The sequence below is a fragment of the Malus sylvestris genome, chromosome 3 (assembly GCF_916048215.2).
Source record: "Malus sylvestris chromosome 3, drMalSylv7.2, whole genome shotgun sequence".
NCBI classification, from domain to species: domain Eukaryota; kingdom Viridiplantae; phylum Streptophyta; class Magnoliopsida; order Rosales; family Rosaceae; genus Malus; species Malus sylvestris.
The window spans coordinates 10,561,708-10,704,431 of NC_062262.1; the positions used below are offsets into that span (position 1 = coordinate 10,561,708).

The 142,724-nt window shown below is 38.0% G+C and overlaps 12 protein-coding genes and 1 long non-coding RNA gene across 28 annotated transcripts; 6 read left to right on the forward strand and 7 right to left on the reverse strand.

The window, feature by feature from the left end:
* Positions 1–6,344: 6,344 nt before the first annotated feature.
* Positions 6,345–9,683, reverse strand: LOC126615256 (topless-related protein 4-like). Of its 3 annotated transcripts, none has more exons than XM_050283066.1 (10): positions 9,356–9,683; positions 9,106–9,168; positions 8,830–8,959; positions 8,356–8,444; positions 8,198–8,272; positions 8,061–8,110; positions 7,886–7,962; positions 7,429–7,577; positions 6,810–6,978; positions 6,345–6,679 (listed from the first exon to the last, which is right to left on the reverse strand). In XM_050283066.1, the coding sequence occupies exons 6-10, from the start codon at positions 8,066–8,068 to the stop codon at positions 6,615–6,617; spliced, it is 468 nt and encodes a 155-aa protein (XP_050139023.1). In that variant the 5' UTR covers positions 8,069–8,110; positions 8,198–8,272; positions 8,356–8,444; positions 8,830–8,959; positions 9,106–9,168; positions 9,356–9,683; the 3' UTR covers positions 6,345–6,614. The 3 variants fall into 3 exon arrangements, with proteins under 3 accessions (XP_050139023.1, XP_050139025.1, XP_050139024.1); XM_050283068.1 differs by having other exon boundaries at positions 7,922–7,962; positions 8,061–8,102; positions 8,199–8,272; positions 9,356–9,665; XM_050283067.1 differs by having other exon boundaries at positions 7,922–7,962; positions 9,356–9,665.
* Positions 9,684–12,962: 3,279 nt separating this feature from the next.
* On the forward strand, positions 12,963–17,664 carry LOC126615245 (uncharacterized). The gene is made up of 8 exons (XM_050283046.1): positions 12,963–13,406; positions 14,727–15,221; positions 15,386–15,548; positions 15,701–15,992; positions 16,158–16,230; positions 16,310–16,400; positions 16,671–16,750; positions 17,142–17,664. Exons 1-8 carry the CDS (start codon positions 13,326–13,328, stop codon positions 17,283–17,285), a joined length of 1,419 nt encoding a protein of 472 aa, XP_050139003.1. The 5' UTR covers positions 12,963–13,325; the 3' UTR covers positions 17,286–17,664.
* An 18,215-nt stretch (positions 17,665–35,879) lies between these two features.
* LOC126615252 (probable cysteine protease RD21B) lies at positions 35,880–36,629 on the forward strand. Its single transcript, XM_050283061.1, has one exon. It carries the CDS (start codon positions 35,895–35,897, stop codon positions 36,627–36,629), a length of 735 nt encoding a protein of 244 aa, XP_050139018.1. The 5' UTR covers positions 35,880–35,894.
* A 34,212-nt stretch (positions 36,630–70,841) lies between these two features.
* On the forward strand, positions 70,842–73,112 carry LOC126615249 (uncharacterized). 8 transcript variants are annotated; one of them, XM_050283052.1, is made up of 6 exons: positions 70,842–70,996; positions 71,027–71,057; positions 71,156–71,390; positions 71,574–71,749; positions 71,925–72,216; positions 72,734–73,112. In XM_050283052.1, exons 1-6 carry the CDS (start codon positions 70,880–70,882, stop codon positions 72,798–72,800), a joined length of 918 nt encoding a protein of 305 aa, XP_050139009.1. In that variant the 5' UTR covers positions 70,842–70,879; the 3' UTR covers positions 72,801–73,112. The 8 variants fall into 8 exon arrangements, with proteins under 8 accessions (XP_050139009.1, XP_050139008.1, XP_050139013.1 ...); XM_050283056.1 differs by having other exon boundaries at positions 70,866–70,996; positions 71,027–71,049; XM_050283055.1 differs by having other exon boundaries at positions 70,876–70,996; positions 71,027–71,061.
* A 14,671-nt stretch (positions 73,113–87,783) lies between these two features.
* On the forward strand, positions 87,784–90,790 carry LOC126615260 (uncharacterized). Its single transcript, XR_007620719.1, has 2 exons — positions 87,784–88,135; positions 88,354–90,790. It is a non-coding gene; the product is annotated as an uncharacterized LOC126615260 (long non-coding RNA).
* Positions 90,791–93,755: 2,965 nt separating this feature from the next.
* On the forward strand, positions 93,756–99,930 carry LOC126615240 (4-hydroxy-3-methylbut-2-en-1-yl diphosphate synthase (ferredoxin), chloroplastic-like). 4 transcript variants are annotated; one of them, XM_050283040.1, is made up of 20 exons: positions 93,756–94,226; positions 94,616–94,846; positions 95,356–95,513; positions 95,632–95,738; positions 95,826–95,926; positions 96,009–96,085; positions 96,372–96,491; positions 96,588–96,818; positions 97,125–97,241; positions 97,345–97,419; positions 97,504–97,581; positions 97,666–97,725; positions 97,811–97,873; positions 98,073–98,217; positions 98,292–98,430; positions 98,657–98,734; positions 98,812–98,971; positions 99,068–99,166; positions 99,248–99,352; positions 99,515–99,930. In XM_050283040.1, the coding sequence occupies exons 2-20, from the start codon at positions 94,639–94,641 to the stop codon at positions 99,614–99,616; spliced, it is 2,223 nt and encodes a 740-aa protein (XP_050138997.1). In that variant the 5' UTR covers positions 93,756–94,226; positions 94,616–94,638; the 3' UTR covers positions 99,617–99,930. The 4 variants fall into 4 exon arrangements, with proteins under 4 accessions (XP_050138997.1, XP_050138998.1, XP_050138996.1 ...); XM_050283041.1 differs by having other exon boundaries at positions 94,621–94,846; XM_050283039.1 differs by having other exon boundaries at positions 93,756–94,120; positions 94,621–94,846.
* Positions 99,931–102,003: 2,073 nt separating this feature from the next.
* LOC126615255 (early nodulin-20-like) lies at positions 102,004–103,148 on the reverse strand. The gene has a single exon (XM_050283065.1). It carries the CDS (start codon positions 102,840–102,842, stop codon positions 102,357–102,359), a length of 486 nt encoding a protein of 161 aa, XP_050139022.1. The 5' UTR covers positions 102,843–103,148; the 3' UTR covers positions 102,004–102,356.
* Positions 103,149–106,695: 3,547 nt separating this feature from the next.
* LOC126615242 (protein disulfide isomerase-like 1-4) lies at positions 106,696–111,076 on the reverse strand. The gene is made up of 12 exons (XM_050283042.1): positions 110,373–111,076; positions 110,134–110,263; positions 109,398–109,563; positions 109,187–109,305; positions 108,992–109,072; positions 108,180–108,266; positions 107,975–108,049; positions 107,817–107,885; positions 107,652–107,732; positions 107,431–107,565; positions 107,197–107,253; positions 106,696–107,078 (listed from the first exon to the last, which is right to left on the reverse strand). Exons 1-12 carry the CDS (start codon positions 110,918–110,920, stop codon positions 106,908–106,910), a joined length of 1,719 nt encoding a protein of 572 aa, XP_050138999.1. The 5' UTR covers positions 110,921–111,076; the 3' UTR covers positions 106,696–106,907.
* A 4,009-nt stretch (positions 111,077–115,085) lies between these two features.
* LOC126615254 (uncharacterized) lies at positions 115,086–116,745 on the reverse strand. Its single transcript, XM_050283064.1, has 3 exons — positions 116,482–116,745; positions 115,753–115,979; positions 115,086–115,679 (listed from the first exon to the last, which is right to left on the reverse strand). Exons 2-3 carry the CDS (start codon positions 115,810–115,812, stop codon positions 115,212–115,214), a joined length of 528 nt encoding a protein of 175 aa, XP_050139021.1. The 5' UTR covers positions 115,813–115,979; positions 116,482–116,745; the 3' UTR covers positions 115,086–115,211.
* Positions 116,746–121,231: 4,486 nt separating this feature from the next.
* On the reverse strand, positions 121,232–124,146 carry LOC126615253 (uncharacterized). 2 transcript variants are annotated; one of them, XM_050283063.1, is made up of 2 exons: positions 123,776–124,146; positions 121,232–122,863 (listed from the first exon to the last, which is right to left on the reverse strand). In XM_050283063.1, the coding sequence occupies exon 2, from the start codon at positions 122,126–122,128 to the stop codon at positions 121,454–121,456; it is 675 nt and encodes a 224-aa protein (XP_050139020.1). In that variant the 5' UTR covers positions 122,129–122,863; positions 123,776–124,146; the 3' UTR covers positions 121,232–121,453. The 2 variants fall into 2 exon arrangements, with proteins under 2 accessions (XP_050139020.1, XP_050139019.1); XM_050283062.1 differs by having other exon boundaries at positions 123,559–124,146.
* Positions 124,147–126,452: 2,306 nt separating this feature from the next.
* LOC126615243 (probable serine/threonine-protein kinase PBL28) lies at positions 126,453–132,672 on the reverse strand. Of its 3 annotated transcripts, none has more exons than XM_050283044.1 (10): positions 132,548–132,672; positions 131,601–131,661; positions 130,938–131,073; positions 129,930–130,219; positions 128,928–129,163; positions 128,680–128,806; positions 128,525–128,596; positions 128,262–128,436; positions 127,567–127,699; positions 126,453–126,832 (listed from the first exon to the last, which is right to left on the reverse strand). In XM_050283044.1, the coding sequence occupies exons 1-10, from the start codon at positions 132,644–132,646 to the stop codon at positions 126,587–126,589; spliced, it is 1,575 nt and encodes a 524-aa protein (XP_050139001.1). In that variant the 5' UTR covers positions 132,647–132,672; the 3' UTR covers positions 126,453–126,586. The 3 variants fall into 3 exon arrangements, with proteins under 3 accessions (XP_050139001.1, XP_050139000.1, XP_050139002.1); XM_050283043.1 differs by having other exon boundaries at positions 129,930–130,285; positions 132,548–132,670; XM_050283045.1 differs by having other exon boundaries at positions 129,930–130,285; positions 131,601–131,737; positions 132,548–132,639.
* A 2,780-nt stretch (positions 132,673–135,452) lies between these two features.
* On the forward strand, positions 135,453–137,674 carry LOC126615259 (uncharacterized). The gene is made up of 3 exons (XM_050283070.1): positions 135,453–135,619; positions 135,704–135,817; positions 137,361–137,674. Exons 1-3 carry the CDS (start codon positions 135,599–135,601, stop codon positions 137,475–137,477), a joined length of 252 nt encoding a protein of 83 aa, XP_050139027.1. The 5' UTR covers positions 135,453–135,598; the 3' UTR covers positions 137,478–137,674.
* Positions 137,675–138,662: 988 nt separating this feature from the next.
* LOC126615258 (uncharacterized) lies at positions 138,663–139,369 on the reverse strand. The gene has a single exon (XM_050283069.1). The coding sequence runs from the start codon at positions 139,265–139,267 to the stop codon at positions 138,857–138,859; it is 411 nt and encodes a 136-aa protein (XP_050139026.1). The 5' UTR covers positions 139,268–139,369; the 3' UTR covers positions 138,663–138,856.
* Between the last annotated feature and the right edge of the window lie 3,355 nt (positions 139,370–142,724).

The window sequence follows — 142,724 nt, forward strand, 5'->3', positions numbered from 1 at the left end:
CAACATCCAGTAAAACCAGAACCAAACAGTCAAAGCACCAGATGGGTAAACTACCAGGATGCTCAGGATCCGTTTGCATGACCAACATAATGTGAAATCAGCCGAAAGTAGAAACAGCTCTCATTCACAGTTACCAGTCCGTGAAGTCTCGGGACTCAACCTATTTAATAAAGACTTGGGATGAGTAAATTCAAATGCATATTTTCTAGTTTTAAAACATTTCTCTGAGAAACCTTCATACCCAGAGAAATTTGTAAACACATTAGTTATTAAGCAATCCAGCAAGATGTCTGCGAACATCAACAGTTACTTATTGCAATAAATTTGTACCACAGTGGCACAGTCATCATTTATAAGTAATTTCAAAATTATACAGTAATTTCGAAATAGTATTTTCAATATTTCATTTGCATCATTATTTGATATATACACACACACACACTACATGAACTCTAACCCTTGTTTTCGAGTGATGATATATATAATATAGTTACTATCTCACCATGAGTTTTATTTTCTAATAAATAATCAATGATGAGTACTGCTTCAGGTACGTCTCAAATAAGTAATCAATGAGAATGCAAAATTTTGAATTTATTAGTCTCAAAATGAGTCAAAGCGTATACAAGAATTTCTTCTCCCTTGATTCGAAATCCCCCTTTTAAAATTCCAAGAGTATACACTATATAAAGTGCAAACACTCTCCCTTTTACCTAATAAAAATTCTAGGCACGTAATTTGGTTGCATAATCAAATCCTAACAATTTTCTGCTATCTAGATTTCAGACCAAACAGCTAGATCGTTAATAGTTTGAATCTTTCGTTGGTTCTAACCATGATTCATACGACGAAAAAGTTCTCTCAGAGTGTGAGAGCTGTTCTCTCTTCTTGAGAGTTTTTGCCACCTGTAGTGTGTGTAGCTTCCAACCTGTCGATCTCGTTGCCGTCGGCTCTCGCCAAGGCATGGGTCGGTGGATGCTCTAGCCGCTTTCTTTCTCATTCATCCTTTCATTCCTTTTGCTTCCTCTCTCCCCATCTATCCTTCCCGTTTTATCCAGTCCGTTATACGTTATGGGCGTCCATCTTCTTTGATTTTTTCCGATCCGGTCTACTATCAGCTTTCAACGCGTTTTGATGCGCTCTTCCGAGAAGGTGTGTAGAGTTTTGGTTACGCCGGCTCATGTGTTTATAACACCACCTCCTTCTCTCTGTCTGCTTTTGTTGGTAGTGTTGTCCATGGTATTCCCATGGGCTTCTTTCATTTTCTGGTTGAGACGGTGCGGCGATCGTGGCTGGGAGATAGCGTATCTCTTCGATTCATCTCTATGATGTTTCTTGGAGGGAGCTGTGGCATCGATTTGGGTAATTGGTTTTGGTTGATCAAGAAGCACTGTTGCAGCAATGGAAGTGAGCTGGAATGTTCCGGAGCTCTGTATTTGAATTTGGGCTTTAGATTAGACTTTTGTAAGATAGTTCGGGTGACCCCTTTTTGTATTGTTAATATTGGTCTGTGGGCCTTTGTATTGTAATTAACTTTTATAATAAAACTTCTCCCTTTCTATGGAAAGGATTTGACCCAAAAAAAAAAAAAACACCATGATTCATTTTACCAAACATCAAATGTAATATTATGTTTAGATGGAATGTCTTAATCAGAGAGAAGAAATTGAATATAAACAGTACATGACGAAAACTAATCGCATGATACATGATAAACAGATGTAATTGAAGGATCCTAGAATCCTTTATCGCCTTAATCATGTTAGGGAAGCACATAGAATGTCGACTCAAGTCTGTGCTTTTTTTCACCAGCATGAAACTTCAAAAAGCAGGGTCTCCCACCCAAGAAACTGGACCTTGAGAGGTCCTTTATAAACCAACATGATCGTCTCCATATCCTTTTGGTGAGAATCCTAGGGTTCGTTCATCGTATATTGTGCAGTCAATTTTTATCAAGTACTATTTATGTTTAATTTTAAATAAAAATATTTAAAATGAATTCTGACCGTACAATATACGATTAATGAACACGATTCCCGGATCCCGAAAATCCTCATAAAAATGATCCGACGAGTATCCGGATTCCTTTATAAAAGCACTGCATGGAAAAGCAAAAAGCTGGGGTTTCTAATTAAGCCTTTAGAGACATTAATTACGAATGAATTAATTACCTAATAAAGTTATAATTAAACAATTAATCGTGCAGCTAAAGATTAGTTTTCAGATAACATTCAAGAAATTGAGTAAGGAATATCCTTAATTATCGGTCCCCCAACTTGACCGCCTTAAAAACAAAGGAAGGTATACATAGAATTGAACGTATACCAAAATTTACAAAAGCAATCATTCAAGTGCTTATCTTTGTTCTATCACAAAGTAGATTATAATAGTGCAAGTACATGTTAATACGCAAAGAGGAGCGCTAGGATCGATCAGTGTTGCAGTCTCGACCCCACTTGCCCTGGATGTCCCAAAAGCAAGAATGATATGATTAACCGATACAAATGTGAATGATTTATCCTAACATTTTAAATTATGCAAACTTTATTTTGTATCAACAGCGGAGTCAGAAATCGATGAGTGAGTTAAGCAAAAATTATTACTACGAAATCAAATATTCATCTTTTTTATGTTGCCTACATAAAGTTAAACAATAATAAACTTGAAAGTAAATTTAAGGTAAGAAGTTCATCTCCAACCGAATGATCCAGAGGGCTAGAGGGCTAAAAATAGCCTGAAAATCGTCTCCAACCTAGGGCTAGGCCAGAGGGTTGTGGAATCTGAGAGGGCCCCACGGAATCGGAGAGAGCTGGCCAGAAAAATCATCTTTCATGTCGGTTATAACCGACAAGAATACATTTATATTATTTAATATAAATGTATTCATGTCGGTTATCTTAAGAAAAAAATTCAAATGCAACGGCTAGCTAACGTCAGCTTGTCGTTGCATTTGAAATTTTTTTTTACATTATTATTATTATTATTTATTTACAAAAGTTTTCCTATAACTTCTATTTTTCATTTTTTTTAAATTCTATTTTTTTCCTGTAACTTTTATTTTACAAAATTTGTTTCATATTTTTTTTTAAATTCTATTTTTTCCTATAACTTCTATTTCACAAAATTTGTTTCATATTCTTTTTAAATTATATTTTTTTCCTAGAACTTCTATTTTACAAAATTTGTTTCATATTTTTTTTTAAATTCTATTTTTTCCTATAACTTCTATTTCACAAAATTTGTTTCATATTCTTTTTAAATTATATTTTTTTTCCTAGAACTTCTATTTTACAAAATTTGTTTCATATTTTTTTTTTAAATTATATTTTTTTCCTATAACTTCTTAAGCCATTATACAACATTAAATTAAATTAAGTAACATGAAACAACATTAAACAATATGAAACAACATTACATAACATTAACAAACATACAAATTATACAACATAAAAAAAAACATTTAACAACATGAAACCTAAACAACATTTTTAAAAACATTTAACATAAAACTTAAACACCTACTCCATGCTTCTTTTGGCCCAAAGATGTGCAACAAGATCCTGTTGTAGGTACTTGTTTGTGGCATGAGAACGTATCATTCTATAGCGTCTCATGTACTCATTTATAGAGATACTGCCAATTCTTGGATTGAAAGGCAAATTAGGCCCATCATATATTTTTGCACGAGCCCTTCTTGACCTATTGGGATCTTCTTGGTCGTCATCAGACTCTCCATTAATATACCCATCTCGCTTATCCTCCACTATCGTATTGTGTAATATGATGCAAGACATGATGATGGAGTCCAATTTTTCTCGACTCCACCCTTTTGCCGATTCGCTGACGATCTTCCACCATGCTTGTAGAATACCGAAAGCTCTCTCAACATCTTTCCGGTATGCCTTTTGGTGTAAGGTAAACAACTTTTCTGTGCCATTCCTAGGGTTTGGAATTGCTTGGACAAGTGTCGCCCACTTTGGGTAGATGTCATCTACCAAGTAATACCCCATATTGTATTGACGACCGTTGATGTAGTAGTCAAGTTGAGGTGCCTTACCTTCCATTAAGTTATTGAAGAGGGCTGAACGCCCAAGAATTGTAATGTCATTTTGGGATCCAGGGACTCCAAAGAAAGCATGCCAGATCTATGTGTCATATGAGGCAACCACCTTTAACACCAGTTGGCTTTCTTGACCTTCTGCTAAAGCCTCATTTCCATCCAGTGGGACAGTTCTTCCAATCCCAATGCATGCAGTCTAATGACCCTATCATGCCCAGAAAGCCACAGTCTTCAGCTTTGCGAATGAGCCTATTTAGATCTTCTTGATTTGGTTCGCGAAGGTACTCGTCTTTGTAAACCTGAACAATTATGTCACAAAATTGTTCAAGAGTATCAAGGCATGTAGACTCAGACATACCATGGGTTTCATCCATCGAATCAGCTGGGGAGTCATAGTCCAGCATTCAGAGTGCAATAGTAACCTTTTAATGAGGTGAGAAACCAAGGTGGCCTGCTCTGTCCTGCTTCTGTCGAAAGTATGGATTGACCTGCTGGACATCACGAAGTAAACGCTCGAAGACATAACGCCTTATCGGGAAGCGACGTTTGAAATCCTCTTTTGTGTACACCGAGTTAGGGTTGAAGTAGCTGTTCATCAGATTGGCATGCGTCATCGCTCTATTTCGTGGTTTGTAAAAGCGACATGCAACAGAGCCACCCCATTGAGGTTGTTCCTCGGTTAGCTGACACACCCTAGCCGCAGCCATGGCTGCTGCTATGTTTTGTTTGTTGTGCCTTACTTGAACTTCTTCATTAGACTCCTCATCTTCTCGTCTCATTTGCGCTCATTTTGCTTCTTTTTTAGAATTGGATGAAGACCCCCAGTTGGAATCCGAAGAGAATCCAAAGTTGGAATTCATTGCAAACTTGAATTGAAATAGATTGAATTCAAAGTTATGTGAATTATAGCCCAATATCCACCCTATTTATAGCAAAAAAAAAAAAAATCTAATCTAACGGCTAGCTGACGTCACCATGATGTCAGCTACCAACGGCTAGCTGACGTCACTTAGTCGTTGGATTTGAATTTAAGTTGTTGTAGTTTTTAAATTCAAGTTAATGTTGTTTTTAAATTTTATTTGTAGTTTTTAAATTTTATTCGTCGTTTTTAAATTAAGTTGTAGTTTTTAAATATAAGTTGTAATTTTTGAATTTAAGTCGTTGTAGTTTTTAAATTTAAATAAAAAATTATGTTTAGCCATTTGGCCCTCGGTTGGAGACGGTTTTTTGTGACAAAGCTAAAACCAGCCCTATAACCCTTTGGCCCTCGGTTGGAGACGAAGGTAAATATGGTAATGTACTGTTCATTAAAATATTAATATCTTGGAGGACCAGAGGGCTAAAACGAGCCATCTGGCCAGCCATCAGTTGAAGATGGCCTTATAGTCTATTTTTAAGGCTTCTAGCCTTCAAAACTTTAAAATGAATAAAATAAGACACCGTTGTGGTATAAAAGTTTTAATTTATTACTACTAAATTTTCGTATTGGTTAAAATGATGAATTTATTTAACATTTCTTATTTTCCCTAAAAATAGGGATTCAGGCTCTTCATTTGCTATGTGGGCTATGACAACTAAAAAAATAAGATGGCCTAAATGTTTAGTGTTTCAAGCTTAAAGAGCTAAAACTCTTCCAATGTTATAACCCACAGAAACCTTGTACTTGGCTCTGCCAATGCTTTGTATTTTAATTATCAATTTGACAACAATTAATCAGGTAGGAATGTTATTCCAATATATTTTCTCTGTTGTTGGGCTGATCCTCCAGATAACGAGACTATGTTAAAAAGATTGGAGATCAAAAGAAACTGGTGATTTAGTAATTTAGTAGGGTAAGTGTCTGATGGGGATGATATGATCTTTTATGATTCTGTAAGTCATCATATCTGCCGCCACGTGCACTATCACTTTGTGCACCCATTTCTCTTTCTATATGATTTCTTTTCACTAAGCAATTTAGTATTCACTAGAAAGTACTACCCGCGCGTTGCTGCGGGATTAGAAAATGCATGAAAGATTATGTTTAAAATATAACAAAGGTTGTGTTGTAGTAAATTGTTTCAATTTAGGTACAATGAATTGAAACTTTGAATAATCACACCCAATGTTGTGAATAAAGGTTTTGTCTGGAATAACACTGATTTTATATCTGCATTGCAGTTCCTGCTAGAATACGAATAAATTTACAAAATGACTTGCTTATTTTGGTAAGAGATTTAACAAATCAGGTATAATTTATGACAGTAAATGCAAGAACGGATAAAACACTCTAAATAAGTATAAGTTTTACAGAAAAGCTTTTCAATCCAATATCATCCAAAACTATGTGTTCTGAAACGAAAAACAGAAGCCAATCATATATAGCCAAAATTACAATGAAAGATTTCATATTTTTCTAGATAAGTCGTATTCCCTTTCATTATGTATGATAACATTGAAGGTTATAGCATGCCAATTCCACATTGAAAGTTTGTATAGCTTTATTTTACAGAATATCAAGAGCCAAACCTGCAGAGCCGCTGAACATGCTCCAAGGTCCCAAACTTTGAAGTTCTTAATAGCAATCTTTTTCATGGCTTGGTAGCTCATATAGCATGACATCGCCCATGTTTGTTCCAACTGAAATCATAAAATCGCTTATTACTAAAAGAGAAGTATTATCCAACATTTGAAACAATGACATAAAAAAGACATACAAATACAATAATTCACAATGAGTGGAATTGGAGGTCAGCTCTCTAGAGCTTACCAAGAAGTAAAATTTGTTGCATTGGGTGGAAATCCATACTCTTGACAGTTGAACCTGGACGTAAAGTCATAACAACAGACTTGGGCAAGTCATTAGAAGAGTAGGAACTCTGACCATGGCTCTGATTAGGATACGCAACAGGCAACATATTTACTGGCAGATTATTGGCCTGTTAGAAATTGTGTTAATATAGAATCAATTACATAAACTAAGAAGTTGAAACTTGAAATTTTTCTGTAAAATAAAGCTATACAAATTTTTGGCATAAAAGTTGCACACAGCTCATAAAAAAAAGGGAACTGCAAGACCATTTGCATCATGTTTATAAGAAAAAAAAAATTCTTTTAATTCTGTTAAGCATCCTTCATGATCAGCCATGTTCTAGTATTTTGGATAATCTAAACTTAACTTTTTGTTACTGGCCTTTTAGGGAACAATTTCGCTACCTACCTTTTATGGAACAATACATTAAGGATATGAAATACATTTATTTCTGTAATTTAATATTACACGGTCAAAAAAATATGTCATAAGAAAGAAAAACTTCAAATTTAGCAATGTAACTCAGACTTCCATCAGATAAATCAGAATGTGCAAAAATTAACGGATAGATTTATACCTCATCTGTTATCTCGAAAGGTCTTGATCTCTTCAGAACGTGCTCAGAATCAGCTGTTTGATAGTCCATAGTTGGGTTACTGGTTGGAGTCGTCCTAGGGCACTTGATTGCAGCTATGTCATAAGCTTCTGCGGCTTCCGCTTGGGTGCCTAAAATTCAATTCAAGTTTAGACTTTTGTACGAAACTGCATTAATTAGCTTTGCAAGAAAGATCAAAACTTTGCAGTAAATTATGGCCTTTATAAGTGATTTTAGCTGGAAAGTCTTTTCTAAAACAGCCTTTAAAAAGTTCATTGTTACAATTAAAAGCAGACATTTCATCAGCATTATAAAAAGTGTGAGAACAGAGTTGCTGTAAAAATAAGTCCTTTTGAAGAAGTGCTTAAGCAAAGAGCCTTATGGAATTTAGAAAATGTGACCGAAAACAAAACGAATTCAAACAATGTATGAATTTTACCAAAAGTTCCAAGATAAAGATGCTTGTTCCCAGTACCTCGGCCAATCCTAGCTTGCCATCTCCCATGCTGGTGATGTCTGCAGAAAACCAAGATCAGAAAACAAAACCAAAATTAGAACAATATTAACCCTTTTAACCTTCAAATTTGGTGCGTTTAATGCAAAACCGAAAAAACCTTGTCATGCCTCGGTACAGCGAAGGCCCTCTTAAAAATCCACTGCTTTTCGTGAAAATCAAAGGAACTGATGAATACTCATAAAAAATTTTAAAACATTAGAAAACAATCTTCTGATTAACAAATCAAAATCGCTACCTTCACAGATGCGCAATATATTCCCGCCAGCTTATGTTATTCATCTCTTCAAGTTGTGCAGTGTAAATATCCAACTGCCAAAAGACCAAGAGAATGAAACTTCAGCTACTAAAAAGCTTTCACAAATTGATAAAAACTCCAAGAGTCAGAACCCTACCGGAAAGTTTATATGAGTTGAAGAACCCCAGTACTTAAGAGCAGCAAGACCATATGCTCTAGCAACTTTCTCCTCCATATCATAACCTCCTGCAGTTCAAACGAACAAATGATTAATGCAAATCGACAAATTAGGTGACAATTAAAACTAAAATCCAAATCAAAAATGCCAAAATCTGAAAGGTACCGTTTCCCGAAACTGTAAAACAAAACGTTTCAAACATGCACAAAAAACGATCCAAGGAAAAACAAAAAATTGAAACCATATACGTTGAGAAGCATGCAATCTGACAAAAAAAATCCCAAAATCTGAAAGGTACCACTCCTAATCCTAACCTTAATTCTCAGAACAACCAGATTCCCAACACCAATTGACAATCCAACCATGAATTTCCAAAACTTTCCCAAATCCCAATCTTCAGCATGCATTAAATCCTATCTAAAACTTAACATGTACTGGATAATGAAGACTCACCCCAAATTGCTATGAAGGTCTGCTGCACACGTGAGGACACGTTCACAAAGCCTTTCAATGGCTGAGATTCAACTTTCAAATATGAAGACTTTAAGCCACAATTGTTCTTTCTTAACTTTAGCTACTTCAGCTACATAATCAGAAAAGGAAAAAAAAAATTCATTATAGTTAACTAATTTGGGTTAAGATTAATAAAAAAGCTTGGAAATTTCAAATCTAAAATCACACCTCATGCTGCAAGAAGAATAAAAATCATGGAATTTCAAAACCACTCACCTTAAACACAGAGGTCTTCGCAGACTTCAAAGAAAGAAAAGTCACAAACTCAAAAAACCCGATCTCATGAAATTGAAAAACAAAACCAAAGTAACCTTCATCACCTAGAATCCGAAGATACAAACAAAATTCCGAAAATCACAACCAAAAAATTTTAACAAAAAACCCATTTAAAATCCAAACTTACACTCCCAAGCACATAACATTCAAAGCAATGCGGCAAAGACTTGTGCACAAAAAAACCCAGAACTAACCACAAAACGGCAAGACTTCAGACGTGAAGAAGTCGGCGTGCGAAGCGCAGGAGCAAAGCTGAGAAGACAAAGACAACAAAGTGAAAACGAAAGGCAGAGAGCGAAAGAGAGAAGCGGAAAAACAAAAGGAAAAAGTGAGGAGAGAGCGATGAAAACGAAAGAAAAAGCAATAAGGCCTCCGAACAGAAAACGTCCCGATCATCAACACGTGGAATACAGAGGCCAAAAAAATCTGAGCAAAACCAAAAAAGTAGGTGGAAACGGATGAGGATGGGGAAAGAAAAACCCAAAGCTTACAAAAACAAAAAAAGAAGCAAAAGCTAAACGGACGATAGACGCGTGCGGTAGGAAGGCACGATGGTCTTTTTGCTGTGCTAAAAGGTCAAAAAACAACAAATCACAAAGGAATTAAATGGCAAAACAGTAAGTTTACTGTTCATAAACAGTGTTTTTGTGTTGGATTTTAGTATAGGTATAATATATAAATAAATGTAACTGAGAAGAGAAAAAGAAGGTTTGAGAGAGAAAGAAGGGTCAGGCGGAAAAGAATGAAAATGAGGAGAGAGAGAGACGTGAGGGATGAGAGATGAGAGAGCCCTGACATTTTTTAATCTTATATTTTTGCCCACCAGGTACCAAAAGCTGATGAGAGGATAAAAAGAAGGTTTGAGAAAGAAAGAAATGCAGGCGGAAAAGAATGAAAATGAGGAGAGAGAGAGAGAGACGTGAGGGATCAGAGAGAGGGGGACAGATGGGAACCACTGACATTTTTTAATCTTATTTTTTTGTCCAACAACTACCAAAGCTAATAAGAGGCCGTGAAGGACAAAATAGACTTTCCACTGTATCAAATTGTGAACAGTAAGCAGAACAAAGAAGAAACCGAGGGCATTTCCGTCCAAACACTGTTCACGAACAATGAAAAACAGTGCCACCCGAGTTTGGGTTTTAGTATAGGTATAATAGGTAAAAATAACTCTGCTTTTCGTTATGTAAGCTAGGTCAATTTCGTAGGTTAAAAGGATTCACTTTTTTCAAGTAAGAAGTCAAGTAATATCATTTTAAAAGATTTTTAATGTAATTGTCATTCAGACTATTATTAACATTACTAGTTTATATGTTATAATATAGACAGTCATCGTGATTAATATACTTGAACATAATAGGTCAGATTCATTGTTATTTTGTAACATAAGGGCCTCTCTAGAGTGCCTTTTGGCCTTGTGGACAGGTTGCTCCAGCAACCCAATTGCCTGCCAAAGTGGTTCCAGCCCATTCAGGCTATTGGGCTGAAGGGGAGCCCAAGGGAGAGCTCAGGCGCATGTCCAAGGCTCGAGCGCCTAAGGGAGAGTGATGCAAGGCTAACGTTAGCCATGTTCTAAAAAAATTTGCATCAGGCACGTGGCCAACAAGCGTGCATAGGGGCGGCTCTCTGACACATTTTCAGACGCTGGGACCCGCATGCCAGCCCCACTCAAATACCATTGAATATGGACCGTTGATTTCCAGATCAATGGTTCAGGTTTTTAGGTTTAAAAAAAAGGAAATAAACCAAAAATGTTACGATGGGCTACGTGTCACATTCTGGAATGTTAGATTTCAAATTTTTTGTAATCCAACGATCCAAATTAATTAAGTTAATAAATTTTAAAATTTTTTTTTCTTCTATAAGTACCTTACCATTTTCTCCCACCTTACACCACATTTGATGATTTTCAACGATTCTAAACAGGTAAGGACATGTCGCGCGACGGAATTGGTTAAAAATCTTATCGTAATCTATCCACAAAAATTGTATTTCAGATAATGACATCTGACGTGACCAGATCAGTTAAAAATCCTATTCAAAATTAAAATCAAATTATTTTTTATTTTTTTATAAAATAAAAAATACTAATATTTTATTGCCTATTGTCATAGCTATTCAATTTAGGGGTGAAGATGCAAAATGCAGTTACTATTCACTTGAGGAGATTCAATTGCCCATTGTCTTGGAGAGCCTTTACACATTGAAACTGCTCTAATGCAATGATCAGAAAAAGATTTAAACATCTAAAAGTTTGGATATTGAACATTTATTTTAGTATAAACTCCAACCTCACAATAGATATAATATGTATTTAAAAGAATACAAATAGATCAAAAGACGGAATTGGATTCCATTCAGATTAACTTTGTGGGGATTCTAGAGATCCCCACATCTTAGTCATTCATCGTGTATCGGGCGGTTAGAAATCATTTTTGACTTTTTTTATTTAAAATTAAACACAAATTGTATCTGACGAAAACTGGTTACACGATGTACGCTGAACGATTAGGATGTGAGGATTCCTAGGATCCCCACAAGTGGATCCGGAGAGGATCCTCTTCCTCAAAAGACAATAACAAAAGCCTGTCAAGATCTATGTATAAGAGTTCATCCCAAATTCAAGGATCCTAGGATCCTCACAAAAATGATCCGGAGAGGATCCTCATTGCAAACCCAATATTCCAATTGGATACCACTTTAACACTCTCAAATTGCTTTGTTGAATATCAAATTTGAGATTTATGTCATGAGCGCATATGCGTGTGTGTGTGCGTGCGTATATATAAGTTATTGGCACTCTAAAAATCTCATTTTGCACTTAAAATCTTCTAAAATTAGAAAGAAAAATACGCTTGTGATGAGTGTAGAATGAAATTTTTGAAGTGCTAATAACAATTATATATATATATATATATATATATATATATTCATTAGCTTATTTGAAATCATGTGCTAGAATAATAGCACCGACTATGTGAGATCAAATCAATGATAGAGATCATAAAGAAGTCACGCGCAAAATGAATGTAAAAGATTTGAAGTCGTAGCCGTATTATTGAGATTTTGAAAGGTCGAACCATATGCAACGTTCCCAGTAACTTGTGTCAAACTAAAATGAGAAGAACCTCCTTTTATTAAAAAGAATAAGGTCATGATGTATTGGTATTTCTCTTTAAAAAGATAAAACTAGTTACAATATTAATTCATTTTAAGATAAGGTTATTTTCGGACGTGGCACTCGATGACCCACTTTTATCTCAGACCGACATTAAATTGTTATCATGTAGTTAATGGCTTACTTATTGTTGTTGATATAACATCTGTTTATTCACGTGACGCTGATTTAACGTGTATGTAACAAAAACATAACCGACCAGGTGCTTTATAAGATGAGGAGAGCTAGTGTCATGGTTGAAATCAGGCACCCTTGTGACCCTCCTCACTAAGATCCGAGGCTCCTCCACGCCCTTTTCTCCTTTGAAGTAGTCATTTATAAATTCTTCTCTCATGCCTTTTATAACACTCATATGACGCATTTTTAGTCGCACCTGTCTAACATTTTGTGATCTATTTCTTAGTTACTTTATTGGAATTTGGAAGTTCCTCACTAAAAAACATTCCTAAGTGATCAGGGGTGACTCTCAATGGATCGAATGATAAGACGAAAAAATGTTGGAGTGGGCAAAGTATGTACGATGAAGTGGGTGAGAGTTAGCGTGTCCATAAAAATGACGGGAGTCCGAGCGCACTATGAATGTGACACTCACTGCTGAGGACGAAGGAAAGAGTGATAGAGTGGCAGAGTAGGCAGAAGTAGGCCACCCCTCTCCACTCCACCCCACCACCACCTTTTGCCATAAATATGCATTCATAAGCATCTTCAATCTCCCTTTCCTCTCCTTTACTGCTACTCCTACTTGATTTTCCCTTCCCTTCCCTCCCTTCCTCCCCACTCCCTCACACACCCCAAGAAACCTACATCTCCATAACCCAAAATTCCAATTTCTTTCTTTGTTTCCTTTTCTTTCTTTTGTTTTAATCACTTTATTTTTCCCCTTTTGTGGGTTTATTTTTTTGATTGGGATGTCTAGGCTTGTTGTTTGAAGGGTGTTCTGATTGGGTTTTGTTTGGTTTGTGGGATTGTAGAGAGTGAGAGAATGGGAACTGACGAAGAAAAGCATGATCATGATCAAAAATCATGCCAAGGGCAAGGAGAAGTTGTTGTGCCACTTCACAAGGTACAAACTTTCTGCTTCTATGTACAGTTTACAATTTAACTCACTTTGTAATCCAGCAATCACCATTTCCCCCGTGTTTTGAGCTAATAATGAGCTAGATTATAAGTATTATACCCCTTCATTTACCTCGGATGATTAATTAATTGCGTTTTTCTTGTGTTTCTTTGGATCATCTGTTTCTGATGATCTTGTTCTCTGTTATCTCATAAGCCAAAGAAAAAATAAACATGAAGTTAGGGACTCTGTCCAAAAAGTTTTATCTTCTTTTCTTTGATTGATGAGTATTGTGAATCCTAGAACACCATTGCGCTTGGAGTTCCCCAAACATGAACATGTGCAATTATTTTAAAATCATCATCCTGTAAGTAAACTGGAATAACATTTCGTACTCTGAAGGACAAATTGTGGGTGTCTTGCCAAAATGAGTAGCTGGGATTTTAGTATCTCTCAATAATCTTAGCCGCATCCAGTTTAAGTAGTTTTTAGTACAAATGTGAGTGCGCGTGAATCTAAATCGAATGATAAATTGTTTTATGTGTTTATGATAATACAGACTATGGTAACATACCTAGTAGTTGTGCATTTAAACATACCCATGTTGTATTACCACTACTCTCCAAGTTCAAACAATTTAAAGCTACAATGTGTTGGATTTAAATTGTGAAATTGGCTGATATAAGAAATTCATAGCTGCGGAAGTTTTCTAGTGTATATTCAGTTATTAAACGATTCACATCACTGAACTACACTGCAGAGTAGGCCCCTGATCCCCATTTGTCGGAAACAATGGGGATCCCTCTCATGCAGCTGCCTGCAGACACACACACATGCACAGATATATGTATGACTTATCACCGAAACAGGAATCTCCGTATATAAATGATACAAGGAAATATACCTAAATCTAGCTCAGAAGAGATTGATCAAGTACATCAGATATTACTGATTGTGATTCTGTCCATTATGTTTCATGGATGAATCTGTTTTCTTTTTCCCTGATTAATTTCTGCCTACAAAAAGAAATCGTACGTAAAAATCTTGGAAAACATTTTCGAATAATGGATACAAAAATGTAGGTTCTAAGCTAGCTGTATGAGTTATTACTTAATACAACACTTCTGTCTGATACAGCTGGTTACTTCTCTCTTTCAGAACGGCTATCTTTTCTAATCATATTAATTATTGAAAAACCTGGAAGAAGAAAAGATTGCTAAGCTGGAAAATAAACATATATATGTATATGTATATATATGTATATATATTGCCTTCTGCTTCTATTTTACATCCTCTTCAATTCATTTTATGTCCTCGTTTGTTCAGGTTGAAGATTCAGTAGGAGTAGCTGAAGAAGCACCCCAAGTTCATCCATGGAAGCGACAAAATCTCCACCTGGAGATACCCACGAGAACATCCGAAGATTGTGTCAAGGATTTTGTTGCAATAAAGATGCCTCCAACACCAAGTCCTACTCCTAGGAAAGTGAATTTTCTTTTGACACCTGGTTCTGTAGACGGAAGAATGAGTGATTCGCCAGTGCCCTCTTCAGCAAAAGGAAAATCATCTATAAAATCTATTTTTCCAAAACTAAGCTTCAAGTATCGAAGTTCTGCTGATGCCGAGAAGGCGTCCAACCTAGCTGCAGAAGGTTCGTCTACAGGAGCTCGGGAGAAAGCTTCCATCTCAAGGTCACTGTCTCTCACAAAACTATTCACGCCGAGGATGAAGACAACATCATCGCTACCTGTAACTCCAATTGCACTTGCACACCGAGAATATGCACATGGCGGAAGTGTTGGTGGCTCTCTGTATTCAATTGTAAGTTCTGGACATTATTGTTCAAGAATGTCTAATCGAACCTAGTTGATCAACCCACCCACCACGTGGTTGTTAGCATACATGTTAACTAGGCCATCAAACATCTCAGTCATGTCCATCTATAAACATGTGTATTATACAGTCGTGTTTCTTTTATCTTACAGAGGAAAGAATCCCGAAGACAGATAGCTCGCTCACTTTCAGTCCCAGTCAACCATAAAGAAATGAACTTAAAGATGATGGATTCATTTTTCCGTGTAATTCCTTCAACTCCTCGAGTCAAGGAAGGGGATGGTGTATCGATTAGTTCCCCAACAGTAGATGCTGGTATTTTTATTGTCTACGATTATGTCATGAACACTGAATCCTGATCAAGTTTTATATGCTAACGTTTCTGACTTATAACTTTGTTGTATAACAAATTTGCTTAGGCTATTTTTTTAATTCTTTATCTTATTACTCTCATGGTTCGGGGAAAGATGATGATAATGGTGAAGACATACCGGAGAAAGAGGCCGTCTGTAGAATTTGTCTAGTGGAACTGTGTGAAGGGGGTGAGACCCTCAAAATGGAATGCAGTTGCAAAGGCGAACTTGCTCTGGCCCACCAAGAATGTGCTATTAAATGGTTTAGCATCAAAGGTAACAAGACGTGTGATGTTTGTAAGCAAGAGGTTCAAAACCTGCCTGTCACTCTATTACGAATTCAAAGTGTTCGAGCTCGAAATGCTGGAGCAAGTCTATATGAGCAGGAAGATGCTAATGGGTTCAGGCAAGTGTCTTTGCATATATACAGTTTTTATTGTTCAATGCCTCACAAACAAACCTGCTTGTTTAATTATCTTGCATCCCATAAGCTCAATAAAAGGATTATGCTGAAAAAATGTTCCATGGAAAAACATTCATGCGCTGATATTGTTAGTTCATATCTTTTCAGGGTTTGGCAGGAAGTGCCTGTGCTTGTCATTGTCAGCATGCTTGCCTACTTCTGTTTTCTTGAACAGCTCCTGGTAAGATTGGAAATCAAAACTGCGGAGCTTGGCATTTTATAATTTTCTGACTCCTTCATAATATGTATGTTCACTGCAGGTGGAGAAGATGGGTACTGGAGCAATTGCCATCTCTCTTCCATTTTCTTGTGTACTGGGTCTTCTCTCATCCGTGACTTCATCAACCATGGGTAGGCTGGCAATCATCATTTCTCTTTAATTTGTGCAATCTTCTGGTGCTAATTTGTGGTGTGAAAAACATAAGTTCTAAGTTTATAGGTTACAAGTAATTCTAACATGCATCGCCCCGAAGGCAACTAGTGACGAGAGCAATCATTTAATGTTAGAATATAAGCCATGATATATTTTCATGCAACCGTGGCAGTGAATTGTTACCATATTCTTTTACGGCTTATAGATTGTTGATTCACCACACTAACTTTTGAATCTTCTGTGTTCAGTGAAAAGAAGATTTGTTTGGGTTTACGCATCGGTTCAGTTTGCTCTGGTCGTTCTATTTGCACATATATTTTACTCTTTGGTAAGAAACTTTTTCCACAGCAAGTTCTCTTCTTTGTTTTTCATAGGTTCATCCCGCACTTTTCTTTTAATCGAAGTGGAACCTAAACGACCCCTTATTTATAGTTATTCTGCTCTCAGTGTGGCTTACAGACCTTTATGCACATAAATCAGATCATAAATATCGATGAAATTTTTGCACTAGTATGAACACTAAATGGCCTTGTGCTAGTTTTTGGACCTTTAATCCCTTTGGGACAACAAGCATCCGATACCCCAAGATCTACGTTTATTTGGAGACAATATGCTGCAGTTCTTTTCCGAATTTCTTGTTGAAATAACTCTAGCATTCCAAGTCCCATCATCTTATGTGAATGTGTATTAAATACTTTTGCATTATATTGTGGCTTCAGGTCCGCGTGCAAGCAGTTCTTTGTATTCTCCTCGCAACATTTGCTGGGTTGGGAGTCGCAATAAGTGGGAGTTCCATTATTGTCGAGTTCTTGAGATGGAGAAGAAGATGGCAAACTGCGTCTGGGCAACGCCAGATGTCCTAGTTGTTGGCATGACCAGACCAGTTTCCAGGAACCATAAATTCACACAGGAGTGACCAATCGTTACTATAAGGTCATCAATGGTTGATATCACGTGAGTAAGCTTATAGCGGAGATAAGAGTTTTGATAATTTTTGTAATACATCCTGGAATTTTGTACGCTTCCCACTTTTAACACAAGATTTTATAGCCTCAAAATTATAGCAGTGGTAATACCAAGTGTAATTAGACGTGTTTTAGTTAGAGCGATTGGAGCATTAGTTTCTGAACTCGTGCTCGAGCTTCAACTTTAGAAAGCACAAAATACTTATGCTGTATTGATTAACAATCATTGCCTGTTCGACCAAAAGTGTTACAAAAAATCGCTACTGTTCCATTTCCATTTAATTTCTGAAGTTTACAACATACAATAAAGTGCAACCCACTTTGACGACGCCGTTCATCCTACTTGTTCATTCTTTTAGTTAATTTCTGCAGGCAAATTCATCAATACAATTATAATATAAAGTTATTGCGATCGTCTCGATGTGCTGAGATCTCTATAATTTCAACTGGCAATGATTTTTTGTTACGTTTTCTTTTAATTTGCACATCAAGAAAACCTTCATGTTAGTCGCTCCAGAAAGTTTAAGCATTTTGATTTCCGGACTAAATAATTAATATAATATTATGAAAATCCAAGACAATGATCTTGGTTGGTTTGAAAAGTAAAGGCACATTGGCAATTATTCAAGACCTTGTTTTATGGAATAAGTATTCAAGTCATAATTTGTTGGATGGTATTTAGCTTGATCTAAAAACAATATTGCTCAAAGTCTTACTTGACATGAATCAAGTGCTTAATCTTTGAGTTGACACCATGAACTAATTAAAATGAGTTGAGCTAACTCGGTGAATATGAATATTATATTATTAGTAACATCGTAGATTGAATATTTCTTCTTTATTCAGTAGTGGAATAAATGTTACGGTTATATAGAGTTTTAACTTTTTTAATGTCGAAGCTACACGTATAATGCATGCATGGTTTTTAAAACAGACCTTCTTCGACACTTACCTTGATAATTAAAAAAATAAATGTTATGGGTTACATAGCGTTTAATTTTTCTGATGTCGAAGCTACACATAATAATACATGCATTGTTCTTAAAACGGACTTTTTTCGATACTTACCTTGATAATTAAAAAAGTAAATGTTACGGTTATACAGTGTTTAACTTTTATGATGTCGAAGCTACACGTATAATGCATGTATAGTTCTTAAAACAAACTTTCTTCGACACTTACCTTGATAATCAAAAAAGTAAATGTTACGGTTATACAACGTTTAACTTTTCTAATCTCGAAGCCACACATATAATGCATGCATGGTTCTTAAAACAGACTTTCTTCGACACTTAACTTGATAATCAAAAAAGTAAATGTTACGGTTATACAACGTTTAACTTTTCTAATCTCGAAGCCACACATATAATGCATGCATGGTTCTTAAAATAGACTTTCTTTGACACTTACCTTGACAATTAATGAAATAAATGTTACGGTTACACAACATTTAACTTTTTATTTCGAAGCTATACATATAATGCTTGCATGGTTTTTGAAACGGACTTTCTTTGACACTTACCTTGATATAACCAATGAAATAAATATTACGGTTGCTCAGAGTTCAACTTTTCTGATGCCGAAGCTACACGTATAATGCATGCATGGTTTTTGAAACGGACTTTCTTCGACACTCACCTTGATAATTCATGTGACCTTATCTCTATTGTGCTTATCCATTCCAAGGCCTCGCTCTATAAAAATCATCTTTCCCAACAGGATGTGAAATCACATTTTGTACTGCGCTGTAAGCAACACACATGAGCTGGTGCTTAAAGACCTTGTTAGAACTTGTGGTACTTACCCAAGTTCATAACAATTCTTGGAAATGGGTGGCATGGGAGGAAGAAAGGAAAGGCACGGATCGATCCTAGTGTCTTCCGGGTAGGTTTGCTGTCGGTGGTGCTCGAGGGTCGGTTTCCAATCCTCTTCTGCACCTTCCAGACTGCGACCTCGACAGCTAACAGAAGACGAAGCGCGGTCCTTAAGGTCATGACTCCAACCTTCTCTTGGAGAAAGAGCCACAAGGTAATATGCAATTTGCATAATGCGGAGGGAGTTATGCAGAAATAAACGAGATTTAAATTCTAACCTCTTCTAACAAAATGAAGACTCAAGTGTAACTGCATGAAATGATCATGGAACAGCTTAATATGTTTGTTGAAATAGTGATAGTTTTACTAGAAAATGTAACGTAACGAGGTGCTACCATCCACTAGTTTTCTTTTTTCTTTATCATGGGGCAACTCTGATTTGTCAAGAAACCTAATGAAACGCCATGTAATTTGCTTCTTTGAAGGAAAACCAACCAGCATATTAGATGTACTGCTTGAGGAATAGAATAAAATATTGTGTTGTAAATTTGAGCTGGCGCCATGAGCTAATTCAATGAATGGAATGTTTTTCTATCGTAACAGTGTGGATTGAATATTTCTTTTTTATTCACGAGTGAAATAAATATTACGTTTACAAAGTTAAACTGTTCTAATTAATGTCGAAATTACACGCATAATGCTTACTCTATTATATAAGTTATCTTTTGCAACAAGATGTGAAATCACATTTCTTATTGCATTGTAACCAAAAATGGCGAAAATAAAGATATTGTTTGGTAACTATCATGTACATGTATGATCTTGTACTAAGGTACACTAAACACTAACATAAATATCTGTTCAAACTAAAAGTAAATGCAAACTAGAAAACGAAAGGATCCGGCAACTGCAAGCAAGTATACTTTTCGGGTAGCAAAGCTAGCTCTTCATAACATTGGCAAGACCCGAAAATGTTGTCTAAGTGTCTTTATCGCCTTCCACCATACAAATAGAGGCGCCTATTATAAAGATACTTATCAGGTCTCAACTCTGCACATTCCTAGAATTTTTTTCGAAATTTGAGTTGAACAACTCCTTCAACCAAATGAAGAATGAGGGTTAGTGAATGAAATAATCACGTGTATCATAGTAACTCTCTCCTTGTAATTTATCTAGGCATTTACAAGGTCATAATTTTTCTTTAAATGAATTCTAGACTTCTAGTTAAGACAATGGATCGAACATAAACAATCTCTCTTGACAGATAACACATAGCAAAGGTAAAACATATCCAACTAACCTCACATACATATAGTCTTTCACAAATACAAAGAGAGCCTTCAAAATAGATGAACTCGACAACAACAACAATAAAGTCTTATCCCACTAAGTAGGGCTGACTATATGAATCCTAGAACGTCACTGTGCTCGGTTTTATGTCATGTCTTTCGTTACATGAACTCGACGTAAGCATAAAATCCGCCTCATTCTCAAAGTACATGAACTCAAAGTAGCAGTGGTAAAAACTAATATAAAAGCCGCCTCAGCTATAAAAGAAAAACTTGTCTAGCCTTAATTGTGTTGAGAGAGAAAATCTAGTTCCCACAGCTTAGGAATTCCTCAATCAAACAAGCCTTTGTCTGATTACTCTCCCTCAAAGCCTTCTCGGCTTTCTGTCTTTAACACCCACTCGAACACCACATACTTAACATTTATATTCCCTTTCATTGTCTCCAAGAAAATGTCGTGAATCAGTTTAAAAGAACATTTCAACTCTAGAAACAGCTCCAAGGAAGTGCTTTTTACAATTAGAATTTGGGGACTAAAAGTTCAGAATTTCTCAGTACACACGCAGCGTGAGATACTTAGTTTTAATATATACAAGTCAGTTCCCATTTGGATGAATAGTTTTCTCCTCTTCTTTGAAATCCCGGGATGTTGACAAATAAGGACAGCTCTGTTGAATACTAGTTTTATTAGCTTCCCTTGTCAAATCTTGTATTTTGTACCACACGTGTTCATAGTTTAGAATTAGGGTGCAATACTAATCTGGAATTACTACTGGGGATTGAACTTGTCAAGACACCAGCCATCTTCACTACATAAGGTTTGAATCATACATTTGCATTGCATGTTAAGCTTATTTTTTCCAAAATCCTTTTGTCTAGTCTAGTTAGAATTTTTGTCTGCTTACTAGCTGTCTAGGCACGCAAAACAAGACAGCCCACATGGGCCATCTAACACCTTTTCCAGTGCGTCGATCTCTCACCCTTGATATGGGAAGGTTACTTTGGCTCATGAGACGTGTCTCCTTGTTCCCCTTGTCCAAAACATTCATCTCCTCCATTACAAGGTTTTCAAGGTTTCATTTGTTCCTTGGTTAGGATTTTCACATTTTCAAGAAAAGAGTGCATTTAGCCTAGAGCTACCTCTTAAAGTTTTCAAACCGAAACCTTAGCCTCAAAACCATCTCATACAAAAATACCCAATCAATGCATATTAGGGTTGCATTGTATTCATGGTTTGCATTAAATTCTTAGTCTAATCTTCAAAGTTTCATATCTTTCTTAGACTAAGCATTTGGATTCATGTTAGGTTCTTCTTCAACTATTTAACTGGACAACCTGACTAGTCGTTGAATCCTCATTTCATGAGCACATCATAACATCATATCATTTCATTGATCGTGTTGATATTCGGTGCCACAAGGTGATGAGCCCAGGAGGAGTTGCCACTTTGTGAAGACCAAATGAGTTCATCTCGTGTAAGGCAAGATTGCACAAAGGTAAAGCTGCTCCATAGATAGAGATCTAGGAATTGAGTTGGTGTGGTCTTTGTATGAACCTTGTTTACACTAGTGGATTTGACTCAGTGGAGAGTCCCCGGTTTTTTAACCCAGAGGTGGGTTTTTCGAGCCAAAAACTTCCTTGTGTTCAATACTTTGCAAATTTACCTTTATGTCCAAATAATCATTGTTAGAGATAAACTTTGTAGGGTGTGCTAGTATTGACACTTTGTTAACTAAGTAAACTTAACTCAAGAATAAAGGCTAAAACATTAACTGGAGTTCATTTGTCTTGCTTTAGCATTATCTGTCTACTTGGTTTATATGCTTGTGGCTATCTAACAACCTGTACTAAGTTGACTAGTTCATCTGACTAGTCAATACAGTTGATTCTATGTTTTTATTGTAAGGTATTCCACCTGGTACCAATTTCAATTAGTATCAGAGCCTTGCTCTAGACATACATAGAGTAATCTATGGGATTTTACTGGTATTGGGTGGTCTCACATCATGGATCGTGACCGTGTAACTCTCATCCATTCTTTAATGGTGTAAATTTTGCGATATGGAGTGAGAAGTTTCAAATATTCCTTGAGGCACAGGATTTCCTTGTTGTTGATTATCTTACTCTTGAGTAGAAGGCTCCCTCTAGAGTTGTTGATGAGGAGTTGGTGATCAAACTTAAAAGTGAATGAACTACTGGTGAAGTGACGTATGCTATGGCAAACAGGAAGGCACGAAATGCCATTATTTCAACCATATCATCAGCTCATTTTGCTCATAATCCCTATTGTATAACTGCCAAGCAAGTTTGGGATAAACTTCAAATCCTTCATGAAGATGACAAGCAAGTGAGGGATTTGAAGCTTCAAATGACCCTATCAAAGTATGAAGATCTACGAATGCTTGAGTCTGAAACCTTCTTTGCCTTTTATGCAAAGGTTGAAATGTTGATGAATGAAGCCTTGTGATTAGGGAAACGACAAGTGTTCAAAAGATCTTGAGATCTTTGCCCAAAATATTCCAAGCAAAGAAGGCTACCATCCAAGAGTTTCAAGATTTAAATGAGATTAAACTCAGGAAGTTAGTTGGGAAACTCATTACTTATGAGATGGAGCTTGATATGGATGATGGTGTCATCAAAAAAGGAAAAGATGTCTCTCTTTAAAGTGTTGATCACAACAACGTTACAATCAACTCTTATGATTTGCTCTCAGAATATGATCTTGCCCTATTTGTCAAGCAATTTAGAAGAGGTCTCAAAAACAAAGGAAGGGATGTCAAATGGTCTGATAGGTCATCAAATAATCATGGGAAACCTTTTCCTAGTGAAAAATCTAGTGATTCCTCAGGAAAGAAAAACAAAAAACCATCAAAATTTTCTGGTCCTTGCTATACATGTGATGGAAGTAGGCATCGTGCCGCTGAGTGTGCCAACATTAGACTTCTTTATTAGAATCATGAAAAGGCTATGATAGCCACTTAGAGTGACAGTGATGATCAAGATTTTATGTCATCAGACAAGTCATCAGATAATGAAGAAGAGATTGTTGCATTAGTTGCATTTGTTGATGGAGCATTTATCCAGTGAAAATGATGTGTTGTTGGATAATACTAATGTGTCATCGTCTCAGGAGTTGTCAAGCTTGTATGAATCGCTGTTTGATGAGATGTGTGTTTCAGCATTGGATAATGCTGAGCTTACCAAAAAGGTATCTATGTTGCAAGAAGAGGTTATGTCTCTTCGGCTAGTTAGGTCAGAACTGTGTGACAAAATTATAAGGTTAGAGGCTGAACTCTAAAAGTTAAATGAAAAAGGCTCATTCTATGGTGATGATGATGAAAATGATGACTTAATCACATCTCTTGAAGATCATGTTTAGAGTTTAATGATATTGCATGAAAGTTTGCTTCAACAAATTCATTTATTACGGGAAAATAATGAATTGTATCGGGAATCTAATTTGAAGCTAACTTCGGAATTGAATAAGGCTACATGCAAGTTAAATTGTCTGTCTATGGGTGCTGACTTATCAGAAAGAGTATCGTTATTGGAAGCAATTTGAAGGTGATAATGTGGTTGCTTGTGATGAAACCAGTTAAAGTTCTATGGGTGTGAACATGCATGCCTCTAAGGAACTTCCGGTTATAGCTCATTTGGCTGACTCTACTTCAATGTCTAGATTCATCCCCAAATGTCATCATTGTGGTGATCTTGGCCATACTAGACCTAGGTGTAGAAAACTGCATCTGGAAATGAAAAATGATCTAAATGAACAAGTTGAGCGTTTAACCATAGAAGTCAGCATAATGTCTAATATTGTTAATTCTTCAAGCTCAAGAGATGTCAAGCCAAGTTCAAGTGGCTTTCAATGTGGATTTGGATAGTGTTTGATTGCTCAAAGTCCAACATCATCCTTTAGGCCAGACACTTGGTACCTTGACAGTGGTTGTTCTCATCATATGACCGATGACAAAGATGCTTTTCTATCTCTTGCACCATTCAAAATTGGTATGATTGAGTTTGGTGGAGGAGACAAGGCTAAGATTGTTGGACAATGAGTGGTGAAGATTCTTGGACTTCTTATGCTTGAAGATGTTTGTTATGTGGTTGGATTGTCAACTAATCTCCTTAGTATTGGTCAACTTTGTGACGAAGTTGCTAATAAAGTTTGCTTTTCCAAGATGATTTGCAGAATTGTTGGTAAACATGGGAAGAACATGTTGGTGGTTCCAATATCGAAGGAAATTTTCTATACAATTGTTGCCTCTAAGTATGATGATTGCTCAAGTTGGAACACATATCTTTTTTAGCAAATGGTCCAATGTGGAAAATTACAAGTCTTCATTTCTGAATGCTACTTGTGGGAACCTTACATTTTGGGAAGGCATCTTATTATATCTCACACAAAAGGGTATTGCTCTGAACTTGCCAAAGACTGTTGTCTAGATAATGAAATTTTGATCACTCAATCTTCATTGTTGATTCATGGTGAGATGCCACTCATATTGACTGCTGGAGGTATAACAACACCAAGGTAGTTTTCATTCTCTTTTCTGAATGCAAACTCTTTATATACCTTGTTTGATTGCATCTCTGCATTGTGGTTTGTTCTTCTATTTGTTGATATTAATTTGATTTTTGATGTGGATCATGATCAAGATTATGCATTAATTGTTTGGATTTTCATTTTCAAATAACCTTCAAGTGGCTTGGGAACAAACATCTGTGTCTTAGGAGATTCTTGCAAGGAAATGTTGTTGATATAAACTTGGTGCCATTTGAGGAACAATTAGTTATGTATTTCATAAGTCTTTTGGAAAATCGAAGATGCAAAAATCTTCGATGGTCTATTGACTTCTGTGCCTTTGACTGAACAGGTTGAGTTGCCTTGCTTCCATTTCGTTATTTTTCTGCGTCTCATTTCTTGTTCTTTTGTCTGTCTTGTTAATCAACTCATCAGTTAAGTATGTTTGTCACTTTGTGCATCTCTTAACTGTCTCACTTATTGGCATTTTGTATATTCACCTTTTTTAATTCCTTTTCTGTGATGTCAAAGGTTCTCCTTGTTATGACTTGATAGTTTGTGAAAAATCTTTGTCTCATTTGACAAAAACACTTGTTGATTTGAGGGTTAGACTTACTTTGGTCTTGATTGAGGTGTAGTAACAATCATTCTCTATAAATTGGGCTAAGTGTTTATTCCAATACAAAACACCACTTATTTTGTTCTTCATTGTGCTCAAATCCCCTCAAAAGTAAAATCATTTATCTGAGCTTCAATCACTTCGCTCATGAGCAAAGTTCTCAAAAATTCAAAAAAAAAAAAAGGGGGGGGGAAGAAAAGAAAATTCCAAATTTCTCAAAAGTATTGTCTCATGCAATGTCATGATTATTCAATTCCTCTCCCTGTCTCAAGAAAGTCTCAAAATGTGTCTTAGTTTGTCAAAGTGCAAGTCTTACCAATCTTATCAATGGTCATGTGCACTGTATCTCTTTTGCCAACTTATAAGTTCTTTTGGGCTTGGTTCTTCATTGTGAGTAGTTTTTTGTTTAGATATTAGCTCAATTTATGTTGTGAGGGTTGTGTCTTAATCTCAATAGGTTATTAAAAGTTTGATCAGCTTTTGAATTAAATCTTTGCTTAGTTGCGTGTAACTTAGTTTTCAATGGCTATCACCAATCATTTTCCCATACCTTGACACATCATGGATCTGGTATGAACGAGTGTTAATCTATGTTGTGCTATACTTGTGTGACTTTAAAGATTTATTCTTGAAGTATTGCATTGCATGTTTCTTTTCAAATATGCTTACTTTGTCAGAAAATAAAATTTAAATTTGTCGTGGAAACTTGGTTATTGAATCTGTTCGTACTTGGATTTTCTCTGTGAGGTTCCTAGTTGGTTATAACTCAAATGGTGCTACGTTTGTATATGTAGCTTGTTTTCTTATGTTTGCATGCTGTCTTCTTTTGTGATTACATCTTGTTGCACTTTATTAGTTGTGTTGTAGTAAATTCCAACCTTCTGACTAGTCACGCTGTCTAATAAGAAGGGTGAGGTTCATTAAGGGTATTCTTATCTTTACACCGTCTGTTTTTAATTATGTGCATCTCATTCATTGGTTTTTCATCGCACAACTTATATTTCTTCACAATGTCCTAGGTTTTAACCTTCTCTAACCCAGCTAAGTTTTTACCTTCCTCATTTTGTGCCGTTTGCTTTGAGTTCCTTTTCCCTCATTTCTCAAACTCTCTCGTCGGAAAAATTTTCTTACCAATGGTCGACATCTCTACTTCTGCTCGTGCTTAGCCCTCTAGTCACTCTACTTGATCACAAACCATAAAGAATTCCTCTGAAGCTACAAGTGATGATCAAATTCCTGTCTTTTCATCCACTCAAGCCAATAACTTTTTCTCTATGGTGGCTGCTCGAAAGGTAGTGCCTGAATGAAGGATCATCTGGGATGATCTCTCCTTGGCTGATGATATCCGTTCTGATGACTTAGTTGATCCATACAGACTTTATAGGGTAAATTCTCCTCCTAATTTCAATTTATCTATGGTTCAAGAGTTCTACTTTAACATTCCATTAAACTTTCCTGAGTCGGATAGGTCTATTTATGTTCATGGTATTATAATTGTTTTTTATCCATCATTTACGATGTCCTTAGACTTGATCCGCCTTCTATTTTCGTGCCATCAAAACATAATGTTGCAATTAGTCAATATGACATGTGTGTTTACCATCTTGAGGCCTATGTTGATCCGTTTATTTCTCTTGTTAAAGCGCAGGTGTCAAAACCTCGTCTCAGACATTTCTGTATGATTTGGTCGGATTTTATCCGTAGAAATGTCTTAGGAACGTCGAATAATGGTAACCCTACCCTTGAGTCAACCAGAGCATTATTTGCCATGTTAGCTCACTATGATGTACCTTTTGGTTCTCTGATTTTCAAGTTAATTATGTCTAAGTCCAAACGTGTTGGAACTCACCAGAGAGGGTCCACCATTCATCCTTGTTTGATCACTCAGTTGTGTGAGCATGTTGATGTTCAAAAATGTTCTGATGATCTTTGCCTTAAAACCATTAAGGACCTTGATAGAAATGTGATGAACCTAAGCAATGTAATGTATGTTGTAGCTCAGGGTGATCCCAGACCAGTTCCTCCATCCAATGCCTCTCAAGACAAAAAAAATTGCTTATCTTAAGTCTGAAATTAACTCCCTTAGAAAGCAATTTGTTGAGTTTAAGTCTTTGGTTGGTCATTCTCTGTCTTCACCACTTGTCAGTAACTCATTCTCTACACCTTCTCTAAGTCAAACTTCCCTGAATCCTTAATCATTCGTCCCTAAGCCTTCTCTACATCCTCCAAAGCTTGTCCCTCAACATCCCGTGGATCCATCCTCTGTATCTTTTCACACTGCTGCTTCCTCCTGCCATTCTAGTGTCGTTACTGCCAAGATGGCTGCTATCTACGCTGCTAAAGGAAATGGAGTGTCCATCAATGTCACCTAGCATTTCTCTTCCACTCCTACCTCGAAGGGAAAACACATCAGGTTCACATATTCCTTTGATGAAGATGAAGAAGGTCTTGGTCATGGTCCATGCCCTGGAGATATTCCTGTCGAAAATGCTATTGTTGTTGGATCTCATGTCAGCTCACATGTCTCATCACAATCAGATGAGTTATAGGTTTATGGGAGAGCACCTATAAGGGTTTAATATGCAAGTGTTGTGGGGGAGTTTCTTATTAGTTGGTTTTGAATAATGTTTTTGAAGTTGATTTTTATTTTTTATTTTTTATTTTTTTGCTTGGGCTTTTGATGTAATTAACCTTGCTACATTTGTTTTTGTTGTTGTTCCTTCATGCTACTTAGAACTTCTGAGCTTAATTTGCTAAATATCTGACTTTTTTGGTACTGAGAATTGTACTTGGTTTTAAGTTCTTTTGGTGTTCCAAATTTGCATTGTCTCATCATTGTTATTCCTTACCAGTTTTTGCGCTTATCTGTTTATCACTTTCTTCCTTTGTCTTAACATGACAAAATAGGGGAGAAAAATATCAACCAATATAAAAATTGTAAACATGCATCTTTTAAATTGTGTTTTGGAATATACACCTGTTGGTATCACTTGAGCTTACTATGTTGTTTTAATCTCATAACCCATGATGAACCCCACTTGTCTCTTGTCGAGAAATATATGCTGTTGCAAGAGTTGTTACTTGCTTATCTCTTATCTTAGCTTGGTTTCTTGAGTACGGGTGATGTGTGAACTAGTTATAGGTTTGGGATTATTTTGTCAAGGAAAGCCAAAGGGGGAGATTGTTAAATACTAGTTTTATTGTTTGGCTTCCCTTGTCAAATCTTGTATTTGGTACCACACATGCTCATAGTTTAGAATCAGGGTGCAATGCTAATCTGGAATTACTATTAGGGATTGAACTTGTCAAGGCACCAGCCATCATCACTACAAAAGGTATGAATCATACATTTGCATATATGTCAAGCTTATTTTTCCAGAATCCTTTTGTCTAGTGTAGTTGTCTAGTTAGAATTTTCGTCTGGTTTCCAGCTATCTAGGCACTCAAAAAACGACAGCCCACATAGGCCATCTAACACCTTTTTTCGTGCATGGATCTCTGACCATTAATCTGAGAATGTCTCTTTGGCTCGTGACACGTGTCTCCTTGATCCCCTTGTCTAAATCATTCATCTCATCCATTATAAGGGTTTTCAAGGTTTCATTTGTTCCTTGGTTAGGATTTTCACATTTTCAAGAAAAGAGTGCATTTAGCCTAGAGCTCCCTCTTAAAGCTTCCAAATTGAAACCCTAGCCACAAAACCATCTCATGCACAAATACCCAATCACTGCATATTGGGGTTGCATTGTATTCATGGTTTTGCATTAAATTCTTAGTCTAATCTTCAAAGTTTCATATCTTTGTTAGACTAAGTTCTTAGTCTAACCTTCAAAGTTTCATATCTTTGTAGGGTGTGCTCGTATTGACACTTGGTTAATTAAGTAAACTTAACTCAAGGACAAAAGGCTAAAACATTAACTGGAGTTCATTTGTCTTGCTTTAACATTATCAGTCTACTTGGTTTATATGCTTGTGGCTATCTAACAACCTATTGACTAGTTCATCTGACTAGTCAGTACAATTGCTTCTATGTTTTTATTGTGGGGTATTCCACCTGGTACCAATTTCAAGCTCTCTATTTCTTGGTCTGACGTAGACACATCTGCACAATTATGTAACCATGAGGACGAAAAACGTAAAAAACTTATGGGGTAAATTACACAAAACTACCCCAACTATGGGTCGAAAGACACTATCATACCTCATTTTTTTTAAATGACAATGTCATACCTCATCTTACTAATTTATTCTAATGTCATACCTCCGTTAGTTTTTTTGTTAATTTCTCTGTTAAATGCTGACGTAGCTTGAGGTGAGGCTCACTCACTAATCCAACTAAATTAAAAAATAAGTAAATATTAAAAAATTAAAAATTAAAAAACTAAACAAAACTGTAAAATTCTGTTTTAGAGTTTTAGCATGGGAACTAATATCAATCTCACAGATACAAAAAACTAATATCAATCTCACAGATACGAAAAACCAAACATCATCAGTAAGTATTATTTCTCCACAGGTAATTGAAAAGACTAAGATTTCTGTCAGAGAAGTAGCTCTCACCTCTGTATCTATCTAACCAATTCGTGCGACTAGTTCCAATTCCCAAACATACTGAAACAATGAACCATCTCAAAGACTCAAAATCACTCTTACAAAAAAAATGAAACAGTGTCATGTGCATCACGACCAACCTCATTCAAATCATGAGCCAAAATTTTCAGTGGAATCAAACAGATTTGTGTTATACGTTTGAAGTTTGTCAAATTTGGAAAGGATGCGAGGAATGAACCTATACAATGTCTTTAGCGATAACAATTGTTACGTAGTCAAAAGTGTGTAATAAAGAGGAAATGCAAGATCCCATGTAAGATATCCACCGAGGTTATATTTGTCTTGTTTTAGCCTCATCTCAAGGTAACACCACATGCTTCCTCTCCGTCCTCCCTGTCCTATTTTGGCAAAAGTCCTGCACTTCCTAGACTAGTTTCTTCTACATTTTGCTAGAGCAGCCCTATTTTTATATAACTACCTTCTACATTGGTGAAGTAACCATCAAATTTGGAGAGAAAGTGATCTATCAGATAAGAATATGACATTACTTTGGAGATCCCTACCGACAATTGTATGTATTGAACTTATAATATGCTTGCAACATTCTCTCCCAAATGCCAATTTGCTCAGCTTAGGAATTTCTTCTATCAATTGATCCTTGGTCCAACGAATCTCCACATTCGTTGCAATTGCAAGAAAGTAGGCCCATGGAGTTAGAGAAACTGATGCTACCGGTAACAAACCCGCTAAGAATTTCATCAATTTATACGACAATTGTTTCAGAAACAAAGTAATGTAATAAAGAAGAAATGCAAGATAATCTCAGCTGGGGACTGTTCGGAAACCAAGAAAAAAAATTCCACTTTGGAATGGTTGAATACAAAACAACTGAACTCTAATAGAAACATAAAACTCACCTCATTCCGAAAACTTATGTGAAACAACTCAATAAGCAAAGCAAACAAAATCAGGCTTAAAATAATTAATTTCTTTGATGATGACAGATGCACAGTAAGAGTCTAATTTGGAGAGAAAGCCCTCTATCATATAAGAATATGACATCAAATTAGAGGTTTTATTATTATCACAAACTTAATATGTACACGCGATACCCGCTACGAATTTCTCAATTCTCATATTATGTGTGTGACAAGCCAAATCATGCCTAATCGACCATCAATTCTTATGATAGTTGTTTCAATAAAATAAAGATGAAATGCAAGATCTCTGGAAAGAAATGAAATTCTCATAATATGTGATAAAATTACCAAATCATATATAATCACACATCTTTCTGCATATTTCACACTTCACCTTTATTTTCCCTTTTTCTTACATTTTCTCTGTTACCAAACATCATTGAGAAAGGGGAAATTACAAACCTGAAGAGTGGCATGGATTTCGTTGTCCTCGACGTCGACAAGAGCGAAGGAAGGAAAGAATGCAGCGTTAAAGAGAGTAAATGTCTACCCTGCTGGATTCTATTGTACCCAAGCCACTGAGCCAGAAGAAAGCATGTCAATACAACTGCAGTGGGCAATAGAGAACTACTCAAAGAAAAATAATAATGCAACACTTCTATTAGCACAACAATTAAACCAAACACTCCTTTATTTGGTCGTAATGCAACCAAGCTGAAACAAAATCCGCCATTCGTCCTCAGAGTAGCACTGCTGAGTTCAATCACCAACTTCGATGTTTTGCAAAGTACACTCTTACACCAGATGATCAGCTAGACTAAAATGAAATACCAAAAAAGAATGGGGTATATTGCCAGATATGATATATCAAATTCAACATGGTTGAAACAACATTCGCCATTTCTGAGTGCAAACATCAACTCCTACGTTACGTCTGTGCAGAACACTCCTAAAATACGAACTATCCTATTAAACTAAATATGGTAAATACAAAAAATATATATGATAATATTTGGGAATTTCTTATATATTCATTAATCTCCAAAGTGGAGTATATATAGGAGTTACAATTGGTATTACATATGTACTTCACCAATGTGGGACAATAAACTACTATTTGCACTTTAACTAATATATAACTCGCAACACTCCCCCTCAAGTTGGTGCAAAGATGTCACGCATGCCCAACTTGTCAAGCGAGTTGGAAAACACACTATTAGACACAGCCTTAGTAAGAGTATTAGCAAGTTGATCTTCATATCTCACAAACGGAAACATAATAATTCCATCATCCAATTTTTCCTTAATGAAATGTCGATCAATCTCCACATGTTTTATTCGATCATGTTGCATTGGATTATAAGCAATCTCAATAGCAGCCTCGTTATCACAATGAAGTTTCGTAGCACCTTTGGGTTTAAACCCAAGATCTCTCAACAATTTTTTTTTCAACCACAACAACTCACATACACCATGAGACATACCATGAAACTCAGCTTCTGCACTTGACCTAGCCACCACTTTTTGTTTCTTGCTTCTCCAAGTAAGTAAATTACCACTCACAAACGTAAAGTATCCAGATGTAGATCGCCGATCAGTGATAGAACCTGCCCAATCTGCATCTGTATACCCTTCAACATTCAAATGACAATTCTTGGAGAAAACCAGGCTTCTGCTAGGAGCCATCTTAAGTACCTCAAAATACGGGTTACTGCATCCATATGAGCTACACTGGGTGAGTGCATAAACTGACTTACCACACTAACTGCATAAGCAATGTCAGGGCGAGTGTGAGACAAATAAATTAATCTCCCCACAAGCCTCTGATATCGTTCCTTATGAGTAGGAACTTGATATGGAAATAAGCCCAGACAATGGTTCTGCTTAATCGGAGTATCAACAGGTTTGCAATCTAACATACCTGTTTCAGCTAACAAATCAAGAACATATTTCCGTTGAGATAGAAAAATATCATGCTTGGATCGTGCAACCTCGATTCCAAGAAAATACTTCAATTCACCCAATTCTTTCATCTCAAACTCATTAGCTAGGTACTTTTGAAGGCGTTGTATCTCCTTTTGATCATCATCAGTCACTATCATGTCATCAACATAAATAATCAATGCGGTTAGCTTACCTTTTTGTCGCTTTAGAAACAAAGTATGATCTGAATGACTCTGGATATACCCAAACTTCTTCATTGAACTTGTAAACCTCCCAAACCACGCTCTAGGAGATTGTTTCAAATCATGCAAGGCATTTCATAACCTGCATACAACACCTTTTCCAGGAGATGTTCCAATACCAGGTGGGAGATCCATATACACTTCCTCTTTAAGATCACCACGAAGGAAAGCATTCTTAACATCAAACTGCATCAGAGGCCAATCCTGGTTTACTGCTAAGGACAAAAAAACATACACAGTATTAAGTTTGGCAACAAGAGCAAAAGTCTCCTGATAATCCACCCCATAGGTTTGAATATAACCCTTAGCAACTAATCTGGCTTTATACCGATCAATAGAACCATCTGCTTTGTGTTTAATAGTAAACACCCATCTACATCCAACGGCTTTCTTCCCGTTTGGTAAAGGAACCAAATCCCAAGTAGAATTCTTTTCCAAAGCTTCCATCTCAACTTTCATTGCATTAACCCACTTAGGGTCAGACAAAGCATCTTGCAATTTTGTTGGAATTGATACACTAGATAGCTGACATATGTAAGATGCATATGGTTTGGACAAACGATGAGTATACACATAATTGTTGATAGGATATTTGGCTTTGGCATGCATATCAGGCTGACATTGTACTTTAGGTTTTCCACAATTAACTCGTGGAGGCAACTGATAAGTAGAAGAATCATCAGAATTTACCTCATGTATGCCACCATATTGTACCAAACTGTTAGAAGAATCATCACTGGACGAACCATTATCAGGCAACTTGTTAGACATATTGCAGTAGGCAACCGATCATCAGAAGGTAATTCGTTAGATATACTAACAGGCAACTCGCTGGGCACATCTGATCTGTCGTCAGTAGAAATAGTTCCGGGATTAACATGTGACCGATCACTATCTGTAGCCGACTGATCAGTATCACGCAACATAATAGGTTCTATTCCCAACTCTGCCTGTAACACATCATCCATACCATCTCTTTGAATCTGCACTTCACTCCCCCTCTCCCCCTGAAGTGGAGAGTCAGAAGAGGGCTTCACAAAATACAAAACTTCCTCATGGAATGTGACATCCATGGTAATATAAGGTTTTTAAGTCGGAGGATGATAACACTTATAGCCTTTTTTATTGTTAGCATACCTAATAAAGACACGTCGGAGAGCATATGCATCAAGTTTACGCTGCGGATGAGAGTAGACATGCACATACGCAATACACCCAAACACTTTCGGAGGAAGCTTTGATACAAAAACAAGATAAACATGTTTTTGTAGCACATCGAACGGTGTCTGAAAATCAAGAACCCTACTTGGAACACGATTGATCAAATACACAGCAGCCAAAACAGCATGACCCCACAAATGATTAGGAACACATTTATCCAACATCAAGGAGAGAGCAACCTCTATTATTTGACAATTCTTCCGTTCGGACACACCATTTTGTTAGGGTGTAAACGGAGTAGTCGTCTGGTGAATAATACCATGATCACGAAAAAAATATGCCAAAGTTTGATTCACATATTCTCCTTCGTTATCAAACCTGAAGACCTTAACTTTGGTCTAAAACTGAGTAGACACCTTTGTGCAAAATTCTTGAAGAAGTAACGGAACATCACTTTTATTCTTCATCAAGAACACCCAAGTTAACCGAGTACAATCATCAATAAAAGTAACAAACCAACGGAATCCATTAAAAGTAACTTTTGTTGGACCCCACACATCAGAATGTATCAAATCAAATGGCAAAGTAGCTTTAGAATCACTTACGGGAAAGGAAGCACAATGACTCTTAGCCATAACACATGTTTCACACTTGAACTCTGAATCACTACAAGTGCGAAACAAAGAAGGAAATAGATGTTTCATATAATTGAATGGTGGATGTCCCAATCGTCGATGCCACTACCAAATTTGATGTCTATCATCCACTTTAGCACTTAAAACTTGATGATTATTTGAACCTGTTTGTACCATACTTAGGGCCTCCGTATTTAGACCTCGTATAAATACTCGGGGGACTTAAATGTAATTATGTAATAAAGGAATGGGCAAATATGTAATAAGTGAGAAACCCTTATTCTATAAAAGGGACTCCTCACCCTCACAATTAAGGCAAGCCTCCTCACCCCGAGAGACCTCACTCTCACCTCACAAACTCCCTCACATTCAGAGAGCCTCATTCTCACACTACAGAGGCTCTCTCCCTCACAATCGTCTCAGAGAAATACAATAATCAGTGTGGACGTAGCCCAAACATTGGGGTGAACCAAGATACATCTTGTGTTATTTACATTTCTTGCAGATTCACGGTCGGATTTACGTTGTTCCAAGACCCCTCCGGTTTTGTGCATCAACATTTGGCGCCGTCTGTGGGAATCGACACGAAAAGTTATGTCGGTTCTCTCTCAATTTTTCACCTCCGCCGTGAATCTGCAAAAACCCCAAAAAAAACCCCAAATCTCTCTCTCCTCCGCAACCCAGTTTCTCTCTCCTCAATTTTAGCACATTTCAGATAGTGGTGACAGACGCCTTCATTTCCTACTTCTTACCATTCATATCCTCCCCTCCCTATTTTCTCAGTAACCAAACACACCAAAAAAAAACATGGGGCCATACCGATCATGGCCTGTCGTGGCGGTCCTCCTCCTTATGATCTTCACCGTCTCATCGGCCCTCAACATGTCGATCATCTCCTACGACAGCAACAACCACCTCGGAGACAGTAAGTCGTCGGGCAGCTGGAGGATCGACGATGAGGTGATGTCGATATACGAGGGGTGGCTAGCGGAGCACGGAAAGGCATACAACGCTTTTGGAGAGAAGGAAAGAAGTTTCCAGATCTTCAAGGACAACCTTAGGTACATCGACGAACAAAACTCCAAGAACCTCAGCTACAAGCTCGGTCTGAACAGGTTCGCCGATCTGTCGAACGAGGAGTACCGGAACACTTACCTCGGCGCCAAGACCCGCGCGCAGATGAAGCGGGTGTCCAACGGAAACACCAAGAGCGACCGGTACGCGCCACGTGTTTGTGATTCGTTGCCCGACTCCGTTGATTGGAAGAAGGAGGGCGCGGTGAGTCAAGTCAAAGACCAAGGCAGCTGCGGGAGTTGTTGGGCATTCTCAACTATCTCCACTGTGGAAGGTATCAATAAGCTAGTCACCGGCGATCTCATCTCCCTATCTGAGCAGGAGCTGGTAGACTGCGATAGAACGTACAATGAAGGCTGCAATGGAGGTCTTATGGACTATGGCTTCGAGTTCATCATCAACAATGGCGGCATTAATAGCGAAGATGACTATACTTACAAAGGATATGATGCCACATGTGACACCTAAAGATTCTAAAATTGATATTTTCCACGGGTTTCTTGAGCTCCAGTCCGTGCTTGAAGGGTACACCCCGGGAAAGGTCTCGGTTCCGCCGGTGGAGTTGGCACTAAGTTCTACGCCGTTGAAGCTGGATTATGAGGAGATATTGAATGCTTGGTCCGATAAGGGACCATTATACATTGATGGAGAAGATTCCCCACAAACTATACCTGACTTGATGCATCAACATGATCATCAGCTTGTTCAGCTCAATGAGGAAAAGAGAGAAAGCAAAAGCAAGTGAGAGACACACATGTCGACCGAGAAAAAAAAGAAAAACAAAAGTAAAAAAGGAAAAGCATTTATGGGTTGTCTTCCATTTGGAGGATCCAACTGAAAGAAGCTTTCCTATCAATTGTTCTCACTTTCTTCGGATTCCCTTCTACTTATTCTTCTCGACGCAGAGGCAGACTGTAAAGATTAATTAGGTGCACATGCATGACAGCAGCACACAGATAGAAATCAGAAAGCAAAAGCAAGGAATAAACACCCACATTGCAAAAGCAAGAAGTAAACACCCACCAGAATGATGTGATTTACTTTTCTTGTTTTTGAATGATGTAGTTTATTTTTTCTTATCTTTCGGAGACATCTATATAACCCCATCAGAGGTTAATAATAAAAATAAAAATAAAAAAATAAAAAACGACAAGCCCAAAATAATGGGCTGCAATGTTATGTGGAGGGCGAAGGCCCATATGCCCAAAAGAGCCAGGCCCTATGACTTCACAATTATTTGGCACCCTTCCACTATTATCACCAACCAAGTGATCAAAAGTACGCCTAGTACTTCCAAAATTATTCGGCACCCTGCTGCTATTATCACCAACCAGGTGATCAAAAGTACGTCCATTACTTCCAAAATTATTCGACACCCTACTGCTATTATCACCAACCATGTGATCAAAAGTACGCCTAGTACTTCCAAAATTATTCAGCACCCTGCCGCTATTATCACCAACTAGGTGATCAAAAGTATGCCCACTACTTTCAAAATTATTCGGCACCTTGCCGCTATTATCACCAACCAGGTGATCAAAAGTACGTCCAGTACTCCAAAATTATACATGAGCATCACTCATGTCAATCATACATAAGCATTCATAAGCATCACTCATGTCAATCATACATAAACATTCATGACCATCATTCATGTCAACATTTATGAGCATCACTCATGTTAACAGTCATGAGCATCACTCATGTCAACATCCATGAGCATCACTCAGGTCAATCAACATAAACATTCATGAGCATCGCTCATGTCAATCTAGCTTCGAAAACTTCATTTACAGAGCTCTAGCTTCAAAAAGTTTCATTTACAGAGCTCTAGCTTCAAAAGCTTCATTTACAAAAGCTCTAACTTCAAAAGCTTCATTTACAGAGCTCCAGCTTCAAAAGCTTCATTTACAGAGCTCTAGCTTCAAAGCTTCACTTGCAAAGCTTCACCTACAAAGCTTCATTGTAGGGTATAAAAATACTACCTCCGAACAACCGCCACTTTGGCCCATACATGGATTCGATTTGAAGTCTCCAGCCAACAGACTCTATTAACCGAAGACTTGGGGGACTACATTATGTACCATATATTGGGCCTCAACTGGGCCTCATGAAAAATACTTAGGAGACTTAGCCCATTATTTATGTATTGAGGAGCGAACCCTTATTTTATAAAAGGGACTCCCTTACTTTCATTAGAGAGCACCCATTACTTATGTGTTGAGGAGTGAGCCCTTATTTTATAAAAGGAACTACCTCACTTTCATTAGAGAGCACCCATTATTCATGTACTGAGGAGCGAGCCCTTATTTTATAAAAGGGACTCCCTCACCTTCATTAGAGAGAATCGCCGCCTGCTGAGCAACCACCTCGCCGCGAGCATCACTCATAACCCATCACTTATGTATTGAGGAGCGAGCTCTTAGTTTATAAAAGGGACTCCCTCAACATCATTAGAGAGTATCGCCACCTGCTGAGCAACCGACTCGCCGTGAGCATCAACTCTAGCCCATCATTTATGTATTGAGGAGCGAACCCTTATTTTATAAAAGTGACTCCCTCACCTTCAATGCCACAAGCCGAGCCAACCAAGGCAACATAAGCTACAAGCCGAGCAGCCTCACAACATGTGTTACTTCTAGTTGAGCATCATTTCACTTCGAGCACTGCCTCATATCAAGTATCAGTTCAAGACGACATCTAGTTACTTCGGCCCACACATGGACGGAATTTCAAGTCTCCAGTCAAAAGACTCTCTTAACTGAAGACTTGGGGGACTACTGGTTGTACCATACTTAGGGCCTCCGTATTTAGACCTTGTATAAATACTCATGGGACTTAAATGTAATTATGTAATAAAGGAAGGGGCAAATATGTAATAAGTGAGGAGCCCTTATTCTATAAAAGAGACTCCCCACCCTCACAATTAGGGCAAGCCTCCTCACCCCGAGAGACCTCACTCTCACCTCACAAACTCCCTCACATTCAGAGAGCCTCATTCTCACACTACAGAGGCTCTCTTCCTCACAATCTTCTCAGAGAAATACAATACTCAGTGTGGATGTAGCCCAAACATTGGGGTGAACCACGATACATCTTGTGTTGTGTTATTTACATTTCTTGCAGATTCACAGTCGGATTTATGTTGTTCCTAGACCCCTCCGGTTTTGTGCATCAACATAACCAGAAACAACAGTATCATCCATAGTCAAGATGTACAAACCCCCTATTCTTTTACCATGACCAATTATCTTCTGAGTTTGCATATCTTGAAAATAACAATACGTAGGGTAGAAATGAGCAGAACAATATAAGATATCAAGAAGTTTTCTTACCGACAAAAGATTGCACTTAACATCAGGAACAAGTAAAGCACGGATCAGTTATAAGGTCGGACCAGTGATAAGCATGGACAAGTAAAGCCTTCACCCTTCACAGGGGAATGTGCTCTATTTGCACTAGTAATACGGATCACGAACATAGTCACATAACTCATCAAACACTCTAGGGTCACTAGTCACATGATCAGTGGCCCCAGTATCAATTATCCATTTATTTGTTCCACCAAGATGCATAACAACACTATGATTATATTGAGCCATTGAACAAAATCACAAACAATAAAGGCACAAAAGATATGTAGCGGAATGAAAAGATTTACCAGAACACTATAGCAGACTGTTCATGGCACTGTAGCAGAGACTATTCATGACTATAGCAATCACTGTTTACGACACTGTAGAGGACCACTATTCACAAAGCAGACCACTGTTCACACACTGTACTGTAACGCGACACTATTCACTTTTTTTTTGTTTTTTTTATGAAGGAAATCACAAAAAAAATGTGAGCACAAAATTAAAGCACACAGGTCACCAAGAGCAAACTGCTCTGATACCATATTAAATTAAACATGGTAAATACCAAAAATATATATGACAATATTTGAGAATTTCTTATATATTCATTAATCTCCAAAGTGGAGTATAAATAGGAGTTACAATTGGTATTACATATGTACTTCACTAATGTGGGACAATAAACTACTATTTACACTTTAACTAATATATAACTCGCAACATATCCTACACCAGAAGACCGGCCATGTATAAAGGGGACTGAAAATAGCAAAACAGATGTGAATTATAACGATCACGAGTTGAGACCCAGTCTAAAAACTAACAAATGAACTAATATTTTGTTATCCCTGCATTTCCAAAGAAGCAAGAAATTATGAGTTGAAAAAAAGTCCTACGTGTTTGCACCTAAATTGTACCCAATTTTACTCATTTGGGCTATTTGGGCTAAATATGGCATTTGGATGATGATTGTGCAAAGAAGCTAACTTGAAAAGATATTTAGCTGCAAATAGGGTAGTTTTGACATTATAATATTGTTTTTCCCTTTTGTTTGGGTGGTGGAGGGTTGCCAAGAGCTTTCTTTAATCAAAACAATTGCATGCTTTCAAGTGGATTGGAAGGCACACAGACATTCCTGCAAAGGACATGTGAAAGAAGCCAACTTGTTTCTTTTAATTATTATTTTATTGCAAGTGGTGGAGACATGTGCTAGAAACATGTGGTGGAAATGCAAGTTGCCATTTTTAAATATTATTCCACATGCAAGCTGGCAAATGGAATGCATTCAGGCTAGATTGGTGTTCTCAGCAGGGGGCTCTCTCATATCTCTATATAAAGAAGCAGAGGCACAAGGATTATGGAAAATCAACCAATCAAACAAACAAGCATACAAACTCTACTCTCAAGCCAGTTCGTACCTTCCAAAACCTTTTTAGCAATAGTTCCCTTAGAAAGTCATCTTTTGTTCGGTGTAAAAGCTCTACTACCTTCTATAGATGTTGTAGTATCGATTCCCTCATATAAACTTATTTACCACTTATCCTTCTCAACACACAAACCTCTGTAAGAGAAGAAATTGCAAGACGTTCACCCTTGCCCGACAAGGTGAAATCTTGCCTAACTCTTTTTGTTTTATCTTTCAATTAGTAGATCTGCTATTATGATGTACTCTCCAGTATATATTCAAGTCATTTACAATCATTTGATGATCAAAGGTTCCATTGGCACTCAGATCTAGTTCATTTAGTAGTTTTATTGCTATAAAAGATTGAACAGGAACTAGACCGATGACTTAGTCAAATATGGACTTCTAGCCTTTAAAGCATAAAAGATAATAATAAAAGTCCTTGATCTCAAGGCATAGAAAAGAACTTAATGTAGACTTAACCCATTTACGAAAATCCTTAGATAATAAGAAGTCAGAATAACTTGGGGCTCAAGTAATCAACTTAAACACACTTGTTCTATATCTGCCATACTGAGATGGCAATGGCACGCATAAGCACTTAATTAGTTTTGATTGCGAGCCTCAAGGCTTATACATAAGGCCTACACCTAAGGCCTACAAACGCACCTTTCAGAACTAACTATGTCCTTCTTTTGCAGCCTTTCAACAAGAAGGAACCCGATAACCAACCAAAGTGCCAACTCCTCAAGGAGCTGTGTGCTCGAGTCAAGGGCTTTCTCCAGGGAAATTCCTGCCCGAACATAGTTCTGGCATGTCCAGTGGAACCCTTATGTGGAGCAAGATCATGAACAATCCTTATGTTCATGGTTTTTCTCAACATACTTTTCTGGAGTATGAAGAGGATGATAGTGTTGAAGAAAATCTGATGGCTATAACGAAAATCACATGGAGCCAACCTATGAGTTGCCAACTTATGGGTACATGGCTGGAAAGTACTCAAGTCTCATGGTATATGATTGTCGGCCAACTAATGGCTATCAACTAAAGAATAATAATCTTGAAGATTGACCAACTTATGGCTATGATGAAAGTTATTAATCTTTTGATGACAATCACATTCATGAATACTATGATAGGCCAACAAATGGCTTTAAGTATCAAAATGCTTCCAATGAGTACATAGAGCCAATATATGAGATGCCAACTAATGATCATTTGGATGAAAAGCTCTACAATGAGAATGTGGGCAAATTAAAGAAGGTATCCAAACTCCATGTGGCAAGCATCGACTATGGTGAAGAGGAGACCAAGTGTTTTAAAAGGATGAAGGAAAGATATATAACTTTTAGAGAAACCATGAGAAATTTGATAGATCAAATGTGTCAAATCCCCTCTACAAAACAAGCTCACCCTACTTCAACCAAGGAATAACAAATCATACACATTGATGAAGGCCAAACAATGGCCCCACCCAATGAAAAATCCAAGAAAATGGATATGGTTGTAGGAGACCAAGTCGACATATCGAAACTGATAACGGCTAAGATGAAGCTTATGGCTATTATAGGCCAAACACCTACGCTCGGGGGGCTTGAACCCACACCTCATGTGGAGCTCAAAGAAGAAAAAAAATAGTTCCACACTCTTCTCTGCCAACACAAGCATGCCATCCATGCCGAGATCTCAAGGGGGCAAAGCTTGGAGTGAAACATGAATGGCCTCCTCCTATAGTTCCCAAGCTACATGGTATGACCAGTTTTAATGATGGATATGATTTCTCTGCACTCAATTTTAAAAAGAGAAAAAGATTGGAGTGTTAAGAGAAAAGTAAACATCTGGACAATCAAGAGAAAAGTAAAAGATTGTTTTCCCTTTTGCCCAAAGTGAGTTTCCTGCATCTTTCTTTTCCTTGTTTTTTCTCCTTTCTCTTTTTTCTTTTCTCTCTTCTTTCTTTATTCTTTATTCTTTTTTCTTTTTCTCTCTCTTCTAGCCTTTTTGCCCGAATGGGCATTTCCTTGCTTTTTGAAGTCAAAAAAGCAACTCAAAAAAAAATAAAAATTAAAAAATTAAAAGAGAAAAATCTGGGTTGCTTTTTCTAGTTGCCCGAAAGGCTGTTTGTGTTAAGTGCCCAACTGGGCTTTTCAGTTTGCTTCTTTTCTTTTTTATGTTTTTGTTCTTTTTCTTCCTCTCTCTCTCTCCCCTTTCTCTCTCCATCTTTCTTCCTTTTCCCCTCTGTTTTGCTTTATTTGTTACTTGGGCTTTGGGCATATGTTGTGTTGCCTGAATGGGCTGTGTAAAAATAAAATAAAATAATAGAAAATACAAAAATCTGAGCAGTCGCCCAAAGGTCTTTTTCCTTTCTTCCAAAAATCTGAGCAGTCGCCCAAAAAGGGCTTTTTTTTCTTTCCCTTTTTCCTGGGGCTTTTTTAATCTCTTGATAAGTTCTTTTTGGGCTTAAACTATCGCATTCATACTAACATTCATAGTACATAGTGAAGGTATTTGTATGGATGGATGTATTTGTATTATGAATGAATATGTACATTTGAATAGTTTTTTTTTTTTTTTTGTGCTTGGTGCTAAGGGCATTTACATTTTGAATTAGTATTTGAAAGGGATTTGTTTTATGGAGTTTTTCAATCTAGGTCCAAAAACATAGGTAGTTTTTGAACTAAGTCCAATTATGCAATTACATATTTTTATACCATTTTTGCCCTTTTAGATAAAAATATTTAAATTCTTTAATTTTTGTATCATTTATTCAGTTTTTTATTTTCAATATTTAAATACTCAAACTAAAATATTATCTAGTAACCACCTAATGATGTTTACCTACAAAACCGATATAATTAAGTAACTACCTATTGTATAGGAAGAAAAATACTTTATACCAATAAAATAGATGTAATCTACTTGAAAAACAAAAATAAACTACCTATTGTATAGGAAGAAAAATGCTTTATACCTACAAAATAGATATAATCTACCAACAAAATAAAAATAAACTACCTATTGTATAGGAAGAAAAATGTTGAAGCTCCATGGCAGAACATTAGAATAGAAATATGATATAATATACCTCCATTAAAGGAACAAATACTAAACAAAAAAAAGGAACAAATACTAAGTTTCAGTTTACCTTACGCACAAAAATATAATAGAGCAAATATAAATGCATGATATTGTATTATTGCTTGCAATTGATGATGTATTGCCAAACGAATATGTAAAAAAATTGTGAAAGCTATGTTAAAACTGAAATTGTCATGAAGGATTTTGGAGGGAGGAACACAAAATATCACCCATGAAAGATGAGAGAAGAAAGAGGATAATTGATTCCATAATCTAACAAAAGGAATTGTTTAGAAGAAGGAAAAAAAAAAGGATGAAATGGACTGGGGTTGAGATTTTATTGCTATAACTAATCCTATAATTAAGCGATTAGTTAAACCTCAAATAATCATATAATTAAGAAATTTTGAATATTTACTACAATTTATAAGTCTAAGGGATAAATATGGTACAAATTATAAATAAGCTTACGTGGTGTTTGCACCATACTTGACCAATCCCGAAACTACTGAGCATCAGTCAATGTTATACCGTCAAGGACCCAGAAGAGTTTCCCTCCAACCAAGAGGCCAATCACAGTGCGACACGTGTCGACATCAGAAGCCAATCACAGCGCGACACGTGTCAACATCAGAAGCCAATCACAACACGACACGTGTTAATGTCAGAATGAAACTAGAAACTCTCTTCTATAAATAGAGATCATTCTCTCATAATATTTCCTAATGTCATTTGTACTAAATCATTCACTAGTACTCACTAAAGGAGAGCTTGAACCTATGTACTTGTGTAAACCCTTCACAATTAATGAGAACTCCTATACTCTCTGGACGTAGCCAATTTGGGTGAACCACTTACATCTTATGTTTGCTTCCCTGTCTCTATCCATTTACATACTTATTCACACTAGTGACCGGAGCAATCTAGCGAAGGTCACAAACTTAACATTTTCTGTTGTACCAAAGTCCTCACTGATTTTATGCATCAACATTTGGCGACGTCTGTGGGAATGACATTTATTCTCACTATCTTCAGCTTTGTCAAGCTGGTTTCCACCATTCATACACTCTCTTTTGACCAGGCATCCCTCTCCAACATGGGGAGGGAAGGAAGCCACAACACACAGAATGACACCCCTCTTGCACCTAGTGCGAAGCAACGAAAGAAAGAAGGAAAGAGGTTTGCTCTTCAAGTTAAAGTCAATGAGCTAGAAGCTCAGAACAACAAGATAGCAATGAAGAATGAGATCCTTCAGAAGCAGTATAAGAAGCTCTTTGAGACGCTCCACAAAACTAGGCGTACTCAAACACGCGAGCTCGTTGCCCCTATGGACATCAACCATCATCTGGGTGCCCTCCAACATGGAGGGTCACCTTCCTTCGACATAGGTATCCCTGATGAAGAGCGATCTAATCATCAAAACATTGATCAATATGAGACTTCTCTCAACCCAGCTGCTTCGACCCGAAGCAAGAAAAGTGGAAGAAGACACCTCCTTACAGAAGGGTTGGAATGATCGAAAGCCGTTTATCGTGACTGCCGAGACTTCCTAAAGCAACGTCGAGAGAATCCCCTCCACATATGCTCGAAGATCAATGATCCAAGGGTTTCTGAAAGACTCGGTCCTTTCCCACGACCCAAGCCAGTTGCCAATCTAGGGAAGGAAAGACAGGTCCCATAGGAACATGAAGGTACAGGGGACTCTAAGGTATTCCGACAGATTCGCCCTAGAAGTCAGTACGGCGAGTCCAAGGAAAAATCACACACCCTTGCTCAAACTTTCCTACTTCCAAGAGGCGATAGAGACTTACGAAAGAAAATCCTAGTGGTACATGACTCCACTCATGACCCTCTTGTCCCACGGCTCCTTGAGGAAGTAAACAAGTTGAAGGCCGAATGTCAGGCTGAGATACCTGACTGGAACCAACCCAGGCCTGGCCCTCTCATAAGAAGGATCCTCAACACCCCGTTCAAGCAAAGACAAAATAAAAGCTTGGTTTACAACTCTATACTGGAAATGAGAACCCAATTGAACACCTTAACCTCTTTGAGTCCACCATGGCATATCGGATGCACACCGATGAAGAGCTATCTTCTCTTCCCCTCCACTCTCACTGGCGGAGCTCTAAACTGGTATTACCGTCTTCCACCTGAGACAGTAGACTCATTTGAGGAACTGAGGAAACTGTTTGTCTCTCAACACATCTTCCAGACCGATCGTTTGCATTCTGCAGATGACTTGTAAACTATTTTCCAAAAGCTGGACGAGTCACTACGAAAGTATGCCGGTCGTTTCAGCCATGAGTATTCTCGCTGTGCTGAGGCAGATGAAAAGACCGCCCTCAAAGCCTTCACGGCCTACGTGATTGTTTCTTCAAGTACATGATCAATGCCAACACTTGGAAGACTTACTCTGAAATGATGGCACAAGCTTACAACCATGCCTTTGCCGAGGCAAGGACATATCAAGGGAAACCCCCCGCAGCCACCCCTTATCAGTAAGTAAGGAGTGGAAGCTAGATCCAACCAAATGAGAAGACCTCGACCTTCCAAACGGCAGCGGTGCCTCCCTCTGCCTTACTTAATACTTTGCCAAGTCAACAAACATATCAATCTCAGGGCAAAAGGAAAGATTTTCATTCTCACCAGTCTCATTTTAGTAAAAGGAGTAAGGGACACTACCGCGATAACCAAGGGTATCGCCATGATAATCATCGACCTTAGGCAGTCAACACAGTGGGTCAAGCATGTGTCAGGACAGTCCCTACCCCAAGGTATGAGGGATACACACCTTTAAACGCCACATGCGTGGCCATTTACCCCAGCATAGCACACCTGATACCAAAGCCAAAGTCGAGGCACCCTGATTACAAGCCCACAAAGAATACGGGCACATTTTGCTGCTACCATGAGCATAACGGCCATGACGGCGAGAAGTGTATCACCCTTCGTGATCATATTGAAGCTTTGGCACGTGAAGGAAAAATTGATCAATTCCTCCTTCACCCTCCAAAGGGTAACCGTAACCAACGCTAAGTGAATGTGATATATTCCATAAGTGATGGCACACCCATATCTAAATCTTCCAACAAGGCTATGAAAAATAGTGAACGAGCTTTAAGGTCTGGCCACCATGTGTTTCACGTGGAAGACATCAGGGGAGGTAAGTATCAAAAGCCTAACCGGGATCCAATATGTTTCTACCCTGAGAAAAAAAAAAAGATATCATCTACCCTCACAACGACCCACTGATTGTGGAAGCTCACATAGCCAACTTTGAAGTACGACAAATCCAGGTAGACACGGGGGCTTCGGTCAATATCATGTTTGCTAAAGCTATCAGGGCACTTAATGTAGCTAAACACTTGCTCGATCGCTCGATTTCCCCTCTGATAAGCTTCTCCGGTGATATCGTGCAACCTTTGGGGAGTATACACTTACCTTTCACCAATGTCATCTTCGGACGCACAGGCATCAATGATCTCAAGGCCATGGTATCCACACATATGTTATTGATGAAATTTCCAACCCCTTATGGCAATAGTTACATCAGAGGAGATCAACTTAGTGCACAATCATGCTACAACACTTCGGTCAAACAAAAACAACTACATATTCCCAAGGAAACCTTTTCTATACATGACCAAGTCATAAAGACTAGCCCAGACGAAGCCAACTTGGATCTTCACGGTGGCAACAGTCAACCCGACGATCCTCGAGATGACTCTTTCACCCAGCAAGCACAACCCGCTGAAGGTTTGAGAAGGTCTCTATCTCAAAAGATTATCCAGATCGCATGGTGAAGATTGGCACCACCTTGTCACCAACCATTCGGTTGGCATTGATCTCCTTTTTGCAAGAGAACACTGAGGTCTTCGCCTGGTCATACGAAGACATGCCAGGCATCTCTCCCGACATCATCTGTCATCGCTTAAGTATTAACCCCAAGACCAAGCCAGTGAGACAGAAGCAAAGATCTTATGACGCTGAACGATACGAGGCAATGAAGGCAGAAGTTGAAAAACTCAAAGGCATAGGATTCATCCACGAAGTCAATTATCCAATGTGGGTAGCAAATGTTGTCTTTGTCCTTGTTAAGAAGAATCCGACCAAGGAAAGTCTTCTGCTCCAAAAGGTCTTATGGAGAATGTGTGTCAATTACACCGACCTAAACAAAGGATGCCTGAAGGATAGTTTTCCTCCTCCTCTCATAGACAGACTTAAAGACTTTACGGCAGGGTGTGAACTTCTGAGCTTCATGGATGCTTACTCAGGATACAACCAAATCCTCATGAACCCTTCGGACCAAGAACACACAGCCTTCACTACTGACAGGGGACTATATTGCTATAAAGTTATGCCCTTCGGCCTAAAGAATGCAGGAGCAACTTATCAAAGACGGGTCAATTCAATGTTCGCCAAATAGATTGGGAAGAGCATGGAAGTTTACGTTGATGACATGCTAGTCAAGAGCAAACATGCTGACCAACACATCACCAACCTGTTTGAAACTTTCACCATTCTGAAGAGGTATCAAATGAGGTTGAACCCTAACAAATGTGCCTTCGGCGTAGGCTCTGGCAAATTCTTAGGCTTCATGATAAGCCAACGAGGCATTGAGGCTAATCCCGAGAAGATCAAAGCAATCATCGACATGAAGGAACCAATAACTTCAAAAGACATCCAGAGCCTTACTAGCAAAGTGGCAGCCTTAACTAGGTTCATCTCTAAGGCCACAGACATATGTGTTCCTTTCTTCAAAGCACTTAAAGAAAGTAAGAAGTACATTACACGGACTGATGAATGTGCTGAAGCATTCAAGAAACTCAAAGATTAAATGAGTAAAGCCCCTCTACTCTCCAAACCTGAGGTTGGTGACACTCTCATTATCTATCTGTCGTTATCGGCTTCAGCAATAAGTTCCGTTCTCATTCGAAATGATGGTAATGTCGAACGGCATGTCTACTACGCTAGCAAGGCCTTACAAGATGCAAAGACATGATACTCCAACATTGAGAAATTGGCTTTAGCATTGGTCATGTCTGCTCAAAAACTTCGCCCTTACTTCTAAGCACACTCCATTATCGTATTTACCAATCATCCTCTTCGACAGATATTCCAAAGCCCTGACACTTCCGGGTGAATGATCAAATGGGCGATAACATTGGGTGAGTTTGACATCTCCTACCAACCAAAGCCAGCTAAGAAGGGCCAAGCAGTGGCAGACTTCATTGCCGACTTCACATATCCTGTTGACATTGTTTCTACACCTAAAGAAGTGGTTTCATTACCCTCGGAAGCTCAGAAAATAAAACCAACAGCCCCAGTATGGAGTCTATATGTTGATTACTCGTCCAACCAACTGGGTTGTGGAGCAGGACTAGTCCTTACGTCCCCTGACAAAGTGGCGATAGAGTATGCTCTTCATTTCAAATTCAAGGCGTCGAACAATGAGGCCGAATATGAAGCCCTCCTAGCAGGCTTACGTTTGGCCAAACACCTTGGGGTTAAACGAATTGATATCTTTAGTGACTCCCAATTGGTGGTTAACTAGGTCACCAACAACTTTGATGCTAAAGATAGCTCCATGGCAGCATATCTAGCACAAACACAATTGTTGCTTCAGCACTTCCACTACCAGAGCACCCAAATTCATCGAGCAGCAAACAGTCATGCAGATGATTTGGCTCGCCTCACCTCAGCGGTGGAAGACAAGATTGGGAGATAAATTCAGATCGAATTGGTAGCAACACCAAGCACCATGGCTGTGGAAGTGTACAACTTACAACAGGGGGATAGTTGGATTACCCCGATTTATAGATTCCTTGCTCATGGCACCTTTCAAAATGACAAAGTCCAAGCTAAGCAGATTCGATACAAGGCTACCCGTTACTTGATCATTAATAACCAACTCTACAAATGGGGTTTTAACCTACCATACCAAAGATGCATTACGCCCGCAGAGGTGGAAACTATCCTTCGGGAAATACATGAAGGAGTCTATGGAGATCATGCTAGATCTCGATCCCTAGCACACAAGGCTTTTCGTCAAGGATATTACTGGCCAACACTCCACCAAGATGTCATTAGAATATCGCGCTCATGTGATAAGTGTCAACGCTACGCAACTATTCCTCACTCCCTTCCCGAGCCGCTGACTTTTATGATCAGCCCTTGGCCCTTCGCCCAATGGGGACTTGGTTTGATCGGCCCAATGCCTGCAGGGAAGGGCAAGGTCCGCTATGCAATCGTTGCAGTTGACTACTTCACAAAGCGGGCCGAAGTAGAACCCTTGGCAACCATTACTGAGGTAAAAATAAAAGACTTCGTATGGAAGAACATCCTTTGCAGATTCAGCATTCCTAATGCGATAGTCACTGACAACGGGCGACAGTTTGACAATTATAAGTTCAGGATGTTCTGCTCTAAGTTTAACATCAACTTATATTTTGCCTCCCCAGCTCATCCCCAGTCTAATAAACAAGTTGAAGCCATCAACAAAATAATCAAGCGAACTTTAAAAACCAGCTTGGACAAGGCTAAAGGTTGTTGGCCAGAATTTGTACCCCAAGTTCTTTGGTCATATCGCACTTCATATCGGACATCAACTGGAGAAACCCCATTCTCACTTTCCTTTAGTACAGAGGCAGTTGTCCCAATTGAGCTTGAGCAAGCAACGTTTCGAGTCCATAACTACGTGCAAAGGGAAAATGACAAACAACTTACCCTCAACTTAGATCTAGTCAAGGAACACAGAAACCAGGCTCACTTGAGGAATGTCGCCTACAAGCAGCGCATTTCCAACTACTATGACTCAAGGGTCAAACCTCGTTCTTTCAAAGTGAGAGACTAGGTATTGAAAAAAAGATTACTCTGCGACAGAGCCCCGAGTGAAGGAACACTTAGTCCAAACTGGGATGGACCATTTGAAGTTGTTGGCATCAGTCGCCCTGGCTCCTACAAGCTTAAAAGCTCCATGGCAAGACCCTTGACCATCCATGGAACGCTAATCACTTGAAGTACTATTACAAGTAAACTCACATTGTACAAGTATTAAGCTTCAACCGTTCGGCATCCTATGTAATGAAAGACTATTTGGCATGAATTCAATAAAGATGTGATTTAGACAACTAGGTCCTAATCCTCTTACATTCCTAGCAATGAAACACTCGGGTTTAAAACTTCAACATGAAACAAAGTCTAAGTATATGTCAACAAGACTATATAAATAAACGAACAGCTTCACAGTATATTCGTTCAATCATACATTCCAACACATTCATATATAAGCCAACTGTGCTTTGAAAGGGTTCAACATACTTTGTGTCATTCGACACTTGCTAGAATGTGCTTAGACACATTGCCCTTATTCTCACCTACCAGGTGATGAAATGTGAACAAGGAACTCATCTTCATGCCACCAACCAGGTGATGAAATGTACAACCCGTACTCTCCTTCATGCCACCAACCAGGTGATGAAATGTACAACCCGTACTCTAATATCATTTGGCAACTTGTCACTCATGCCACCAACCAGGTGAAAAATGAACTCATCTTCATGCCACCAACCAGGTGATGAAATGTACAACTCGTACTCTAATATCATTTGGCAACTTGCCATTCATGCCACCAACTAGGTGATGAAATGTGATGAAAGGTGATGAAGGAACTCACCTTCGTACCACTAACCAAGTGATGAAAGCAACTCACCATTCATTCCACCTACTAGAAGACGAGTGGTACAACTTGTACATGTGAACTCCTAGCATTCACAAATAATTAAAAACCCTCAAGCTTGACAACTCAACTAGGGAAGCACTAATGCCCAACAAGAGTTATAGTCACCAACAAAGTCTTATGGCAAGCCAACAGCAACTTCAGTACATGGCATACGAAGATCAAGCTATTCAACCCTCTTGCATCTACTTCAGACATTTCCCCTCTGTAACAATGCAAACACTAAAACTCATAAAAAGCTTCACACACTCTTGATCAAGACAGTGTGAAGCAAAACCAATTTATGGTGCCAACAAAAGCTTCATCAAAGGAGTTCAACCACAATTCTCAAAAGCTTCACACACTCTTGATCAAGACAGTGTGAAGAAAAATCAATTTATTGTGCCAACAAGAGCTTCATCAATGGAGGGCAACCACAATTCTCAAAAGCTTCACACACTCTTGATCAAGACAGTGTGAAGCAAAACCAATTTATGGTGCCAACAAAAGCTTCATCAAATGAGTTCAACCATAATTCTCAAAAGCTTCACACACTCTTGATCAAGACAGTGTGAAGCAAAACCAATTTATGGTGCTAACAAAAGCTTCATCAATGGAGGGTAACTACAATTCTCAAACCTTCGAAACAAATTCAAGATTGTTCAAAGTAAATTCAATTTATATGGTTCATTCAAACCTTCGACTACTACAAAATGTGGCTTACATCACAATCTCTTGCTCAACAGTGTGGAAGTAAAATTTGTATATGTTGTCTCTCCCACATTTTCAAATTTCTAGTTTCCCAAAAATAAAAAAATTTGGGAAATTCAACAAAGCTTCATCAATGGAGGACAACTACAAATTCTCAAAAGCTTCACACTACCTTGATCAAGATAGTGTGAAGCAAAATCAATTCGTGGTACCCAACAAAGCTTCACCACAAAAGCTTTACCAACAAAAGTTTCATCCATGGAGGACAACTACAAATTCTTAAAAGCTTCACACTATCTTAATCAAGATAGTGTGAAGCAAAATCAATTCATGGTACCCAACAAAAGCTTAAACTTCAAGCTTCACCTACAAAACTTCAACTCCAAAGCTTCACTTACAAAAGCTTCACCCACAATAGCTTCACCTACAAAAGCTTTAACTCCAAAGCTTCACCTACAAAGCTTCAACTCCAAAGCTTCACCTACAAAAGCTTCACCCACAATAGCTTCACCTACAAAAGCTTCACCCATAAAAGCTTCACCAACAAAAGCTTCACCAATAAAAGCTTCACCCACCACAAAAGCTTCACCCATAAAAGCTTCACCAACAAAAGCTTCACCCACAAAAGCTTCACCCACAAAAGCTTTCCCCACCACAAAAGTTTCCCCCACCACAAAAGCTTCACCTACCACAAAAGCTTCACCAACAAAAGCTTTACCCACAAAAGCTTCCCCCACCACAAAAGCTTCACTTACAACAGCTTCACCCATAAAAGCTTCACCGAAAAAAACTTCACCCACAAAAGCTTCACCCACCATAAAAGCTTCACCCATAAAAGCTTCACCAACAAAAGCTTCACTCATAAAAGCTTCACCAACAAAAGATTCACCCACCACAAAAGCTTCACCTACAAAACTTCAACACAAAAGCTTCACCTACAAAAGCTTCACACTATCTTGATCAAGATAGTGTGAAGCAAAATCAATTCATGGTACCCAACAAAGCTTCAACCTCCTCAAAGCTTCACCTATAAAGCTTAATATATATATATATATTCGGAAATTCGAAAATTCAAAAATTCAAAAATTCAAAAATTCAAAAAAAAAATCCAAAATTAAAAAAAAAATTGCCTAGGCCTCCTCTTCTTTGGGCCTAAATTTTCATAACAAATATATATGAATGAGGAGTTTTGGGCTACCACTTAGAAAGGAAATGACTCATTCGTCAACTCCTTCAACCGGAGACTTGGGGGACTCCTACTATATGCTACTGCATCTTCATACTCAGTGACTTGGATTTTTTTAAGTCTCCAACTGAGAAGTTTTCCTCACTCGGGAAATTAAGGGAGCACTACCTCAACCTACATGCTTCACTCACAAAGCTTTAACATACAAGCTTCAACAAAAAGAAAAATTCAAAGAACTTAGCGAAGAAGGCCTTGGTGTATTTAACACAATACGTTGAAATGAAGCAAAGTTTGTTTATTGATATATCTGATAAGTTACAAATATGTACATATATATCAATCAAAATAAACAAACAAGAAGGAATCTTCACAAAGGTTGCTCAGGAGAAGTCTCAGCAGTTGGCAGAGCCCCAGAAAGAGGAGGCACCAGAGGGTGATTATTCGGAGCCTCAGTACTAGGTAGAACCCTAAAATGAGGAGGCACCGAAGGTTGATCATTTGGAGTTTCATTACGCGGTACAGCCCCAGAAGACAAAGGCAATAAATGCCTTTGGAACAAACCTACAAATCTCTGATGATCAAGTAAAATCTGACCATCAGATTCCTGCAGCTGGTCGAGCTTCCTCTTCATGTTTGTAGCATAGTCATGTGCTAGCGTGTGCAACTATTTATTCTCATGCTTGATCCTTCTGATCTCCTGTTTGAGACTTATCACTTCAGCCGCCAATAATTCAACTTGGTAGGTTCGAGCAAATAGGCGTTGGGCCATATTAGACACAGAACCTGCACACTGAACACTAAGAGTCAGAGAATCCTTAACAGCCAACTCATCAGACCGTTTGGAAAGTAGTATGTTATCTTTGGGAATAAGAATGTTCCTGGCCACCACCGCAGCGGTCATATCATTCTTCATCACAAAGTCCCCAATGGTAAGAGGACTAGTAGGGGATAAGAAGGATGGGCACCATATGTTGTCTTAAGAAGGCATGGATGCCTCTTCACCAAAGTTCAAGTCAAAACGACAGTCGGATGGGCCAGACATTCTAAGAAACGATGAAGGAGAAATGAGGTGCAATAAATCTCTGAAGTAAGGGGAAATTTCCTACAAACAATAACTCTCTGAATATACTTCTTGCACACAATTGGTGCCCTTATAAAAGAAAGGGCAACAGGGCTGTTGGTTCAAAAATCAAAGAGGCACCACTCTCCGGATTTTGAAGAGGCACCATTTTCCACAAACAACATCAGCTCCTCAAGTAGGCCTGGTAAATGAGTCGTGTCTGTCGTGTTTGTGTCGTTTTCGTGTAACACATGTTATCTTAACGGGTCGTGTCGTGTCACACCTGTTATCTTAACGGGTCCTTAACAGGTCAGGTCACTTTACCCAACGGGTAAATTGACCCGACACGTTATGACCAGTTAAGAAAAATATATTTTTTTCTTAAATTTGCACATATCACACATTACAACATAAATATTACTTCAAAACATTAAAACATATTTGTCATTTAAGTACTCCATCTACACTCGAAAATAAAAGCCTAATAAAAACCAAGTTTGACGGTTGGATCGTTAAAATTAGTTTCATAGAATTCGTATCCCATCAAAACTAGGGGTGGGTTCGGTTCCGTTCAATTCGGTTTTTTGGCCGAAACCGGAAACCAAACCAAAATTACTGTTCGGTTCGGTTCGGTTCGGTTTTTCTCCAGTTTTTTTCGGTTCGGTTTTTTTCGGTTTTGATTTTTTTCGGTTCGGTTTCGGGCCGGTTCGGTTTTTTTCATGAGTTTTATTTTTTCCTTTTAAATCTGGAGCTTGAAGCCTTGAGCATCATCAGTGAGAAATCATCCTGCAAGTTGAACAACAGATAAATCCACATTTTAAAAGAGAAAATATATACATTCCCTGCTTAACTGAGTAGGTTGCTAGATAGGAGAATCCTTGATCCCATTGCAACAAGCTTGTCAAAATTGTAAACACTAACTAACTAACTAACAACAAAAATAATGTAAATACCTACTTGAATCTTTTATAAACAAAACAGCATGCCCATCAACCAATTGGGTTGGAAGTCATAAAGATGGATTTGATGCCTTGGGGTATGAAATCGAAGGTGGAGTCGATCCAGGCTTCGACCTCGTCCATGGAGACAACTTTGACATCGGGAAACAAGTAGAGCCCAGCCAAGCTCGGGCCATGGTCTTCCATTCCTGGGAGGACTGCTCGCTCAAAATCTTACAAGCTGCCGCAGGTTCTGAGGTGGGATTTCTGGGTTTTGGTTGTGTTTTTGGTTGGAGGGAGGGAGGTAGAGAGAGAGAGAGTTGGTTGGAGGGAGGTAGAGAGAAAGGGAAACAGAGAAGAGAATGATGAAAGATGGGAATTGGGTATGAAGCGGCTAGGGTTAAAGGTGTTGGTGGCTGCGGCAGGGAACCAGAGAGAGAAGAGGGGAATCTAAAATAGAAAAGGTGTGGCTGCGTAGGGTTTTGTTGATGATTAATAGCACAAAAGACTATAGATTTCAATTTTATAAATAACTTAGTCATACATCAATAGCAAAACAAAACGCACTGCCCACTTGGTTTCAGGGAAACTTTCTCAAGTTGCAGCGCATGGGTTCGAACTCCCATGGCTCCAAAATTTCAAAGTTTTTTTTAATGATTTTTTATAATTAAAATATTATAAAAAAATAATTAAATATATATTTCGGTTCGGTTCGGTTCGGTTTTCAAACCTCAAAAATCGAAACCGAACCAGCCATATTCGGTTCGGTTCGGTTTTTTTCGGCCTCGGTCCGGTTTTCGGTTCAGTTTTTTTCGATTTTCGGTTTTTTGAACCCACCCCTAATCAAAACGATAGATTCACTAACACTTACAGTTTATTTATACTTTCATTAAGTATAACATAAGATTTTGTGATTTCCACTTGTGTAAATATTTTAAATTGACGATCAAATTCATTCATTATATTCGTATAGGGTCAAGGAGTGTAGTTGTAAAAAATCATCAAAATCGGAGTTAAAATAACCGTTAAATCATGATTTTTTGTTTTATAACCGTCGAAACGTTTTGTCTCATTACTTGATCTCTGAATGTTTGTTTTTTTTTTATTTTTGGCGTATGCGATCTCAAAGCATATACAAACAAGTTTGACGGTTGGATTGTTAAAATTAGTTTCATAGAATTTGTATCCCATCAAAACGATAGATTCACTAACACTTAGAGTTTATTTAGACTTTCATTAAGTATAACATAACATTTTGTGGTATCCACCTGTGTAAATATTTTAAATTGACCATCGAATTCATTCATTGTATTCCTATAGGGTCAAGGAGTATAGTTGTAAATAATCATCAAAATCGGAGTTAAAATAACCGTTAAATCATGATTTTTTGTTTTATAACCGTCGAAAAGTTTTGTCTCATTACTTGATCTTTGAATGTTTGTTTTTTGTGATTTTTGGCACATGCGATCTCGAAGCATATACAAACAAGTTTGACGGTTGGATCGTTAAAATTAGTTTCATAGAATTCGTATCTCATCAAAACGATAGATTCACTAACACTTAGAGTTTATTTATACTTTCATTAAGTATAACATAAGATTTTGTGGTATCCACTTGTGTAAATATTTTAAATTGACGATCAAATTCATTCACTGCATTCGTATAGGTTCAAAGAGTGTAGTTGTAAAAAATCATCAAAATCGGAGTTAAAATAACCGTTAAATCATGATTTTTTGTTTTATAACCGTTGAAAAGTTTTGTCTCATTACCTGATCTCTGAATGTTTGTTTTTGGTAATTTTTGGCGTATATGATCTCGAAGCATATACAAACAAGTTTGACGGTTGGATCGTTAAAATTAGTTTCATAGAATTTGTATCCCATCAAAACGATAGATTCACTAACACTTAGAGTTTATTTATACTTTCATTAAGTATAACATAACATTTTATGGTATCCACCTGTGTAAATATTTTAAATTGACGATCGAATTCATTCATTGTATTCCTATAGGGTCAAGGAGTATAGTTGTAAATAATCATCAAAATCGGAGTTAAAATAACCGTTAAATCATGATTTTTTGTTTTATAACCGTCGAAAAGTTTTGTCTCATTACTTGATCTTTGAATGTTTGTCTTTTGTGATTTTTGGCACATGCGATCTCGAAGCATATACAAACAAGTTTGACGGTTGGATCGTTAAAATTAGTTTCAAAGAATTCGTATCCCATCAAAACGATAGATTCACTAACACTTAGAGTTTATTTATACTTTCATTAAGTATAAAATAAGATTTTTTGTTATCCATTTGTGTAAATATTTTAAATTAACGATCAAATTCATTCCTTGTATTCGTATAGGGTCAAGGAGTGTAGTTGTAAAAAATCATCAAAATCGGCGTTAAAATAACCGTTAAATTGTGATTTTTTGTTTTATAACCGTCAAAAAGTTTTATCTCATTACTGGATCTCTAAATGTTTGTGTTTTGTAATTTTTGGCGTATGCGATCTTGAAGCATATACAAACAAGTTTGATAGTTGGATCGTTAAAATTAGTTTCATAGAATTCGTATTCCATCAAAACGATAGATTCACTAACACTTAGAGTTTATTTATACTTTCATTAAGTAAAACATAAGATCTTGTGGTATCCACTTGTGTAAATATTTTAAATTGAAGATTAAATTCATTAATTTTATTCGTATAGGGTCAAGGAGTGTAGTTGTAAAAAATCATCAAAATCGGAGTTAAAATAACTGTTAAATCGTGATTTTTTTTATAACCATTGAAATTTTTTATCTCATTACTGGATCTCTGAATGTTTGTTTTTTGTAATTTTTAGCGTATGCAATCTCGAAGCATATACAAACAAGTTTGATTGTTGGATCGTTTCATAAAATTTGTATCCCATCAAAACGATAGATTCACTAATACTTAGAGTTTAGTTAGACTTTCATTAAGTATAACATAAGATTTTGTGGTATTCACTTGTGTAAATATTTTAAATTGATGATCAAATTCATTCATTGTATTCGTATAGGGTCAAGGAGTGTAGTTGTAAAAAATCATCAAAATCGGAGTTAAAATAACCATTAAATCGTGATTGTTTGTTTTATAACCGTCGAAAAGTTTTGTCTCATTACTTGATCTCTGAATGTTTTTTTTTTTTTTTGATTTTGGCATATGCGATCTCGAAGCATATACAAACAAGTTTGACGGTTGGATCATTAAAATTAGTTTCATAGAATTCGTATCCCATCAAAACGATAGATTCACTAACACTTAAAGTTTATTTATACTTTGATCAAGTATAACATAAGATTTTGTGGTATCCACTTGTGTAAATATTTTAAATTGATGATCAAATTCATTCATTGTATTTGTATAGGGTCAAGGAGTGTAGTTGTGAAAAATCATCCAAATCGGAGTTAAAATAACCGTTAAATCGTGATTTTTTGTTTTATAACCGTCGAAAAGTTTTGATCATTTCTTGATCTCTGAATGTTTGTTTTTTGTGAATTTTGGCGTATGCGATCTCGAAGCATATACAAACAAGTTTGACGGTTGGATCGTTGAAATTAGTTTCATAGAATTTGTAGCTCATCAAAACGATAGATTCACTAACACTTAGAGTTTATTTATGCTTTCATTAAGTATAACATAAGATTTTGTTGTATCCACTAGTATAAATATTTTAAATTGAAAATCGAATTCATTCATTGTAGTCATATAGGGTCAACGAGTGTAGCAGTAAAAAATCATCAAAATCAGAGTTAAAATAACCGTTAAAACGTGATTTTTTGTTTTATAACCGTCGAAAATTTTTGTCCCATTACTTGATCTCTAAATGTTATATATATATATATATATATTATGTAGATTTAAATCTATTTATTTTGTACGTATAATTATTATAGTTTTTAGGGGTATAAATTTAATTTAAAACTTAATATATATATATATATATATAATTATTATAGGTAATATTTTGGGGGTATAATTATTATAGTATATATAATTATTATAATTATTTTAGTTAATATTTTCGGGGTATAATTATTATAGTTAATTTAATATAAATATATATATATATAATTATTATAGTATTTTTAGGGTTATAAAATTATTAAATTAATATTCTGCGTATCGTGTTACCTACATGTATACCCAAACCAACCCGTTATCTTAACAGGTGCTTATCGGGTTACCCGATAACACCCGATTCGTTATCGTGTCGAATCGAACACCTGTTAATTTCGTGTCGTGTCGTGTCGGGTTATCAGGTCATGTTAGGAATGGCCAGGCCTATCTTCAGGTACCACAGATAACTTTGTCAAAGATCTCTGACAAAGTTTAGACATATAAATTTTGAAGGTCCAACTACCCTACTATTACCCACAAGGGTAAATGAACAGTACCACTACTTGATAACTAGAAAGTTCATATGTGTGTCAACCTCCGTGCTCCGTGGCAAGGCAGACTGGCAAAAATGCCCAACCTTTACTCACATTTGAGAAAACACTCCCAACAAGATTGCTTGCTCAAAAATTGAAGAGGCACCGCTTTCCGAATCTCGAGAGCCAGACTCCCAACAAGATTACGTGCTCAAAAATCGAAAAGACACCGCCCTCCGAATCTCGAGAGCCAGACTCCCAACAGGATTACTTTCTCAAAAATCAAAGAGGCACTGCTCTCCGAATCGCAAGAGTCAGACTCCCAATATGATTGCTTTCTCAAAAATCGAAGAGGAACCGTTCTCTGAATCTCAAGAGCCAAATCCACGACAAATTGCTTGTTTGAAAATCGAAGAGGCACTGCTCTCCGAACTTCAAGAGCTAGATTTCCTTGGATAAAGCTTGTTAGCAATCTTCACACGCAACATCAGCTTTCCAGATACCACAGACCACTTTTTCAAAGTGCTCTGACAAAGTTAAAACACGTGAAGCTTGCAGCTCCCACTACATTACTATGACCAAGAAGGGTAAAGGAATAACACTACTACTTGTTGTTAGGGAGACTCTTATATATGTCGACCTTCATCCTCCATAGCCAGACAAACCTGCAAATAAAAAAAATGCTCAACTTTTCTTCACATCCGAAAGGGCACTCTCAATAGAGTTCTCGAAATACTCAGCTTATTTTCCCCCCGATAATACTTCTGCAAACAAGCCACACCAGAGTAAGAGTATCTCATATCATCAGGATTAAAAGCAAGAGTATCCCATATCATGTTTTTTCCCTGTCTTTTCCTTTGGCCTTGTTCTTACCTGCAAGACAAAGAGAAAGAAAGCAATCAGTCAGCACTTGGAATCAAGCTTCCAATCAGGAACTGACTGCCTAAAACCTCTTGCCTGATTACTTACTTGACATTGCTCTCGAGTACTCATCTTCAACATCTTATGCTTCCAGAGAAAATACCACATCTGCTTGAGGAACAGATAGGGCAAGTGAGAAGGATACAAGGAAGCATGTAGAAACAAGCGTTACAGAATACATGCCGATACATCCACTACTTTGTCAACAGCAAAAGTATCCCATATCATCAGGGTCGCACGTACTCTAGATTTGATGGACTTGTTTTGACCCTCAAATTCTTGAGTTGGCCTTATACTCTAGAGGAAACCAAAAAACCCTCCAGCCCAGTTCAAGAATAAGCCTGTGGAAAGTTACTTCTTCAAAAGCAAAAGTATATCATATCATCTCTTCTCCATTTGCTTTTCCTTATCCTTGTTGCTGTTTACAACACAAGGAGAAAGAGAACAATCAACCGGAAGCCGAAGTTGAAGCTCTGATCCAAGTTGCTTGCTTGGAAGTCTGATTGCTTACCTTGTCTGTTACCTCATTCGACAGATCTCCTAGCTCGGTGACTTGGGGGACTCCTACTACATGGTTTATATCGCGCTTGACCAAGCCTGAAATTACAAATAAGCTTCAAGTGAAATTGATACATTACCTTGTGCATCTCTACCGGTTAAAGATACCACCCCTGGATGGAGGAATAGTACTTCTAGAGAAGCACACCACATCTACCTATGAGACATATAAGGCAAGTGAAGAAGATACCACACTTCGGTACTTAGAAGTTTCATGATTACTCAGCGGCTTGGATCTTACAAGTATCCAACCGAAGAGCTTCCCTCACTCGGGAACTTAGGGGAGCACTGTTTGTACCATACTTGACCAATCTCGAAACTACTGAGCACCGGTCAACGTTATACCGTTAAGGACCTAGAAGAGTTTCCCTCCAACGAAGAGGCCAATCATAGTGCGACACGTGTCGACATCAGAAGCCAATCACAACATGACACGTGTCAACATCAGAAGCCAATCACAACACGACACGTGTCAATGTCAGAATGAAACTAGAAACTCTCTTCTATAAATATAGATCATTCTCTCATAATATTTCCTAATGTCATTTTTACTAAATCATTCACTAGTACTCACTAAATGAGAGCTTGAACTTATGTACTTGTGTAAACTCTTCACAATTAATGAGACCTCCTCTACTCCGTGGACGTAGCCAATCTGGGTGAACCACGTACATCTTGTGTTTGCTTCCCTGTCCCTATCCATTTACATACTTATCCACACTAGTGACTGGAGTAATCTAACGAAAGTCACAAACTTAACACTTTCTGTTGTACCAAAGTCCTCACTGATTTTGTGCATCAACACGTGGAATATCAATTATTGGACATATTTCAATGTAGTGGACTAATTCTAGTAATGGCTCACAAAATTGGATCTATATCAAATTATCCCGCGTTTTATTTGTAACTTGGTATAACCATTTTAGAAGTCGTATTTGAATGCAAGCATGCAAAAAACAAGAAAAAAAGTAAACTTTGAATACCATTTTGATTTGGTATTCAAATGGTTTAGCATTCAGAACTATAAAACGGCATGAACCAAACCGTACGTATGGCTTTAGTAATAAATTTAAGCGGAACCGCACCAAACCGAATTGTTAATATATACTGGTTCCAGTTCTGTTTTGTAGGTGAAACCATACCATGCCCACCCCTAACCTTAGGGAAATGTAAAGGCTTAACTTGATCCTTGAGAATGTAGGGGAGTCTTAGAAAATGTAAGGACATTAATCGGACTGAAATAAACAAAAAGTTTGACTTTTATTTCAAACTTTAAAATACATTTTTAGAAGTCTAAACGATCTTAGATGGCTAAAATCAATCATAAATCACAGCAAAGCAGTGTGTTGAATAGGGAAATCATGCTTTTTTTGGGAATGTATGTATGCGCCCAAAACAGAGCTTAGACATCAAATCTGTAAATAATGGTTGCGTCTTTTTGTCTTTCTCCGATCCATTTTGTCTTCAACTCAGTATTTCCGAACTTTTATTTTTCTTTTCCATACTTAAAAATAAAGAAAAACATTTTTAAAGTTAAATTAGTAATTACAACATTGAATCTTTACTTCAAAGTTATTTGACTATGACAAATTACAAGGACATGAGCAATATATTAACAAAAAACAACGAGAAGATTTACTATATCAAGCACGTGCCCATTCGTCTTGCTGATCATCGCCATCACCAAAACAACACATACCCTCTGCTCAGTCTTTGACGGTGGCTGGAGTCATGATGCTTGAGGATCACGCATATAGCTGCTCCTCATCAACTGCCAAGATCAAGCCATCTTCTGGTGAAGACATCAAGGCAAATGAGGAATAGCAGCTTCTTTGCTAGAGAAAACAAATCCTCCGACAGCATCGACGTCGCAACTGTTTGGATTCTATTGTATCCAAGTCAGAAAGGAAACATATCATTCAAATTTCTATATGTTTAGCCCTCAGCCTCAAAATCATCAAAACTCGCTTAGTTCTACCTAATTTTACGTGGAGTTCCCTTCGACAAATACAACGCCAGTGGGCAGTAGAGAAATACTCAAACAAAGAAAGATAATGATGTAACTCTTCTATTAGCACAACAATTAAACCAAACACTCCTTTATTTGGTCGCAATGCAACCAAGCTGAAACGAAATCCGCCATTCTGTCCTCAGAGAAGCACTGCTGAGTGCAATCACCAACTTCTATGTTTTGCAAAATACACTCTTGCACCAGATGATCAGCTACAATACAAAGAAATTCCAAAAACGAATGGGGTATATTGACGGACATGATATTTCAAATTCAACATAGTTGAAACAACACTTGCCATTGCTGAGTGCAAACATCAACTCCTACGCTATGTCTGTACAGGACTTTTCCAAAATATGGACTACCCTACACCAGAAGACCGGCCACATATAAAGGAGACTTAAAATAGCAAAACAGAGGTGAATTATAACGATCGCGAGTTGAGACCCAGTCTACAAACTAACAAATGTATTAATATTATGTTCTCCTTGCATTTTCAAAGAAGCAAGAAATCAAGAATTGAAAACAAGTCCTCTGAATTTAATATGCTTGAGAAAGACGACGTGTTAACTGTTGATGAACAAAATCAGTGAGACTTTGGAACAACGTAAAGTATCAAGTTTTTGACCTTCGTTCGGTTGCTTCGGTCACCTAGTGATGGTAATATGTAAAGAGATAGTGATGGGGAAGCAAATACAAGATGTATGTGGTTCATCCTAAATCTGGCTACGTCCACGAAGTAGAGGAGTTTTCATTAATGGTGAAGGGTTTACACAAATACATAAGTTTAAGCATAATCATTATTAGTGGATTCTAATGACTAGTTTAAGTACAATAATTACATTAGGAATGGATCGGAATGATTTTTATAATTTCATTACAAATTTACAACGCTTGGAAGAAAACAATAAATAGAAAACTTCATTTTAATTCTTGGCAAATATTACTTTTAGATTAAAACCATGAGTAAGATCAAAATCTAATTTTAGTCCCTTAATACATTAATAATGTGACATCCCACATCGTCCAGGGGAGTGATCCTTAAATGTATATTCCCATCCCTACCTAACACGAGGCCTTTTGGGAGCTCACTGGCTTCAGGTTCCGTAGGAACTCCGAAGTTAAACGAGAAGGGGGCTTGAGCACTCCCAGGATGGGTGACCCACTAGGAAGTTGCTCGTGAGTTCCCAGAAACAAAACCGTGAGGGCATGGTCGGGGCCCAAAGCGGACAATATCGTGCTACGGTGGTGGAGCGGGCCCGGGAAGTGATCCGCCCCGGGCCGGGACCTGACAATTTGGTATCAGAGCCTGACCCTGGCCGCGAGTGTGCCGACGAGGACGTCGGGCCCCTAAGGGGGGTGGATTGTGACATCCCACATCGTCCAGGGAAGTGATCCTTAAATGTATATTCTCATCCCTACCTAGCACGAGGCCTTTTGGGAGCTCACTGGCTTCGGGTTCCGTAGGAACTCCGAAGTTAAGCGAGAAGGGGGCTTGAGCACTCCCAGGATGGGTGACCCACTGGAAGTTGCTCGTGAGTTCCCAGAAACAAAACCGTGAGGGCGTGGTCGGGGCCCAAAGCGGACAATATCGTGCTATGGTGGTGGAGCGGGCCCGGGAAGTGATCCGCTCCGGGCCGGGATGTGACAAATAACCTCATTTATTAATTATATTTTTATTTTTTAATTATTTCTCTTTTTCTTCCTAATTTTTAATGTATTAATTTTATTTCATTATAATTTTCATTTTCATTTCATTTATCATAATATATTTTGTTGTAAACATTTAAATAAACTAATTTTTGTTATACAATATATTTCGATGTACTTTGTCTTCTTCATTTATAACACACCCCGACCTAAAATAAATGTGTGATGGCCGTCACGTGAGAGTGACATAACCATGTGCACAGTGCGGAAGCAATAAGGATATGAAATATACGAATAAATAAGAAGCGAAAGCTAATTAATGTGCACTAATAAGCAGAAAGTGCTAGGAATGAGATATAAGTGTAAATACACCTAATCAGAGCATAGAAGTCTAGGTGCAAACCAGTAGAACAAATACTAGTTATACAGTACCAGAAGAAGTCCTACGAATATTATACTTTGTCAAAACTGCCAAGATCCACAAATGCCACCAATAACAAGTCTACCTAAAACTTGGAGGGCCGCAAAACAGAAAGTGTGAGTGGGCAAAAAAAAAAGCTTTTCAAAATCATTTCATTTATCAAATGCTCTAACCCGTCGCCGTAAAACATGTATAATTTTCCCATAAATGGAATATAAATATATATATATATATATATATATATATATATATATATATCAAATCATGCTTCACATATCCATAATCATAAGTATGCCATGCCAAAAATATAAAACAGAATAAGTAACTCAGGTGAAAATAAATTCATGGAAAATAACATATTAGTCGGAACCCCTGTAGAAGTCTGTACGATTGAATTCATAGCTCATTAATCAATTTAGCCGGAGTCATTACAAGTGACCTATACGGCACTACACTGCACACGAGTCGGAACCACTGTAAGGATATGTACAACAAGACTGGGTGTAATATAGTTATGCTCAATGCTACACACTCATGATAGCTATGCGATAAATCGCTAGTCACCTACAAGTCGAAACCACCTAGGATGATTTGTATGACAAGATTGTGCACCTAAATTGGATCCAATGTGAGCATAGGATGCGGAAGGTGACATTATAAACAGGCATATACCATATCTCTGGCTAAATCACAATCACCCAGGTTTATGAGCTTTCAATCACATCTCATATTATAAATATCTCATATAATAAAATATGACTCACCTGGTACTTATCTGAGCGTCCACAACACCAATTCATATTATACATCATATACTAATTCAAATGTTGAATATAAATTTATATGCATGGCATTTCAAAGCATACTTTTGTTTAAACGCATTTTCTGGGAAATATAAAGTATATAAATATATACTAAAAATTAAAAGCCCACTCACTGGTATGTCGAAGGGTCGTAGCCCCCGAGTCACCCTTGACTGCGTTTGTCCTCGGGATAGGTTTCACCTATATGCGAAATAACTGAATAAATGTTATTTAAAGCACACAACCAATACTAGCTAATAACTTCTCATACATTGGTCAATTGGGATGTTTGAATATACCAACGTGATCTACACAACCTCACGAACATCCCCATATTTTTAGAAAAATTTTCCGACCAGCCACACGCTGGCCAAGGCAAGGCCAGACGCGCCGCCCACGTGCGGGCACATGCCAAGCACACTAATAGTAACCCTAACAACGTTAAGGAATATTCCGTTAATTAATAGCATAAACCATTAAAACTAACCTGACGCCGTTAGAATATTCCGTCAACTTTGACGAAATATTCGCTCATCTTCTTCTTTTGACTCTGATGACCGTCGCCGTCGCCGGAAAACTGGGAATTTGAAAAAAACTTGATATCTCAGTCATTACTCGACCAAATTACCTCAAATTTGTCCTAAAATCAAGCTTGTAACTAAACGAACAAAATCTTACCAATTTTGAGGCTTGAAATCCACAAAATCTTGACAGAGAAGACTCGATAATCTGGCCAAAACTTACAACTCGTCAAACTCGACTTTCCGACGTCCAAATTATTTGGTTTTTCTTCTCCGAACTTCGTAAGGACGTTCTAAAGCTTCCTAAAAGCTTGAAATCCTTTAAAAATCATGCATTTACGACTGCATGAACAATGCTCAAATCGAAGGGTGATGGTTTCTTGGGTTTTACAAGCTTTCAAATCCTAAAAATGGTACGAATGGACTAGGAGCTTGTAGGGAACAAGAACATTACCTTTTTAACGTCGATCCGCGACTGGTTGAAGGGTTTTGAGGTTGACCGTACAGTTTGTATGGAAATGGAAGGAAATCCGAAAGGGAAGAGAGAGAGAGAGAGTCAACGGGAGAGAGGGAAAAAGTATGGGTGTTTGTGTGTGTGGTCCTAGTTGATCACAACCAACAAAACTAAGTCCTAAGTATTAAAAAACTTAGGAAAATTTTAGAATAAACCTCAATCAACATATCACACACCATAGGTTCAAGGGTAAAACCATCATTTCACACCATCGAAACTAAATATTTCGGGACGGGCTGTGACAATTTAGGTACATTAAATTCATTATAATACATTTATGTGCATAGATTTAGGTACATTAATTCAATATAATATATTTATGTGCATATATTTAGGTACATTAATTTAATATAATACATTTCGGTGCATATATTTTGGTACATACATTTCGGTACAAACATTTAAATACATTAGTTCAATATACATTTTGGTACACACATGTCGGTACTAACATTTAGGTACATTAATTGAATCTTTCAAGTTTGAAGGATGTTTAATAAAATTAATAAATTAAAAAACTCTTTTTTGGTCAAAAATAAATTAAATTTTGTATATTAATAAATTTAAATATTTAATGGGAGACATTAACTAAAATGCACATTAATTATTTTGAATTAAGAACACATTTAAGGATTATAATCAATATGTAATCTAATACCAGGTTTATTTTTAATTTCTATCTTCTTGAAGAATTAAAGTTAAAAAATCCCAAGAATAAAACATCAAATCTTTACTTTTAATTTTCTTACTATGATAAATTACATGGACATGAGCAATATATTAACAAAAACAACGAGAAGATTTGTTGTATCAAGCACGTGCACATTCATCTTGTTGCATTCAAGTTTTTATAGTCTTCAAAGAGGTCATGAGGTTAAATCTTGTACATGAGAGTTAGCGAAGATCTAAAAAAACATCTTCCATAGATGCTGTTCATCGCCATCACCACAACTACATACCCTCTGCCCGGTCTTTGACGGTGGCTTGAGTCGTGACCCTTGAGGATCGAGCAGATAGCTGCTCCTCATCAGTTGCCAAGATCAAGCTATCTTCTGGTGAAGACATCAAGGCAAATGAGGAATAACAGCTTCTTTGCTAGAGAAAATAAATCCTCCGGCAGCGTCGACGTTGCAACCGTATGAAGAATCTAGGATACAGAGGTTGTGAGTCGGCATCTACTTTCCCTTCTTCCTCCCATGCGACCCATTTCTAGAAATTGTTACGAACTTGGGTAAACAACACAACTTCGAGAGCAATAAGAAATGCGATTTCTCATCTTTGTTGGGAAGTTTCAAAGAGAGAGATGGTCACACTAATTATCAAGGTAAGTTTCAAAGAAAGACCGTTTCAAGAATTGTGAATGCATTATACGTGTCTTCGACATCAGAAAAGTTAAACTCTGTGTAACTGCAACATTTATTTCACAATAAATATCGGATTAAAGATTTGATCCTTGATGTTATTCAAAAATAGTATTTGATTGCCAAAGAGGGTTGGCTCAGTTGGTAAGGTCCCTGTTTTTTACGTCGCCTCATCAAGGTTCGAGTTCTGCTACCAGCAATCCTCATTGGTGTGTAATATGTAAATTCTTACGCAAATCTATACCAGTGGCAACTTGCAGTTAGGTGAATGCTTAAGTCCTTCCAACTCGAGGTTGTGGGGATGCCATGGCGTTGGTGGTGAGAGTAACCAATTTCCCCCTAAATCTTTGGTTACCAACAAAAAAAAAAGAAAGAAATAGTATTCGATTAATTGAGTTAACTCAAATCATTTTAAAGAGCTTTTCGCTGTAACTAGAACATGGTTACATACGTTACTATTTTTCTCAAACTATAATACGTAATTATTGTTTTAATTAATTATTTATAAGAAGTAGGACATAGCAACTGTATTGTCCATCCTCAGTATAACACGTTAATGGTACAACTTATGTTCACAGTACCTAAATTTTTTTCTCTATTTTAAGCTTATAGCGTCAACTCAAACAGATTAATTATATATTTAGATCCATACGTCAAGCTAGAATTGAGCAATATCACTTCTAAAGCAACTCAATACTTTTTTTATAGCGTGACAACTATTTAACAAGAGTTCAAGATTTCGAGTTAGTTAAATTGGTCATAACAATATGTTTTCTCTCTACACTTGAGCTCAAATCCTCTTCCGTTTAGATCAATTTGATACAAACTATCGCTTGCATCAAAAAAATAAAAATACAAGGGTTTATTTTAAATAAAAAGACAAGGGTTAATATTTTGCAATGTCCCTAAGAGCAAGTCCACCCTTAAAAAAATGTGTCAGCACCTAGCTCATTTAATTCACTCAGTGAACATTGATAGACTCCAATGAACAGTAATATGCCAAATGTATCTCCACTCCTAAAAAATGCGCTGGCACAAAGTCTAAAAAATGCGCTGGCACCCAACCCATTTAAAATATTATTAAGTTTTTTATAAAATAATAAATAAATAAAATAGTTTTAAATTCGGATATAATTTTTAACCAATCTTGTCACACCATGTATCATTGTCAGAAAGTACTATTTTGTGGATAGATTTCCAATAAGATTTTCAACAAATCCCGACGCACCACATAGCCATTTTTTCCACAAAAAAAATATATGAAAGCTTTGGTAGAAAGTGTTGAAAATATTGAAATGTGGTGTAAGGTGGAAGATGATGGTTAGGTATTTATAGAAAAATAATAATAATTTTTTTAAAAAAACAATTTCCGTATTTTTTAACAATTTTTAATAATTTTTTATTAATTTTAATTAAGTTAATTAATCTAGACCGTTGGATTTGAAAAATATTCAAATCCAATAGCCCAGATGTTGACATGTGACCAACAGCCATAATTCTAATTGTTATGTCTTTTTTCTTTTTCTTTTTTGGGTCTAAAATCATGGACCGTTGATCTCTGGATCAGACGGCCCACAACTCGCCACATCACTAGTTGTTGGATATGATTTTCAAATTTTTTTACAGTTGGAAATCCAACGGTCCAGAAAACTAACCGTTGGGAATCCAATGGCCCAGAACGAGCCACGTGGCTTCTACCTCGCGCCCTCTGTCACGATTGTAACAGCGGGCCCCACCGCCTTTTCCCTGTCTGAAATGCGGGCTTGACGCAAAAAAAAAATTCAATGTGCTATGACGTCATGCTAATGCTAGGGTGACGTCACAGAACCCAGCTGATTGCTCAACACATTTTGAGCCTGCCTATGGCCTGGCTTGGGCTGGGTGGAGGATTTTTAGGGGGTGCCGGTCCATTCTTTGTGCTTTGAGCCGACCTACCCCTTGGGGTGGACATGCTCTAAAGGGTTCATTTTTGCAATGTCCCTAAACTCGGTTTCAATCTCACTTTTATCTTGAAACTCAAATTTTGCTATTTTTAAACACTCTAAAACTCAATTTTTGTTTACCACTTTGAGAAAAAGAAAAAAAGAAATCAAACTTTTAAATTACCGTTATGTAAATGGGCATCCGGTCCTCGTCGTTGACTGACCTACGAGGGAGCAGAATAACTCAGAGGGATGTACATTCCAACAAGAATCGCAGCCAGACTTCCCCTACTCGCCTCTCCTTCGCTTCCCTCCTCCTCCTCTCTCCGCCTCCGCAGCTTCTCCTCTTTATTCTCTCACCACCGTCAGTCAGTCTGTCTGTCTCTCTCTGTCTTGCGCACACACACATTGAGTAAGAAAACAAGCATATCAAACTTAGCTATTTCTTCTTGTTTTTTTCTTTTCTCCAGGCGTGCGCAAATTGGCTAATTTAACGCCAACAGTGCACATCATTAGATTGAAACGCTGCGCTGCGAAGAAGATGGCTTGGAGTTTCGAGAAGGGCGACGCGGGGGTTGAAACCCACTTGGGGGTGGTCCGTCCGGCCACTGAAGCTCACGCTGAAGAGGCCGTCGGAGCTCTCAGAGCCGGAGCAGTCATTGCCGTCCCCACCGATACGCTGTACGGCTTCGCTTGTGATGCTTGGTATGGAAATCAACCCTATGCACTCCACCTGTTTGTTTAATGCTTCAGTGTCTAAAACCCTGTTTTTGGATATCGGTATAGTGCTCTTTTTTTTTTTTTGTTATGATGATTTATAAGAAAGCGCATACTTTTAATTTGTGTAATTTTGTAACCCATCCCTGAAATGGTGGAGAATAATTGCAGCTCTTTGGAAGCAGTGAACCGAATATATGAGATTAAAGGACGTAAGCATACAAGTCCTCTTGCAATTTGTGTTGGGGATGTTCCGGACATTGAGCGGTTTGCTGTCACAGACCATTTGCCCCATGGCTTGCTTGAGGCTCTCCTTCCAGGACCCGTTACTCTTGTACTAAGCCGAGGTATAGCAACAGAACAGAAATTTCTGTATTCAAGAAAAAAAAAAGTATAAGATTTTTTTTCTGATAGACACCACCATTTGATTGATGCTTGATATCAATAGGGTTGATTTCGTTTCGTCTTTGTCACTTTCACATTCAGTGTTGAATAAGAAAAGCTAGTTTGGGTATTTTGCAGGGGAGTCAAGTATTCTTGAGAAGTCTTTAAACCCAGGATTGGAGAGTATAGGAGTCCGAGTACCTGACTGTAACTTCATCAGGGACATTGCACGCAAATTGGGGAGTGCATTGGCCCTTACAAGTGCAAACCTAAGTGGGCAGCCAAGTAGTGTTTCCATCAAAGATTTTGAGAACCTCTGGGAACACTGTGCGTACGTTTACAATGGTGGTGTGCTTCCTTCAGGCCGTGCAGGCTCAACAGTTGTGGACCTCACCAGACTCGACAGGTACAAGATTCTTCGACCCGGAAGGTAAGAATCCCCTTGACTACACTACCTTTTCTGTGATGTAAATGGCTGGGAAAATGAAAATATATGACATTATTGTTGTGGTTTGTTATTTAAATCTAGAAGTCCTTAAGGAAATAATAGTTAGCATCTCATTAGAGATGAAGTACGGCTGAAGTATAACATATGGTGTATTTTGTCTCATCAATGCATTCTATTTATGGGAAATTTATAAAGTTTGTTTAGTACTCACTAGTCACTACACACTCAAAGATGGCAGTAATAAACTAATAATTGGTCTAATGATGCCTTTTCTGCCGTTGAATTTAACAAAATTGTCGGGATAGCTATCGGTAATAATCATTTTTCTCCAGTTTTAAAATGCAAATATGCTTAGGATTGTTTTGATGGATCAAATCCCGAATGTTGATCTTTAGATATGTCTTCTTTCTATCCTTTTGTTTCTTTTTGCTTTGGGCATGCTGAACTTTAGTACAACCAGGTTCTAGTGGTGTAAATATTCCTTGCTTTGCCATTGCAGTGCGAGAGACGAAACTGTTGCAATTCTCGGAAGGTTTTCTCTTGAGGAAGAAGGAACAGCTACTTAAACCCACATGCATTGCAACTCCCATGCTTTACATGCCTTAATGGCTGTGACCTGGGCAGCTGGAAGGTATGAATCGACGATATATACACACTCATAATCCGGAATTGAAGCAAATTTGTGATTTTAGAATCCTATTTGTTTTTGTAATTTTATATGACCTGAAGCGATAGATGAAGTTTGGATACAAGTTAGATTGGTTAAGTTCATTCACCACTAAGCTATTATCTCAAGTTCTGTTATATTTTAATACTTTTATATTTTGATACGAATTATTTTGTATCAGATGTATTTCAAATTTGTACTTCTGCAAGTATATATAGGTGTTAAGGGACAGCAACTATATGGAACAGATTCATCGTCATGTAGCTTCCCAATCCAATAATATATTGCCATGTGGAGAAAAAATTGCACTTAACATGTATTATTGGATACGAGACGCCACATGGCAGTGAATCCATTGCATGTAAGTCCCCATGTCTGGGATAACGTTGTTTCACTTCTAGGCCTCTTGGGCAAGCCATGTTGGTACAACGTTATTTCCTTTTGATATCATGTCAAATTTGTAAGTGGAGGCTGTCATATTCACAAGCACAATAATAAGGTCATAAGGACGTAACACGACACGATAACACGATTCAAGCTCAATATCATTCCTTAATCAGATTTATTAGTCTCACGAACCCGGGTTAGCACTTGCACAGAAAAACGACACTTCTTCTAACTTCTTCACAAACCAACAAGATATGTCAAATACGCTAACTCAGCCATTTGAACTTATATAACCTCATTCTGCGTTCAACTTAAATTTAAATGTTAATAGTCATTTTTAAGAGTAAAAATATGGTTTTTCGTTAAAGTGAACAGTACCGAGAGCTTTTTGTTAAAGTTCCCTAAAAATAATGAAGGTGGATTTCAAAGTGGTAACCTGAAACACTTGTAAATAGTTTGGCATATATTGGGCCTCAATTGGGCTTCATGAAAAATATTTGGGGACTTAACCCATTATTTATGTATTAAGGAGCGAGACCTTATTTTATAAAAGGGACTCCCTCACCACCATTAGAGAGCATCAACTCTAGCCCATCATTCATGTATTGAGGAACGAGTCCTTATTCTATAAAAGGGACTCCCTCACCTCCAACGCCACAAGCCGAGCCAACCAAAGCTACATAAGCCACGAGCCGAGCAGCCGAGCAGCATGTGCTACTTCTAGTTGAGCGTCATTTCAGATTGAGCATCGCCTCATATCGAACATCAGTTCAAGACAACATCTAGTTACTTCGGCCCACACATGGACTGAATTTCAAGTCTCCAGCCAAAAGACTCTCTTGACTGAAGATTTAGGGGACTACTATTTATACCATATTTAGGGCCTCGTATTTAGATTTTGTACAAATACTCGGGGGACTTAAATGTAATTATAAGATAAAGGAAGGGGCAAATATGTAATAAGTGATGAGTCCTTATTCTATAAAAGGACCCATCACCCTCACAATTAAGATAGGCCAATTCCTAAGGCTCCTCACCCCCTTTCAAAGCCTCACTCTCAGAGGCTCTCACATTCTCTCCCTCACCTCTCAGATAAATACATAATCAGTGTGGACGTAGCCCAAACCTTGGGGTGAACCATGATACATCTTGTGTTATTCACATTACTTGCAGATTCACGGTCGGATTTACGTTGTTCCAAGACCTTCGATTTTGTGCATCAACATTTGGCGCCGTCTGTGGGTATCGACACGAAAAGCTATGTCGATTCTCTTTCAATTTTTCATCTCACCACCGTGAAACCTTCACAACCTCACCACTATCCACTGTAGATCAGAAAAAAACCACATATAACACAATCTCTCTCTCTGACAAAATCTCATAAACTCGTTCAGATATGAGACCACAAACCAACCACCCTCTTCTCATTTTCACCTTTGACCGTACTTCCTGCTCCGCACGACGTGCAATATGCAGTAGCAGGGATCGGTTTCCAGCTGTCAGTTCTGCCTCGCACGACGTGTCGCCTCGCAGGATCTGAAAGCAAGTATGTTGTCCAACTGTCAGTACCGGAAAAACTCTGTCAATTCCGCGACTGATTTCCTCTCTCGAGTGGCAGTTCTATGGACTACCTTAACCTTGCAAAATCTGGAAGCAAGTATGTTGTCCAGGCTTGCAAGGATTACGTGCTCAAGCATACGAGAAGAAAACATATACCGTGACTTTTGTTGCTAGTTCTTTGCCATCCCGTACAAGCAGCTTTGCTCGGTTGGTATGGTCCAATGGGAAATGCCCAGTAGGCAGTCCAATTGCATTCACCTCGATATAATTTTGAACAGCAGCAGGCAGTGGGAACAAATTGAAAAAGAGAAAAAGAAAATAGCAAAGCTGGTCTTCTATCTCTCTCTATCTCTCTCTCTTTCTCACGGAACTCCACCAGTCTAAAAGCTCAACCCTCCTTTCTCTAATCCAGCTTCATCGCAAACCAGATGGATATTAGTGTTATACAGGTAGTCGTGGCTTGAAAGTCTGTACCAGTGCAGTACAACAACATATGGAATTAGATCTTCCTAACGTGACAAATCTGCTTGCCACGATGTAGATCTTCCTTATAGTAATTTATTTCCAAGGGTTCCATGTGGTTCTGCCAGTGAGATCAAAGAATGCTTGTGGACAGCAGGATTTTTATCCTATCAAGCTGTTTTACACTTCCAACATGCCCATCATTTTGCAGTTTGCACTTATGTCCAACCTTTACTTTATCTCCCAATTGCTTTACAGGAGGTACATCGGAAATTTCCTTGTGAATCTTTTGGGCAAATGGAAGGAGTCTGAATAATCAGGAGGTCAATTCGTTCCTGTCAGTGGTCATGTGCAAGAGGACCGAAGGTGGGGAGCTGCATGGGAGGAAGAATCATGGGGGAGCACATGGGAGACAACACAAGAGATCAAGAAAAGTAAAAGGAGAAAGCCATCATTTTCTGATTTCTGAGAAAGCAAAAGAAGAAAGCCATCATTTTCTGATTTCTGAGAAAGCAAAAAGAGAAAGCCATCATTTTCTGATTAAAGAGAAAGCAAAATAGAGGCATGTAGGGACACTGCAAAAGTAAGGAATAAACACCCTACCAGAATGGTGTGATTTACTTTCCTTGTTTTTGTATGATGTAATTTATTTTTTGTATCTTTTGGAGATATCTGTACAAACCCCATCAGAGGGTAATAAAAAAATACTTGGGGGACTCAACAGGGCATCATGAAAAATACTTGGGGGACTTAGCTCATTATTTATGTATTAAGGAGCGAGCCCTTATTCTATAAAATGGACTCCCTCACCACCATTAGAGAGCATCAACTCTAGCTCATCATTCATGTATTGAGGAATGAGTCCTTATTCTATAAAAGGGACTCCCTCACCTTCAGCGCCACAAGCCGAGCCAACCAAGGCAACATTAGCCACGAGCCTCGCAGCATGTGCTACTTCTAGTTGAGCGTCATTTCAGATTGAGCACCGCCTCATATCGAACATCAGTTCAAGACAACATCTAGTTACTTCGGCCCACACATGGACTGAATTTCAAGTCTCCAGCAAAAGGACTCTCTTGACTAAAGACTTAGGGGACTACTGTTTATACCATATTTAGGGCCTCGTATTTTGATCTCGTACAAATACTCGGGGGACTTAAATGTAATTATATGATAAAGGAATGGGCAAATATGTAATAAGTGATGAGTCTTTATTCTATAAAATGACCCATCACCTTCACAATTAGGAGAGGCCAATTCCTAAGGCTCCATACCCCCTCTCAAAGCCTCACTCTCAGAGGCTCTCACATTCTCTCCCTCACCTCTCAGATAAATACATAATCAGAGTGGATGTAGCCCAAACCTTGGGGTGAACCACGATACATCTTGTGTTATTTACATTACTTGCAGATTCACGGTCGAATTTACGTTGTTCCAAGACCTCCGGTTTTGTGCATCAACATTTGGCGCCGTCTGTGGGAATCGACACGAAAAGCAATGTCGGTTCTATTTCAATTTTTCATCTCACCACCATGAAACATTCACAACCTCATCACTATCCACTATAGATCTGAAAAAACCACACAAAACACAATTTCTCTTTCTGACAAAATCTCATAAACTCGTTCAGAGATGAGACCACAAACCAACCACCCTCTTCTCATTTTCACCTTTGACCGTACTTCCTGCTCCGCACGACGTGCAATATGCAGTAGCAGGGATCGGTTTCCAGCTGTGAGTTCCGCCTCGCACGACGTGTCGCCTCGCAGGATCTGAAAGCAAGTATGTTGTCCAACTGTCAGTACCAGAAAATCTTTGTCAGTTCCGCGACTGATTTCCGCTCTCGAGTGGCAGTTCTATGGACTACCTTAACCTTACCAAATCTGGAAGCAAGTATGTTGTCCAGGCTTGCGAGGATTACATGCTCAAGCATACGAGAAGAAAACATATACCGTGACTTTTGTTGCTGGTTCTTCGCCATCCGGTACAAGCAGCTTTGCTCGGTTGGTATGGTCCGATGGGAAATGCACAGTAGGCAATGCAATTGCATTCACCTGGATATAATTTTGAACAGCAGCAGGCAGTAGGAACAAATTGAAAAAGAGAAAAAGAAAATAGCAAAGCTGGTCTTCTCTCTCTATCTCTCTTTCTCTCTCACGGAACTCCACCAGTCCGAAGGCTCAACCTTCCTTTCTCTAATCCAGCTTCATCGCAAACCAGATGGATATTAGTGTTATACAGGTAGTCATGGCTTGAAAGTCTGTACCAGTGCAGTACAGCAGCATATGGAATTAGATCTTTTTAACGTGACAAATCTGCTTGCCACGATGTAGATCTTCCTTATAGTAATTTATTTCCAAGGGTTCCATGTGGTTCTACTAGTGAGATCAAAGAATGCTTGTGGACAGCAGGGTTCTTATCCTATCAAGCTGTTCTACACTTCCAACATGCCCATCATTTTGCAGTTTGCACTTATGTCCAACCTTTACTTTATCTCCCAGTTGCTTTACAGGAGGTACAACGGAAATTTCCTTGTGAATCTTTTGGGCAAATGGAAGGAGTCTGAATATTCAGGAGGTCAATTCGTTCCTATCAGTGGTCATGTGCAAAAGGATCGAATGTGGGGAGCTGCACGGGAGGAAGAATCATGGGGGAGCACATGGGAGACAACGCAAGAGATCAAGAAAAGTAAAAGGAGAAAGCCATCATTTTCTGATTTCTGAGAAAGCAAAAGAAGAAAGCCATCATTTTCTGATTAAAGAGAAAGCAAAATAGAGGCACGTGGGGACACTGCAAAAGCAAAGAATAAACACCCCACCAGAATGGTGTGATTTACTTTTCTTGTTTTTGTATGATGTAATTTATTTTTCGTATCTTTCAGAGATATATGTACAAACCCCATCAAAGGGTAATAAAAAAAATACTTAGGGGACTCAATTGGGCCTCATGAAAAATACTTGGGGGACTTAGCCCATTATTTATGTATTAAGGAGCGATCCCTTATTCTATGAAAGGGACTCCCTCACCACCATTAGAGAGCATCAACTCTAGCCCATCATTCATGTATTGAAGAGCGAGTCCTTATTCTATAAAAGGGACTCCCTCACCTTCAACGCCACAAGCCGAGCAAACCAAGGCAACATAAGCCACGAGCTGAGCAGCCTCGCAGCCTCGCAGCATGTGCTACCTCTAGTTGAGCGTCATTTCAGATTGAGCACCGCCTCATATCGAACATCAGTTCAAGACAACATCTAGTTACTTCGGCCCACACATGGACTGAATTTCAAGTCTCCAGCCAAAAGACTCTCTTAACTGAAGACTTGAGGGACTACTATTTATACCATATTTAGGGCCTCGTATTTAGATCTCGTACAAATACTCGGGGGACTTAAATGTAATTATATGATCAAGGAAGGGGCAAATATGTGATAAGTGATGAGTCCTTATTCTATAAATGACCCCTCACCCTCACAATTAAGAGAGGCCAATTCCTAAGGCTCCTCACCCCCTCTCAAACCTCACTCTCAGAGGCTCTCACATTCTCTCCCTCACCTCTCAGATAAATACATAATCAGTGTGTTATTTACATTACTTACAGATTCACGGTCGGATTTACATTGTTTCCAGACCTCCGGTTTTTTGCATCAACATAACTAACAAAACATAGAAGATAAAAACAACTGAAGTGAAGCCACTTAGTATTACAGTCTAGTGGTATTTCTCTTCACTTATAAGTGAGAGGTCTTAGGTTCGATTCTCACCAAAGGCGAATTTGAACCATATTATTGCTAGCTCATTGTGAGGTTAAATCTACTCGCTCTCCCTTAATGTAGATAATATCGTTTGCTCATAAAAAAAACACGAAACTGAAGAAGCGTAATTTTTGAGGTTTTTGAAAGTAATCATCCATCAACCAATGCGAAATGATTCATCTCCAGAAAAGTGAAGTCCAAAGACAAAGTCCTTGAGTTGTGCTTTCATGGGCACTTTCTTCTAAGTTGTATTTCTCTATATTTGTTTTTTGAAGTTTGGGAGCCACCAATTCTGGTTCAAAGGCTTAGATGAGCAGACTAGAGCGTGTATGGAAGCGTTTGGGCAGCAATTTTAGTTGGAAGGCCAGCAATTTAGTTTGTTAAGTTGTTGTCCGGCGACAGAATATGCCAAAACGGTGTATACAAGATTCCTAGTTGTGCTTACTCTTTGGCATCAAAACGTAGAGAACTCATGCTCATCATTCCTTCTCTCCAAATTACGCATTTAGTGACGGGTTAAATTTTTTTTGGGGAAATCACATTTTACCACCTCACTTTGGATCACATAACAAATGCATTTCTCTTTTTTTTTTAAACATTGCAATGTTATGTATCAATATCAGACCTCCGTTAAATTTTCTGTCAATCTGGTCATTAAATGATGACGTGGGAGCCGCATGGTACACTTTCTCGGCCAAATTTTGAAAAATAAAAAAGGGCAAATTACATTTTACCATCTTAACTTTGAGTCACATAACAAACGCATACCACATTTTTTGAACATTGCAATGTCATACATCAACTTACGAATTCGTTGAAATATTAGACCTCGTTTTCTTATCCGTTAATTTGTCAGTTAACTACTGACGTGGTAGGCGTGGGCATACTCCCTTGCCTACTGGGACTCCACGTTGTTGACATGTCGAAGCTAGCGAACAAGTTCAATGCAGAATCGAGAGAGAATGAGCACCAAATACCGCCGTCCCAACCGGGCGTGTTGTCTTCGTCGTCGATTGAGTCGTCCGAGTTGGAGTGAGCACTTCTAGATAGACTTGGCATTCGTGTCGTGTTTTCCGTGTTCGTGTCGTTTTCGTGTCATACCCGATATCTTAACGGGTCATGTCGTGTAACACCCGTTAAAATAAACGGGTAAAATGACCCGACCCGAAATCGACCCGATAATATTAACAGGTAATATGACCCGACCCGTTACCCGTTAAGGAAAATATATTTTAAACCAATAAATAATCAAATGAAAAACATAATACTAAATAAGTATATACATTTCATATTATCACATCCAAAACATAAAAACGCAATTTTGTTTTAAGTATATTTTCGCTTACCTAAAGTCTTTAATAGTTTTTTAATTAATGTAGAAGTGTAAAAAAATATAGAAAAAAATATATAAACACTCGTAATGACAAGCTTTATAACTTTCATGAAGAGCTTAACTTCGAAATTCGCCACTATAATCATATAAATCATAAATCAAAATTTAACCGTTGATTGTTGTTTACATTTATGCTTCATTGTTCTCATCAAATTTCGTTTTTTTAGATTTTATTTTTTGAAAACATGATCTATTAGAGGGTGCAGGTAGATGAACGGTTTGGATCGTTGGATCGTTGATATTATATTTAGAGTTCTACGGTTAGTGAAAATATTGCTTGATGTTTATAAAGTTTCTACAAATTATATGACATTGACTCATATTTCAGTTAATCGTAAATATCGAAACGTGATATCATCTTCTTACATCCACCAGATGATCATGTTTTCAAAAAATAAAATTTTAAAAATGAAATTCAGTCAGAAGAATAAAGTGTAAATAACAATTAACGGTTAAATAAATTTAAGGTTTCACTACTACAAAATTATCTATTGCTGGCGGTCCAAAAACTTTTTTCAACGATCCAACCGTCAAACTTATTTGTACACATTCCAAGATTGCATACGTAAAAAATCGTAAAAAACAAACATTCAGAGATTACGTAATGGAACAAAAGTTTTCGACGGTTATAAACGAAAAATCACAATTTAACGGTTATTTTATCTCTGATTTTGATGATTTTTTACAGATACACTCCTCGACCCTATAAGAATGTAATGAATAAATTTGATCTTTAATTTAAAGTATTTACACTAGTGGATACCACAAAAACTTATTTTATACTTAATAGAAGTATAATATTAACTCTAAGTGTTTGTTTAATGTACTGTTTTGACGCAATATGCATTCTACAAAACTTTTTTCAACAATCCAACCGTCAAACTTATTTGTACACATTCCAAGATCGCATACGTAAAAAATCGTAAAAAACAAACATTCAGAGATTACGTAACGGAACAAAAGTTTTCGACGGTTATAAACGAAAAATCACAATTTAACGGTTATTTTAGCTCCGATTTTGATGATTTTTTACAGATACACTCCTCGACCCTATAAGAATGTAATGAATAAATTTGATCTTTAATTTAAAGTATTTACACTAGTGGATACCACAAAAACTTATTTTATACTTAATAGAAATATAATATTAACTCTAAGTGTTTGCTTAATCTACCCTTTTGACGCAATATGCATTCTATGAAACTTTTTTCAACGATCCAACTGTCAAACTTATTTTTACACATTCCGAGATCGCATACGTAAAAAATCGTAAAAAAAAAACATTCAGAGATTACGTAATGGAACAAAAGTTTTCGGCGGTTATAAACGAAAAACCACAATTTAACGGTTATTTTATCTCTGATTTTGATGATTTTTTACAGATACACTCCTCGACCCTATAAGAATGTAATGAATAAAATTGATCTTTAATTTAAAGTATTTACACTAGTGGATACCACAAAAACTTATTTTATACTTAATAGAAGTATAATATTAACTCTAAGTGTTTGTTTAATCTACCATTTTGATGCAATATGCATTCTACGAAGCTTTTTTCAACGATCCAACCGTCAAAATTATTTGTACACGTTCCAAGATCGCATACGTAAAAAATCGTAAAAAACAAACATTCAGAGATTACGTAATGGAACGAAAGTTTTCGACGGTTATAAACGAAAAATCACAATTTAACGGTTATTTTATCTCTGATTTTGATGATTTTTTACAGATACACTCCTCGACCCTATAAGAATGTAATGAATAAATTTGATCTTTAATTTAAAGTATTTACACTAGTGGATACCACAAAAACTTATTTTATACTTAATAGAAGTATAATATTAACTCTAAGTGTTTGTTTAATGTACTGTTTTGACGCAATATGCATTCTACAAAACTTTTTTCAATGATCCAACCGTCAAACGTATTTGTACACGTTCCAAGATCGCATACGTAAAAAATCGTAAAAAACAAACATTCAGAGATTACGTAATGGAACGAAAGTTTTCGACGGTTATAAATGAAAAATCACAATTTAATGGTTATTTTATCTTTGATTTTGATGATTTTTTACAGATACACTCCTCGACCCTATAAGAATGTAATGAATAAAATTGATCTTTAATTTAAAGTATTTACACTATTGGATACCACAAAAACTTATTTTATACTTAATAGAAGTATAATATTAACTCTAAGTGTTTGCTTAATCTACCATTTTGACGCAATATGCATTCTATGAAACTTTTTTCAATGATCCAACCGTCAAACTTATTTGTACACATTCCGAGATCGCATACGTAAAAAATCGTAAAAAACAAACATTCAGAGATTACGTAATGGAACAAAAGTTTTCGGCGGTTATAAACGAAAAACCACAATTTAACGGTTATTTTATCTCTGATTTTGATGATTTTTTACAGATACACTCCTCGACCCTATAAGAATGTAATGAATAAAATTGATCTTTAATTTAAAGTATTTACACTAGTGGATACCACAAAAACTTATTTTATACTTAATAGAAGTATAATATTAACTCTAAGTGTTTGTTTAATCTACCATTTTGATACAATATGCATTCTAAGAAGCTTTTTTCAACGATCCAACCGTCAAAATTATGTGTACACGTTCCAAGATCGCATACGTAAAAAATCGTAAAAAACAAACATTCAGAGATTACGTAATGGAACGAAAGTTTTCGACGGTTATGAATGAAAAATCACAATTTAACGGTTATTTTATCTCTGATTTTGATGATTTTTTACAGATACACTCCTCGACCCTATAAGAATGTAATGAATAAATTTGATCTTTAATTTAAAGTATTTACACTAGTGGATACCATAACTCCGCCTATGTCTTACATGGCCGGTCCCAAGCCCGGATAAAGGAGGAGGGGGAGGGCGTCAGGTAGTCGACAGCCGGCACTCCATGATCACGTCGAATCCTTATGAAAATGAATCCAGAACAAAATCGCGCTAAAGCTAGGGCGTCACCCGTAAGTGGCGCGCTGTGTGGCCCGAGCACAGTGATAAGTGAGCAAGGGTCGCTGTATCTCCATCGGCACCCGGATGCAGTGTTAAATGAGCAAGGGGGCCATAGAAACTTCTTTTCGAACGACTCCACTCAAAGTTGTTTGGGAGCATATGCTCCTATCAACTTTACCTGGGATACACAAAAGAAGTACTTTGATCATATTAGACAAGGGAGGGTGAAGAAGCTAGGACAGAAGGGTAGAGTTCAAGAGAGCAAAATGCGTTTAGGAACGTGGAATATAGGAACCTTAACGGGAAAATCTATGGAAGTAGTGGAAGTTATGGTGAGGAGAAGGATAAATATTATGTGCCTACAAGAAACTAAGTGGGTTGGTAGTAAGGCAAAGGATCTAGAAAACTTAGGGTTTAAACTTTGGTATTCGGGCACAAATAGAATGAGAAACGGGGTTGGCATCATCGTGGACAAGACCTTGGTACAAGATGTTGTAGATGTCAAGAGGGTAGGAGATAGAATCATGGCAATCAAGATTGTAATAGGACAAGAACTTACCAATGTGATTAGTGCGTACGCACCTCAAGTAGGGTTGAATACGAGTTCAAAGGAGAAATTTTGGGAAGATCTTGGAGACTTGGTGCAAGGAATTGCTCAGACGGAGAAGTTATTTATAGGAGGAGATTTAAATGGACACGTGGGCAGGGAGACAGGCAACTATGGAGGTTTTCATGGTGGCCATGGTTTTGGGGAGAGAAACGAGGATGGGGAAGCTATCTTGGATTTTGCAATGGCATATGATCTCTTCTTAGCCAACACCTTCTTTAAGAAGAGAGAAGAACATGTGATCACCTACAAGAGTAGGTTGTCAAAAACACAAATAGATTTTCTTCTAATGAGGAAAGGGGATCGTATAACTTGTAAGGATTGCAAAGTTATACCAGGAGAGAGCGTGGCTAATCAACATCGCTTGTTGGTGATGGATGTACATATCAAAAGAGTAAGACAAAAGAACAAGACTTGGAAGTGCCCAAAGACTAGATGGTGGAATCTAAAAGAAGAAAAACAAGCCATTTTCAAAGAGAAGGTAATCACCCAATGTGTGTGGGATAGAGAGGGGGAAGCTAGCCAAATGTGGGATTCCATGGCTAGTTGTATCCGAAAAGTAGCAAAAGAGGTATTAGGAGAGTCCAAGGGCTTTGCCCCACACCAAAAGGAATCTTGGTGGTGGAATGAAGAGGTACAAACAAAGGTGAAGGCTAAGAAGGAATGTTGTAAAGCCTTATACAAGGAGAGGACCGATGAAAATGGTGAAAGGTATAGAAAAGCGAAGCAAGAGGCGAAGAAAGCTGTCAGAGAAGCTAAGTTAGCGGCTTACGACGATATGTATAAACGACTAGATACTAAAGAAGGAGAGTTGGATATCTATAAACTATCTAGAGCAAGGGAAAAGAAGACAAGGGACCTAAACCAAGTGAGGTGCATCAAGGATGAGGATGGAAAGGTTCTTGCTACAGAGAACGCGGTTAAAGACAGATGGAGAGGTTATTTTCATAATCTTTTCAATGAAGGACATGAAATGAGTGCTTCTTTAGGGGAGTTGAGTAACTCAGAAGAGTGTAGAAACTACTCTTTTTATCGTCGAATTCGGAAGGAAGAAGTGGTTGTAGCTTTGAAGAAGATGAAGCATAAAAAAGCAATAGGCCCAGACGATATACCAATCGAAGTGTGGAAACTTTTGGGAGAGACAGGTATAACATGGCTCACTGACCTTTTCAATAGGATTTTGAAAACGAAGAAGATGCCAAATGAGTGGCGAATGAGCACTTTGGTGCCTATCTACAAGAATAAGGGCGACGTACAAAATTGCATGAACTATAGGGGTATTAAGCTAATGAGTCATACAATGAAGCTCTGGGAGAGAGTCATTGAGCATAGATTGAGGCAAGAGACACGAGTTTCGGACAACCAATTCGGGTTCATGCCAGGGCGCTCAACCATGGAGGCAATCTATCTCTTACGAAGATTGATGGAAAGATATAGAGATGGGAAAAATGATTTACACATGGTCTTTATAGATTTGGAAAAAGCGTATGATAGGGTCCCAAGAGACATTCTTTAGAGGATTTTAGAGAAGAAAGGAGTACGAGTAGCATATATCCAAGCTATAAAGGATATGTATGAAGGAGCAAAGACTGCCGTAAGAACTCATGAAGGACAAACCGAAAGCTTTCCCATAACTGTAGGATTACATCAAGGCTCATCCTTAAGTCCTTACCTTTTTGCGTTGGTAATGGATGAGTTAATAGGACATATTCAAGATGATATTCCTTGGTGTATGCTTTTCGCAGACGATATAGTGTTGATAGATGAAACTCAGGAAGGGGTAAATGCAAAGCTTAACCTTTGGAGAGAAGTGTTGGAATCTAAAGGTCTTCGCCTAAGCCGATCAAAGACAGAATATATGGAGTGCAAGTTCAGTGCAAATGGAGGCCAAAACGAGTTAGGGGTGAGGATCGGAGATCAAGAAATACCAAAGAGCGACCGTTTTCGTTACCTAGGATCTATCTTGCAAAAGAACGGAGAATTAGATGGAGATCTCAACCATAGAATACAAGCTGGATGGATGAAGTGGAAGAGTGCATCCGGCGTGTTATGTGACCGCCGTATGCCACTGAAGCTCAAGGGAAAATTTTATAGGACGGCAATAAGGCCGGCGATGCTGTATGGCACAGAATGTTGGGCGGTGAAACATCAACACGTACACAAAATGGGTGTAGCGGAGATGAGGATGCTTCGTTGGATGTGTGGGCACACGAGAAAGGATAAGATTAGGAATGAGGATATCCGGGGTAAAGTAGGAGTAGCCGAAATTGAAGGAAAGATGAGAGAAAATCGGTTACGGTGGTTTGGACATGTGCAAAGAAGGCCTACTGACGCTCCGATTAGAAGATGCGACTATGGGACAGAGGTTCAGGGCCGAAGGGGTAGAGGAAGACCTAGGAAAACTTTGGAAGAGACTTTAAGAAAAGACTTAGAGTACTTGGATCTAACGAAGGACATGACACAGGATCGAGCACAATGGCGTTCTAAGATTCATATAGCCGATCCCACTCAGTGACTTGGATTTTCCAAGTCTCCAACCGAGAAGTTTTCCTCACTCGGAAAATTAAGGGAACACTACCCAAACCTACATGCTCCACTCAGAAAGCTTCAACATACAAGCTTCAACAAAAGAAAATTCAAAGAACTTAGCGAAGAAGGCTTTGGTGTATTTAACACAATACGTTGAAATGAAGGAAAGCTTATTTATTGATATCCCCGATAAGCTACAAATATGTACATATACAGGAGTCAAAATAAACACACAAGAGGGAGCCTTCACAAAGGTTGCTTAGGAGAAGTCTCAGCAGTCGGTAGAGCCCCAGAAAGAGAAGGCACCGGAGGGGGATCATTTGGAGCCTCAGTACTGGACAGAACCCTAGAAGGAGGAGGCATCAGAGGTTGATCATTTGGAGCTTCATTACGCGGTACAGCCCCAGAAGACGAAGGCAATAAATGCCTTTGGAACAAACCCACAAATCTCTGATGATCAAGTAAAACCTGACCATCAGTTTCCTTCATCTGGTCAAGCTTCCTCTTCATGTTTGTAGCATAGTCATGTGCGAGCCGGTGCAACTGTTTATTCTCATGCTTGAGCCCTCTAATCTCCTGTTTGAGACTCATCACTTCAGTCGCCAATGATTCAACTTGGCGGGTTCGAGCAAATAGGCGTTGGGCCATATTAGACACAGAACCTGCACACTGAACACTGAGAGCCAGCGAATCCTTAACAGCTAACTCATCAGACCGTTTGGAAAGTAATCTGTTATCTTTGGGAGTGAGAAGGTTCCTGGCCACCACCGCAGCGGTCATATCATTCTTCATCACGGAATCCCCAACGGTAAGAGGACCAGTAGGGGAGACGAAGGATGGGCGCCATATGTTGTCTGGAGAAGGCGGGGCTGCCTCTTCAACAAGGTTCAAGTCAAAACGACGGTCGGAGGGGCCAGACATTTTCAAAGGTGTTGAAGAGAGAAGAGGTCGGACAAATCAAGATCTTAGAAGTGCAAGAATGAAGCTTCTACTGGTGGAGATTCAAGTGTGCTTTGGAACTTAATGCCAGCACTTATAAAAATCTGCACTCGACGGAGCTTCAGAAATCGAAGAGGCGCCTGCTCAGAAACCGAAAAGGCGTTTGCTTTCTCAAAAGCTGGGCTGCTTAGAGATCACGAGGGTTGATCTCAGAAATCGAAGAGGCGTTTGCTTTCTCAAAAGTTGGGCTGCTCAAAGACCACGAAGGCCGATCTCAGAAATCGAAGAGGCGCTCGCTTTCTCAAAAGCTGGGCTCCCCAGAGACCACGAGGGCCGATCTCAGAAATCGAAGAGGCACCTACTTTTCCAGCCTTGTCAGCACCTGTCACACGCACACTCAGCTTTGCGGAAATTATGGGCATTCTGTCGAAGACTTCTGGGGAAGTAGAAAACACATGAATCTTACTGTTCAATCACCCACTTCCCACACGCAACAATAGCTCATGGGTACCACAGATAACTTTGCCAAAGTTCTCTGCCAAAGGGTAAAGGAACAGTACCACTGCTGGATAATTGGAAAGTCCCTGTGTGTCAACCTCTGTGCTTCGCGGCAAGGTAGACTAGCAAACATGCCCAACCTTTACTCACATTCGAGAAAACACTCCCAATAAGATTGCTTGCTCCAAAATCGAAGAGGCACCGTCCTCCGAATCTCGAGAGCCAGACTCCCAACATGACTACTTTCTTAACAATCGAAGAGAGGGTAAAGGAACAGTACTATTGCTGGATAATTGGAAAGTCCCTATGTGTCAACCTCTGTGCTTCGTGGCAAGGTAGACTAGCAAACATGCCCAACCTTTACTCACATTCGAGAAAACACTCCCAACAAGATTGCTTGCTCCAAAATCGAAGAGGCACCGCCCTCCGAATCTCGAGAGCCAGACTCCCAACATGATTACTTTCTCAAAAATCGAAGAGACACTACTCCCCGAATCTTCGAGAGCCAGACCCCCAGCATGATTGCTTTCTCAAAAATCGATGAGGCATCGTTCTCCGAATCAATCGAAGAGGCGCTCGCTTTCTCAAAAGCTGGGCTGCTCAGAGACCACGAGGGCCGATCTCAGAAATCGAAGAGGCACCTACTTTTCTAGCCTTGTCAGCACCTGTCACACGCACACTCAGCTTTGCAGAAATTATGGGCATTCTGTCGAAGACTTCTGGTGAAGTAGAAAGCACATGAATCTTACTGTTCAATCACCCACTTCCCACACGCAACAATAGCTCATGGGTACCACAGATAACTTTGCCAAAGTTCTCTGCCAAAGTTGAGCACGTGAAGCTTGCAGCTCCCACTACATCGCTCTGACCAAGAAAGGTAAAAGAATAGCAAAGAAACAGCACTAACAAAGTTTAGACACATAAATTTTGAAGGTCTAGCTACCATATTATTACCCACAAGGGTAAAGGAACAGTACCACTGCTGGATAATTGAAAAGTCCCTGTGTGTCAACCTCTGTGCTTCGTGGCAAGGTAGACTAGCAAACATGCCCAACCTTTACTCACATTCGAGAAAACACTCCCAACAAGATTGCTTGCTCCAAAATCGAAGAGGCACCGTCCTCCGAATCTCGAGAGCCAGACTCCCAACATGACTACTTTCTCAAAATCGAAGATAGGGTAAAGGAACAGTACCATTGCTGGATAATTGGAAAGTCCCTGTGTGTCAACCTTTGTGCTTCGTGGCAAGGTAGACTAGCAAACATGCCCAACCTTTACTCACATTCGAGACAACACTCCCAACAAGATTGCTTGCTCCAAAATCGAAGAGGCACCGCCCTCCGAATCTCGAGAGCCAGACTCCCAACATGATTACTTCCTCAAAATCGAAGAGACACTGCTCTTCGAATCTCGAGAGCCAGACCCCCAGCATGATTGCTTTCTCAAAAATCGAAGAGGCATCGTTCTCCGAATCTCGAGAGCCAGATACCACAGACCACTTTTTCAAAAGTGCTCTGACAGAGTTAAAACATGTGAAACTGGCAGCTCCCACTACCGTGCTATGACCAAGCAGGGTAAAGGAATAGCATTACTACTTGTTGTTAGGGAGACTCCTATATATGTCGACCCCCATCCCCAACGGACAGGCAGACCTGCAAAAATGCCCAACCCTTCATCATATCTGAGAGGGCACTCCCAACGAAGCCTTTCGAAATATTCAGCTTTCTTTCCCCCTGATAATACCTCTGCAAACAAGCTATACTAGAGCAAGAATATCTCATATCATCAGGGTTAAAAGCAAGAGTATCCCATATCATGCTTTTTCCCTGTCTTTCCCTTTGGCCTTGTTTTTACCTGCAAGACAAGGAGAAAGAGAGCAATCAGTCAGCACTTGGAATCAAGCCTCCAGCCAGGAACTGACTGCCTGAAACCCCTTACCTGATTACTTACCTGGCATTGCTCTCGAGTACTCATCTTCAACATCTTATGTTTCCAGGGAAGATTCCGCACATGCTTGAGGAACAGATAGGGCAAGTGCAAAGGATACAAGGAAGCATGTGGAGACAAGCGTAACAGCACACATGCCGATACATCCATTACTCTGTCAAAAGCAAAAGTATCCCATATCAGCAGGGTGGAACGTACTCTAGATTTGATGGACTTGTTTTGACCCTCAAATTCTTCAGTCGGCCTTATACTCTGGAGGAAACCAGAAAACCCTCCAGCTCAGTTCAAGAATAAGCCTGTGGAAAGTTACTTCTTCAAAAGCAAAAGTATCTCATATCATCTCTTCTCATTTTTCTTCTCTTTATCCTTCATGCTGCTGCAAGATGGGGAGAAGGTGAACAATCAGTCGGAGCTCTGATTGCTTACCTTGTCTGTCACCTCTTTCAGCAGACCCCCTAGCTCGGCGACTTGGGGGACTCCTACTACATGGTTTGTATCGCGCTTGACCAAGCCTGAAACTACAAGTAAGCTTCAAGTGAAATTGATACATTACCTTGTGCATCTCCACCAGTTAAAGATACCACCCCTGGATGGAGGAAGAGTATTTCCAGAGAAGATGCCACATTTACCTATGAGACAGATAAGGCAAGTCAAGACGATACCACACTCCGATACTTAGAAGTTTCGTGATTACGAGATCATTCTCCCACAATATTTCCTAATGTCATTTGTACTAAATCATTCACTTGTACTCACTAAAGGAGAGCTTGAACCTATGTACTTGTGTAAACCCTTCACAATTAATGAGAACTCTTCTATTCCGTGAACGTAGCCAATCTGGGTGAACCACGTACATCTTGTGTTTGCTTTCCTATCTCTATCCATTTATATACTTATCCACACTAATGACCGGAGCAATCTAGCGAAGATCACAAAAAGCGATCGTTTTCGCTACCTAGGATCTATCTTGCAAGAGAACGGAGAATTAGATGGAGATCTCAACCATAGAATACGAGCTGGATGGATGAAGTGTAAGAGTGCATCCAGCGTGTTGTGTGACCGTCGTAGGCCACTGAAGCTCAAGGGAAAATTTTATAGGACGGCAATAAGGCCAGCGATGTTGTATGGCACAGAATGTTGGGCGGTGAAGCATCAACACGTACACAAAATGGGTGTAGCGGAGATGAGGATGCTTCGTGGGATGTGTGGGCACACGAGAAAGGATAAGATTGGGAATGAGGATATCCGAGGTAAAGTAGGAGTAGCCGAAATTGTAGGAAAGATGAGAGAAAATCGGCTCCGGTGATTTGGACATGTGCAAAGAAGGCCGACTGACGCTCCGGTTCGAAGATGTGACTACGGGACAGAGGTTCAGGGCCGAAGGGGTAGAGGAAGACCTAGGAAAATTTTGGAAGAGACTCTAAGAAAAGACTTAGAGTACTTGGATCTAACGGAGGACATGACACAAAACCGAGCGCAATGGCGTTCTAGGATTCATATAGCCGACCCCACTTAGTGGGAAAAGGCTTTGTTGTTGTTGTTGTTGTTGTTGTTGTACACTAGTGGATACCACAAAAACTTATTTTATACTTAATAGAAGTATAATATTAACTCTAAGTGTTTGTTTAATGTACTGTTTTGACGCAATATGCATTCTACAAAACTTTTTTCAACGATCCAACCGTCAAACTTATTTGTACACATTCCGAGATCGCATACGTAAAAAATCATAAAAAACAAACATTCAGAGATTAAGTAACGGAACAAAAGGTTTCGACGGTTATAAACGAAAAATCACAATTTAACGGTTATTTTAGCTTCGATTTTGATGATTTTTTACAGATACACTCCTCGACCCTATAAGAATGTAATGAATAAATTTGATCTTTAATTTAAAGTATTTACACTAGTGGATACCACAAAAACCTATTTTATAGTTAATAGAAGTATAATATTAACTCTTAAGTGTTTGCTTAATCTACCGTTTTGACGCAATATGCATTCTATGAAACTTTTTTTAACGATCCAACCGTCAAACTTATTTGTACACATTCCGAGATCGTATATGTAAAAAATCGTAAAAAACAAACATTCAGAGATTACGTAATGGAACAAAAGTTTTCGGCGGTTATAAACGAAAAATCATAATTTAACGGTTATTTTATCTCTGATTTTGATGATTTTTTACAAATACACTCCTCGACCCTATAAGAATGTAATGAATAAATTCGATCTTTAATTTAAAGCATTTACATTTTTTTATATATGAGTGATTATATATATATATATATTTACATTTTTTACACTTCTACAATAATTATTATTAATTTTATTAATTTTGCCCTCAAATAAAAAACATTATTCATGAGGGTTTGAAGGATTTAAAAAATCTAAACGATAATATAAGTGTAACAATTATCTATTCGTGGAGGAATAATGATAAATCACGAGTGTTTATATATTCTTTCACATTTTTCATACTTGTATGTATGTCTTCTTAGTTCTTGCATATACAAATACTATACCAGTATATTTTAATTTTGGACAAGAATATGTTATGTAAAATTTATCCTAGTAATGATAATAAGGAACTCTCATAATAAAAATAAATAATGACTAATTTTTTTTTAATTTTTTTATAATTTATATAGAACAATAATACAAAACTATATATTTAATATAGAATATATTGTATATATTAATATGGCTATTGTATTTTATAATAAATCTTTTAGTAATTAAACTTTAAAATTATTAAAATAATTTTTTTCTTAACGGGTCGAAATGAGTTACCCACGTGTTACCCGCGTGTATACCTGTTAAGAACCCGTTATTAACGGGTTCTTAACGGGTCACCCGATAGTGATCCAATAAGTTATCGTGTTGACCCGAAACCCGTTATTTTCGTGTCGTTTTCGTGTCGTGTCATCGTGTCGTGTCAAAACCTGCCAAGTCTACTTCTAGATATGTAGGCGAAGCAGGAGATGCAGACGTTGAGAAAGTAGGAAGCGAATAGGAAGCCAGATGAGAAGAAAAGTCAAGGACGGAATGATTCCCCAGCGGAGAAGCAGCCGACAGTGAAGAAAGAGAGAACAGAGACGAATGTGAATTTGAATTTGCGCTATCCGGTTCAATAATAGGGTCAGTACCCGTACTCCCCCGTTGACAAGTAAGTAGCATGGAGTTTCAATAGGACATGTCAGTAATTAACAGAAAAATTGATGAATAAAGAAATGAGATTTGACATTGCAACAAATTCGTAAGGTTATATATGTCATTGCAATGTTCAAAATATGATATTTATGTTTGTTATAAGATTCAAAGTTGAGATAGTAAAATGAAATTTGCTCTTTGATAAGAAAGTAAGGTGTGCTTATCATTTAACAACTAAATTAACAAAAAATTTAATAAAAATGTGACATTGCTATGAATTGTAGGTTAATGTACCCAAAAAACGATTGGCAAGTTTACACGTTCTAAAAAAAACACATGCACAACGAACATGGACAAGCTTTGATTGCATCGTTGTGGCGTTGGTTCCATGGCGCATAGATCATTATACCTATATTTAATGCCGCTACCTACCACACTAAAATTATGATTGGTGATTTCATTTGTTACCTTTTCTACGCATATCAAATTTAATCCACACTAAATCTCGATGAAATAATTTACTGTTCATAAGCATATTGTGCTTCCAAATCGGTTTCATATTTTTATGCTAATATCGATTGTGTCCCTGGAGTCCCGTCATATATATACTGTATTTCTCTCTTTTTTTCTACCAACTCCCTTCTCCCTTGTGGTTTTGGGGAGGAAGGAGGCTGAAAATTACTAAGAAGAATAACACACGCAATTATTAATGGCTTCGTGCTTTGTATGGTTAGACGACTCATTAGATACCAAGATTAAACATTTACCAGAAAAATAGATACGAAAACAAATGGTTTTGTCCATATCCTTGCAGCCCAGACAATCCACAAATTGGTACAAATTCAACCATTGAAAAACAAATTTCCAAAAATCTATTGGCAACTCCCTTCTCTCACTCCCCATCCCACCACCAAATTTTCCAACTTCTGGAGTTCTAGAGCCTTCTTCTTCCCCTTCTCACTCTCAGCAGCTCCGACCGATCAACTCCACACATCACTCAAGGTAAACAGAAAAAACCCATCAGCACAATCACCAGCACTCCAAGTGTCCACCAATTGAGCATCCTTTTGAGCACTCTGGTTGTTGGTTTTGTAAAAACGCTTTTTGGGTTTTGAATTGCATTTGATTTATTTGTTTTTGTTATGTTTTGTGTTTTGTTGATTGTTTTGAGGTAATATATTATGTGACTTTATGCAAAATTTGATCAGGAAAGCAGAGAATTCAGTTGGTGTGAATGTGATTAGGTGGTGGATTAGTTTAGTGTTTTGGGCTCTGGGAAAGCTGAGAAATTTGTGAGGAAGATCATTGTTTTGAAGTTTCTTTAGCTGCTCAGCTTAAGGAAAGAGTGAATTTGAAAACCCACAAATTCTTTTTCCTGTTTATGTTTTGGTTCATGATTAATCAAAGTTCTTGTCTTGACATGGTAATTCTGAATTTTGATGTATAAAATGATGAGTTAACTGAATTTCTGGCAAATTGTGCTTTTGAATTGTGAAGGGTAGAGCTTTGCAGTCGTGGAAATGGCGACCGGAGCTGTACCGGCTTCTTTTACGGGTCTGAAAAGCAGGGACTCAAGTTTCGGGTTTGCTAAAAGTATGGATTTTGCGAGGGTTTCTGATTTGAAGAGGTTCAAGTCTGGCAGAACAAGAATCTCAGTGATACGAAACTCAAATCCAGGCTCGGATATTGCTGAGCTCAAGCCTGCATCTGAAGGCAGCCCTTTGTTAGGTTGTTGAACTCCCTAATTGGTTTAGTCAGCCTTTGTTTTAATGCATGTGTTGTGTTTTAGTCCTTGAAATTACTTTTGGCAGCGGCAAAGTAAAGCAGATTGCTATGTTTTCTTTTGCCTTGTTTCTGGGTTTCTCAGAAATGCTGAACAAGAAATAATCGGTAGTTATCATTAGCTGGTTGTAATGTTCCTGTTAATCAATAATTTATTTACATGGTTGGAAATAAATAGCTATTAACTAGAAAGTTGTGAAATAATTGTTTGCTGGATGAGATATATCTATAACGAAACCCAAATTAATTGTTATTGTGAAAATGGAATTCTTGCCTAAACAAAGCTAATTGTATTAGGATCAGTCAAACTAAGCCTTGGCTTGATCACTTTTATTCAGTTTTCCGAGAGACGAAATGGAATGTAATGTAGTATATATCAGCCTAAGTATGTTTTTCTACCTTTCTAAAATTTCTTTCATATTGTCTAATAATTTTTATTTTTTTTTTCAATTAAGTTCCTAGGCAAAAGTATTGTGAATCCATACACAAAACTGTCAGGAGGAAAACGCGCACAGTTATGGTTGGAAATGTGGCTATTGGTAGTGAGCATCCCATAAGGATTCAAACAATGACCACAACTGACACAAAGGATGTTGCTGCTACAGTTGAACAGGTTTGGTAGTTCCCTTTTTTTCATTTATATACTGGTGGATTGACCCAACTTGGTATATCTATGATACCTCTGGGTCTGATTCAGATTGTTGGCATATCAATTTCTCCTTTGTTTGTAGGTAATGAGAATAGCAGATAAGGGAGCAGATATTGTTCGGATAACAGTTCAAGGGAGGAAAGAAGCAGATGCTTGTTTTGAAATTAAAAATTCCCTTGTGCAGAAAAAGTAGGCTTCGTTGTTGTATTTTGAGTGGTTAAAGATCTACTCTTTATGTTGTTTAAGGCCTGACCACGTTTAAATCTATATATGCAGTTATGATATACCTTTGGTGGCAGATATTCATTTTGCTCCTACTGTTGCACTGCGGGTCGCTGAATGCTTTGACAAAATTCGTGTCAACCCTGGAAATTTTGGTACACAGTTCACTGTTCAATGGTTTTGTTATATTCTATTTGAAGGGAGTGATTGTGGATTCATTTATGTGTTTTATTGCAGCTGATAGACGGGCCCAGTTTGAGAAGTTGGAGTACACGGAAGATGACTATCAGAAAGAACTTGAGCACATTGAGCAGGTAACCATATATCTATCTGTACATGGCCTCTGCTCATGTCCACTGTTAAAAGCACACAATAATGTTTGAGAAATTGATGCAGACTTAGATTTTCATTAAAGTTTGATAAGTATGTGTGAACTGGTAACTATTTTTTCCAAAAGTGAACTGACTAAAATAAAGAGATTTAAGAGGCAAGTATTTTGTAAAGCCTATATTGTTGGGTATCAAACGATCTATTATGTTGATACACAATCATGCTCTAATGTGCTCAGTTCAATGAAAATTATGTTCTCGACAACGGCAGGTTTTTACTCCATTGGTTGAAAAGTGTAAGAAGTATGGAAGAGCAATGCGTATTGGGACAAACCACGGGAGCCTTTCAGATCGTATAATGAGCTATTATGGGGATTCTCCTCGAGGAATGGTGAGCAAAACATTGTCTTTTTGCTGAAAATAGTTCAAGCTTGTTTGACGTACATACGAACTCATTGGGTGTCATTGACATGTTATTCCTCAACAGGTTGAATCTGCATTTGAGTTTGCAAGAATTTGCCGGAAGTTGGACTACCATAATTTTGTTTTTTCAATGAAAGCAAGCAACCCAGTTATCATGGTCCAGGCATATCGTTTGCTTGTAGCTGAAATGTATGTTCAAGGCTGGGATTATCCATTGCACTTGGGAGTTACTGAAGCTGGAGAAGGTGAGGATGGGCGAATGAAATCTGCAATTGGTATTGGAACCCTTCTTCAGGTACAATTGAATCATTAGTTGAGGTGTTGTGATTGATTCAAAACCAGTAAACATCGTAGGGATTATTTTGATTTATATGCCAGTAATGCACTATTTTGTTAAGTTGGCTTTAAGAATAAGTATTTGCGTACTGCAACTGTGCTTATGACAGATGGTAGGTTTATGATAGATGGAAGGTTTGTCTATTTGTGTATGTCGTGTGATCCTGCACTTAGTTCAAGAGATTGAAGCTAATATAAATGCAACGGGACAATACATTTACAAGTCATGTCTAGCCATAATGGAACACTAGAATTTTGTATGCAGGATGGCTTGGGTGATACAATTAGGGTTTCACTTACTGAAGCACCAGAGGAGGAGATAGATCCCTGCAGACGATTGGCCAACCTTGGTAAGAGAGCAGCGGATCTTCAGCAAGGAGTGGTAGGATTTTACAATCTTTTGTTAGTTGATTAATATTCTTGATCACTTCTATTTTAGAAATTGAAAGTCCAATCAGCTTTCTTGATGGCATTATTTGTATCAGGCTTCATTTGAAGAGAAGCACCGACATTATTTTGAATTTCAGCGTCGATCTGGTCAACTGCCAATACAAAAGGAGGTTAGCCAAGATCTTGAGATTGCATCACTTAGTGCATCATATTCTTTTTCCTTTAGCAGAGATAATGATGTCATCAAAACACAGGGTGAAGAGGTGGATTATAGAGGTGTCTTGCACCGTGATGGCTCTGTTCTGATGTCAGTATCCCTTGACCAGTTGAAGGTACAGTTGAAATCATACATCCATTATTTCATTTTATTGCTTTCGGGTGGAGAAAATAAACTGACCTTTTTGCTTTCGTTATAGACACCAGAGCTCCTGTACAAGTCACTAGCAACAAAACTTGTTCTCGGAATGCCATTTAAGGTCTACTATTATTCCATTTTAAGCTTCATATTGTACATCATTTAGGTTTACTGGGATTTTCATTTACATAGTTCTGTTGATACAGGATCTTGCAACCGTTGATTCAATCTTATTGAGACAACTTCCACCTGTTGATGATGCTGATTCTGTAAGAACCCTACTGTACTTTTCTTCATTGCTTTTGGAAATAATCATGTTCTCTCTCTCTCTCTCTCTCTCTCTCTCTCTCTCTTGCTCCCCCCACCGTTCCCCAAAATTTTAGTTATATCGTAAAAATAAGCTGCTTGAGCATTAAGTTCTTTGCAAGAACAAGAATAATGTGATAGTTTTCTTTGTATTATGATCAGCGGCTAGCTCTCAAAAGGTTGATAGATGTAAGTATGGGTGTTTTAACACCCTTGTCAGAACAGCTAACAAAGCCATTGCCCAATGCCATGGTTCTGGTAAATTCGAAGGAGTTATCAACTGGTGCATACAAGCTTTTGCCAGAAGGTGAAGCTTTGTTACTGAATTGAGTACTCCTGATCTATATTCTGTATTTCTTATTGCGAGTTATGGCCTTGTAGGTACACGGTTGGTGGTCTCATTACGTGGTGATGAACCTGATGAAGTGCTGGATATTCTCAAGGGCATTGATGCTACAATGATTCTCCATGATCTGCCCTTCGGTGAAGATAAAATAAGCCGAGTGCATGCTGCGAGGAGGTAATGACTTTATAACTCATATAAATCATCGAAATAAAATTTCCATTGTAAGAATTTCAATCTAGAATGGCATTTTCCTAGGCCCTAGACACTTCAACCATATGAAATTTGTTTTCTCCGTTCTTTGGGGCCATTGATTGTTAAATGATAGTCCATGTTTTAACTTCTTGTTATTGTTATGCACATCTTTCCTTCTCCTGATAATATGAAGTCTATGTTTCTGTAGGCTATTCGAGTATCTGGGAGACAATGCTCTAAACTTCCCCGTAATACACCATATTCAGTTTCCGAGTGGAATCCATGGGTAATTACATGATTGACTCTACCTTCTGTCAGAGATCCATGGTATTAGAACTTCTGGCTTAATTCCACTTCGTGCAGGGATGACTTGGTTATCGGTGCTGGTACCAATGCGGGGGCCCTTTTAGTAGATGGACTTGGAGATGGTCTTCTATTGGAAGCCCCAGACAAGGACTTTGATTACCTGAGAAACACATCTTTCAATTTACTACAAGGATGTAGAATGCGGAATACAAAGACGGTAGGGAGTTTTCTTACGAAATATAACTGAACTTGACATATCATGAAGAGAGGATGGTCTTAAACAATCGCTGTACATGCCTAAATTTCATTTCAGGAGTATGTTTCATGCCCATCCTGTGGCCGAACTTTGTTTGATCTTCAAGAAATAAGTGCACAAATACGAGAGAAGACATCACACTTGCCTGGCGTTTCGGTAATTACCTTATACCTTTCCTTGCAACTCAATGATCTTGAATGGTGATTGTGTAATTCGTTCTCTATTTCCATTTTCTAGATTGCGATCATGGGTTGCATTGTAAATGGACCCGGGGAGATGGCTGATGCAGACTTTGGGTATGTTGGTGGCGCTCCTGGAAAGATTGACCTCTACGTTGGGAAGGTATTTCCTCCGCCCAGCGTGAAATTTGATATCGGTTTAGTTTGAAGAACATAAATTAAATAACACAGAAGCAGCGCTTCAGCTTTATATTAGTCATTGCTACAGTTTGTTTCCAATCTTCAAAAACGTGCGAACCTGATACGAGGTTGAAATGTGTTTCAGACGGTGGTGAAGCGTGGAATTGAGATGGAGCATGCAACCGATGCCTTGATCCAGCTAATAAAAGATCACGGCCGCTGGGTTGACCCTCCTGCGGAAGAGTAAAAGCCGGTAATTTCTAATAACCGCAGATTGAAAACAATAAACGATGACTTGATCTCGAAGAAAATGTATTGCCTTAAATGTAATCCACAGTGCATGAAATTAGTACCGAGTTGCAGTGCAAGTATACAAAACAACAACGTAATTCTCCCGTTACTAAATTAAAACCTTAGGTTTAGCCGCTTTCATGTTGATCATATCGAAGATTGTGCGAGTGTCTGCTTCTGAAGTAAGTACTTTTGATTATAAGCGTTTCCATTTGAATGTTTTTGTTAGACTTTATCTCCATATACTCAATACGTGATATATTTACGAAATTTCTCTTTGCACATATAACGTCGTGGCATTGAACAATTTTTCCTTTTCGTTTGAAAGAAACAATCAACGCTTGCTTTATTTTCCATTTGTTCAAGTTGAAGTTAAACCATCAAGGCTACTGTCGCAGAAGACCATTTATTGCCACCTATTTCATGGCCTCATTTGCTGCTGCTCAGTCGTCGCAAAAGCATTTTGCGATGGTAAAACCAGATTTTGCGAACGTTGACGAGCCATAAACATGGTATATATTGGCACGAGTCTACATTCACAAGAGGCCAAAAGTTGAAAATGCCCCGCACTTGCATACCAAATTTATCGTTGACATATTTTTTTTATAAACGCTATTTATCTATACTAAAAATTTGTTTGGATGTGTTTTTAAAATGATTGAAAGCGTTTTTTGTTTTTTTAGAACCAATCTTTAACAAAAATACAAGTAAATCTTGAAAAAACACTTAAAGTGTTTATTGGAAGAAGCGCATAACTGGTGTTTCTTTTAGAAAGCACTTCAAGTGCTTTTAGAACCCAAATAATTTTTTTTTTAAAGCGCCTTCAATCATTTCAAAATTACATCCAAATGAGTATTAAGATGATAGGAGGGTGGGCTAAACTTCAGAATGACACCAATGCGAAAAGTCAAATACATTACAGTTTGACTAACTCTCATTCTTGGTGCAATTTCCTAATAATATTTGTGTGTACCAGTGTTACTTGGTGCAATTTCCTAAAAATATTTGGCCGACTCATTCTTCCGCATTTACATATTAAAGAGAAGATGTGTACGAACGAGATATCCAGCGACAAGAAGAAGAAGGAAAAGGATTGAATAGGGTTATTTTATGCAGCGAACAACTCCGATCCAAACTACAGGACTAAATAGTTGTCCGACTGGACAGACGCAAAACACCTGCTCCCACCCACTCATTTTGTATGGTGCCTTAAAAGAGGTTCCTCCACTTGTGAATAAGTACGAGTTTGTAATTTACAAACTTTAATGTAAGAAGAAATTTCTCATTAGATATGAGTAGTGGCCGAGCCACGATATCCTCTGTCAGATTCAATGACACAAGTCACAAAGTCAGCAGTGGCCATATTCTCTCTTGTGGAATTTCCTCACTTTTCACTTTTTAAAAGTTTATTAGAATAATTATTTATTATAAATTGATCGATATCAAGTATGTGCAATATTCCCATCATATGTTGACGTCAAACTAATCAAATATTAAAAATCATCACTTTAATCGATTTCCCTATTTAATTTTGGCCATAAGGAAGTTGTGGTCTTGTGCATAGGGTTGGACACGATGCGGTTCCGCTTAAATTGTTCGATTTGAAGCTGTTCCGTTTAAATTTATTACTAAAATCATACAATTCAACTTACAATGGTTCCGGTTCGATTCTGAGTGGTTCCACCAACAAAGAAGCTGAAACCGATATGAACGATTAGGTTCGATTCTTGAACTTATGTTGATTGTTTTTTGTCAGAATGAATTTTTACAATTTATTTTATCATGGGTCGATTGGATTTTGGGATCCTACAGTTTTATGCCCATCCATAGCTTGTGCTCTCATTTAATCTTTAAACTTTAAAGATGCCGAAGCAAAAGTAAAAGCTACAAAAGCATAAAAATGGAGAGAAGGTAGAAAAGAGGATTAAGGTTACAGTAGCCCAAGTTTTTTCACTTTACCAAAAAAAAAAAAAAATTCTTTGCACAAAGTCGACATATCCACTTCGAAAAAAAAAAAAGCAATAAAACGAAACCAACAAAAAGAATAGAATATAGACCAAAAAGAATAGAATATAGGACAAATCTTCATCGCATTGCAATCAACCGGAAAAATCAAATAAAAAATAAAAGAAAATTAATGAAAATAATTTAAAATTTTTGAGTTTTAATTATAAGAACAAAATAAAATATAAAATAAATAATTTTAGGTTTAATTTTTTAGTGTTAAAATGTAATTTTTCGTTAAAGAAAACATTACCGCAAGCTTTTCGTTAAAATTTCCTTACGTATAATCGAAATCGCAATTAAAATGACACATAATCATCAAATTAGAAGAAAAACGAGTAACTCCAAATCTGTAAATCCAATTATTATATTATTTCTAAAATAGAGAAGCAATACATCACTCATATTTGACTAATCAAGTATCTTACCCCCAAAATTTAAAAAGAAAATAATAAAAATAATCTACCTATCACCACTCCTCCGCCACCGCCACCGCCGGCGCGCCAAAAAAATCAAGAATCGAATTGAATCACCGTTTTTAACCGCCGTAGAAAACCCCAATTCAATCATATACAAAACATGCCCAGAATTTAAACAAAAAATTACGAGAAATTAATACCAGAAAATTTAAGATTTAACAGTAACCTCTATAAGTAGAAGAGCTTCGCGTATGAAGACGATTGAGTGTTTCTTCAGAGAATCTCTCTCCTGGCGGCGTAACTGTACTGAGATCTACGGACGTTATCTTGACGCTTCTTGTACACGAATCCTCCCAGCCCTACCAAACTGACTCCGACGATGACTCCGAACGCGATCCCCGCCTTCTTTCCCGTGCTCATTCCTCCTTCGGATGACTCCTCTCCGTCGCCGTCGGCGCTGATGTTATTGTGGTTGATGTCGCTAGGAACCGACGGAGGTTCGCTGTCAGGCGACGGCGATGGAGTCGATTGCGGCGGAGCGGGAGGAGAAGATGGAATTGGTGAATCAGCCGGAGCGTTCGACGGAGATGGAGGGAGGGAAATCGGGGATGGAGATGGCGGTGCAGGTGAATCGGCGCCGGGTTGCGGCGATGGAGTCGGCGAGGGCTCTGGCGAAGAGGAAGAAGAAACGGCGGTGCTGAATTGGATTAGGAGGAAAGCGAGAAGCAGAGGCGAGAGGAGTTCGATGAACCTCGACATTGTTGACGGAGGAGGCGGCGTCGGCTCGAGGCGTTTGTTTCCCGAGAAAATGTGGATCTGATGGAAAGTGAGAAGAGAGGAAGTTGAGATTTTGGGAAGCAGTTTTGAAATGGAGCGGAGGAGATCTGAATTTGAAAGGAGGAGACCTCGGGAGAAGGGAAAAAGGGGACGGCCGAGATTGAAGGGAAGGGAAGAGGCGGATTCAGATCTGGACACTTAGGTGGAGTAAAAAAGCAGGGAGAGGAGCGATACACTGGATCTAGAAAAATGCGGAGGAGATTTAAGTTGGGTTTTTTTGGAAGTGTGGAAAAGAGTTGGATGATATTGTAATTCTATTATTTTATTTGGTCTTATTTATAAAGAGTTGTGTTTTTTTTTCTTTTTCATTTTTTGTTGGAAAGGCAACCCTATTATGAACTATATTTTATTGAATTTGAAATGAAAACGGTATTTTAGACTATACTATTTTACGAGATTCATTCTGTATTATAGTCTGATAATATTTTTTTTATTTGTAAATGAAATTTTTTTTTTAGTACATCGATATTTTACACTAAGAGGAGGAGGAGTTCAACAAAACCACACAATGGGCAACCTAATTTGGTATTGAATTCGCCATCCACGAGATTCGAACCTAAGATCTCTTACTTCCAAGTGAAGAAGAATATTACCAGACTTTAGTACTGAGTGGCTGTAAATGGAAGTTTTAAATTCAATATTATTAACAGTTCAATCTTTAAATATGTGTAAATGAAGATAATAATATCACTTGCATTTCAAAAAAGAAATTACATTATTGTATAAAAAAATGTATCAGACTCCAAATGCAAAGGGAGCGGCCACTTAATACTAGGGACGAATGATATATCTATTCACTTGTAAGTAAAAGGTCTTAAATTCGATTCTCGCCAAAAGCGAGTTTAAACCATATTATTGCTAATCCATAATGAGGATAAACTTACTTCATCCTCTTTAGTATAGATAATATCGTTTGTTAAAAAAAAATTGCAAAGGGAGTGAACACACGAAGGAGAGGAAGGAACAACGTTTAAAAGGTGAGTCGGAGATGACTTGAATTGTAAGGACATGAGAAATATGAGCTTTAGTTGCTTGGTGGGTTTATTATGAATATTAATTTCTTTATTTATGGGATGACTTGAATTGGAAGGAGATGAGAAGTGTGATTTATCAAACACAATAAACGCGGCAAGAAATATCTTTATTTATGTTTTGCCAGCTACTGTTTTTTATGCAATTTGCACATGATATGATGGGGACTAATTTGTATTTTTGTTACCTTTTAAAAACCCTAACTCCAAATTGGAAAGGAATATTTGATCATCCAAAAAAAAAAAGGAATATCTAGGAAGAAAAATGTGGAGTGAAATAGGGATGGATGTGTGATTCAACCTGAACTTGTCCTTAGATGGGTGGGTGGTCAGATCCAAGGGCCACTAGATCGTGTTTAGTTGTCACACGGGAATCGTCGCATCGGGTACAGTGGTTAACGAGTTGTGTTTGATAATAACCAGATCTTGTTCTTGTCTAGAGTTATTAAGTCATGTAAGTCAATAATTGAGTTGAATGTGGAGTCGACGTGGGTTTTATTTATCGTAATATGAGGATCAAAGTATTGACAACCAAAAAAACACAAAAGAAAAATCCAACATGAATGCTGAGAATATAAGTATGGAATCAAAGTTATAAGTTTTAGTGTAAATGTAGGCGTTTCCAAATGAATGTGGCTTCATAATCCCCCTCCCGACAATTTAGATAAATTTGAAGTAGAATATTGCATTTGGTTCATAATTTTTTCATTTCGGAAACAAAAACCGAACAGCTGTTTTATACCTTATCAGTTATGGCATTACAAATACGTGACAGGATGGCAGTGCTAAATTGCTAATGGCTTAATTTATTTTTCTTTTTTGAAAGAGGACAAATATGGAAATTAAACTATATACACCATTGATACCAACCACAAAATTAAAAACTTTATTATCTTTTGTCAAAAAAAAAAACATAAAGTACAACAAAAGAATGCATTATACATGAATTTATGGGACAAGGATCATTTTCAGATCTTCTTTATGGGGATCTGGAGATCAATCAATCGTGTCCGTTCAACATACATTATGCGGCCAATTTTCGTTAGGTACTATTTATATTTAATTTAAAATTTAAAATTTAATATGATTTTTAACCGCACAATGTACGATGAACAGACACGATTAATTAATCTTTCGAATCCCCACAAAGAACATGTAGAGAGGATCCTATTCCTTTATGGACATGATTGTCCATCCAAATATAGGATAAATAACGAACAGCGGAGCAGAGAGGTGTGGTTTTTTCGTCATTGACAATATGGCTGTCCAACCATATATGATAAGATAATTAACAATTATTATTCACTTAATCTAAAGAAAACTAATGAAAAGGGTTTGAAAACTTTGAGTTTTAACGATAAAAACAAAATAAAAGCTAAAGTGAATAGTATCATGTTTGACTTTTTAGTATAAAAATATGGTTTTTCGTTAAAATGAATAGTACTGAGGGCTTTTCATTAAAACTCCCCTTAATCTATACCATTACACTATTATTAAGAGAACCCTCTTTGTCAACTTTTTTCCTTTTTTTTCTTATTTTGCCCTCACTTTTGATACACTATTGACAAAAGGGAGGGCAAAATAGTAATTTTGTACATTTTGACAAAATGACAATCATATCCCTATTTTTCCTATTTTACCCTTTTTTTTTTTTTTTTGGAGAAAATGACAATCATATACTTATTTTTTTCAATTTTACCCTCACTTTTGATACACAATATTTACATAAGGATGACAAAATAGGAAAAAAAAGGGGGGGGCGAAGCTGATAAGGAGGCTTCTCTTAATAATAGTATAATAGTATAGAAAAAAAATGCACTTATTACAAGAAATTGTTCACGCACACAAAATGTGTGCTCTCTATGAAATTAATTATACCTATGCAAAACAAATTAGAGTCCATTTGCACATGGATATGGTTTCACAAGCATTATGCATACATGGATCTGCTTAAAAAGCAATAACAATTATTAAAATTCCAAATAATGGCTAATGGGTATTGAAAAGAATTTGCATGACACGGATTTATCTTCATGTGCTAAATAATATATAGAGATGTGTACGTTTTTATCCGCCTTACTACTGTAGTGTGTAGAGCCATAGTTGGTAACATGTCGCCCATAGATTTTTAAATCCGGTGGGCATATTTGAATAACACTGAATATAATTTGAAGCGTTAGGATGTTCATTTTCTTCTTTACTAATCCATCTTAAATTCTAAGGGTGACAATTTTGTTGTCTTATCATGTAACGCTACTAGATCTTGATTGCATGAGAGGCTGTTCTATTTATGCCAACTCACATTGGGCTACAAGTGCCCTCCAATGTTTGACCTAAACAAAAAAAAGGGTACCCTACAACCGATGGACGCCCCTACCTAAGTCTCTAGATATGCAAACGAGAACGTAAAAAGTGTGTATGAGACGAAAAAGAACATCTTTTTCATGAAAAATAACCTTAAACCACTTAAATTAAAGAGAACTTTAACGAAAAATCACATTTTTACATTAAAAAATCAATCCTGATACTATTCACTTTACCCTTTATTTTACCCTTATCGTTAAAACTCAAAGTTTTCAAATCATTTTCATTAGTTTTCCTTAAACTTTAAAAGCCATTTTTATGGAATTGTCAATTTTATTTTGGATAATTAGCTACAATAAACATATTTTGACATTTTATCGATGTCGTGGTTGGATTAAATTGATGCTTTTGTAACAAACTAAACTGAAATAACACATTCATCACAGCAACGAGAGATTATTCAGGTTAAGTTTCTTAAAATTTTCCGGACATCTTTTCGGGGTTTATATTGCGAATCTGAGTTTCTCATATCATTTCTGATCTCCCTATTTTCTCTTCTATGCGACAAGTCTCTTTCTCTACCACACGGATGGTGATGGCAAATACTAACTAGGCAGACAAACTAGCAATTTAGCGCACACAACTATATTCCTCACAATTCATCCTTCGAGTCTTCGGCGCGGCCGCTCCCTTTGCTCTCTGTAGCGGCAGAACCCTCGGATTTTGGTGTTGAGGCTGGCTTTTGGAGCTTGAAAGGGATTGATGCGTTTTTCTTGAGGAATTTGTAGAATGCCACCACTGTGCGGTCGCTGTCTACGGAAATCTGTTCGGCATCAAGGAGCCAGATAGTCTACGTCAGACGCAAAACAAGGAAGAACGAGAAGATATATGCAGAAGCACGTTAGAGAAAAACATAATGAACGATTCTAAATGCCACTTACTGGATCAAAGCTCTTATTTCCCGCTGGAAAGAATAGAAGTGTAGGGAACCCATCAGCCTGCAAAATCAAATGAGCAGCAATTAATTGCAAAGTTTTTACCCCAAGAACATCGACGTTAGGCGTTAAAACCATAAATCTAATGCCTTTTCTTCCAGCACAAATTTGGCCCCATAACTCTCTAATAGGCAATTGAAATACGCAAACTATCATTTAACCACAGCAATTTGACATTACCTTTGCCCTGGGATGCTCATTTGTGGTTCCGTCCATCTTGGCTATAACAATAGAGTCAATGCCTCGTAGATGTTTGGCAAGCTTGTTGTAGATTGGCTCCAGAGATTGGCAATGCCCGCACCAGGGTGCATATATCTGAGATAATGATTCTTCAAAAATGAGGACCTTGCAAAGACAAATTTTAATCAACTATTCGTTTGTTTCTTAGTTTGCAGTGTTACCTCGAGAAGAACATCCTTTGACTCGTCCAAGACAATTTCATCAAAGTTATTCCCAACAACTATTTTCACATCCCCGTCGTTCTGTGCCAATCAAAGAAAACATATAAGTTTGAATAGAGAACCAAGACAACACAATTAGGAGGATGAAAGAAATTTATCACTTACACTTTCAGGAATTGGGTCCGACTTATAGAAAGGTTTAAGCTTGTCCTCAATAAAGTCCTCCCCAAAAGCCTAATGAAAAATAAATTCACAACATACAGTTAGAATGTAAAAATGAAGCACACAGAAGAGAGAGAGAGAGGGAGAGAAAGAGTAGTCACCTTTAAATTAGCTATGGTCACCTCTCCGTCAAGAAAAAATTTCCTACCATCGTCATTTCCAGTGTACCCAAGAACCTATAAGGAACAATATTATTCATAGCAACAAATAAATCCAGGAACGTGTAAATTGCAACTGTACAATCTATCTTCTATCTTTCCAAAGTAAAAGTAAGTGAATTGAATATAAAGGTTAGGAAAAGCTCACTGTTGGAGCTTCACTAGTGACACCGAAATAATCCGAAACTGGCTTTCCGATATCTTCATTATCCGTTTCCACATATACAAAGATAAGCTGCATGCAACCACACACACACATTATACAAAGTTAAGTTGCAACCCTCATCCTTTGTTAACAAAATAAGAATGCAATGTGTAACTTAGCAGCCAAAAAAGATCAGATGCTCAAATTATGCAGGTCATATATAGTGGCCACAGAGAACAAATGCAACAACACACTCAAAGTTAATAGAAGCTGACCAACCTACTTAAAGGTCAAGGTATTTATTTTATTTACTTTTTTATTTTCTATTGAAACAATACTTTGTTAGTAAAAAGAGATGAGCACAAACCGAAAACACAAAATTTAGCAGAGCACAAACTGAAAACCCTAATAAGGCCCCAAAAAGAGTTCCCTGGAATTTTTCAAAAATCAAAGCTGGATTACCAAATTGAAACTTTACACGACAAAACATCCTCCACATGTCCCCTAATGCACTAAAAATCCTTTATTTCTTCCCAACTACACCACCCCCAAACACAGCCATCAACCACATCTTCATAGGACTAACACCTCTTCCCTCACCCTCAAAGCATGTGGATTTCAATAAGAAACAAAAAATACACAATGCTGGAACTACCAACCACTATCAGCTTCTCCTTTACATGTGATGTACCACGAACAAGGTATTTCAAGCCTAGACTGTTTAAAAACCTTTATGTAATTGTTATTTTAGATGCTCGTGAACAGTTTCTGTGAAAGCAATCCAACTCATAGCGAATGGCAAATAGTAACCATACCTTTCCTTTGAAAAGTTGTGCAGCCTTTTGAAAATCAGGGAGAACCTTCTCTGAATCTTTTGAAGAGGCAAAGAGCAACAGCTGAGAATAGAAAGATTACATGTCAATCAGCATGCAATATTTAATACTCTGTTTTAAAGAGTTTCGTATTGAAGTCACATCTACGAAAAAAAAATTTACACATGTAACAATTACCTGTTTCTTGATGGTACTTTCAAAAATTTGTGGGGCATTATCCCTGGTAAAGGTGATAACCAGAGGTAGCTTGTTCGCAAAGACAAACTCCGCAATTGCAGTCTTATCAAATTTACCATCTGCAGAAATGAGAAACTGAGTATATAGTAATGCAACCCAAAATCTCAATCTCAGACATCTTAGCCAATGTGAAAACAATAAAGAAACTAACCGAAATAGCTTAGTTTCTCAGCCTCCTTCTTTAGCAGGACCAAAACAGGGCGCTTAACTTCAGCGTCAAGATGGAAAAGTTTTGCCACCTTAGGATCTACAGTTTGGTAAAAGGACACCTCATCTTCAAGTCTTGAAGCAGCGGCAAGCTCGTCACTCTCAGGACCCTTTTATCATAAGAACAACACATAATTACAACAAGTATCGTATCATGGGAGACAATTTACAAAAGTTAACCAGACTATATTCTGAGATCTTCCAGCGACCTTTGTTTTCCTTTTCTGTTTCGAAAAATCATTTTACAGATACCAACTTTATTATTAATTTAGTACATGAAGAAAAATCCAAGTGTTTTGTATGCTTCATTGATCACCTACTTTTGAATTCCTATTCTAGATTATGTGCAATTAATCAAAATGCAAAATTCAGCAGATCCCCAATTCGGCATTTGACAGCCAAACTTTTCCTAATAGATTCGGCTAGTCCATGTCCACGTATATTACTCAAACAAACTCTAGGCCGTCAACTAAAAGCCGACTGCTTGGACCACATTCTAAATTTAAGATTAATTCCATTCCTAGACTATGAAGAGGCAACCGTAACCTGGAAGAAAATTTTCAATCTCCTTATTACCGCCACCAGAGTTTACGACCAACCAGTGTATTATGCACATTAATTATAATCTAATGCATTATTATAAAATCACAAAATTATACATTTCAGATTTCATAACATACCACCAAAGAGTTGAGGTAGCCCAAAACGACTTTGCTTTCAGCAGTCAATATGCGTTCCGCATCCTCCAATGTGGTCAAGTTTTGGATGCCAGGTCCAATCTTCTTCTTAATCCAGGTTACAATCCCCTCCCTGAATTCACATTTCCAAAAATTAAAAACAATCCATAAAATTTAAAAATTTAAAAATCAGCCTCTGCAATTTTGATAATTCTATCAAATTAACCAAAAAAGAAACTCACTTGGTCCTTTGGCCTGCGTAAGGCTTGTGAACGCCATCAATGAAGAAGAAGATAGTCGGGAAACCCTCGATGCCGTACTCCTGCGACAGCTCGTTCTCCTCCGTCGCGTCGACCTTGGCCAAAATTACATCTTCCCCCTTGAGCTCGGTAGCTGCCGCCGCGTACTCCGGTTTCAAAGCCTGGCAGTGTCCGCACCACGGCGCGTAGAACTCGACCATGACGAACCTGTTCTTCTCCACCACATCGCTGAAATTCGCCGCCTTCAAAACGGCGACGTCCTTCTCGTCCACCTCCGGCTCCTTGTACGAGTCCTCATGATCGCCGCCCTCGTCAAAATCGGAGTAGTTCTCGAGATCGTCGTAATTGTCCTCGTCGTAGTGATCCGGATCTGGATAGTGCGGCGCGTCGTCGCCGTGGTCGGTGGGCTCCTCGAGGAAGCTGAGATCCTCATCGTCGTCGTCGATGGGGTGCGATTCCTTGCAGAAAACTGAGTGGGAGAAGAAGAGGAGAGCGCTGAGTGCGAACGCGAGAACGAGTCGACTCGCCATTTTTGAGCTAGTGAGTGATCGAGCGAGTTCGGGGATCCAATGAGTGAGAGTGAGATCCGGTTTTAGCAGGGGTTTATAGATAGTGGAGGAAGGATGGAAGACAAGCGGAGTCAAGGCCTCGTACGACGTCGTTTCGTAGGCGTCAAGAGAAATGCTTTACCGTTGGAGTTGCCGCTGGTTTTGATTCTAAAGCGTTAAAGCATCTTTCACGTTGACCGGCAATTAACTCAAAAGCACTTTATAGATTGGAAAGCAACTTAAGAAATTACCAAAGACAAAAAATGTAACTTGAGACATTATTTTTCTTGAGCGCTTTCTCGTACTTTGAATCTTCAAGTGATAAATCGCAAGTGGCGTGGCATAGAGAAGTGTTATTCTTGACCTAAAAAAAAATTTTAGGGCGTGAGTTCAAATTTTATAAGCTTAATAATCTAACAAATTTATTATTTAACCTAAAAAAAAAATATCTTAATGTCATAAATCGAATTCATCCAACCATTGTTAAGCAAAAATTGAAATCTCACTAAATTAAAAGAATTTTGGTATCTCGCTTTATAAATTTGAATACATATAAGCAGTTAAACTCTTATCGATAAATTGATCTCGCTAAATTTATAGAATTTAAGTAGTATCAAGGCTATTAATTTAAAGACGTTAAATTGTATTGCATCTATATATGAAGCTGGCAGACTTTTGAACAGTATTTTTTTTGGGTCACATGCTTCACCAAAAAAAAAAGTGGATAGAAATACCCCTCAAACAAAAAACTTCAAAAGCAGCTTAAAATAATGCATCAAATGTGGCAGGGGTATTTTCATCATATAAACAGTGACAAACAGTGTTTTTTAATATTTAACTATTTACTATATAGTGATAAACATTGTTTTTAATATTTAACTTTTTCTTGTACAATGTTTTTTATTTTTTTTTATTTTATATTTTTTTATAATTAGTAAATCACAATCGGTTCGCAATAATGTCATTCAATCGGTTGTTCGTTAAATATTATTTTCTCTATTCTTAATGTAAATTCAATAGAATGTAGATCGAAATTGAAAACCGATTTTATTATATAGATTCAGCTTCTTTAATTGGTTTATGAAGGTTTTTTTTTCTAGCATGGTCTAATATCATTCATTTTAAACGTGTAAGTTACGCGTAGCACGCCTTGATTCAAAAAATGTATGCTCGCGCATGCATGAAGGCTAGTATAATCTTAAGTTTGCATGCTTACAGCTATTATAATTCATTAGACTCCAACGGGGTTTTAAATGATTTAAGAACCAATCCTATTAGCCTGTGTATAAATCACGGACTTTAGAGTTTTATAAATTTTGGGCTAAATATATAACATAAGTAGATGATAACTTTAAAAAAATAAACAAATAACGATATTATCTAAACTAAGAGATGGTGGGAGTAGACTTAGCCTCACAATGGACTAGCATAATATAGTTTAAATTCGTCTTTAGCGAGAATCGAATATAAACTCTCTCACTAATAAATATAATACTGTAATACCCTAAAAATTTTAAATATATGAATATGTGGAGAAAATTGAAAATAAATCGATTTATGATTATGAAGAATTAAATCGAGAACTTTTAAAGTTTTGTTTCCAGAAATTATATTAATCAACGTATTTGTATTATTGAGTTTTTATATGATTTTTCAAGAATTTATAATAATATGTGTAAGTGTAGTTTTAAATTAAACTAGTTACGAGGTTTAAAGTTTGGACCTTAATAATTTAAAATACGTAGACCTTTCGAGGTCAAAATTTATAATTTTCAATAGAGCTCGACCTCACGAACGCGTAGGCGCAAACTGTTCGTGAAACAGAGTTAGAACGAAGAAGTTATTAATGTTTAAAGTTAGGGGCATTTTAGTAAAATAGTTGAGTTCAATATAATTCCAGATTTTTGAAGAAAAATCTGGAAGGCCACGTGTGTGGCCGAGATTTAAAGACAGAAAAGATGGGCGGTGGAGATGGATTATAAAGGAGAGAAAGGAGGGAGGAGAAAATGAGGGGAGAAGAGGATGACCAATGGGGAGAGAGAACCGGGAGAGGAAAGGAGAGAATGGGGGATCCTGCGACTCGGGTGACCAGACCCGACCCGATCGGGTTTCCTTTCCCTTGTCCAACGAAAGTAGCCATTTTTCCGGCAAATTACATCAAATTAACCATTGTAAAACCCTTCATAACCTTCATTCTTCCTACTACACCTCGAAATTCATGAAATTTGGCCTTGAATTTGGGAAAATCACACCGGTGGGTGCGATGAACTCGTGACTTTGTTTCCCCTAATTCTAAAATGATTCCATCAAATTAATATCACCATTAGACTCCCCTTAAGAGTTGGAACAAAGCCCATTCATTGGTTGGGGCGTCGGAGTTGTTTCGGAGACGAATCAAGAACACCCAAAAACAAGGGTTTCCAACGGTTCGTGGCCATTTTGAGGTGTTTCCCGGGAAAATTGGCCTTGGTTGCAGGTATGAAAGTTTCTCTACTCATTGAGATATTCATTTCTCTAATTTTTGAGAATTTTTAAAAATAATTGAAATTTTCGGCGAACCGGGCCGGCCGACCGCAACCCGCGGCGGCGGGTGCGGTGGCGCACGGCCAGGGAGCCGACAATTGTGTTTTATGTGAATTTCGTTATTCTAATTATGTTTTTGAGATCAAATTGCTGTGGTTTGAATATTAATACGATTTTGGTATATGTTGGATTAAATGAATATTTTCGGATTTGGTTTAAATTTTGAAGTTTTGAACTACGAAAGGCTTGATCCCTGTTGAAGGTACGTAGGTAGTCTAACGAGACGTTAGATGCAACCATAAAATAAATGTGTTTAAATATTCGAGAATTAGTATATAGATAGAATTTGATCCAAGAGAAGGAAATAGTTCTAATTTGGAAGTAAAATTATATATCATGGTAAATAATATTTTTATCGAATATATGTGGGATGAAGAGAATTGTTTGGAGAATGATGACTATTAATAGTGCTTTCAATTGTCAAATTAAATGTATGTTTGACATTTAAGAGTCTATGGATAGCTTGTAATAGTAAGTAATATTGAAATAAATTAGCTATGTTTTTAGGTTGGGCCTACCATAATTATTTTCTGAAATATATAAATATTTCGGGACAAGGGCGTTACAAATACTCTTTAAAAAAAATGGGAGCTTTAATGAAAAGGGCTTGAGCCAATAAATATTTAACAAAAAATCATCCTAAAATGTTATTTAACCAAAAGGACTCAAAATTTAATTAAAAAATCATCCAAAACTATTGTCTACCTTTTTCGTGCCCTTCTTCTCATCTTCCTTGTCATTGTCCTCATCCTCATCCTCTTATCTGGACCACGAACAATTTATAGTGTTAGTATTTTATTCCAATCAGATCCAATAAGGACCTATGAATCGGTGATGTACGTACATGTCAGGCGTCTGTAAATAGTAAAAAAAAAAGAACCAAAACATAAAACTGTTTTTGGAAAAAAAAAAATCAGATACAATGTTTGTTTTTTCTGTGCATAAACAAACATTGTATCTGGAAAGAAAAGAACCAAACAAACATTGTATCTGGAAAGAAAAGAATCAAAATCCAGAAACAGTGACTTAAATTCTATAAACAGTGACTTAGATTTCAGAAATAGTGACTTAGATTACAGAAACAGTCTATGTTTTAACCTTTGATTGTTTCTTTTCTTTCATGCATCCGTTAATTATATTTAAGTAACATGATGCTTATTTTTCTTTGAATCCAAATACAATGAATTTCACTATTTCTTTTCTAACTTACATTTAAGAAACAGTGTGTCTATTTTATTTGGATCCAGAAACAGTGACTTAGATTCCAGAAACAGTGACTTAGGGGGTGTATTCAATTAAGATTTTGAGAGAGTCTCAGAGAGTTTAAATCTATGGAATTTGAGAGAGTTTGAGGGAAAAAAAAAAGAATTTCCAGAGATTTTGAGTGAATTAATTATAACTTCCAGAGAATTCACATGAATTATGAGAGAATTCTTTACATGAGGTTAGAGAATTGCAGAGAATTTGATCAACAATTTCCTTCCCTTTACAAGCCAAAATCAGTTTCATCTTACTAATACCAAATCGCAATACCAAGTTCAAATGCAATGTTTTCAAGTAGCTATCAAAGTGAAATTAAACATTGGCATCCAAAATCTTGAAAGTTAAGGCTTACAAAATAAACTAGCTATCAAAGTTTTTCAAACACAAATTGCATACTCCAATCCGTAAAAACAATTAATTCTATTTCTCAACTTTGAATGCTATCACTCATAACATCTGTCCACATATTTGTAGCTATGCCAGCTCTCCATGCATTAGCAATTTGTCGTTGTTGTTCTTGAGTTTGATTACCTAGTTCATCATCATTTTCTTCATCTTCAGATTCATCATCTTCTTGTTCGATTGAAAATTCATCAGAACGGCACTCTTTGCGAAGAAAGTTGTGCAACCCTGCAAAAGCTAACACTAACTTTGCTTGTGTTTTAATTGGAAATGGAGGTGCGGACTTAACAATTGTAAATCGAGATTTAAATACACCAAATATCCTCTCCACTACGTTTCTCAAGGAAGCATGTCGAAGATTGAACAACTCATTCGCATTTACGGGGTCACGATCGTTACCAGCAAAATCTTGGAGATGATATCGAACACCTCGAAACGGAGCTAAAAATTGACGACGATTTGCAAATCCACAATCCACTAGAAAAAAATTTACCTAAAAATAAAACACATAAAGTTATTATTTATGGTACGTCCTAGTGTAAATAAATCAATGAATGAATACAAACCTTCTGGCACTTTAAGTCCGTTCCTCCTTGATACAGCATCATGTAACAGTTTGGAGTCATGAGCTAAACCCTCCCATCCGCTAAGAATATATATGAATTCTAAATCAAAGTTACAAGCAGCTAATACATTTTGTGATTATTTTACCATGACGATCACGATAGCTAGCTACTTCGGGTCCTGATACCATTGCTGGTATATGTGTTCCATCAATAGCTCCAACACAATCCTAAAATAATTATAAGAGTTAATACATAGCTAACAATATGTTCATGAAAGTAAAAAAGACTCTTGAGAAGGGAAAATACGAGGAGGTACCGTGGCATATTATTAACCCTAAAGCTTCTGGAGAAGGGAAAGTAAAAAAGATTGGGACAAAAGATTGTTATTAATAGGTTTCACGGTAAAGTTAGATTTTTCCCTTCATTTGAAAACCCTATTAAGAAGATGGCTAGTTATGCAAGGAACCCTATTAATAATATGTCAACTTCACCGTGAAGAAATCGTGGGCATCAAAGTTTGGGCCGGCAATGGCGAAGAACCATTGGTTAGGTTGCAGGGTTCTGGTATCTGGAGAAGATGACTATAAAAAGGATTGGGATAACAGATTGATTATATTATTAATAGGGTTATATGAATGGTAAAAGAAACAAATTCGCAGCTTTCACAACAAGGACAAAATCGAAGCAGAAGAATAATGGGAAGAAGTTGCAGAGGAAGAAAGATTGTACCTTCGCTCGGAGAGACTGGAGAAGACGCTCTCTGGAGGAGAGAGCAGCACACTCAAAATCTCTCAAAGTTTCTAGGGTTGAGGTGAGATTTGCCAAGCTCTTTGGTATTTATACATATCACCTTGAAATCCTCCAAAATCCACCAAATCACAAATCCGCTCAAATCCAATTCCTTTTTCAATACACCTAAACTTTTAGAGACTTTCAAAAAGTTATGATTGAATACACCTAAATTTATAGGGAATTGTAAGAAGTCTTTAAGAATCTCAATCGAATATACCAAGATTTTTATAAAATCTTTTAAATTCCTAATTGAATACCCCTGGAATTATTAATTCCCTGAAACTCTCTGAGAATTCTAATTGAATACACTCCCCTTAGATTCCAAAAACAGTTTTACTTAAAATCCAGAAACAGTTTATTTTTACAGTTCAGAAATAGTGACTCGTCGTTATTATTGAATAACATGCATATCTCAAATTTATTTTCTAGAGAAACAAACGATGAACTCCACTAACGAATAAAAATTGAAAAATAGTACCTTGAATACTTTATGAATAATAACGACGATCACGTTTCAACAAAATATAAATTAAATAGCATAAGGATCTATATTTTTGTTTCAAATAAAAAGAAGAAGGTCTGCAAAACAACGATGAACTCCATTAACGACGAAAATCTGGAACTCAACCTAAAAAGTTAGGGGTAAAATCGACAAATCATATTTTATTATAGTTAGGCCATTTTTAGTTAGACTACTTTAATATGGGTCTTGTACTAATCATTAAACAAAACTTATAACATGATTTTTTATTAAAACTAATATTTTTCAAGCCCTTCTCATTAGTTTTTCTTAAAAAAAATTCAAACGACTCCTTAAAATGTTTTTTAAAAGTATTTTGTTTAGTCTCGTTATAGCGCATTTGTACTATTTGAGTGGTAGCTTTGTTTCGCTTGAATAGTTAACGACTGATTCTGAAGTTTCAAGAACATCGTAAAATCCCTCCAGCTTCAGACCCTCTTGCGTAGGGAAACAAGTATGATGAACATCTTATGTATTTTAATGACTTGATGAAGAGGAATTTAGACAAATTTAATCATGTCTACTTCTTAATACCCAATGACATTTCCTGATCCTAGCAATCCTCAACTAGCAAGTTGCAAGTCTTATGACGCGTGAAGAGATAAGAAAAGCAACTAGGAGTTGGGATCGGCCCCATGATATAAATAAATATAAATTTTATGTTGTAGATGTTGGAAAGGGGTCCTCTCCGGATCCCTTCCTCTTAGTCCATCAAGTCCAGAGATCTGAGCTATGAAAATTTAATCTAACGATTAAAGTTATTATAATTTTTAAAGTGGATCTCTGTTTGTAGTCGTCGGATCAAATTTCAATGGTCTAGATTTCCAAACTTGATGGATTAGGAGGAAGGGATCTGGAGAGGATTCTTTTCCGTGGATGTTTACATGATCTCTGCACGTTCAATTTCTTGCCATGGAAGCAGCACAAAGCTAGCAAGCAAAGGATTGATTCAGCAATGGATCTCAACAAATGGTTTCTTTACTTTACTTCTAACGCAGCTTTTGCTATCTAAAATAGTCTAATAGGAAACCTCTTCAAGGTTTGGAGTCAGGACGACATAGTCCAACTAGCTCCTGATCTAATAATATTTTACTACTTTGTCTGTTAAATTTTGCATAACTCCGCCTATGTCTTACATGGCCGGTCCCAAGCCCGGATAAAGGAGGAGGGGGAGGGCGTCAGGTAGTCGACAGCCGGCACTCCATGATCACGTCGAATCCTTATGAAAATGAATCCAGAACAAAATCGCGCTAAAGCTAGGGCGTCACCCGTAAGTGGCGCGCTGTGTGGCCCGAGCACAGTGATAAGTGAGCAAGGGTCGCTGTATCTCCATCGGCACCCGGATGCAGTGTTAAATGAGCAAGGGGGCCATAGAAACTTCTTTTCGAACGACTCCACTCAAAGTTGTTTGGGAGCATATGCTCCTATCAACTTTACCCGGGACACACAAAAGAAGTACTTTGATCCTATTAGACGGGGGAGGGTGAAGAAGCTAGGACAGAAGGGTAGAGTTCAAGAGAGCAAAATGCGTTTAGGAACGTGGAATATAGGAACCTTAACGGGAAAATCTATGGAAGTAGTGGAAGTTATGGTGAGGAGAAGGATAAATATTATGTGCCTACAAGAAACTAAGTGGGTTGGTAGTAAGGCAAAGGATCTAGAAAACTCAGGGTTTAAACTTTGGTATTCGGGCACAAATAGAACGAGAAACGGTGTTGGCATCATCGTGGACAAGACCTTGGTACAAGATGTTGTAGATGTCAAGAGAGTAGGAGATAGAATCATGGCAATCAAGATTGTAATAGGACAAGAACTTATCAATGTGATTAGTGCGTACGCACCTCAAGTAGGGTTGGATACGAGTTCGAAGGAGAAATTTTGGGAAGACCTTGATTTTCTTCTAATGAGGAAAGGGGATCGTATAACTTGTAAGGATTGCAAAGTTATACCAGGAGAGAGCGTGGCTAATCAACATCGCTTATTGGTGATGGATGTACATATCAAAAGAGTAAGACAAAAGAACAAGACTTGGAAGTGCCCAAGGACTAGATGGTGGAATCTAAAAGAAGAAAAACAAGCCATTTTCAAAGAGAAGGTAATCACCCAATGTGTGTGGGATAGAGAGGGGGAAGCTAGCCAAATGTGGGATTCCATGGCTAGTTGTATCCGAAAAGTAGCAAAAGAGGTATTAGGAGAGTCCAAGGGCTTTGCCCCACACCAAAAGGAATCTTGGTGGTGGAATGAGGAGGTACAAACAAAGGTGAAGGCTAAGAAGGAATGTTGTAAAGCCTTATACAAGGAGAGGACCGATGAAAATGGTGAAAGGTATAGAAAAGCGAAGCAAGAGGCGAAGAAAGCTGTCAGAGAAGCTAAGTTAGCGGCTTACGACGATATGTATAAACGACTAGATACCAAAGAAGGAGAGTTGGATATCTATAAACTATCTAGAGCAAGGGAAAAGAAGACAAGGGACCTAAACCAAGTGAGGTGCATCAAGGATGAGGATGGAAAGGTTCTTGCTACAGAGAACGCGGTTAAAGACAGATGGAGAGGTTATTTTCATAATCTTTTCAATGAAGGACATGAAATGAGTGCTTCTTTAGGGGAGTTGAGTAACTCAGAAGAGTGTAGAAACTACTCTTTTTATCGTCGAATCCGGAAGGAAGAAGTGGTTGTAGCTTTGAAGAAGATGAAGCATAAAAAAGCAATAGGCCCAGACGATATACCAATCGAAGTGTGGAAACTTTTGGGAGAGACAGGTATAACATGGCTCACTGACCTTTTCAATAGGATTTTGAAAACGAAGAAGATGCCAAATGAGTGGCGAACGAGCACTTTGGTGCCTATCTACAAGAATAAGGGCGACGTACAAAATTGCATGAACTATAGGGGTATTAAGCTAATGAGTCATACAATGAAGCTCTGGGAGAGAGTCATTGAGCATAGATTGAGGCAAGAGACACGGGTTTCGGACAACCAATTCGGGTTCATGCCAGGGCGCTCAACCATGGAGGCAATCTATCTCTTACGAAGATTGATGGAAAGATATAGAGATGGGAAAAAGGATTTACACATGGTCTTTATAGATTTGGAAAAAGCGTATGATAGGGTCCCAAGAGACATTCTTTGGAGGATTTTAGAGAAGAAAGGAGTACGAGTAGCATATATCCAAGCTATAAAGGATATGTATGAAGGAGCAAAGACGGCAGTAAGAACTCATGAAGGACAAACCGAAAGCTTTCCCATAACTGTAGGATTACATCAAGGCTCATCCTTAAGTCCTTACCTTTTTGCGTTGGTAATGGATGAGTTAACAGGACATATTCAAGATGATATTCCTTGGTGTATGCTTTTCGCAGACGATATAGTGTTGATAGATGAAACTCAGGAAGGGGTAAATGCAAAGCTTAACCTTTGGAGAGAAGTGTTGGAATCTAAAGGTCTTCGCCTAAGCCGATCAAAGACAGAATATATAGAGTGCAAGTTCAGTGCAAATGGAGGCCAAAACGAGTTAGGGGTGAGGATCGGAGATCAAGAAATACCAAAGAGCGACCGTTTTCGTTACCTAGGATCTATCTTGCAAAAGAACGGAGAATTAGATGGAGATCTCAACCATAGAATACAAGCTGGATGGATGAAGTGGAAGAGTGCATCCGGCGTGTTATGTGACCGCCGTATGCCACTGAAGCTCAAGGGAAAATTTTATAGGACGGCAATAAGACCGGCGATGCTGTATGGCACAGAATGTTGGGCGGTGAAACATCAACACGTACACAAAATGGGTGTAGCGGAGATGAGGATGCTTCGTTGGATGTGTGGGCACACGAGAAAGGATAAGATTAGGAATGAGGATATCCGGGGTAAAGTAGGAGTAGCCGAAATTGAAGGAAAGATGAGAGAAAATCGGTTACGGTGGTTTGGACATGTGCAAAGAAGGCCTACTGACGCTCCGATTAGAAGATGCGACTATGGGACAGAGGTTCAGGGCCGAAGGGGTAGAGGAAGACCTAGGAAAACTTTGGAAGAGACTCTAAGAAAAGACTTAGAGTACTTGGATCTAACGAAGGACATGACACAGGATCGAGCACAATGGCGTTCTAAGATTCATATAGCCGATCCCACTCAGTGACTTGGATTTTCCAAGTCTCCAACCGAGAAGTTTTCCTCACTCGGAAAATTAAGGGAACACTACCCTAACCTACATGCTCCACTCAGAAAGCTTCAACATACAAGCTTCAACAAAAGAAAATTCAAAGAACTTAGCGAAGAAGGCTTTGGTGTTTTTAACACAGTACGTTGAAATGAAGGAAAGCTTATTTATTGATATCCCCAATAAGTTACAAATATGTACATATACATGAGTCAAAATAAACACACAAGAGGGAGCCTTCATAAAGGTTGCTTAGGAGAAGTCTCAGCAGTCGGTAGAGCCCCAGAAAGAGAAGGCACCGGAGGGGGATCATTTGGAGCCTCAGTACTGGACAGAACCCTAGAAGGAGGAGGCATCAGAGGTTGATCATTTGGAGCTTCATTACGCGGTACAGCCCCAGAAGACGAAGGCAATAAATGCCTTTGGAACAAACCCACAAATCTCTGATGATCAAGTAAAACCTGACCATCAGTTTCCTTCATCTGGTCAAGCTTCCTCTTCATGTTTGTAGCATAGTCATGTGCGAGCCGGTGCAACTGTTTATTCTCATGCTTGAGCCCTCTAATCTCCTGTTTGAGACTCATCACTTCAGCCGCCAATGATTCAACTTGGCGGGTTCGAGCAAATAGGCGTTGGGCCATATTAGACACAGAACCTGCACACTGAACACTGAGAGCCAGCGAATCCTTAACAGCTAACTCATCAGACCGTTTGGAAAGTAGTCTGTTATCTTTGGGAGTGAGAAGGTTCCTGGACACCACCGCAGCGGTCATATCATTCTTCATCACGGAATCCCCAACGGTAAGAGGACCAGTAGGGGAGACGAAGGATGGGCGCCATATGTTGTCTGGAGAAGGCGGGGCTGCCTCTTCAACAAGGTTCAAGTCAAAACGACGGTCGGAGGGGCCAGACATTTTCAAAGTTGTTGAAGAGAGAAGAGGTCGGACAAATCAAGATCTTAGAAGTGCAAGAATGAAGCTTCTACTGGTGGAGATTCAAGTGTGCTTTGGAACTTAATGCCAGCCCCTATAAAAATCTGCACTCGACGGAGCTTCAGAAATCGAAGAGGCGCCTGCTCAGAAATCGAAGAGGCGTTTGCTTTCTCAAAAGCTGGGCTGCTTAGAGATCACGAGGGTTGATCTCAGAAATCGAAGAGGCGTTTGCTTTCTCAAAAGTTGGGCTGCTCAAAGACCTCGAAGGCCGATCTCAGAAATCGAAGAGGCGCTCGCTTTCTCAAAAGCTGGGCTACCCAGAGACCACGAGGGCCGATCTCAGAAATCGAAGAGGCACCTACTTTTCCAGCCTTGTCAGCACCTGTCACACGCACACTCAGCTTTGCGGAAATTATGGGCATTCTGTCGAAGACTTCTGGGGAAGTAGAAAACACATGAATCTTACTGTTCAATCACCCACTTCCCACACGCAACAATAGCTCATGGGTACCACAGATAACTTTGCCAAAGTTGAGCACGTGAAGCTTGCAGCTCCCACTACATCGCTCTGACCAAGAAGGGTAAAAGAATAGCAAAGAAACAACACTAACAAAGTTTAGACCCATAAATTTTGAAGGTCTAGCTACCATATTATTACCCACAAGGGTAAAGGAACAGTACCACTGCTGGATAATTGGAAAGTCCCTGTGTGTCAACCTCTGTGCTTCGTGGCAAGGTAGACTAGCAAACATGCCCAACCTTTACTTACATTCGAGAAAACACTCCCAACAAGATTGCTTGCTCCAAAATCGAAGAGGCACCGCCCTCCGAATCTCGAGAGCCAGACTCCCAACATGATTACTTTCTCAAAAATCGAAGAGACTGCTCCCCGAATCTTCGAGACCCAGACCCCCAGCATGATTGCTTTCTCAAAAATCGATGAGGCATCGTTCTCCGAATCAATCGAAGAGGCGCTCGCTTTCTCAAAAGCTGGGCTGCTCAGAGACCACGAGGGCCGATCTCAGAAATCGAAGAGGCACCTACTTTTCTAGCCTTGTCAGCACCTGTCACACGCACACTCAGCTTTGCAGAAATTATGGGCATTCTGTCGAAGACTTCTGGTGAAGTAGAAAGCACATGAATCTTACTGTTCAATCACCCACTTCCCACACGCAACAATAGCTCATGGGTACCACAGATAACTTTGCCAAAGTTCTCTGCCAAAGTTGAGCACGTGAAGCTTGCAGCTCCCACTACATCGCTCTGACCAAGAAAGGTAAAAGAATAGCAAAGAAACAGCACTAACAAAGTTTAGACACATAAATTTTGAAGGTCTAGCTACCATATTATTACCCACAAGGGTAAAGGAACAGTACCACTGCTAGATAATTGGAAAGTCCCTGTATGTCAACCTCTGTGCTTCGTGGCAAGGTAGACTAGCAAACATGCCCAACCTTTACTCACATTCGAGAAAACACTCCCAACAAGATTGCTTGCTCCAAAATTGAAGAGGCACCGTCCTCCGAATCTCGAGAGCCAGACTCCCAACATGACTACTTTCTCAAAATCGAAGAGAGGGTAAAGGAACAGTACCATTGCTGGATAATTGGAAAGTCCTTGTGTGTCAACCTTTGTGCTTCGTGGCAAGGTAGACTAGCAAACATGCCCAACCTTTACTCACATTCGAGACAACACTCCCAACAAGATTGCTTGCTCCAAAATCGAAGAGACACCGCCCTCCGAATCTCGAGAGCCAGACTCCCAACATGATTACTTCCTCAAAAATCGAAGAGACACTGCTCTCCGAATCTCGAGAGCCAGACCCCCAGCATGATTGCTTTCTCAAAAATCGAAGAGGCATCGTTCTCCGAATCTCGAGAGCCAGATACCACAGACCACTTTTTTCAAAGTGCTCTGACAGAGTTAAAACATGTGAAACTGGCAGCTCCCACTACTGTGCTATGACCAAGCAGGGTAAAGGAATAGCATTACTACTTGTTGTTAGGTAGACTCCTATATATGTCGACCTCCATCCCCAACGGACAGGCAGACCTGCAAAAATGCTCAACCCTTCATCATATCTGAGAGGGCACTCCCAACGAAGCCTTTCGAAATATTCAGCTTTCTTTCCCCCCGATAATACCTCTGCAAACAAGCTATACTAGAGCAAGAATATCTCATATCATCAGGGTTAAAAGCAAGAGTATCCCATATCATGCTTTTTCCCTGTCTTTTCCTTTGGCCTTGTTTTTACCTGCAAGACAAGGAGAAAGAGAGCAATCAGTCAGCACTTGGAATCAAGCTTCCAGCCAGGAACTGACTGCCTGGAACCCCTTACCTGATTACTTACCTGGCATTGCTCTCGAGTACTTATCTTCAACATCTTATGTTTCCAGGGAAGATTCCGCATCTGCTTGAGGAACAGATAGGGCAAGTGCGAAGGATACAAGGAAGCATGTGGAGACAAGCGTAACAGCACACGTGCCGATACATCCATTACTCTGTCAAAAGCAAAAGTATCCCATATCAGCAGGGTGGAACGTACTCTAGATTTGATGGACTTGTTTTGACCCTCAAATTCTCCAGTCGGCCTTATACTCTGGAGGAAACCAGAAAACCCTTCAGCTCAGTTCAAGAATAAGCCTGTGGAAAGTTACTTCTTCAAAAGCAAAAGTATCTCATATCATCTCTTCTCATTTTTCTTCTCTTTATCCTTCATGCTGCTGCAAGATGGGGAGAAGGTGAACAATCAGTCGGAGCTCTGATTGCTTACCTTGTCTGTCACCTCTTTCAGCAGACCCCCTAGCTCGGCGACTTGGGGGACTCCTACTACATGGTTTGTATCGCGCTTGACCAAGCCTGAAACTACAAGTAAGCTTCAAGTGAAATTGATACATTACCTTGTGCATCTCCACCAGTTAAAGATACCACCCCTGGATGGAGGAAGAGTACTTCCAGAGAAGATGCCACATCTACCTATGAGACAGATAAGGCAAGTCAAGACGACACCACACTCCGATACTTAGAAGTTTCGTGATTACGAGATCATTCTCCCATAATATTTCCTAATGTCATTTGTAATAAATCATTCACTTGTACTCACTAAAGGAGAGCTTGAACCTATGTACTTGTGTAAACCCTTCACAATTAATGAGAACTCTTCTATTCCGTGGACGTAGCCAATCTGGGTGAACCACGTACATCTTGTGTTTGCTTTCCTATCTCTATCCATTTATATACTTATCCACACTAATGACCGGAGCAATCTAGCGAAGATCAGAAAAAGCGACCGTTTTCGCTACCTAGGATCTATCTTGCAAGAGAACGGAGAATTAGATGGAGATCTCAACCATAGAATACAAGCTGGATGGATGAAGTGTAAGAGTGCATCCGGCGTGTTGTGTGACCGTCGTAGGCCACTGAAGCTCAAGGGAAAATTTTATAGGACGGCAATAAGGCCAGCGATGTTGTATGGCACAAAATGTTGGGCGGTGAAGCATCAACACGTACACAAAATGGGTGTAGTGGAGATGAGGATGCTTCGTGGGATGTGTGGGCACACGAGAAATGATAAGATTGGGAATGAGGATATCCGAGGTAAAGTAGGAGTAGCCGAAATTGTAGGAAAGATGAGAGAAAATCGGCTCCGGTGATTTGGACATGTGCAAAGAAGGCCGACTGACGCTCCGGTTCGAAGATGTGACTACGGGACAGAGGTTCAGGGCCGAAGGGGTAGAGGAAGACCTAGGAAAACTTTGGAAGAGACTCTAAGAAAAGACTTAGAGTACTTGGATCTAACGGAGGACATGACACAAAACCGAGCGCAATGGCGTTCTAGGATTCATATAGCCGACCCCACTTAGTGGGAAAAGGCTTTGTTGTTGTTGTTGTTGTTGTCTGTTAAATTTTGCATAAATTGTGTGTTGGGTAATTTGTACTGTAAATGGAGCTTTTCAAGTGGTTCCAATTTGTTAAAATCGTTCTTATTAGACCCCATTTTGTTTTGTTTTCATTTTCACCAAAAAAATTGCTTCACTTTAAAATTAGAGTTAGTTACATTTGTACTCTCAAGTTTAGGTACCATTTCAACCTCGTACCTCAAATTACAGTTTGCACCCCCTCCTGTTGGTCGTTTCTTTTTATAAATTCATTGCAATGTCTTACCTCTAGTTGTTAAGCTGTTTATTTGATTGTTAAACGATGGATCGGAAAAAATGTGCCAGAGATTGCACATCAAAAGCCAGTGATTTTCTTGAAGACCTGTACAGCTTTTAGAGAATTGTTAATTTATCATTGAACCCTGAACTTTTAAACTTTTACTATTTTCATTTGATTCATGTACTCAACAATGCTTTTAGTATCATATATTTTTCTTGTGTAATTAATTACAAATCAATCAAATCTATAAAAGAATGAAGAGAAGACACTGATACAAGGAACTCATTTGAAAAGCTCACTCCCAAGAGTCACAGCACCTATCTCCTCATCAACTTCAATATGAAAATGGTTACTTTCTCTCCCTCGACGAATTCGTTCTAGCTCCTCCACAACAATCTGCATCTGCGGCCTTCGTTCGCTCCCATCTACACACATCAATGCCAGCTCCATCATCTGTTTTGCAGTTTGCCTTGACATGCCACCTAATGTTTCATCAACAAATCTGTCCAAATCCTTGCAATCCTTCGCCTACAAAAGCAAACGGAACTTGATAAGGAATGAAAGGGTTGAAACGATAACTATATAGGCTGCACCTTGCCTTGTTGCTTTCTCTTTTTGTTTACAGTTATGTCACATAAGCAGATCTTAAGAACGAACGAAAAGGTAACTTCTTTGTATGACAAGCTTGCAAGTACGAATAGTCAGTGAAGTTTCACACCTACGCATAAATGCATATATAACGATGAAAGCATGTCAAACATATATAACTCATAACCTAAAGCGAGCCATGATCTTGTAAATGCTAGAGTGAATGTGTTGTTCAGAACCGACGACTCATTCTCCCTCTCCACAAACTTTTGATCTCCTTCGTTCAGGAGGTACTAGGATTTTCTCTCTACTACATCTCTCACACACTCTCTAAAACCTTCATTCTTTCTTTAAAAGCTCTCCAATTATGTCACTTGATCTGATCCGAAAAGGATAAGAACAACCTGCAAGCTACTCTGGAATCTTGAGAATGTACATTAAATTAGAGAGAGCTTCAGCTATCATTTTGCTTGCCTTAGAGAAGTGTGAAGTGTCCATCCACATAAAGACGTGTGGAGTGCAAGAGTGTAGATGGGGAGGCGTTTGGCATTAAACGCGTTTAAGTCTTTTTGCAGTGCATGAAAAACAACAGACAAGTTCCTGATAGCCTATACCTAAAAGGTAAAGACTGGGGGAATAAGAAGTTAGCATTAGGGCAAGATAGAGATAGACACCTGCAATATTAAATTATCCCCCGAGTTCAACTGGTTTCTTGCATTTGCTTCACGTCCACTGATCAATTCCAGTAAGAAGACCCCGAAACTGTACACGTCACTTATCTCTGAAAACTTCTTTGATGAATCCAACCTTTACAAAAAATAAGGAGTAGATTAGATTAGACATCATCGACAAATTCAGTCTAAACAGAACTACCGTAGTTCTATAATGAAGGAGATCTGAAGGTTTTTTCTTCAATTGAATTAGTCAACTTAAAATTAGAAGCAACTTCCACTATAAGAACTAGAGGCATAACTTGATGAAGCACTCAGAAGCAGACTGTTACTAGCTGCTCAATGTAGTACTAGAAGAAAGTTAAATCATACCGTAATACAATCAACTTCTAATCTTGATAGTTTGGCACTCAATTGATTATAGAACTCGACACAATCAATGGTACTGTTTAGTGTTAGACTGTTTTCACCAATCTAGATTGCATAATGTGCGAAAATGACCTGCAACGAATTGACCAAGGAATCTTTGGTCAATAAGTTAGTGGAGGAGGAAACTTACTCTTATATTCCACGCAGGCAATTCTTGCACATCAAGCAATCTTGATCGTTAGTGACAAATAGCATTACAGGCACAAAGAAGTGCTATCCGCATCCTACAATCTAGCATAGACTTAGCATTTTGAGGATGGATTACATACTCTGGGTCACGAAAGCAATCTACTGCTGAAGATGAGCCAGCATGATGACCCACTAGCAATTTGGTTAGTCCATAATCAGACACCTTGGCAGTAAAGCTTTCATCCAGTAGAACATTGCTTGTACCAAAATGCATGTGCAGAAGAGGAGGCACCAAACTGTGAAGGTGCGCAAGTCCTTTTGTGCAAAATAACCAAAAGAGGAAGTTCAATTATTTAATGCAAAAGAGAAAGACTTGCACAAGAACTTGAAGCAGGTGATGTACCTTTGGCTGCTCCCAAAGCAATCGATAGCCTGTGCTTTATGCCCAACTTTCCAATAGGTAAACCTTCAGCATCTGCATAATTATGTTGTTAAAGAGGGGAAGAGAGAGAACGAGAGAGAGAGAGAGAGAGAGAGAGAGAGAGAGAGAGAGAGTACCATATAGATGATTCCCAACATTTCCATTTGGAAGATAGTCATATACAAGTAACTGTTGAGTAGCATCTTGACAATAACCAATAAGCCTAAGAATATGCACATGGTTGACACGAGCTACGTGCTTCACCTGTATCACATCAAGAGAAGTCAGAATACTCAGAAGTTGCTACCAAATCATTTTCTACGCACTACCTCTCTAAGAAAGTCATGGTTTACTAGATAAGAAATATGAATCGGCACTTGCGAACCTCATGAAAGAAATACTGAGTTGGGGCATGTAGGCGTCTCTTGATAGCCACAATAGTTCCATCTTGGAGCAATCCCTTGTAGACCAAACCAAATCTACCTTGGCCTATGATATTAATTTCATTGAAATTGCGCGTCGCTTGCTCCAATTCCAATATTGTGAGTTGCCTCAAGTTTGGTGCACTGTATGGAGAATGAGCAACGGCGTAGGGAGATGTGTCCCCTCTTTCCCACTGAACTGAAAGAAATCAAAGAAGAAACCAATTCACCAAACTTACCGCAGTGAGCCAAACCAAATTTTAACAGATAAAACACCAATTAATATTTTGTACAACATTATCAATCAAGCATGAAACAAACTTTGCATCATTTTCAGTCACATCCTACTGTTACATCTGTAATCTTTTTAAGACATCATCAACGATAGAGAGTACTTTTATGCAGAGCGGCAGAAGTGACGTACACTGGAACTGAATTCTACAAGACGCACCGCATAATGCCAACTTTGGACCATCTAGCTAGGAAGATTCCAACTTTTTTTTTTTGGTTAATTAGAATGCAAAGTGGTAAATACAAATAATCGAAACACATGGATGTTTTGCTCCCTTTCGTAGAAGAAGCAAGTTGATTTATCTTGAGGACCTGTTTGGGAAACCCCAATTTGAGAAAGGCATTTCCGTATTGTACCAAAGTGGGTGTGTGTGGCCAGAAACTCATTACTTACCCCAGTGCTGCTTCAATTTGAAGCCTTCGAAACAGTATAAAATTGTATTGTTCATCATTTGACTTAACAAGAATACGGACGGCAACTGGTATTTCACATGTTTTATGTCATGCCCCTTTCAATAAACTGCCTGGAAGGCTGAAGTGAAGGCATATGTGATGCAAGGAATCCACGGAATTCTTTGGCTAATGATCAATGCAGTTAGATGTTTTCCTTATTTGAGTCATTTTACATACTTTCAGGGCCTGAAAATTCCTCAAATGGTTATGAGCTATCTTACCAGTGGGTGATGGTGGAGATGACGCTGTCTCAGATGTTCGCCTAGTTAATCTTTTTACACGCATCAAGCAGATGTAAACGAGCATCACTATGATAATCACAAGCAGAGTGGCAACAACTCCACCGGTAATTGCTGCAACTTTCCGTTTTGATAAATGGTTACCACGAACTTCTTCCACGGGTGTGAGTGTTGGAGTAACGTTATCCCCATCAACTATGGCTTCTATCCTCCTGCTTCTTGGTTTATGGTGCTCTTTTCGTAGTTGAATTGAAGGGTGCGTAACGAAAAGTCTTGGAGCAAAAGGTGGCAAACTGACTGCGTTAGTCCGCAAAGAAACTGAACAGATACCAGAAAACCTGTTGAAGCATAACATCTAACATACTTCTTACATGATTACAGAAATATGATCAAAAGACGAAACTGTGAACAACACATTATTTAGAATCTAAGGTACTTGCAATATGCGTCAAAGCTCAAGAGTATAGTTCCCTTAACCGTAATAAAATTATTTTAGACTTGTGGCAGTCTTCATAAAGCTCTTCAGTACAAAAACCAGACTTTGTCTCCTAAGTTACATTGGTAGTATCGTAAAACAAAAATTGAACGGGGCTTCCACACAATGTGTTTTATGTAACTAGTTGAACACGATTGTATACCAACTTGGATTCTTAAAGTAACACCCATAGAACATCAAATATACAGGTCCCCAAGGAGCCGATTTGTAAAACTAGCATGTTGTTACAAACTGGGGATTAACTTTTTGGCTAGTAGACTATAAAATTCAGGATATGTTCAACATAAGTACTGATATGCATTACTACGAGACTTTAATTTGTAGTCAGCTTCCTGGCGGTAATCAATTTGTTCGCTTACGTCTTATATTAATGCTATGAAGGCAATAATTGTTCTACCCTGAATTTTTTAATGAATCATCATATACTATTAACTTCTACATATTACAGACTGCACTGCTAGAGAGAGAGAGAGAGAGAGAGAGAGAGATCTTACAGAGGATAAATGCAAGGGTCCTTCAGTTTGTGACAGTTGACAATTTTCCATTGTCTTGGACAAGGACATCTTCCAGTTCGACCATCAAACAGTTGAGGACTTCCACCTCCTCTCTTAAAACTTAGTACAGCTTCAGCTATATATTTCAGAGAGGGAAAAAAGAATAAGAAATCAGCATTCTTCCAAATGCGAATCGCAATGAAGATTATGCAAAGCATATTACTCAAAACCAACAAGAAGTAAGAATATGACAGCCTAAACATCATGCACATTTTGCGTCAATCGCATGCCTAGCCAAACCATTTCGGACATGAACAAGAAGTTGCAGCATAGCAGTTTACAAGGGAATTCCGATATCCAAAACAATTCTAAACACCGAGTACATATTGGAAGCAGCAACTTCAACATATGATTTCATCCTATGAGTCAAATAACAGTAGGAAAAATGATTGCTTTTAGTTCTTACTGCAGAATCTGGATGAGAGAAAATGATTTCATCCATTTCATTCAAATAATATGCACAAGAAGACGAGGCAATAACAAAGTTGGATAGAGCAATATGCTCCTACTCCGACTCAAGCTCGAATCCCGTTTCTGGCAGTTTAGATTAGATTAAAATATCGCTCGAATAAAAAAGAGGAAGCAAAGTGAGAGAAAAAGTACCATAAATTTTGTAGCTTGTTCTGCTGGGTTCCAAAATCTGGATGAGAAGAAGCAGAGGCAGCTGTTGCCACCAGAACAAGCGCATTGTCAATAAGCCTCAACCCATTTGAAAATCCCCCCCCCAAAAACAAACCACCCTGCAAATTTTAAACCAAACAAAACCCTAATCAGCCACCCAATCCAGATTCTCGAGACTCGAAGAACCCTGAAAGACCGACAGAACAGGCTGTCTTGTCTTTTGTGGGACCATTTGCTGTGTTTCTTGTACAACGGCTAAAATCCCAACATAGCATTCACACTAGGCAAACAAAATCACAAAAACCCCACATCCCAAGAGATTCCCATGGGAATCGCAGAAACATCCACATGAAACAGTTCAAAACTTGGGAAATGTTCAAGTCCCAGAACCCAGATAGTGAATGATGATAATTGATAAGAAAGTGCTGTGCTTTTCCCTCGGGTTTTTCACTTTTCACCTTACGAAAAAAAAAAACAGCTTTTTTCTGACAGGGCTTTTACTTCTGCTGTACAGAAAATTCTTAGGATTCTCGCTAAAGTAATGAGACCCCAAATTTCCAAATCTTTGCAGATTTTTGGGTTTTTGATTGTTTCACAAGAACAGTGTAAAACCAGTCCTGATATGCAGAAAAAGTTAGTCAACACAAAGCTAAAGGGTGACTAAATGGACCTTCCCTTCAATGTTAGAACATGTTTTCTGTGACAATCTTTTGCAAACTTTTTTTTTTCTTCTTCTACATGTCAAGGAAAATAAAATAAAATAAAATAAATATATATATATATACACACACATATATATAGTCTAGAGAGACGGAGAGAGAGGGACAAAAAAAAAAGCTGACATGCCCTGCAAAATTGGAGCTGAAGAGATTCATAGATTATGGAAAAAACAGCTTAATTTGTTGCTGCCATAGAAGGCTTCAGCTTACCGGAGAATTCTTGTATTTTGAGTTTGTTGATGTCCCTTGTGCAGGTTTACATTGGAAACAAAGACATCTTCTCCCAGAAAAGCAGCTAAACACAGACATAATGAATGATATGACACACAAGACATGTTCCAAGTAGGTCCGGATGTTCCTATGCTATGACATATTAACAGTTGTTCTTCAAAACCCCTCTTTGTTTTTGGGCCTCTTTCACATTTGTTGACCGTCTCAGATAACTATATAGCATTAAATTATTAATTTTTCAAATTTAAGAAATTCAAATCATTGTTTGTGTTGCTTTATAGAGAATTAGAAATGATTTGGACAGTTATTATGTGAGATTTTAACTATTAATTCAAACGAGTATCACAATGTATCAACGGTTGACAGTCATTTATGTACGTATAAACGAATATTACTTGCACAACTCTTATATAGATTCATAAGAGGTTTTAGTTTTTAAGTGTTTGTCAACTTACGTAGAAACTGAGCATGTTGTGTGTACTTTTTCATATGCCATTACATTTATTATATAGGGTATTTGAGTCTACATGATATAAGTACAATTCAGTCAATGAGAAGATGTGTTGGAACACTTACTTAATATAAGAGCGGAATTTCATCCGTTGATACAAGCTAATCTCACAATACATTAATGGCTGACAGTTTCACGTGTGCATAGACAACGATTACAATGATTGAATTTTTTGATGAATTTTCTCTTTCCAAAGTAAGAACAAATTTGAGATTGTATTCTTTGCCAAGCAACAGACTTTTTTTTTTTTTTTTAACAATCGATATTATCTACACTAAGGGAGAGGAAGTGAACTTAGCCTCACAATAAGCTAGTAATAATTTAGTTTAAATTTGCCTTTAGCGAGAATCGAACCTACGAACTCTCACTTACAAGTCAAGATGAATATCACTAGACTGTAGTACTAAAGTGGTAAAACAACAAACTTTACTTTTTGATTTGGAGAATAACTTGCATGCCCAAACCCACACCAATTACTCATGAGTAATGCCACCAGTTGCATGTAATAAAGTTTCTCTCATAAATTTGAGGTAGTTGTGTAACCAGATTATAACTTCTTCCAAGTTCCAACTTCTAACTTCCAACCCAAGCTATTATGGAATTCAACATCTAGACCGTAAAGATTTTTTGTTTAACCGGACTTTTCTACGGTGATCTGATACTCCGGAGTATCATAGTACATTCTCATGTGTTATTGTGTGTGTTTGTACAGAAAGGGCTTATCTACGGGTCTACATAATACATGTACTAGTGAGTTTACGAGGAAGGAGGGTTTTTGGGTACCAAGTCGTTGTCGGACTCGGACTGGTCCTGCATAATCCTGCGGTTCATGAAGTCCAAAAGGTCCCACAACCAGCGACAGTCACATGACACTGGGTTGCTGTGCTGCCGAGCGTTGGCAGAGGGGACACACATGCATAACGCCTTCCCTCCTAATACTATTCTCTCCTTTATATCCTTTGTCTGCCGAGCGTTGGCAGAGGGGACTCTAATCTCTATCCTTGTTTTGAAAAGTTGGTTTTTATGGAAATAAAATAAAATAAAAGAAGCACTCTTGTGACCTAGTCCTTTTCTTCCTTCATGCAAAGCCTTATTGGGAGGATATTAACATTTTTAACTATTTGAGTTGCAAATCTTTAATTTGGTAGTTCAAAAAATTCATTTTATGTCTTCTGCATCTTTTCAATTTGGCTTGCGCAAAAACCGAAATTAAAGTAAAATCTTAGGTTTTTAAGCTGCTTTTGAAGTTTAGCTTTAAATTAACTTTCTCACACTGCAACTTTCTCATTTAACAACTTTACCAAATAACCTAACAATTAAAACTTTTTTGAAAAATAAAAAATTGTCCCAAATAATCAACCCGAAACAGACAGTAATTCTTGTGATTTGAGGTTGAAACTAAATAATGTAATTTGGGAATGAATTTGTTGGAGGATTTCTCAAAGGCTATGTCTTTTTTGTTGTTTTGATATTTATGATTTGCATTTAAGGGAACAAGTTTAATTCCTTAAAAGTTGCAATGTTTGTGTCAATTACACCAAAATAGCATCCAAGCTTTGTTTCAATAGCCTTGGTGTGTACTAGGTACCAACCCAACCCAACCTCGAATATTTATTGGGAAGATTTGTAGTTAATAGTGTGAGAATAAATAATGTCTTATTAGAGCATCTTTAATAGAGATTGTCAAACGTGTTTTGACAAAAATGTGATTTTCTGGTTCCAAAGAAGATACCAAAATTTCACATAGATTGAAATTCTCCACTTTGCTGCCAAATTTGAAGGTAACGTCAAAAAAATTTTTGTTTTATGTTAATGATGAGCCCATACATTTATTCTTTATTAACTTATTGATTATTTTATTATTAAATTCTGACTCACTTGATTTTATAAATAACCAAAAAAACATTTTTATTCGACATCTTAGTTGGAATATGAAACTTTACAAAATGTTATTTTGCCATATCAACTATAAAAAAATAAAATTTGACATTTTAATGTAACATTTCCATTGGAGATAAACTTTCAGTACATTTATAAGGAGTTTAACTAGTTTTGCTCGTCGAAATTGGTTTTAAAATGAAATTCCAACTATTTTATTTATCTGAAAGCGTTTTTAACACTCCAAGGACAACTAAGAACGCGAATGAAAAGAGTGTGCCGATGAAGTTTTCTATGACCAATCCATAACATATGTCACAAGTTGGGATTGCTCGAAATTGACCGAGTCAGACAATTCGTGAACCCGAGCTCAACCCATCCTCTCACAACCCGTCTTATACGGGTTGATATTCTTAACCGGATTCAGTTAGGGTAACGGGTTAGAACCCATGTATGCATTATACTGGGCCTGCCCATGTTAATCTCTTTTGGGTTGGGCCTGGAGTTCATAAATTTAAACCCAGCCCAAATCAAGTCCTCTCCCCTGTCGCGCGAGCCGAACAAAATCAGCGACCCATTGTTCTCCTCCATCTGCACATAAATCAAATCGAACAGCCCCAAATTCCATACGCACATCCACCATGATTAGCGTTCTTGCTCAGGTAGTCTTCAATCGAAATTGCAAATTCAAACCTTTTTGTTTCGATTCGTGATTTTCTCGTATGAACGAAATTTGAAAAATGCAGGAGCGTCTGCTGGGCGCTGCACTCGGAAGCATTTTCACGGGGATCGTTGTGTTCGAGCAGCGCCGATGCATCTACAACTCCATTTCCGGCACCAAACCTCAACCAGTTTCCCGGGTAATTACCAATTTGCTTGTTTAACTGTTGGTGTTACGGCGTCGTTTGTGGCGACTGAAAACCCTAGCTTTAGTGGGTAAAGTCTTAATCTTGCTGGTTTGTAACTTTTCCCAATTGGTCGTATTTACCAGATAATGAGGTTATGGCTAGGATTAGGATTGCTTAAAATCAGTATAATTGGATCGTTTGTTGTGGAAAATGTTTGATTTTTTATTTGATTTTATTATATTTATCTATGATAATTATTTTCTGTACATGACCACCTCGAAGTACCGCTGTGGATTCGATAAACTCAACAAATTTTACCCAATGAGGTCTATAACAATGTAGAACTGAATTGGTGATGATCACGGTTATCTGTGGAATGAAATGGTAGGGAAAATCAGGGGATGGATATTTGTTCTTATTCGTTTCGGCGAGTAATTATATGGGTTTTCTGTCTTTGCTTTCTCCTCGAAGCTTGTTGATATGAAAATCTTTGACTTTGATGACGTACAATTATAATCATAGGTAGGAGTATAGACATATGCATCTATTTCATTTGAGCTACATCCCAAAAAAGAAAGTTAGAGGAGTGGAATAGCTAAGGCGTGGGGTGGAAACACTTGCATACAATTTGTTACAATTTACGGTTCTAATGGTTGTTTGGTAGAAATGTTTGTTCCTCATAGGACATTTGATATTCAGCAATACCAAAAACAAAGTAGCATCTTCTCAGAAAAGAGGAACAACCTTTTGGCAATGGGATAAATAGAAATGTGGCGTGTCCCAACCAATATAACAATTCTCTTGAGTTTGTATAGAAAGCATTATCGTTTCGGGACTTGTGAGTATTGTGTTGTAATATAGGATCGATGAGATGGGTCTAATCTAGTTTATACATGACCTATTAATGATGTGACGGAATATTCATTAATATAAGATAAAGAGTTATTACTTTCTTGAAATTATTCATGGTCAACTATCATTGTTCATCACTAATTATAGGAACAACTATTACGCAAAATCCAAAGTTGATCCTCGTTCTTTCTTGTAAACTATATACTGGCAATTTTTTGGTCTGGATCTAAAATTTTCCATTTGCTAATGATATTGTAGGAAGAACTGTCAAGTCCTAAACATTTAATAAGGTGGGTTTGGGGGAGGAAAACTGAAGTTGGAGTAGGTTAATTTTCGCTTAAATTTCTTTGATGCAGCTATTGCTCATGTAACAGAAGTTGGTGAAGGATAAAACTCTTGGTTCATGAAAGTCGAAGAATAGGTAAGTTGAGTGTAGAATCCTTTTTGGCTGGGCACTCTGTGTGCACTTTTCAAGTCAGGTCGCAAACTTTGGATTTATGCCTTTATGTTATGGACATGTGTGCACTTTGTGTGTTTGGCTTCTTTCTTAGATCATCTCCATCAAACTTATCATGTAGCTGGAAACTATTAACTGAACTTACCATTAAGCATGCGTGACATAGATTGAAATATTTCGTGATTTATTGAGTTCCTAGCTTGCTTTGCTTGAATTCTAATAATTTCGGCTTTCAAAACTCTGCAGATTACAGAGCCCATATTTGGAAGGAAAACTCGTGCAGAGCTTGCACATCTTTGGAACAAAGCTGTGGACCAGACATTTCGACCTGTGATTGAATCTCTTAGTTCATCTGGATGGTAGATAGGTTTGAATTGCTGCACTGCACCCCGTATGGAGTTCTATTTGCGTGACATTTATATATGCTGAGCTAAACTTGCCCGCATTGTATTTTTTTACATATTTTGAGCAAACCAGGAGAGAATGCATCGTAACCATCATTTTAAAGGCATAATAATTTTGCCGGTAAACTTTATTATATATTTTTTTAATTTACATCAGTGAATATGTCTTTTTCTTGATGGTTCATGACCTTCGTGACAATTCAAGATTTACCAAAGATAAAACGAGAGAATGGGACCCGAATGTTCTGGCCCTGGTTGTCAAACCAATCCATCTGGATCTTTTCTTCCATTGCGACCATTGGAAGTTAATCCATAACTGAACGTATATCTAGCTTTATGGTTGTTACTACAAATACCCCCAAATAGTGAGTTTCCTTTCAGCTGTTTGTGACACTTTTGGTTTACTTTAGGAATGCCCTTCATCCATTTGAAAAATGACACGATCATTTGCGGATTCTTATCTCAAAGTGCGCTAGGTGGGGATTTTAGAACACTGGTTATGATACGAGTTCAATGTTCAAAGGCGGAGTCATGAAAGGACTAAGATGGTCATAGGCCCATCCTGAGATTTTTCACGCATAAAAGCTTAGTGTTATGCATATGATTTTCAAGGTTTATCGTAAGCTCAGAGCCCCAATCTAATGTTTTTACCTTAATTTCTTTCATTGAGTTTGATTTGAGGTTTGTTGCTCCTATGGAGTTCAAGCAATCCTTTTCTTGTGAGCTTTGAGGAGGCCTTTGGTCTGAGAATCAGTGGAGGGAGAGAGGAAGAAAGTTAGAGAGGCTTGGGGTTTAAGTTTAAGGAAGATGATGATGAGGACAACACCATACCATACCCGAACGACGTTCATCAGTTGTTCATCACACAACAGAGTAATTTTTGTAAGATTAGGAGAGCGTTTTTCAAATTGAGACATTTGGACCCCTCCTAGGCTAAAATTCTGGCTCCACCACTGTCGATGTTGACGTTTTTAAAAATCGTAGGACATAATCATGAAACCTTTTTTTGTTTTTACCTTCATTCTTGTGGGTTACTTGCTATTTAACTTGTTAACATGGGACCTCCATTTTCTATCTTTGACTGCTCTCAATGTAGATTGCTTGGTAATCATTTGGTTTCTCAGTTTTGCTTGAATGCTAAAGGTGAACAAACTTAATTGCCATTAAGTAATATGTTTAACTCGCAGATACCGTGCACTGATCACTAATTAATTATAGATACACACTACATAATCTGGTTTTAGTACAATGAAATGAAGGATAGATCATAGAGAGATCCAATTAGGGTTGTAGATAGCTTGGTCGTGCCATGAAGCTTCATGCAGTGAGAAGAGAACTTCATACATCGGGTTTTACCGTGTTGGTTCGACTCATATTTGCTCTGCGTGTGACAAGCACATAGTAAACGCCCATTGCCATAAAGACTGCAAATGCTAAACCGAACATAATGCCAGCAACCCCACCAGCTCCGAATCTCGCTCGCCCATTCTGTGATGTAGAGAATCTGCTCTCGTGTGCTTCTGTTGATCGTACTTGAGCTGCCACAGGCAATGGTGAGCAATTGGATTCAACACATGGGTCTTTGGCATTGGGGTTTTGGGACGTTGGATGGAAAAAATTGTATGCTGAAGGTGAAAACGCCGTCGGGTTTTCTTTGGCAAGGCCGTGGGGGGCTCTTTCCTCGGCAAAAGCAACGGAGAGAAACGTCAGAGAAGCGAAGAAGAGAAAGATAGAAACCCTATAAGCCATTTTTTCTCTCTTGCTAATGTATGTAGTAGTAGTTAGTCTTTTCGTATGAAACTTTTGGGTGCATTAGTGTGGCTTTTATAAGGTCCGAGGAGGGAGTGGTTGTCGCTTCGCTTGGACTAGAATTTTGGTGATGGAGAAGAGGTCGAGGAGGGAACAGAATGATGGTGGTGTACTGTACTGATCTCCCCGAACCCTAATAAGAATGTCTAAATTTCCAGAAATACCCTTTAAAGGTTAATTTTGTTGCATTTTTTACGAAGCATTGTATCATAGGGACGGTGCGTGCCGGTCCTTGAAGAGGTTGTGCAGGGTATGATTGTCATTTAATTTGTTCACAACCTTAATATCTTCAATACTTTAGTTTCTCTTAATCATGCTTTTGCTGTACTTGAGTGCCTTAATTCTTAATCTTCTAAGAACCACTATGTCCTTAATTACTCCTTAATTCATAGGTTTTCACACCCATATAAGCATACGAGAAATTTTTAGTTGTGACTGGAATACAAGTGATACACTACGTGTTTTAATAGTAATGGTGGGAAATTTTATTTTTTAAGTTATTAACCTTTTAGCACACATATCCTACCATTTGTTTAGTGACACATGGTGTACCACCCCGTGTACCGGTCACACTGAAAACCTCTCATAAACATACTAATTAAATTCATGGTTATCACGAGCAAACCACTTTTTGACCCCATCTCTTTAACTAAGATCTATAGGGTGGTGCTATCCACACTCCGCTCATAATTTTCGGCTGTTAGTTCGAATGGATTGAAGAAAATCGACACAAATTAACAACAATGTGTGGGAGGTAATAAAAAGAAGTGTGTAAATATCACTACCCTTTTTGTTTTGGCTCCCCCAAGTATTCCCTTTGTAGCTCAAATGAGAGATGAAAATGTCTTTGAACGGATGTAAAATACATATTTTAGTTGAAACGTGTAAATTACATCTTTCTTCTTACATCTTTAGGAGTTCGGCCTTGCCATTTAAAGATATTGAAGTAAATAAAATTCCAAATTTACATTGAATAAAACTTATATTTACATCTCCCACAAATGTTAAATGAGATGTAAATATAGCTTTTACATCTCAGATTTTCATTTCTCCATTGAAATACTCTAGACGGTGGAGTTGAAAACAAAATCTCGAGTGTTAGATTAAGAATACATAACCACTCAAGCTACAAAAAGTCACAAGTCTTGTTTAATTATCATTATAGAAAATCAAATTTAAAGTGGTCTTGTAGTACCTTACAAGTACAATTAATATATGCATTGCAAACAAGCATGGATGTGATTTATGCACTGTTTCAAATGTAATTGATGACAATGAAACAGAAAAGCAATTTGGTGGAATGTAGGGTGTAAAAGGAGCTAAGTAATGGAAGGAGGCTACCATAAGCATGGCGTGGAGGTTTCTTAGCTTGAAGGGGCAGCAAGGGCAACGTCCATGTACATTCATTCATGATGGGCTGCCAAGCTTTTTGTGTGTGTGCCACCGGCCTTGGCAGTTGACATTATTGCAAATGTTTAAACGCATGCCGTTGCCAATTTGCCAAACCTCAAATAAATATTTCCATTCTCCCTCACCCACTCTAATGTTAGAGTCATGATTGATCATGAGTCGTGACTCTCTCTCTCTCTCTCTCTCTCTCTCTCTCTCTCTCTCTCTCTCTCTCTCTCTCTCTCACACACACACACACACACACACACTAAGGGCATCCACAAGATCCTTGTTAATTGGTTCAGGGCATCACATGTTTGAGCACTGCACCTTCCAAGTCACGAGTTTGGTTGTATGTGATAAACATCTCGGTCTTTTGGCTACTTCAACATCTCAATGTTTTGTTTTTGTGTTTGGTGAGCAAAAACTTTGATATCCAAATAGCGCTCCTTTGTTGCTTAGGATTTAAATGGATTTGACAACTTGTAAAACTCAAGATATATTGAAGAGAGCGATGGATGATTTCTCTTTGAGAGAGGATTAGACATGAAAAACTTATGTCTACTTATCCTACTATTTTTTTAGGGAGAGAGATTTGTAATGTATATGATTTCTTAATGAGTAACTCATTTTCATTTTTCAAGTTGGACATAAATTATTCTTCTATTTCTTTAATATAGTGAATTATCTTTTCTTGGTCATAGAACTCCAAACGAGACTATGTTCTTTGGGACTACTCATGTCCTAATGATATAGCAACAATTCATTTGTTTACAATTGGGCATCCTATAAAACTCATTTATTTGCAGACAATACGAAAATGTTATCTGATATGTCACGTCAATTGGGTCTTGTACAAAAATTAAAGGTGCAATTTGGGTTGGGCCAATTCGAACTCGTCCATGTCCAACCTGACCTTAAACCCAAACAAGTGAGTTTTTTTTTAGTTATAACCCGTCCGAGCCCAACTCAATTACAACCCCGTTCATTGATTGGGTTGAGTTGGGTTGATCATTTACTCGTCTATCCCCAACCCAACCCAATCCGATTAACTAAACACAATCTAACCAGATTGTAACCCATATCAATTAATTCTCATACTACACTCAAGTGGGCTAAGTCCAAAAACCAACGCCATTTCTAATACTTTTTTTAATAAATTACCCTTTATAATTACTTAAGCTTTTAGGGAATATACGAGGCTTTGATTAGTCAGCTCATATTCGTAGTCTCTAAATCCTAAAGCTTTATAGTAGATTGTTAGTCTCCAAAACTTAAATTCTTTGTGTCTTAAAGCAATTCCTCAGCAACTTTGATTGATTTATGAAATTAAAGTTAACTAGCTTTGATGTTACGTGGCTAATTTTTTTAGGAATTCTTGAAAACTGAGTTGTTACATGATTAAACTCGAAAAAGTTGGGCAACCCGAACCCAATTAAACCTGAGCTACAATGAACCTGAATGAAACCCAACCCAAATTTGAGCCCGAATTGTAAAAGTTGGGTTAGGATTGGGTTGACCTTCCAACCCACCCAACCCGCCCAAGTTGCACCACTAACAAAAATAGATCATTGAGACACATTACCTAACATTTTGTTAGCGTATTTTTCTCCCTACTTTGAAGTAGAGTGGACAAACATGTCGTGTTTGTATTTTTCGAGTCATACCCTTTATCTTAGCAAATCATAGCATGGCAAACTCGTTATCTTATTGAATTCGTAGCAAGTGACCTGATAACGACTGACTCGTCAACAAGTACACTATCCAAATAGATTTCAGTTGGCAGCAGCTTTGTCCCTCATGCCTACGCTCTCTCCCTCCCTCATTCATAGCTCCCTAATAGCTATCTCTGGTTCCTTGCTCTCATAGACCTCAACAGAAAACTAAAGAGTAACGGCAGCAAGTGATTGAATTCAGTAGTTCTTCATATAAAATTATTGACTCTAGAGATATAGTAATATATAGAAAACATAATTGTTTCAAGAACTACAGAACCAAAAGTGCCCCT

Bases quoted from the DNA above. Each gene is read 5' to 3' on its own strand.
- LOC126615256 (XM_050283066.1), bottom strand. The intron at 7,578-7,885 runs GTAAAATTCATA...ATTGAATTTTAG, and splicing joins TCTTTATCTTGGAACTTTTG to GCACCCAAGCGGAAGCCGCA. The intron at 6,979-7,428 runs GTATAAATCTAT...AATTTCTAACAG, and splicing joins CTTTCGAGATAACAGATGAG to GCCAATAATCTGCCAGTAAA.
- LOC126615245 (XM_050283046.1), top strand. From the start codon at position 13,326: ATGGGAACTGACGAAGAAAAGCATGATCATGATCAAAAATCATGCCAA. The intron at 15,222-15,385 runs GTAAGTTCTGGA...TTTATCTTACAG, and splicing joins GTGGCTCTCTGTATTCAATT to AGGAAAGAATCCCGAAGACA. The intron at 16,401-16,670 runs GTAGGCTGGCAA...TTCTGTGTTCAG, and splicing joins CGTGACTTCATCAACCATGG to TGAAAAGAAGATTTGTTTGG.
- LOC126615252 (XM_050283061.1), top strand. From the start codon at position 35,895: ATGGGGCCATACCGATCATGGCCTGTCGTGGCGGTCCTCCTCCTTATG.
- LOC126615249 (XM_050283051.1), top strand. From the start codon at position 70,880: ATGGGCATCCGGTCCTCGTCGTTGACTGACCTACGAGGGAGCAGAATA. The intron at 71,058-71,155 runs GTCTGTCTGTCT...TCTTTTCTCCAG, and splicing joins TCTCTCACCACCGTCAGTCA to GCGTGCGCAAATTGGCTAAT. The intron at 72,217-72,733 runs GTAAGAATCCCC...TTGCCATTGCAG, and splicing joins AAGATTCTTCGACCCGGAAG to TGCGAGAGACGAAACTGTTG.
- LOC126615240 (XM_050283040.1), top strand. From the start codon at position 94,639: ATGGCGACCGGAGCTGTACCGGCTTCTTTTACGGGTCTGAAAAGCAGG. The intron at 94,847-95,355 runs GTTGTTGAACTC...TTTTCAATTAAG, and splicing joins TGAAGGCAGCCCTTTGTTAG to TTCCTAGGCAAAAGTATTGT. The intron at 96,819-97,124 runs GTACAATTGAAT...TTTTGTATGCAG, and splicing joins GTATTGGAACCCTTCTTCAG to GATGGCTTGGGTGATACAAT.
- LOC126615255 (XM_050283065.1), bottom strand. From the start codon at position 102,842: ATGTCGAGGTTCATCGAACTCCTCTCGCCTCTGCTTCTCGCTTTCCTC.
- LOC126615242 (XM_050283042.1), bottom strand. From the start codon at position 110,920: ATGGCGAGTCGACTCGTTCTCGCGTTCGCACTCAGCGCTCTCCTCTTC. The intron at 110,264-110,372 runs GTGAGTTTCTTT...ATGTGAATTCAG, and splicing joins TACGCAGGCCAAAGGACCAA to GGAGGGGATTGTAACCTGGA. The intron at 109,564-110,133 runs GTATGTTATGAA...TTATGATAAAAG, and splicing joins GCTACCTCAACTCTTTGGTG to GGTCCTGAGAGTGACGAGCT.
- LOC126615254 (XM_050283064.1), bottom strand. From the start codon at position 115,812: ATGACTCCAAACTGTTACATGATGCTGTATCAAGGAGGAACGGACTTA. The intron at 115,680-115,752 runs GTTTGTATTCAT...TTTTATTTTTAG, and splicing joins CGGACTTAAAGTGCCAGAAG to GTAAATTTTTTTCTAGTGGA.
- LOC126615253 (XM_050283063.1), bottom strand. From the start codon at position 122,128: ATGTCTGGCCCCTCCGACCGTCGTTTTGACTTGAACCTTGTTGAAGAG.
- LOC126615243 (XM_050283043.1), bottom strand. From the start codon at position 132,646: ATGTCTGTGTTTAGCTGCTTTTCTGGGAGAAGATGTCTTTGTTTCCAA. The intron at 131,074-131,600 runs GTACTTTTTCTC...TGAAATATATAG, and splicing joins AACAAGCTACAAAATTTATG to CTGAAGCTGTACTAAGTTTT. The intron at 127,700-128,261 runs GTATGTAATCCA...TTTTTTGTAAAG, and splicing joins GATTGCTTTCGTGACCCAGA to GTTGGATTCATCAAAGAAGT.
- LOC126615259 (XM_050283070.1), top strand. From the start codon at position 135,599: ATGATTAGCGTTCTTGCTCAG. The intron at 135,620-135,703 runs GTAGTCTTCAAT...TGAAAAATGCAG, and splicing joins TGATTAGCGTTCTTGCTCAG to GAGCGTCTGCTGGGCGCTGC. The intron at 135,818-137,360 runs GTAATTACCAAT...AAAACTCTGCAG, and splicing joins AACCTCAACCAGTTTCCCGG to ATTACAGAGCCCATATTTGG.
- LOC126615258 (XM_050283069.1), bottom strand. From the start codon at position 139,267: ATGGCTTATAGGGTTTCTATCTTTCTCTTCTTCGCTTCTCTGACGTTT.